Source organism: Pempheris klunzingeri, chromosome 15 (assembly GCF_042242105.1).
Source record: "Pempheris klunzingeri isolate RE-2024b chromosome 15, fPemKlu1.hap1, whole genome shotgun sequence".
NCBI classification, from domain to species: domain Eukaryota; kingdom Metazoa; phylum Chordata; class Actinopteri; order Acropomatiformes; family Pempheridae; genus Pempheris; species Pempheris klunzingeri.
In genome coordinates, this window is record NC_092026.1 from 17476269 (window position 1) to 17620447 (window position 144179).

The 144179-nt window shown below is 41.1% G+C and overlaps 6 protein-coding genes and 5 non-coding genes across 11 annotated transcripts; 6 read left to right on the forward strand and 5 right to left on the reverse strand.

Annotated features, from left to right (window-relative positions):
- Positions 1-7447: 7447 nt before the first annotated feature.
- Positions 7448-34572, reverse strand: LOC139214185 (double-stranded RNA-specific editase B2-like). The gene is made up of 10 exons (XM_070844951.1): positions 34503-34572; positions 19664-19750; positions 18352-19298; positions 14525-14642; positions 13348-13516; positions 12868-13025; positions 12224-12377; positions 11157-11338; positions 9809-9990; positions 7448-7624 (listed from the first exon to the last, which is right to left on the reverse strand). Exons 1-10 carry the CDS (start codon positions 34570-34572, stop codon positions 7448-7450), a joined length of 2244 nt encoding a protein of 747 aa, XP_070701052.1.
- Positions 23651-23732, reverse strand: trnas-uga (transfer RNA serine (anticodon UGA)). Its single transcript has one exon. It is a non-coding gene; the product is annotated as a tRNA-Ser (tRNA).
- trnas-cga (transfer RNA serine (anticodon CGA)) lies at positions 25594-25675 on the forward strand. The gene has a single exon. It is a non-coding gene; the product is annotated as a tRNA-Ser (tRNA).
- Positions 25975-26056, forward strand: trnas-uga (transfer RNA serine (anticodon UGA)). Its single transcript has one exon. It is a non-coding gene; the product is annotated as a tRNA-Ser (tRNA).
- On the forward strand, positions 27387-27468 carry trnas-uga (transfer RNA serine (anticodon UGA)). The gene has a single exon. It is a non-coding gene; the product is annotated as a tRNA-Ser (tRNA).
- Positions 28672-28753, forward strand: trnas-uga (transfer RNA serine (anticodon UGA)). Its single transcript has one exon. It is a non-coding gene; the product is annotated as a tRNA-Ser (tRNA).
- Positions 34573-51397: 16825 nt separating the features above from the next.
- LOC139214559 (tripartite motif-containing protein 16-like) lies at positions 51398-52965 on the forward strand. The gene has a single exon (XM_070845439.1). The coding sequence runs from the start codon at positions 51398-51400 to the stop codon at positions 52832-52834; it is 1437 nt and encodes a 478-aa protein (XP_070701540.1). The 3' UTR covers positions 52835-52965.
- A 3746-nt stretch (positions 52966-56711) lies between these two features.
- Positions 56712-86310, forward strand: LOC139214519 (solute carrier organic anion transporter family member 5A1-like). The gene is made up of 9 exons (XM_070845390.1): positions 56712-57685; positions 72266-72398; positions 74191-74408; positions 75059-75223; positions 78963-79161; positions 82774-82933; positions 83127-83371; positions 84251-84315; positions 85184-86310. Exons 1-9 carry the CDS (start codon positions 56722-56724, stop codon positions 85702-85704), a joined length of 2670 nt encoding a protein of 889 aa, XP_070701491.1. The 5' UTR covers positions 56712-56721; the 3' UTR covers positions 85705-86310.
- An 8208-nt stretch (positions 86311-94518) lies between these two features.
- Positions 94519-106531, reverse strand: stard3nl (STARD3 N-terminal like). The gene is made up of 9 exons (XM_070845061.1): positions 106392-106531; positions 102593-102941; positions 99556-99633; positions 99341-99418; positions 97590-97643; positions 97019-97136; positions 96155-96253; positions 95504-95571; positions 94519-95404 (listed from the first exon to the last, which is right to left on the reverse strand). Exons 2-8 carry the CDS (start codon positions 102794-102796, stop codon positions 95507-95509), a joined length of 696 nt encoding a protein of 231 aa, XP_070701162.1. The 5' UTR covers positions 102797-102941; positions 106392-106531; the 3' UTR covers positions 94519-95404; positions 95504-95506.
- An 857-nt stretch (positions 106532-107388) lies between these two features.
- LOC139214245 (tripartite motif-containing protein 16-like) lies at positions 107389-110966 on the reverse strand. Its single transcript, XM_070845047.1, has 2 exons — positions 109688-110966; positions 107389-107969 (listed from the first exon to the last, which is right to left on the reverse strand). Exons 1-2 carry the CDS (start codon positions 110936-110938, stop codon positions 107583-107585), a joined length of 1638 nt encoding a protein of 545 aa, XP_070701148.1. The 5' UTR covers positions 110939-110966; the 3' UTR covers positions 107389-107582.
- A 1280-nt stretch (positions 110967-112246) lies between these two features.
- On the reverse strand, positions 112247-113643 carry LOC139214246 (tripartite motif-containing protein 16-like protein). Its single transcript, XM_070845048.1, has one exon. The coding sequence runs from the start codon at positions 113641-113643 to the stop codon at positions 112375-112377; it is 1269 nt and encodes a 422-aa protein (XP_070701149.1). The 3' UTR covers positions 112247-112374.
- Positions 113644-144179: the final 30536 nt, after the last annotated feature.

The window sequence follows — 144179 nt, forward strand, 5'->3', positions numbered from 1 at the left end:
AAAGTCCTGTATGAGGTCAAATGGCTGAAACTCCCATTAAGAGGTCCAGTGTTTTTGTTAGTGTGGGTTAGTATGGCCTCTCTCCGGTGTGGATGCTGACACTGGTGTGGTTTCTCTTCATTGGTGTTTTATAAACCCCCCCCCCCCCCCCCCCTCCTGCGTGGAGACGTGATGATTTCAGTGGTTTCTTTATGGACTGAGACTCCTTCAGTGTTGGACCCAGTAGTGGAGGTTTTCCTCCATCGTGATCTCTTATGTGATCAGTCACGGTGTTGACGTCTGGATCTGACTGTGTTTCTGTCTCTGTAAAGCCATGAACCAGCCACTGTGTTTCTAGTAGACTAAAAAGTCGCCTCCCTGCCCTGTTGGCAGGTTCCTGTTCCAGGCTGATGAATCTGTAGACACATGGCGCTCTGCTCTGTACCATCTGAGACTTATATGCAGGGAGGAAAGGCGATTTCACTGTTTGTGTGTATGCAAATGAAATCTTTGGTCTCTTTAAGAGCCGCTCCGGTTGAAACGGTTGCCAGGCAGGGCTGGGTACTGAGACTAATACCTGTAGTTTATTCTATGTAATACTCACTGGTGGTGTTTGAATTTGGAAGGACTACATGGACTGGAACTTCAGCTGTTGGTCTTAGAGTGTTTCCTGGGCCGATGTTTCAGGTCTGCAAAAAGTGAGCACAACAAGTATCAATATTAAGCAAGGCAAGTTTATTTGTATGAAACTTTAAAAGCATTAAATAACAAAGTGCAAAAGAGATATTGTAAAAGTACATTTAAATACAATAAAAAAACTGCGACAATAGAAAATAGAAACAAGCTAAAATGAATTAAAATGGGGGTAATTTGCATTAATAAAAGTTACAGTGTAGTGCAAGAAAAATCAGAGGTCTTCAGTCTTGATTTAACAGAAGTGAGAGCTGCAGCAGACCAGCAGTTTTCTGGGAGTTTGTTCCAGATCTGTGGTGCATAAACCATCCAGTGCTTTATAATGTAATAATCCTATGTCAGCCGGAGGACGAGGGGCAGACATCTCTTGAAGTGTTTATTGGTTTTAAAGTTATGTCGTCAACTTTGCGACGGGTGAATTGTGTGTAACCTAGAGAGTGAGGAAAAGAATAAGAAGTAAAAGACACTTAATACAATACAAAGTGAAGGAGTAAAATACACAAAGATAAGAACAATAACTAAAAATAAATAAGAATAAGAATAAGAAAAAAAAACAGTGATTGCAGCCTCGATAAAAAGCCTTTTTAAAAAGATGAGTTTAGAGAAGTGATTTAAAAGACGCCATCGATTCTGCAAGTCTCAGATCCTCGGGCAGGGAGTTCCTAATCTGAGGGGCCCAAAGTCCCATTCACCTTTAGTCTTGAGCCAGGACGCAGGAACCTGAAACACATTGTTGGTTGGTTGTTGCTACTTTGCAGATGGTTGCTCTGGTGTTTTCAGCCTTTTTTCACCTCTGCATGTCTTCTTTGGTGACGTCCCAAAGGGGAAACACCATGACTGTCTGTGTGAACTTCATCCGACGCAAATTACGCAAAAAGGCACTTTTTAGTTCCCAGGCTTAGTTTCTGACAAGCTGACAAGCTTTAGGGAGCTTTGCTGGTAAATGAATGCAGTATATAACAAGAGCTTGAGTTTAAGATATGAATGCATTAGCATGAGTCAGGCAACAACAACTCTAGAAGGAAGAAAATGAGACGGCGTAGCTGCTTAAAAGGACATATCTTTTGAAAATGATGCACTTTTAAATGAGAGGAATCCCCCCCCCCCATGATTTAAATGAACAATTTAGTTGACACAGGAATTGAGAACAACAACTGTTTGTTTTCCTAAAAAGCTTGAATGATGATAAAGTGGTATTCAGATCTACTGACAATGAAATCTGAAAAAAAATTCAAAACCGGCATCAAATTTGAAATATGCAGTAAATGCTGTTGACTCAAAACAGCTCCTCAGACGCCCAGCCCGGCCGTCACACCACTACTTAACACGATTGTAAAAAAAAAACCCGTCTTTTTTTCCAGTTTATCGCAATGCCCTTTAGTCTTTAGTGTTGAAACACTGTTGTAGGGAGTCTGTCGGTGTGTCTTACTTGTCATGGTACTTTAAAACTAGTGAAATCTCGGATGATTGTCGTGATGCGTTTGCTGTCACCTGCTTTGCTTTCCCACTGCCACTAAAACCCTCAGCCAAAGCTGCATTCAAGTAAATGGGAGAGACTGTAATTGTGTGTGTGTGTGTGTGTGTGTGTGTGTGTGTGTTGATACAAATCAACGTCTAAAAAAAAAAAACCTGTTCAACGTTGTAATAACAGCAGTTCAAGTCGAGGCTGCGGTATAACCACTGTGCTGCTGTTGCTTTTCTCTCCCGACAGGCGTCATGAGCCGCGACAGTAACACGATAAATAAGCACAGTTCACTTCAAACTGATTGTTTCTAGCTTTAGATTTGTGGAGCGTTTCGCTGGTTTGTAACAACAAGTGTTCATTCAAACACGTGCACTGACGTGAACATTTCTCTACAGAGAGTAAAAAGCACATTTTGTGGATATCCACAGTTTGCTTGTTTGTATATTTGGTAACACTTTACAGCTGCCTTTCTTTTTTTGTTTTTTGCCCAGTGAGCCGTATTCCTCACATTAGAAATGCCTTAGAAACACCATACATGTAACAGGAGTAAAACAGCGTCATGACATTTAAGGTAAAATAACTGGAGATTTTCAGTAAATCAAACTGATTCCAGCACTCGTCAAAAGGCAAATGTAAAGTGTTGACCTCCTCTCACTTTAAAACCATAACATTTGTATCATATAAATTGTAATATATGGAGAAAGTAGCCAGTTTGGCTGTGTAGTGTATTTCAGCTGCATTAGTTGTATTAGCCTTTATAACTCTGATGAAATGATGCTGCATTTCACTTGTTTTTATTTTGTGTAAATCCATTTCATTGCTTCATGATGGTGATGGTCATCCGTCAAAGGCTTTACATTCACATAACTGAGTTCATTTTGTCATTTATACCAGGGAAGGCCAATGTAATTGCTATAAATTAGCCTGATTGAAAAGACAGCTGCAGGATAAATGGGAGCCGAGACCGTTGATGTGCTTTTCCCTAAAACCTGGTTCGTCCCTGGTTTAACTGAGAAAACATTTTGTTTGTGTGAAGAAAATTTAAAAAAATGTATGTTTGTGTGTGAATGTTCCAGTTTTTCCGATATTATTTTCTTCCTTTCAGACAGTTTAAACAAGTTTCACTGCACTCAACTACAACATTTTCCATCAACACTGAGCCACGCTGCTGCCACGTCCATAACTCACCTGTTTTAACCGAATGTTCGGTCGCACTGTTCACATTCTACGTCACAACGAAACCAGATCACAGCATCGCCGACACATCGGCCATCTCACGCCCACCTTCGTGACGCCTTGTTAGACTGTGGCTCCGTGGTGTGAACAGTTTTGTGCGTTTGTGATCCAAGTGGTTGATGTAGAGCAACAAAAACACCGTCGCTCGGTTCTCAGAGAAAAAAAAAAAAAAGACGAAAACCTGTCGGATCGACTTGACAGCAGTTTTGTGTGGATTATATCCGTGTAATATGGAGCAAGCGTCTGCTTGTGAAATCAAAATAAACCATTTGTGCTGTTTGAACGTTTTTTGGGTTGTTTATTATTGTCTTTGGAAAAGATTCAGGCGGACCTACAGAAAACAGATGGCTTAATTACTTACATAAACACTTTTCTTTTCTTTTCACAGAGACATTTTGCTTCGTCACAGCAGGAGCAGCACAGGTGTAGATAATCCAATGACTGCTGAGTAATGAGTCACCTGTGCTTTTCCTACTGTGACGATTCCCTATGTGTCCGCTGTGGAAAAAGGCCAAACTTAGAAGATATCTGGAGGGTCACCCTACTTCCTGTGTCTAATTCATAACACATACAGCAGGATTGATTGTTCTCTCATAGACACTAAATTGTTGCCTAACATATAAAATGCTTAATACCATAACTATCACAAAGGATTCAGATTCTGTCTGAACTGAACGCTGCCTGCTTGGTACTCAACAACATTTTTAGCAACCAGCTGGTGAAGAAAGTGGAACGTAAGCAGCTAAAGAGCCAAATATCTTTCTCAGGATCTGGAAGTGACCAAAAGTACAGAAGCCATAAATGACTACTTGAATATTAATGCTGTTCTCTCGAGATGAGGAGTTAATGATTTCGTTATCATGAGAAAACAAGCTTTTCTCTCCCGGGATAACGAAAGAATTAACTCGTGATCTTAAGATAACAGTCTGGCTATTCTTTGGTTCATTTATCTTGTTAAGATATCCACGGTGCTACTTTCTGTCAGAGGATTCAGGCAGGTGCTGCAGACTCACATCGCTCAGCATACACGGCTCCAGCTGCTGTGATCGCTAACCTGAATCCATCTTCGAGTGTTAAAGCAGTGAGCAGCTCCTCACGAAAACCCACTATCCTGGTGCTTCAGGATTAAGAAAACAAAATAGGACTGACTTCTAATAGTAAAAATAGACACATTTTGTGCTGCAGTGAGTGGGGATGTGTCCAAGTGGCCTGTGTTAAACATAAGTAAGAAGTAAGAAGTAATAATAATTTTCTTTTCTTTAGATGATTGATTCCTAAAAAGAAATAATCACATGTACTGCTGTTCTTGGTCTCTGTACAAAACAGAGCTGAAAGGCTTGTGAATATTACTCTAAGATTATAAAGAAAGGAAAAACTCATTCTGACATTAAAGTTACTAGTTTATGAGAAAATCAACTGCTAAATCTGATTGCGAAGTATAATTTGAGGTAATCTCTGATGTTGTTTATCCAAACGTGCAGAAAAAAACACATTTTTCTCTAAAATTTAAGTTCCTAAATTTGTGATTTTAATCACAGTTTGAGTGTTTTCTTGCAAATTTACAACTTTATAAACTCAACTTTTTTTTTCTCATTCTCTGAGTTTAGAGTGGTAAATTACTCATAAATTCACAACATCAATCATATAAAGTTTTTCTTGGATTATTATCCCCATGTACACACAAACACAAAAACTAAGACAAATAAGATCATTTATTCCAGGTGATAAAAATAGTCATGACCAATATTCACTACATACATTCTGCATACCTGTTAATAAAAGTTAACAGAGCATTCAACATCACCGGCTTTCAGCAGAAGTACTCTTTTACATTCCTTACCTCAGAAAACGTTTTATAAATAAACACCAAAGGACACTAACAAGAACACATTTTTCAGGAAAATAAACACAGTTGGGGTTTATGTAGTTAAATGAATCACTTAAAGAAGCAAAAGGAGAAATCTAGATACAAACAATAAAGGAAAACACTCAACAAATCTTTTCTCTCTTCAGTAAAACCTGGACTCCACATTTTGTAATGCACACAATGTCCCACTAGGTGGCGATGTGTCTACACTTCAAAATTCATGTGGGTGAGAAACTTCAATGGAACTGAACAGGTGAGACACATTTACATTTGAATATGCATTACTGAAACAACAGAACACAAGATTACTAAAAACAAACAAAAAATTAAACAAAACTAACAAAAAAGATAGATAAAAGTAAAATTAAAATGTGACTTTCAGTTGAACCGTAACGGAAACCAGAAGCTGGTGATACCAATAAAGCAGATCTTGCTTTGCAGTCATCAAGTTATGTTGTAAAAATCACATTGTGGGGGTTAAATCAGCTCACGCAATCACATGTGTGGGAACTTGCTTCACATTAGGGGCCACAGAAAGGTGGTCCCCTTGAGGTCAGCCATTCAGTTTTAGGGTTAAGACTTGGGTTTTTGGTTTAGTTTAGAGCATGGGTTGGGGTTTGGCATGTAGTGGTTATAGTTAAGGTTAAGTTAAGTCACCAAGAAACTAATACAAGTCAATGCAATGCCCTCCTAAGTGACAAAAAGCAAGTTTTGTGTGTGTGTGTTCCTGTACTGCAGTGTTTGTGAGGACCAATATGGGTTTACACCTAATAAGTGAGGACACTATTGGACAGTGAGGACATTTTGGCCTTGACGGTTGAGGTTTAAGACTGTGACATTATGTCGGGGCAGGTGCCTTACAAATATACAAAATATATCTTATACAAGCAAGATGAAATGGGATGAATGGATTCAGATTAGATTAACTTTGGGTATCTAATGCTGCACCAACAACCCTTAACCCCCCCTTCACATTTACTACAGTACAGTGTTTTGTAGTAAATGTCTGTCGCCTGTAAATGACAGTATGTTTCCTGTGCAAAAGGAGGAAAAGCCTTTATTCTCACTTGGAGTGGACAGAATCAGTCCAAAATTGTTAGCATGGTGGCTAGCCACACACCAGATTATTTTAAATGAAGCCGTAAAGGTACCATGTGAAGCACATGTCCACATGTATTAATCCCTTTGTATAGCCAATGCGCAAACGTATTATAATATAACTTGAAAAATGACTTCCCCCGACTTTCTTGGGTGTCTGTGACAACTTGTGGACTGATGCTTGCGTGAAGGACGAGGCACTGCTTTGGCGGGAAAAGCCACATTAGCTAACGTTAGCTAACATTAGAGTCTGCTAACGTCAACATTCAACGATTCATGGAGGGATCTTTGTTTGGTGTTGGGGATCGAAACCGACCCCGTGCTCGCTTTCTTCCTATTGGACGAGTACACTGAATGAATGTAGAAGCATGTTAAATATATTGCTGATGTCTAGGATGCTCACTCGCACCTATGGAGGGCAAAGATGCACAGGATGCTTAATAGTAAGGATTTCCTGAAAATTCCACATAGTACCTTTGATTAGCTTTTTTGAATCTGTGTGACGTAGTTGTAGATGTTTCTCAACAAATAAAACCGGATCCACTGCTCTCCTCTTAATTAGCTGAATAAAAATAGTTCGGAATTTAATTTTGGATTTTTTGCAGCCATTTCGACAACAGTCTGTTGATATTTTTTCTTTTCAGCAGCCCAACACCACATTGTTTCTCCATAAAAAGTTAAGTTGTACTTTTTTAACACTATTTTGCTTAGTTAAACTTATAGAAAATATCTTCACTGTTACTCCAGTTAGCTAGTTAAGTGGTTAAAGTGACAAGGTTGTTAAGGTTTACCAGACAAACTATCGTTAGTTTCCAGAGTTGAACTTAGCAGCTGCTACGTAAGCTAAGTAAGCTAACGTTATGCTCTAAGAAGTCTACTCCAGCTTTTGCCTTAATTTGATTTACTTTTTATGAAAGTGTTGTGCTCATTTGCATAATGAAGAATCCGTAACTTGTCTCGAATCGGGGCTATTTTCACTCAGTTAACCATTTCTCACAAAACAGGTGGAATTCCCAAACTTATCCTCCATCTTTGTCCACGTACTCACAAAGAAAAATATATGTTAGCTTCTCTCTAACCCTCCATATTCAGCCTTTATTACACAGTTTTCACACACTGACAGTGAAGTGACCAAGTTCTGGAGGTTTTCTGAGCCAAGTTCCCAAGCCTCCACCCTGCAGAGCGCTCGTGAACTGCTGCATCGCCCTTTGGTAGCGTCCGGCAGCCATCTTGTAACCAGAATATGTCCCCGGAGTGGCTTCTGCTCCTAATATCTGACCATTCAACTGAAAAAAAGACCCAAAAAAATCACAAATTACCTACAATTTACGAACAATAACAGTTACAACCTTAACACCCACTGTTGACTGCCGCTGTTACGAGGACCGGTGACAGTCCACTGAGTGGTGCTCTCGTCCATTTGGGCTAAAGAAGGGCTTGTGTTTGTCAATCATCTGTTCTGCTGTTAAGCCCCCTTCAAAATGACACCTGTCCCATGAAAATGGCCGTTACACTGCAGACATGTTGGCCCGTGAATGCGGGAAAAACCCAGGTGTAACTAACGACATTAACCATCGAGGTTAATGCAGCAGGGACCTTGAGCTGACACATTTAATTGGTTGATTGGTCACATCTGTGTTTGACAAGTCAGAATATCAGCAGTGAGAAATGTCTATGAAGCGTCTCCAAACTGCAGATGAAGTAAAGTCGTCCTCACCTCAAACATGTTTACAACTTGTTCCTTCACTAGGATGTTTGAGGTGTACTGTGCAGAATGATGTAGTTTAACACTAGAGGGGTGATCTCACACTCTTTTTTTGTGATTGATATTTCAGTGCATAAGGAAGGAGGAGCACCATCAGTCACAAAAGCGACACAAGGCAAACACGTGCACTACAACAGAGTCTTTCCTCCTACCAACCCACCCCACCCCCACTGTCTAACCCCTAACATGTTAAACCGAAGCAGTGTACATGCAAACAAAACTACCAGCACACCCTATACATTCATCCCCTGCTACCCAGGAATCCCCTGTCCATTACAGATATAAGCCAACAGCTAATGTCACAACGTAGTCTATTTTCCTCCAAATGGGACCATAATTTACTAAATTAACATCCTGCTGTGTTGAAGAAGGCTGTAAACTAGCGACTGAGACCATGAACTCATCTGGAAAATGTTTACCGAGCTAATAAATCGAGTGAGAAGTCGGCTCATTCTCTCATTGACTTCCATCCAGTCAGACTTCTGTTTGGAGCCAGTGGACTCACCCCTTGCTGGACTATGAGAAGGAATGCAGGTTTAAGGCTCCACTTTTCAGATCCGGAAGCTTCGTCCACTTTTTTTTTTTTATAATCACAGTTGGTTTGTTAGCCCTGAAACAAGTCTGATGGTTTTTTTTTAAAGATTACATTTCAACAGTTTTGTTGTCACGAGTGTTGCAGCCAGTTTGTAGTCAGCCATAGTAGCAAATACCAACACAGTCTGTTGAAACCACTGTGAAACTGTCTCCAAGAAACTGTACAGTTCACATACACGATCTACAATTTATCCACAAATTGTCACATTTAGAAGCTTTGGGTTACTTTTTTCTCTCCATATCTCTTTAAAATACTGTTTTGTCTAACTCAGTGTGTCTCTTCTCCTGTCTCACCCTGCACACAACCTTTTAAAATCTAAATACTCTCTACCTCCTCTTCCATGTGATATTTAGAGCAGCTTTTCTCACAATGAGTCCAGTTGCTTTTGTAAATAATTACGACTCTGTCTGCCGTCGTCAAATTGTTAAAACCTTTTGGTCCAGCACGACACATACATATTTTAATTTCACAGTGGGAATTAAACCCATCAGAATTTGATCCATTCAGTCCAATAACATTTGAGAAATCTAGAGGAGCCGCACGATTAAATCATTTTATCCCCAATCATCATAAGATAAAATAAGATATTCCTTTATCTCAGGGCAGCAGGTTGTTCTGTTCTTTTAAAACAGAGCGTTCAGACAGAGGCTGAAAACAGCTGCAGCGTGTCCATGTCTGCTTTAAGAAAATAATAAGAAAAATAATGTCTGTTCCGGTAGGACCTCCAAGTACAAGTACGAACAGAATATACCTTTCAAAGTTGGAAACAGCCCTTTTTATTACGCAGCTTTGTTAAATACTTGATTCTCAGCTTTCGACAGTCTGTTATTTCTGTAAAGCAGACCATTGCTACGAACACTGTCATAATGGTAACAAAAGCTGTCTTGAAGTGAGTCTTTTGAGCATGTCTCTTCATGAAAAACCCTTAGAAATAGTCACAAAAGTCATGTGCCTTTGTTCATGATGTGTGTTGTCCTTTATGTTAATTAATTGATCCAACAGTTTACCTCAAATCCAGTGATCCCATTAACAAACCACTTTTATGAAGAAGCCAAAGAAGCGTTTGATGCAGGATCAGAGACACTCACGTCCCCTCCCGGTCTGACCCACCTGCTGCTGCAGCCTCTGCCAGCGGACGAACATGGAGCGCCTGCAGAGCCGTGACGGCGTCCCTGAGCCCTTCGTCCTTCCCGTAGACGTGCTGATCTCCTCCAGGCCTCCGTCGCCGCTGCTCCAGTTCACGCTGACGTTTGGCGCCTTCCCCGCTGGCCGAACCTCGCTGCTGCTCAGACCTGAGGAAACCACGGGGAGGGGTTGAAGCACCGAGGTGATGTCAGAATAGTTTGTTATTTAGTGAAATGTGTCAGCAACTGTTGGATGGACTGCCATGAAATGTGGTTCAGAGTTTGGTGAACCTCTTTTCATCTAGTGCCATCATCAATCATCAATGTGGTGATTTCAAGGTTTGAAAGTGCTTGGATTGCAAATAACTAATTAATATAATGAATCACTACCTAGAGAATTTGAATTTGACTTTTGTCAAGGTGGAGGAACCCTGTCTATCTGTCCAGTATTTTGGTTTATGACCAAATACCTGCAAAATTAATAACATTTAGTCTCAACTGTACTACTACTGGAAGAAACAACCATCATGGCAAGCGATTATCAGTTATTAATGTCATCTGAAAAAAGTAATTATTGTTATTTTAGGAAAGTTACAGCTACTTTGCGTATGTTGTAAAATGAAAATATAAACTTTAGGGCAGCATGTCTGTCGTCCCGTCCCCCAATACATTAGTATTTGTAATCGCATTGTTTTCAGTTTGATATGTATCTTAGTTGTTATTTTTGGTTGTCGTGGTTTGAGTTTGAGTATCACTACTCATCCAAACTGCCCCGTTTTCAATTAGTTTGTATCAAATGAAGCAGAAATACAACAGGCTGGACCATCCAGACTCTGAGTCAGTGACACGGATGTTTAAAGAGACCTGGATGCAGCGTTGGAGGCGAAGCTTCGTTGATTCCTATGAAAGTTGCTCAGAGAAGCCAAATAGCTACTTCCTGCTGTAAAGAAACTACCTGATGAAACATCCTTGCATTGTTAGCTGAGCCCACTAACATCCAGTTAGCTCTCTGCTAACTTGAACGGGGATAAATTGATGTAATCGTGCAGCTCTTTTGAACTCTCTAAATGTTACTGAACCGAATGGATCAAAATAGTGAAACGAGACATTTCAAGGGGGTTGTGACGCTTTAAAAATGTATCTACCATTTTATAGACTTTCACAATGTAAGTCTACGGGGAAAACTGTGTTTGCCCCAATGGCATCACATGACATTGTTGTAATTACACACTTCAAAGCCCAGTGCACCTCATGGGGACTCGGTCAATAAACCGTCCTGGGCTGTATCACTAAGAAGGGTTGGTGCTTTAGGTGTGTAAAACATTTGGACCTACAGCCGAGCAGCAGCTGCTGTCGCCGGTATGGGAAGGGCAGGTGCTTGACGGCTGCAAGGCGGCGCGCCACGGCCCTGCCCAGGTGACCCGTGTGGCTGAGCGTGCCCACCGTGAGGCTGTGCAGGTACACCGGCTCCACCAGGTGAGACAGGAGCGCCCCCTGGACGCCCACAACGCTCCACCTGTTGAGACAAACGAGCTTAAAAGACCCGAGCGGAGATGTGACGGCAGTTTGATGGCTGAGAAGATTTTCACTCAGGGCCCATTAAGGTTTGGCCGGCGTTTGACTGTCTAGACTGCACCAAGCTGCCACCCTGCAGCTGGAACAGAGTTAACAGCAAATAAAAACCAGCTGCTGCGTCTGAAATAGAGCAGCTGAGTGGGAGACATCCACTTGAAGGGAAAAGGAAGGAGAAAAGAGCATCACAGAGGCAGGTGTGGGCTGTCGCTCATTTGGTTCTGTTGTTTTATGCATATTTAACAAGATTATAAGCCACATTTGGTACCAACATCAAGTGATAAAACATGCCTCTCTTTCAATCAATCAATCAATCAGTCAATCAATCTCCTGCTTGTTTTTTAATTTAATCTTTTTCGCTTTGAATTTTGACAGACTCCATGCAGTTTTGTGCACTTTCAGGCTGACAAGGCAGCAGAGATGGTAAATTTTAGCTGCAGTAGGAAAAGATCTATTAACAGACACTGACATATGAATTCCAACTTGGGTGTTAATAGATAACATAATGATATTGTAAATAATTGCAGAAAGACGTCAGATGAAACAGTCGGATGATGATTCAGGTTGTAAATGAACCAGCAGAAAACAGAACATTTGTCGCCTTGCACAGGAAAGTTCACAGGTTTCCATGGTTTAAGATGGAAGTCATCTATAAACTGGGTGAACGTGTAGTGGCAAAACTTCAGTTCAATAAACCAATAAACTATTAATATAAAACATGTTAATTAGATTTTAATCTCCGTGGGAAAGAAAAAGACAACTTTTGGTTATAATAATAATCTGTTTATAGTGATTTGAGTCGGACTTCCACAGTTTATAATAAACTCACTTTGCCATCTTGTCAGTGCAGGACAAGGTGACGAGAGTTTTACCCGGAGCCAGGACATCCCATTTCTGATTGGCTCTTCGTGCTGTGACGGGCAGCGTCCCCTCACCTCCGTCCACCTTCACCCTGAGGTGACAGCGCACCCTCCTGCTGGGATCTGATGGAGGAAGACAAAGATGAAGACTCAGAGCTAATGCTCTCCCCTTCTGCTGCTGCTCTGAGTCGTGAGCATTATGGCAGCTTGAGACAAAAAGTCTCATCTTCTGATGGACCATCCGATACTCCAAACATGTCAACGAAGATGACGTTTCATTCAGTCATCTACAAGCAGAGGAGATGTAGACTAAGCTGCTTAATGAAGCCAGAAGTCTTGGTTTTTTATTAATTCATGTTTTCACAGAGCTTAAGTGTTTTATAGTGGATTTTTCCTTTAAAAATAAATGAAACTGTCTGAGGAGGGTTTATCTGTGCAGCAGCTAAGAACAGAACATAAATAGGTGCAGAACAAGTAGATTATTAAAGATATTACAGTATGTATCTTCAACAAAGTAAATATTGTTAATACAAAATAACTTTAAGTGGAAATGTTAGATTTCTTAACTTATTTGTGACACTAGAAAACCATCATCTACATGAGTTCGTCTCACATGCAGCCGTGGTCTCGTAGGGGCAGTTGAGTCGAGCGTCTCCACACGGCGAGGAGCTGACGTACATGTGGAACAGGACGCCATCCCGCAGCCGAAAGCCGCCACTGCTGCTTTTATTTGGTACGAAGATGGACTGTTCCTCACAGTCCGCTGGCTTACTTCAGGGGAGAAAGAAACCAACAGATAAGAGGAAGACAAATGACTGACCGCACAAACATGGTAGACATAGAGGCATACGAAAATCTGGAGGCGTGCAACTTTTTGCTCCATGACCTCGGTGCCCAGGTGCACCACAATGACTGTCATTTGCTTTTCCACTTTTGGCAGTATTCTCCCGGCTTTGGCCGTTCAAAACAAAGGAGGAAAGTATTGTAAGTAATAAGTAATATTGGGATTTGTGTGCATTAAGAGAAAAACAGAATTTACCACCAAGACTAGAACAAATAATAACGAAAACTAAATGTTTCAGGTGCATCGTACCACAGCAGCAGCTCCAGCTGAGCGTACAGGAATCGAACCAGCGCCCTCCGGCTGACGACTTCAGCGTGGCAGTCACCTAGCGTACCGCCGTGGTCGCCCGCGTTGTCCGAGTCCAGACACTTAGTCCCTGTGGCCAGAGACACAACCTGGGCTGATCTGAGGTCAAATCCTGGACAAACAAATGGAGGATGTGAGAAAAGTCAGACAGGAAAATGAGAGTCACAGAAACAGAGGAGAGAACCGTGGAAGAGCTCACATTTTGTTGAGTTGTTGAGCAAATGATTTACTCTCTGATGGAACGAGACATTTAACATGAAGCAGTTCAAACAAGACACCTCATTTGACTCTCAGAAGAGGAAAACAAGACATCTCCTCTTTACTCTCCTCCGCCTCGGCGTCCCGTCATAACCGGAACGTTAACAGGCTGAGACGGGCTAATGAAAAGTGTATGACTGAACAATCACTCCAACGCCTCGAAAACAGGCTGTTGTGTTGCAGTCTGGCCTCATCAAAGACTCACAGGACGGTAAAGATGACTGTCTCCCCTCTGGATCAGCAGGGTAGCTTGAGGTGACTTGTCTATTTGAATTGCAGTGATACATTTTTATGTAAGAGGGGCTCAGATGCTGCTGCACTCCTCTGACTGCTTTAAATGACGAGCAGCAAAACATTTTCACCCTGTTTTTAAAGTGATAATGAAGATGATCAGAAGAAGATCCAAACAAAAGGTAATGTAACATCTTTGGGTGCGTTCTAATGCCCAAGTATGGACTGCCACGGATGTTTGAGGAAGGGGGTAGAAAGCTCAAGGAGCAGCGTGATGATGAAGTAGTGCGTCCCAATTGTCTGCATACTGCATGCAAAGGTACTATGGGAAGGCCTTGCAGAAAAAGTAAAAAGTATGCGATTTGGAACGCAGCATTTGTCTTTGTTTAGGTTGTAAGATGTGTCCAAACTCAGGACTTGGAAGTACACAGCTCCAGACAGATGATCTCGTTGTGGACCTCCAGGTTGGTGTATCAATAAAAGCTACGTGTGACAAACAGCACTGGAAACAGTTTTAGCAAAGTTATCATGACGTACATGAAGTAAGTGACTGAAGCTTCCATGTTTAACGGCAAACGAAAAATAGAGATGTGAGTGATTTCCACATCAGAGTTTTGACTGTTCCACTCACCTCTGGTCATCACGATCCCGGCCAGGACCTTGTGACGGGCGTGCGAGGTAGAGAAACAACTGTCTGTTAGCTCTGCGTATTTCTCTCTCACCAGGTGGAAGATCGACTCTGTGAAGAACTGCAGAAGAAGAAATGGAACAGTTAAAGGTGCATAATGAACATCGTTTTTGTCTTTCTTTCCTCCCTCATCTGACTTATTATGAAATGTATTATTGATATTCTGACCAGGGGTTCCCGCCATTATTCTTTATCTTATTTCTATTATTCTTGGCAGGATGCACACAGGAAGTGTAAAGTTGCCATGGAGTCAGTTAGCTGCTACTTTTACCCAGTTGTTAGCCTTTCTTTTTTCAGATTGTGGCACCATTTTGGATGCTGAATTAGCAGTTAACAGTTCCTGTTTGCAGTGTTCCCACGGACATACAGACAACTGTCACTGAATTACTTTGATACTAAAGAAAACTTAAAAACGTAATGATTCTCAGGGAAGTTCTGCAGTTACATGGAGTGTCTTTTTCTGTGATTTCTGAGCAGATTTTTTTGAACGCTTAGTTCTCACTGACGTGGGATTGATATCCTTGGAAAGTTACACTGAATCTAAATCTGTGTGTTCATATTTGTCTCAGTTATGACTCAAAGTGTGATTTTGGACACATTTGGAGGGGCTAAAGGTTGTAAAGTACCTCAATGGCTTCCATGAGCTGCTGACCGTCAGAGATAATATTTTTTATCATCATAAAATTGTAAAATAAAGTAAAAAAAATGTAGTAATAAAACTTTGCTGGTAAAGACTTTAAAGGAAATTAAAGGACACCATAAGCACAACCAACATTATAACTACCAAAAATAAAGGGCTGAAACTGTAAATTAATGGTTCATAAAATTCATTAAAACCATTTTTACTCAATATTTTTGAATGCCATGGGAAGCAAAGATAATTATGTTCAACATCAAATCATGTCTATTTGCTAAAAGTCATTACTGCCGTTCATTTTTAATTTCCGTACACTTTCAGTGAACAGTTTGCAGGAGAAACCGAACGCTAAAGTTTCTGTTACTCCTATATTTAAACCCGAGGGCGTTGTGACTTCTGCTGTTTCACTTTTCCACAGACAACAGCTGCCAAAAACAAACAGACAGAAAACTTTCAAACAAAGTCTGCAGGGATGCCCAGACGGCTGTGACACCCGCCTGGACCGCGAGTACGGGGCTCTCTGACAGTCTGTCAACGATGTCCGAAAGTTTCCTCACTCAGAACTCCCCCAGTCTGCGGGGGAAGACGTGTCGCACTCCTACTTGTCAAAATATGCCTAATTATTTTTTTAGAGGACTGTCACTCTGTTGGCAGACATCAGGAAGTTATAGCTGCTGTGTGCAGAAAGGTTCAACTAAATGCCAAGAGGAGCATCAAAACAAAACAACCGTGTGGAGACTTAATAGGAGAAGAGCCATGCTAAATGTTCTCATACTTCACATATCTGCTGAGTATTTGAAAGAAGAAAAGACCGCTCAAGATGAAGTATTTGACGGGCTGAAATGAACCCATTTAGCAGCTGCAAATAATTCATGTTTGATAAATTGGAGTTAGAGTGGAAACTAGACTTCTATTTCTTCCAGTCACCTTCTCAATCAGGGGTCCTTCCATCGTGTTCATCAGAAGCCTGCTCTTCATCACTCACCATCACCACCACCATCAGGAGATATCCTATCATTTCACTCATTATCACCCCCATATATTTCTATTTTATATGTTATTTCAATGGACTCTTAACACCATCTAAAGTCTATGTATCTTCTCACATTGGTAATAAATCTTCTCGACCACTCTTCAGTCTCTCCAGGTTGAAATGTCAGCTACCTCGTGGGTTTTGGTCCTCTACTTTAGCCGTAGTTTGTTCACATTTGGAGCTGAATTAGCACTTCCTGTTAGCAGCCTACCCACAAATGTGCAGACAGCGGCCACTGGATTACTGTAATACTGAAAGAAAAATGGATAAAAAAGAAGTCCACATGACGTCAGTGTCTTTCTGAAATATCTCAACTTTTTTGTGCCGCTCATTTTGTAAGAGCAGGTGTTTTTTTTTTTTGTCCCCTCGCTCACCGTTTTCTGGATGACAGTGGCACAAGGTCGTGTGTAATGAGTGTGTTAAACAATTATCCGTCAGATTATAATGCTATTCACACCGCCTTCTCGCTCCACCTCAGTCTCCTTGGTCTGCTGCCGCTCCTCCTTCATCCCTAATGTGCTGTAATAATGTTCATTAATGCGTCACATGGCCTGACAGACAGTTCTTATTGAAGGAGCTAAATGATCAGCTGGGGAGGCTCTGAAAGAAGCCTTGGAGACAAAAAGGAGGAGGGGTGATTCTGCAAATTGTTAAGTTTGGTGTGTCAGCCTAAAGCGGGCTAAGATCACTCTTTTGTTCAAATTCGGCACATCAATATGCTTTTCTTCCATCCAAAATGTGCTGCTGCATCCTCCTGTCTATGAATCCTCTGCTTAAATCTGCCCCAGGGTTTAATAAAGTATCTCCATGTCTGTCTGACAATGTGGTTCTGCATTAGCCACGCTCAGTCACCCCCTTCAGCTCCGTGGAGCCGACCTCAGGAGACAAATCTCCTTGTATTCATAAAGCACGACAGCAAAAGACGCGGAGGACGATTCTCGGAGACTTAATGAAGTTGTTTGGATGCTGCAGACGAGCGTTCAGGACACCATCCAGCTCTCGGGCCTCAGGCCATGATGGCCATGCTGATGTGCGGCACACTCCATTTGGTAGCATACGGCGCCACCTCAGACCCATTTATCCAGACCATTTAGAAGGCTGGCGAAAGCTAAAGAGATAAAGGGGCGAGGTCAGCGTCACTGCTTGAAGCTGAGAAAAATACACCTTTAACATACGAAGGACATTTACTGATACGCTGATACCTTAAAGTCCTTTTTGTGTCCATTCCCTGTGTACAGTAAAACGCTGACCTCACGTTTGTCTATGAATGGATCACGTGGCAGCTTACGTGTGAAAAAAATGCAGTGTTTTTGTATCATGATGTCTATTTTCCATATGTATGAGTCATGTTATCTAACAAAGATGTTCCGTTACTGAGGAACTTAGTAATTACAGTGAAATGTCTCACGTGTATGAGTGCATGGTCGTCTAGCATCTATCCACCCAAAAAAAGGGGTTCTCATTTGTCCCAAATCAAACCCATATGAAGATGAAATTTCTCAGGGACTCCGAGGGAGGTGTACGCATCCTCATACATATGAAATATACTACATTAAAATGTATATACAGGCTATACTGCATCTCACATAGACGAGACAAAAGAGAGGAGGATGGCTTGGATTCGTGTGTGAATATTCACTCAAGGCCACCGTAGGAGAGATACCTCACACCCAAACACCTGAATGAATGGAAGGACACGGTCCGCAGGAGATCCAACAACAAGATGCATCACCTGCACCTCTTTTAACGGCGAATCAAACAACTGTAGATGGCAAGTGAGCAAAGAAACTCATCTTTTATTTACTTATTTTATTCTAATGTTGCCAAAATGGAAAACGGAGGCACCAAGATGGAAAATACAGGCTACTAGTTAGGTGTTTTTGTAATAGCATTTGTTAATTAAACATTTTACAGCGTTTAAACCTCACATTACACATTATACAAGAGGCATTGAACACGGACATTAGTCAGAAAGCTTCATGAGCCCTGAACACAGGCCTGTTCTGCTGTGAAGCCACTGTACCATAACAGTCTGCTCACGTCAAACACAATTAATCAAAAAGTATCTTTTAGTGAATGTACCGTAACCGACCTACTCACCTGAGGTAGCGGATTTCTGGCTCTGCCGCCCTGCAGGCCCATGACCTTCCTCTCGGGTCCCAGACTGATGTTGTAAATAGACTGCAGGGCGGCTGCTGCTGCCTGGGCCTTGGCCAGCCTTTTACTGTGACCAAACCCTTCAAACACCCTCCCCTCCACCTTAACCACCATAACAAAACTCCTCACTGGCCTGCCGTGAACTCTCTCCGTCAGGCACATGTACCTGAGTCCTGGTCGCAGCTCACTGAGCAGCACCACGGGGCTGAGGTGCTCCAGAAGTGAGGCGCTAAGTGCTCGTCTTTTTGGATTTGTTGAGGAGACCAAGTCCAGCGTGAGCCGGACAAGTCGTCTGTGGTTGTAAACGCTGGAGAAAACCTCCTTCTTTGCTGTGTTGCAGTGCAGGAGGTCACAGTTTTCACGCAGAGATGGCTCAAACTCTTTTAGGAAGGTGTCGGGGATGTCCAGTTTATCTGCTGTAAAATCCATAGGAGTGCTGGTGAAGGTCCCCATGGTAGCATGGGCCTGGGAGGCGTTTGGGAACTGGATGAAGGACCGGAGAGCCAGTTCTGCAGCCCTCATCTTGGCCTGCTTTTTTGTTGGCCCTCGACCTTCAAAGTGGAAACCATTTACCTCCACGCCTACAGAAAACACCGGAGCATGTAGGGGGCCGGTCTTTGACATGATCTCATACCGCAGGCCCGGTCGCAACTCGTTCAACTGCACCAGAGCGTTCTTCTGAGTGACAGCCCAGGCGGCTCTTTTACAAGTCAAGTGGCTTTGGTAGAGCAGCTGGTCTTTTCCATCCACTAACGGCTGCTTCCTCTTCGCAGCTCTTGGTGCATGTTTGGGGAACGTTGTGCAAAAAGTTGACGGATGATACTTTCGTAGCAGGTCACAGTCTACCTGGTGATTCTCGTGATTCTCCATCACCTCCAAACTGCTTGTGCCTGTTGACAAATTAGAATCAGAAATGTTACATGATGGCAAAATGTGATTTTGAAAACCCTCTGAGACAGTTCTTACTATCCAATAGATTTACTGCCGTATACAAAAAAGCTTCCTTCCCCAGGTTACTCTTAAACATGGGAGGCACAAAGTTGTGGGAACTGTGGATAGATCCTCTGGAAACTATGAATGTGTTTACAAAATTTTCTAGTGATCCATTTAATAGTTGTTCAGGGATCATAAAGCAGTACTGTTATTACACAGTGTGTGTTGGTAACTTGGCCCCTGTGGTATCACGGTGAAGCTAATCTCTCCATGGTAGCAGAACATGGAAAATTTCAGGAATGCATGGAAGAAAAGGATTTACTTGACGTGTCAGCGTCCTCAGCTGATGATGCTCCCGTATCCCAGTGTCCTATGGGACTGATGAGGGTCGATAACATGTCGCTCCTTCCTGAAAAACGGCAAACACATAAAATCACTGAGCATTTTCTTCACAGCGTGACGCAACATCATATAGATCACAAAAAGAAAGCTACAGTTTGTCACTAACACGCACTTGTGAATAAAAAACAAGTCATCTCTGATATTTTTGTGTTTGTGAAATGAGCTCAGTTACAGTCATGATTCTGAACACTTGCACTGCATAGTTTTATACTCATTCCCTACCATAAAAGTAATGAAATGGACTGAGGTAAACACACTTATGGCGATAGGATGAGGCCATTAGAGTTCCCACTAAATGAACAGAAGGAAAACAAACAGAGTGGCGGCTTACAGGCAGCCGGGGTAATTGAAAGGTGTTCGTGATAAGGGCTGAGGTTTTCAGACAGGAAGCAGCGAGGGGCTTAGACTGAATGAGAAGCTTTGTCTTATTAACCCAGGCACACAGTTCTCAGATCGTTTTTCATCAGATTTCAGCGGATTTGGTGAGCGGTTTGAAGGTTTCTCAAGCTAAATCACACAGGTGTCCTGGATGTGATAGCTGTTTTTAAATAAGGTACATGAGAGAATATCCCAGCTCCTGATACTCGGACAATGATAACATTCTCCAGATTTGGTGGATTTCGTCTTTACCTGCGACCTCTCCCACCTCCTATTGCTTTTCTTTGGATAGACAAACCTATTGTTGTTTAGTAAAAACCGCCATGATGGGTTTTCACTTTCACTAGAAACAAGTGGAGAATCAACTGAGAATGTGGACAGGAAGGTAACAGGAAGTCCAAATTAAACTAAACAATCATGAAATGTTTTCTAGTTATTTGTATTAAATTAAAGATTTGTTGAATAATGGGTACAAATGAATTATTTGCCAGATGCGAAACTTGAAAAACGTGATTACTTAGGCAAATCAGGTGACAGAAATGTTTTGAACTCGGTTTTTAGTCCCCTTTAGTCCCCTTTAGTTTACTCTGGGTCTTGTGTATTGAACATTAACCGATAAAAGAAAAGAGAGTCCATCATCCAGTTAATGAGGAAATGAGGACTTTTACTTGCCGAAGACTATATCTCAAACATAAATCTTTTTTTTTACAGATGGTCACTATGTCAGATGAGGATATTATGGTACTTTACATTATTCCCTGTGGATGAGATCAGACCCCAAACAATAAGTTTACAGTCCTTCAAAAGCAAAATGTTGTCTTTCCATCAGACTCAGAATTGCTTGTCTTCCGTTCTTTTTGACACACTAAGCCGGATAAAACAACAAATTGTCACACCCAATTCTTTGAATGGATCAGGTGGGGAGATATCATGTTATCTGATCCCATCATTAGTCTGTCTTTTCAGTTTGTGTGCATATTGTTTAAATCCTGGTAAAGACGGTTAAAAAACAGTGTATTAAAAGTAAACTTGGTTACAGATTATATACCATTATGTTCAGGCCTCCCTCCCTCCTCTAAACTTAACAACTTACCATTATCTTCCACATCTTTTGAGTTTGGGATTTGGCTCCAGCTTTGTAATTGATCACCTGCTGATCTCTATTGGCCCCCGAACCAGTGACACCATTTATCCCCATTTAGATTTATCCGGTGCCCTGCCACCATTTTACAGCTTTTGTTGAGCTGAGTTTACTCCACAAACAGACATAAACACAGAGAAATATGGGCTGCAGAGGCAATTATAGACGATATGTAGTGTTTGTGAAATATTAATGCCTGTCTGCTGCAAGTAAACATATTATGGAACAACATTAATAATAATAATAATAATAATAATGTGCCATTTTAAGACACTTTGTTATTCATTTTCAAGGCCGTAATTATCTTTATGTCTGTAATTGTATATGAGTTGCTACTGTTGTTCCTTAGCATTTTGGTGTAAGCTAATCAATTTATATCTTACCTATAAACTACGTCAAAGGAAATTACCAAGATTACTGACATATGGTGACGTATGTACATGCAGCAGCTCGGCAGTCCACACCTTATTTATTAACATGTTTAATCTGTGCAAAACACACTGTTTATATACAATAAATAATCACGGCAGAATTTATATACGTTTCTATTTTTTATGCATGTGGTGCAAGTATTTTTCAAGTATCATTTCAGGCAGTGCACCTGAATTTCGTTGTGTATTTATTATATTTTTAGAATGTATTTATAAGGTAATGACAATAGAGGAATCTATCTATTGATTACAAGCAGATTAAAGCTTTAAAATACATTAAATAATTGAAATCATTTGTGTTCTGAGAAAACTATTGCACCAATTCTAATTAATCTCACTGAAACTGTAAAAAAAAAGTGAAATTTCCTCAGAGGAAAAGCCCAGAATTGTCTTAAAGAAGTTGTTTCACCTCTAAGAAATCACCATAAGATGAAATATGAATGTTTTTCTGAAGTTTTTAACGTCCTGGTGGGTAACTTTTACCACTTGTTTGGTCCATTTTCGCCCCTGCTGACTGGTGATTCTGGAGGACACTGCAATGCAAACTAAAAGTCATTAGAATAATGAAGAGCGCACACTAAACTATTCTGCATTAACCTTGCACCTTGCAGTTATATCAGGCGTGTGATGCCATTAAGTGGTGGGTTGATATGAGCGAGAGCTGTGAGATGGGATGGGAATGTAATGGTGTGAGTCTGGAGTTTCTGAAGGCAGCGGCAGGTGGAGGTTGGAGATGCTTTAATGGCCTGCATCATCACAGCTAATGGGGCCATTTATTTTGGGATGAAGGAGATAATAACTGTGTTTGTCTTTGCGCCACGTCGGCTAAGCCCTCGCGCCTTCCCACACTTTTCTGTCATTTTCACCCATTTTTCATTCATCCCTCACCCCCCTTCGCTCGCAGACACACGTTCCCTCTCTCCAATTCAAGTAGAGCTTCATTAACTCACACCCATTTGTGAATTGCAGTATTAGAGTTTACACTTGATTTAAGTAGAGGTTAACCAGGTTGCAACATGAAAAATTATTTGCTCGAGCTACATGCAATCTTCTCCACGAGCAAATCTGCAAAATGTGCAGCATTTTAGGGATGAAACTGTAGCTGCTGTTTTGTAACATGTTTGGGTGCATATGAAGGACTTTAGGTTCTAAAAATGTGGAAAAATACATGAGCACTGTTCTGAAAATAGTGCACTACTACTTTTACATAGATGGTTAGTTTGTCAGTTAGGTTTTCCTGTGCTCCACCATAAACCACTTTTTCTTATTGTTTATGGCTGTTTTAGGGTTACAAATAGTAGCTATTTATTGATATTATTTCACATCTGGGTACGTTTGGCCCAACTTACACCAAACAAACAATTTAACCATTTATCATTTATCAGTTTATCAAAAAATAAAATTTTCTAATTGTAAAATAATCATAATTATAAGTTATGATTGGGATCATAGGAGGTTAAATGGAGGTTGAAACATTATTCATAATAAATTGTGCTTTGGTTTGAACACAGCACACCTGTGTGCTTATGCTGGGTTCTCCGTTGTTTCAGTATTTCATTCCATGTCATTGATGCATGTGTGATAGTGAATAGAAGTGTCAGGCAATGTCAGCATGACAATTCAGTTTAATTCTGCATAATTAATGCAAAAAGAAAGTAGATAAAGCGATAAAAACGTGAGCTTTCAAAACGTCTACTACATACTGCTGTCTTTTTGTGACTTTTTCCCGGTTTTGCAGTCGTTTTGTTACTGTTGTGGTGTTTTTGTGTCAAGTATAACTGCATTTACTACAAACTATGACATGTGCTCTATTTATTGTGAAAGCCCCTTTATTGTACTAGAACTGTTTATTTCAGCTCTGGCAAACTTTAATAGTATAGTAGTATCTAACGGCTACATAGTACAACTTAACTGTGTAAAGTTAACTGATTAGAAACCTTGAAAGTTTCTGTTTCTTCGCTGTGAGCAGGGTTCGAACCTGCGCGGGGAAACCCCATTGGATTTCAAGTCCAACGCCTTAACCACTCGGCCATCACAGCTGGTCACCCTTATTGCACTGACAGTAATTCGGCCGTGTTGCTTCGCCGCCACGATGGGTCGAGCAGCTTTGTGATATTTCCGTGTCCCATCTTGCATCACATCCACCTGCAGCCTTGTCCGTTTGTGAGACCCTGGCTGTAACTTTGCGGATGTCTTGTGTCATCAGGAGCTGAACTAGTGATGTGTCAGAATCAGAATCTGTTTATTGAAAACAGCTGCAGTGTTAGTGTTTGGTAAAATGAGTGGAAATATTTACAATGCAAAGAAAATGTACAGACACAAAAATTGTGGATACAAAAGCTTAAAAGTCCAATTTTGTGCAACATGCACATTTTTATTTCTTTTCACCATAAATATGTGTCCCCAGTGTGCCTACAAAACACCATCCTGGCTCTTTTTTTCCTGCTCCATCTTTCAATGTGGATGAAAACATGCTGTTTAAATTTGACTCCCTTTATGATGTCATAAGGAGATCTGTTGATCTCTGAAAACAGCTGCAGCAGCCATGTCTGCTACAAGAGACTATTGAATATTAAACCATGTAAACCTGTTCTGGTAGGACTCCCAAATACAAGTATGAACTTTGAATTGAGCAGAATATGGCACGTCGGCCATCACAGCTCACTTCCATATAAATCTGAACCATTTTTCACTTCAGATAAATTGCTTTTAACAAGCTCACACATCTTCACAACATCACACAGCTCCAATCTGCATTTCTTACTGTACTTTCCCTCATGTTGTACAGCTAGTATCACTTATAGCGAAAGGTGGAAATAAATGCTGATATTAATACTTCACAGAACAGTCAGTTAGAACCAGAGAGAGACCACAAGAGAGACAAAGGAGCTGAGCAGAGATGAGAACGGGAAGCTTCATATTCCACAATGCTTGTGTTTATCAAACCTCAGAAGCGAAGTGTCTCCATTCAGCCGCTGTTAATGAACCTTATTTAATAGAATAATGAAATTAGGCATGGCAGGGGGGGGGAGCGAGAAGCATCCACTCGCTGTCTGCGGTGTGTGTGTGGTTTGACAGCTGTGGATAATCTCATTTGCTAAGCGTAATTAATGGAAAGCGGTTTCATTTACTTGTAATGTGGACTGTCTTTCCTCAAGGGCAAAGAAATATGGAAACTTTCTGGAATAATTTCTCTATCTACTGTCTCAGTATTGGTAACGATATTTGTAATAGTATATGTTCATTATTCTCTTATTTAATAAGATTTCTGTGACCTTTTTTATTACTTATTACATTACATTTACTTTCCTGGTTTTTATATGAGCCTACACACAAAGACTTCTCCAGCAAAGTCTTGCTGCTTTGAAATGTGGAGACGTGTTTTTATCTTTAAGGAAACTCTACTTAATGATCTCCCGCCTTGTTTTGGAGGGAGGAAGCAACAGTTGGTCAGACCTCACTTGAGCTAATTAGCTTCACCAGCTTATTTAACGATTTTTAATCAAGGATGGGGATGTTTGAACAGCCATTTATGCAACTAAAATAGATTCCACCTTGTTTCTACCCTTTGTTTTTCACCTGGTGGTTCGCCTGTAGGAGCAGCGTTAGGTGGCAATATTCAAAGAAACTTTGAATAGTTCACATTGTAATGTTCACATTTCTAACAATGATTTAACTATGAGTGTCATCGTGTCAGCGTGATTTAAGCCGTTATCTACTGGAATACCACTCAGCATAAGCTGTTTTCTACCAGCATGAACAATCAAAACAAACACACTTTTCAGATTATCAGAAGATTGATCATAGTGAGAAAAGTACTCCAACACCTTCATCAGTCATATGGCAGTAGAAAGCAGTGTTGTGATGATGATAGTGACTGAAAATGCACATGTAAAAACAGCTGTGATGGCCGAGTGGTTAAGGCGTTGGACTCGAAATCCAATGGGGTTTCCCCGCGCAGGTTCAAACCCTGCTCACAGCGTTCACACCGTGGAGCTTAAAGAAGCTGGTTGTTTGATTTAACTTGGAAGTGTGGCATGCCTCCCTACCCAGGTTGGAAAGCCAAGACAAGTGTGTTAGTTCTTCTAATAGTTGAAAAACAAGACTGTTACACATTGTGAAGCCTGTTGGTTTCCTATCTTATGTCTTTTGATTCACACAATGAACAAAACATCCCCTAAAACAGAGATAGCTAACAGTAACAGGAGGAAAAAAGGCGATCAATGAAAGAAAGAGCGCTAAGGCTTATTCATAAAAGGTGCCTCCTGACTCAGAGCAGCAGCTGTGATGGCCGAGTGGTTAAGGCGTTGGACTTGAAATCCAATGGGGTCTCCCCGCGCAGGTTCAAACCCTGCTCACAGCGAACAGCAGCCTGTGTTATGAAGACCAGTGAGGAGCTGAACTCTCATCCTTTACTTAATATCCAAAAGCTGCAGTTCTGAAGCCCCTCTGTGTTGTTTGAGGGCTCATTAACTACGTGACTAATCAATGATGTCCAGCTTTCCCATCTCAGCCTTTGTAACTTTCGGAAACCAACAAACCCAACAAAAACTTGTGGATATTAACAAAGAAGACATTAATGCAGCACAAAAACCTTCTCACGGTTTAGTGGAACAAGCGATGCACACACTCACAATCCTCTGTGTCATAAGTAATTAAATGCTAACGACTGAAGACGCCGTGCTTATAAAGAATAGAAGCAAAGTGAAAATGGCTTGGGATTTGTTTTGACGGTGCTTTCTCAATGAATTGTCAAAATAACATCCTTATAATTCTGTTGATGTTCACTTTGGAGTCAACCTAAGGAATACAAAGAAAGGTCTGTGCAGTGAGGCAACACATGACCTCATTTCTTCTTTTGAGAAGAAGAAAAATGGAACCAGACTGCTGCTAATGTAGTCTACGTTTCCTTAACTCAAGATAAAAAAGCAGATCCTTCATTCCTGTCCTTTTTATCTGTCATCTCTGAGAAAATACGCTGTGATAAGGCCACAGTTGGAGCTTTGATCACCTCTCTGTAGGTCTGCGGGCTGGTTGACAGAACAAACAGCTGACAGCGAGCATGTAAAACAATTGCACATAATTCGTAATGCTCACACCCTTAAACACACACACACACACACACACACACACGAGTGCACAGAAACTCACAGTTACAGAAAATAACAACTGTGCTCATATTGGGACGCAGCTCAGTGTAGCTTCTTTATGTCGTCACATGAAAAAGAAAAATGTGAAATTTGCGTAACATGAACAAAACTAATTAATTTGGCTTTTATGTGTGTTTCATATGCTGATATGTAGGCAAGCATAACATGTGTGTCACTGTCTACATGTATGTGTGTAAAAGAAATGAAATGTGGAGGACAGCGTTGACATCCAATCTGAGTCTCACAAATATTTTTCATAGCCCAACACACACATGTGCAAGTTAAGGTGTCTGAACTTTAAAAAAAAACTGCATTCACTGATTTTTCTGGCCACTAGGGGGCAGAAGAACTCCAAAACAATCTGAAAAAAATCGTAGAAAGTTGTTTATGCTAACATTTAGACATCACTAGGCCACTTTGTCCTTCGATAATTAAAAGTGGTTTAATAGCAAAAGTGAAAAGTGATGATACACTGTATGGAGGCAAAACAGTTTATCTGCTCTAATCGATCGTGTCGGTCGTCTTAAGTGTGTCACGTCCACAGCTGTGATGGCCGAGTGGTTAAGGCGTTGGACTTGAAATCCAATGGGGTCTCCCCGCGCAGGTTCAAACCCTGCTCACAGCGACTTTAGCTAATTCATTCCACCTTGTGTAGCCTGATATGATGCAATTAAAATGTCTGTCCAACTTCTCTGTACACATCAATAAGCAACTTCCTACTTAAACCTATACTGTACAGTGCCTTTGTTACATAATGTTAACAGTTTGCTAGTGGGAAGCTGTAAATAATATGTTAATGTATATTTGCAGGAGTGGGTGAAAAGTTACGTGACTTAGTTTTTTATTCACTGTGCTTCATGTAGTTGTAAATGAAGAAATCTGCAATTTTTTTAGGGCCAGTTCAAATGAGTACATGTCGAACTGGTACGAACTAGGTACCTCTTACTGCTTATCTAGCTCTTCTCACTTTAAAGAACACATTTACAGTACATTTTTATTATATTTTCATCATATTCTATATTTCAAATATGTCTATACTATAGTCATATGTTTCATATTTGTGTTTCTTGATTATATACCAATATACCAAGAAAAATTCATTGTGATGTGAAAAATGACTTGGTGGTAATCCCTGCCCAGATGTTAGCAAGAGCAGTAAATGTGTGTGTGTATATATAGGTAAAGCTAAAGGAGTCTTAAAAGCCCCATACAGTTGTAGAACAATGCTGGTAATGAGCAATGAAATGTGCATGCATGTGAGTTTTTGCAGAATTTTTCAATATCTTTAAACATTAAATTAAAATTCAGGCGAGTGCACGATTTTATCTGAAGCTTTTTTACTTCCAAAAACATGGATGCTTTCATCCTTATTTCAATTTCTGTCTCTCATATATATTTATAAAAAAAAGCAGATTTAACAGATTTATCGAAGTATTGTGCGTCCACGTTGTGAAAAATGCTTCCTGCATTATGCTGTCACACAGACTCACACATCTCCTGACCAGCGTGATCTTGCTTATGCTGGAACGTGTCTGCGTCCCACACGACATAATCTAAATGCTGATTTGGTTGTGAGAAGGAAGCGATGGGGCTGAAGTCGGGGATGAATGAGGACCTGAGGTCTGGGAGCAAATCAAGGCAGGCGGCAGCTCAAGTGAAACGGCCTCTTAACAGCAGCAGACGTGTCTTAGAGTCGATGCTTGAGCCGAGAAGAATCTGATTGTGGTGGAAAGGAAAATGTTTTTGTATGCTGATGAGTTCTGACCACGTTTCTCTGCACGTCATCCAACCAGTGACCAATCAGTGTGCAGCAGAGCCAGCAAAGGCAGCTGTGATGGCCGAGAGGTTAAGGCGTTGGACTTGAAATCCAATGGGGTCTCCCCGCGCAGGTTCAAACCCTGCTCACAGCGAATAGCAGCCTGTGTTATGAAGACCAGTCAGTGAGGAGCTGAACTCTGATCCTTTACTTAATATCCAAAAGCTGTAGTTCTGAACCCCCTCTGTGTGGGGGTCTGCCCTCGCAGGTTTGAGTCCTGCTCACAGTGAAACTCCTCTTTAATCAATCCCTGATCTAGTAAAATTATCAAAATATACAAGAGGAGACGTTAGAACACTGCAATGCAATCTTGTCCATCACCTTCTCTCTCACAACATGCTGTTTTTGTGACTTTAATATTTAGTCAGATCAGCACATATTCAGATTTATGAATTATTAATTTATATTTTGCATAGCAGCACTCCTCACTGACAATGTCAGTATTTTGATCTTCGCTCCTTTCCGCTGCATTAATCAGTCCGTTTTTGGCTGCTGATGGAGCGTCTCGGGCTCGCGAGAATACAAGTTTGTTAATTAATTTGTTTATTCGTGGCAGAGAGGGAACTCGCCTGCAGGAAATCAAAAGTTCATGTAAGCGGCATAACGGGGGTTTGAAGGAGAATATTAAAAATGTACCAAGGAAAAGAATTCATATCAAACCTCCTTTCTCCAAACATATTCAGCGTAAGGAGCAGCTCCGCATTAGATCTATTACTGATTGGAGGCAAAGCATTGCTGCACTGATTTCTTTGGGTTTAAAGGTTTACAGTTCAAACTTTACGCATGAGGACCCACATGATGTAATTTATACCATGGCGTCTTTATGTACCACACAGGACTGCATATGCAGACCTTACGCTATGACTGAACGTGTATGTCCAAAGTCTCGGTGTGGTAGAAACAAGCCTCTGTCCATTTTCAAATCTTAAAGTGATTTTTTTGAAGTAGTGTTGTATGAGATAGTTGTCCATAGTCAGTGTATTTACCTACAATAGATGGAAGTCGGTACGACCCCAGTCGTAATGTACTGCTGTGGAATGGGGGCAGCAGAAAAATCTGTTTTAAACACCTAAAATATCAATATCAGTTTAATTGTACATTATAATAAGAATATTCTCACTGCTTTAGCTTGCATCAGTCAGCACTTCTCCGATGGGGAAGTGATGTTCTTTTGCTTTGCTGCCAGACTCCAGTGACGAAAACAAGTACCTTGCAAAAAACATGGGAGTTGCTGCATCGATCAGTGAACCAACATGTTACTTTGGATCCGAACTGGCCATTTAAAACACCAAAGTCACACAATAGCACAAGTAAATCAACCGATTGAGGCAGCGGTAGACCCACGACTCCCATTTCCTGTGAGGTAAAATGACTGTTTTTGTCAATGGAGTCTGGTGGCATTAAAGTGAGCGAGCAGATACAGAATGGCTTAAGTTCTGCGTGGAAAAGGCTGTCTGACGGTATACATCAGACAAAGTAAAGCAGTAAGGTGTTCTAATTGTTTATCTAATATTGTTTGGTGGCTAAAGTTAGTTTTTTCTGCTGCCCCCGTCCACAGCAGTACATTTCTTAGCGCCCACTTAGTAATAAACTGGCTATGAATAAGTACTTCATACAACCCCACTTAAAACAATCCACTCACAATCCACTGTGGTCAGGTGTGCTCTGTTGTTATTGTGACCACATCCATCAGTGATGAAATGATGTTGGTGCAACGATACATCAGAGAGCCTAATTTGCATGAATATACTGACTTTTAAAGAGCTGAAGAGCTGGAAAACACTTTTTTTAATCATTCACTACCCATTGCATGATAAATGCCCTAATTTTACTCTATTGTGATTAGTACATATTGACTTTTTGCCACACAGTATCTCTAAAGTCTAAACTCTTACTATTTTGTCAAAATGCTCTCTAAACTCTGATGGTATCTGATTTTTGGAACGTGGCATTCAACCACATTTGAATGTATGCACCATATGCACACTTCTTTCATGTATTTATTGTCTAATTTAATTGCTGCACTCGAGTGTTTGTGATTTTACCACAGATCCATGTCAGATATCATTTTCTTTCCCACGCAGTGAGGACAGACTACAAAGCCTCTCTCAGTCTAAATTTAGTTCAGTGCAGCAACTCATCACATCACTCTCCAGCAACAAAGCCAGCCAACGCTAAACGTCTGCTTTCACATCCACAGACTGATAATCATTATTTGGAAATGAGTGATGCAATTATTGCCTGAAACATATGGTAATGTGCAATGAAATTGCAATGGGAGATAATAACAATGACAGCAGTAATCTATGGCAGGCTGTTGACTGCTGACAATGGCCTCGTTTCAACTTTTAATGCCCTCGCCTGCTGCCTCACTGTCACTTTATCACTTTGAAAGATTAGGTTTCATTTGTCTCTAATTGTGGATTGCATGCGTTGTTGGTGAATGATTGCATTTTTTTTCTATTTATTTCGATTAGGCAGTAGAGTTTTGGGTAAAGCTATATGAGTGGTTAGATTTTATCTAACAGTCAGAAACAAAATCTTGCTGCTACTCAGGCTGTGGAAGAAGAATTCAGGTTTTTATTCAAGGAAAAGTGTTTTATTCAAACACAAGCAGACAAGGAGTCATGCTAGTGGCTTTGTGAGGCTGTGCACGCAGTGAGTCCATATTAGAAACAGGCAAATGTGTCTTTTTGTCTCCGTTTTCAGCTCTCTGTCCAAACCAAAACAGCACTTTTCTCCCCACCAAAAAAGGCCCTCCATAGTGTGTGTGAAAAGCTGGTGCGGTGTTTCTGCCACATAAACCCACCTGGTTATGTTGGTGTGCCAATAAAGTTAAGTTCCTCTTTGAACCTTTTAATTGCCGATATAGCTGAATACACGCAGAGCTGATGTCATTAACCTGGATTTATGTTGTTTTGTCAGAACACGTTGCAACTATAAAATAAGGATGATATCAGCGTAGCGCAGCAGTTTGGGAATGACTTCTGTTTAACATGTGGTGTTGGTTGGTGGCGCTTAAATCACTGTTTCATACTTGTTCAGTTGACTATATATATAGTCTGACTATAGAAACAGAAAAAATTAAAGCTGCAAGCAGCGTTGGAGGGCCCTCGCACCTCCGTGCACGTCGTGGCGTGCGGCGGCCTGTTGCTGGACTCCGACCCTTCCACGCGATAAAACAGGGATTTTACCGAACAGAACATCAGTGCTTCTCTTCTACAGCTGACTCAATCAGTGAGTTTGTTTGTCATTGTGTTACTTCGATGCTTTTAATGGTTAGTTTGGATCCAAAGAAATATTTATGTAGCACACAACAACACAAACATACTAACCGAATGAGGCAGCAGCAGAGCAGCAGCTTCCTGTGTTCTGTGTGGTAAAATCCCTGTTTTAGTGAATGTAGTCTGGTGTGTGTGCAGAGAGCGATATAACGGCTGTTTGTGGTTAAACCAAAAGGATCTTCCAGGTCTCTCTCTGTAGGGATCCTTTCCATGATGCTGTCACACACTTAGAGTAACACTCTGAGCCTGTCAGTGGATCAAACAAGCACTTTTAGTGGACCTACTGTGATCAGGTGCAGTTGGCAGTCGACTGAGGCAAACTGGACCAATTTTTTTTTAAAGTTCCACTTTAATGTCTGACTGAGCTGCAGTGAAACGAGGAAAGCTCCAGTGTGACTGCAGGATTAGTTGGTTCTGTCATGAGGAAACCAGCTGGAGGTTCCTGCAGGGAGACTCTGACCCATGTGACGACGTGACACCTCATCGCTTCACACCGTCGCATACTAAGAGCAGAAGATGGGCCGCATGTGTCGTACATCCTGATCACACGCCTGAACACAATACAAGCTGATTTGTAACGCTGCAGTAGGAAATATTACATTATAATTCTGGTTGAAATAACCCATTTTGTCACTTCAATATTTTTTTTAAGGTTTCCTTTAAAAACAAATGTGTCTGAGTGCTGTTCCCTTTGTGTTTAGATTTTTTTTGGCCTGTAAATGCACCAGTGATAATATCTAATTATATGAAAACACACTTTGTCCGTGACTACTCAATTTAAAAGAAGAGCTGGAGCTGGAGGCAGGACGTGGTTAGCCTAGCTTAGCATAAAGAGTGGAAGCAGGGGGAAACAGCCAGCCTGGATCTGTCCAGAGTTCAAAAACACACCTGTGAACACCTCTAAAACTCATAGACGAAAAGACGTTGTGTCTGGGTTGAGTGTGAACACAAACAGAAATGTAAAAATAACAGTGGTGTGTTAGAGCTTTCTTGAAGCGCCTCCACAAAGATGGCTGGCCGGTGACTTGGGCCTCCCCCAGTGGGGCGACCTCATCAGTGACTTGGCCCTCCCCCAGTGGGGCGACCTCGTCAGTGACTTGGCCCTCCCCCCGTGGGGCGACCTCATCAGGGACCTGGGCCTCTTCAAGTGGGAAAACCTCCTTGTTGACTTGGGCCTCCTCCTTTGGGGCGACCTCTTCGGTGACTTGGGCCTCCTCCTTTGGGGCGACCTCCTTGTTGACTTGGGTCACCTCCAGTGGGGCGACCTCTTCGGTGACTTGGGCCTCCTCCTTTGGGGCGACCTCTTCTGTGACTTGGGTCTCCTCCAGTGGGGCGACCTCTTCGGTGACTTGGGCCTCCTCCAGTGGGGCGACCTCCTCGGTGACTTGGGCCTCCTCCTTTGGGGCGACCTCTTCGGTGACTTGGGCCTCCTCCTTTGGGGCGACCTCTTTGGTGACTTGGGCCTCCTCAAGTGGAGCGACCTCTTCGGTGACTTGGGCCTCCTCCAGTGGGGCGACGTCCTTGGTAACTTGGGCCTCCTCCTTTGGGGCGACCTCTTCGGTAACTTGGGCCTCCTCCAGTGGAGCGACCTGGGACTCCTCCGGAAGGGCAACCTCCTCTGCGACAGAAGTGTTCTGTGGTGCATGGAGGTCAGTTGTGATCAAGTTGTTTACCTTTGAAATGGGTGTTTTTCCAATCTGCTCACACACCTGGAGCATCATTGGGTTTTTGTAGGTATCAACTTGTTTCTGCAGTTCATGCGTCTTTAGTTTGAAGACCAACAGAGAGTCTCTTTCGCCTTTCAGCCTTTCTTCCAGGCTCAGGACTTTGGTGACTCTCTCATTAAACTCAAGCCTGAGTTCCTCCAGTTCTTTTTTCAGGAGGTCAGCTCTCTGCCTTTCAGCTTGGACTTGATCTGTGAGATCTTTGATCAGGTCGTCTTTGTTGTTGTTCGACCCGTCCAGGGGCTCGGCTGCGAGGGCTGTGGAGGAGAGACTCTTGATTTCCTGTTTGAGCCTCAACACCTCCTTGTCTAGATCGAACCTCAAGCTCTGCTGCTGCTTCAGTTTCCACTCTGCTTCTTCACGCATGTACTTCTCATTGTAAGAAGTTTGCTGCTCTCTACGTCTCAAACCTCTTTCATAGTGAAGGTCGGTTAGGGCTTTCTGCAGACGCTGGTGCAGAGGTGGATTCCTCCCCCAGTAGTATGGAGATGACTGGCCACCCTGGTGGTTCTGAGATGACTGGCCACCCTGGTGGTTTTGAGATGACTGGCCACCCTGGTGGTTTTGAGGTTGCTGGCCACCCTTGTGGCTTTGAGGTGGCTGGCCACCCTGTTGGCTTTGAGGTGGCTGGCCACCCTGGTGGTTTTGAGGTGGCTGGCCACCCCGGTGGTTTTGAGATGACTGGCCACCCTGGTGGTTTTGAGGTGGCTGGCCACCCCGGTGGTTTTGAGATGACTGGCCACCCTGGTGGTTTTGAGATGACCGGGAATCCCAGTAGTATTGAGATGACTGGCCACCCCGGTGGTTTCGAGATGACTGGGAATCCCAGTAGTACTGAGATGACTGGCCACCCCGGTGGTTTTGAGGTCGGCCGCCACCCCGGTGGTTTTGAGGTGGCTGGCCATCCCCATTTATTTGAGGTTGCTGGCCATCCCCGTTGTTTTGAGGTGGCTGCTTCCTCTGGGTGTTTTCATGAGGCTCTCTTGCATCCATCGGAGCAGGAGAGACCTCATTGGACTCCCAATCCATATTTTCGACAGCGCTGCTGCCATCAACAGGTAGTGTAGCTAGTAACTCCTGTTTTTCATCCTCCAACTCCATGATCTCTCCCCAGGTGAGACCCGCAGGCAGCATTGCCTCGACTGGACTGCTGTTGGCTTTCATTGATCTTCTTAATGGAACCGATCGCAGTTGTAACGGGTTTTCAATGGTTGTTGAAGTGTTCTTCGAACGGTGGTGTGTCTCGGATGTGTGGTGAACATGTATCTCTCTCTGTCTATCTCCCTCGGCTCAGTTTGGGTTCCGTCTCTATTTATATCGATTCAACATTCTGGAAGCCTCTGAGGTCATCAGTGACACCCTCAGCCAACATTCTGGTTACTTACAAACTTGTTTTTGTTTGAAAAATAGTTTTTCCAGTATTGTTCATCACATAGAAATATCTCAAGACAAGATATCTCAAGATATCTTGTGTATGTGTCAATAGTTGCAGGAGTCCTTTAGGAGTTTCTGAGAGCTCTGGAAGTGGCTCTGCTATGACTTTTCATACCCGAAACTTTAAAAATGTCCGATTTATTTATTTCCTCATAGAAATGAATGTGAAAAATTTTCAACATTCAACATAGACATTTCAACATAGAGGCCTATGAGGTCCGTACACCTCTTGGTTCTTGGGTACTGGCCCGTTTCCTCCCTTGCACATTTTTCCCCCACGCAGTTTCAATAGGGTCCTCGCACCGCTTGGTGCTCGGGCCCTAAATATGTAAATGAGAATAGATATATGGTGAATTCAGCGGTAGGTGACCGTAGAGAGTTTAAGGCTGCATAAGGCACAACTAGCACAACAACAATCAAACACACTGTGAGTGGTTGAATTGCATTGAGGGCGATGAAAGCGCCTGTTTCTTTTTCTTTTTAACAAGAAAGTGGAATAAATTAGGGGTTAACTGTGGTTCTGTTACATCAATCTTTATCCTTTAATGATAATCCATCTAATTATTCTACAGACTCACTAAAAAAACAGTTGGACAACTCAAAGTGTTTTTGTGAGTCGGTCATGTGATTAAATGTGATTAAAAATACTGTGCACTGATTATATAACACTACATCCATTAAATTCAGGTTTAATTACCTTTAATGATGTACTTTGGCTGCTCTTACTTTCTGACTTTCAGTGAAGCCTTTCTGGTAAATAAAGTTCTCGCTGGCCTTTCCAAATAGTAGTGTTTTCCTTGTCAAAATCATTGTTTAAACTCCGATAAGGACAAGTTGAGTAAATATATTCTTGCCACTGAGTTCCACAGCACAACACAGCGATGGAAGAAACCGACCCTTTGCATCTTTATGTGTGTGTGTGTGTGTGTGTTTAATATTTGAATCCCTGACTGTGATAGCTCAGGACGAGACAAATGTAATGAGGGGACCATTAAATCGACTTTACTGCAATTTTCCTAAAAACATCTCACACTGACTGGATGGAAATACATATAAAGACCCTTAATATCTAACAAATAATCATTTTATCTGTCTGCTTTATTGTGTATTCTTATTTCTTCTCAACTACATTTCCGAGGCATTTTTTCAAACCACTGCATTCATCTGAGAGCTTTAGTTACGAGCTCCTTCACAGATTAAATTTTTACACCCAAAACACATAATTTTTTAGTTTTCTGTGCCTAGTTAGTTAGCTACTTGTGTGTTAAGTATATTGATTCATTTCATACCCCCGCCAACATGCATGCACGCAAACATCTCCTTGAGGCGTTTTATACGGTATCTTAAAGGCCAAAGTCGGGGAACAAAATATCATAGATCACATAAAAGACTGTAACATGACCTTGCTGTGCACGAAGAGCGCTCACATGTACATATCTGTGTTATTTATGTGGTGAATCCCTGAGCCCAACGGTAGATACATCTACATACGTGCATCACTACAGCTCTGACTAACGCTGCAGCTTCGAAAATGTGAAAGGTCCCAAGAAATGGGCGCTTGAATCTCCTGAAAAACGGTGATCAACACCACTCACACCGGATTCAAGTGAAGCCCAACAACTAATTAAAACTCTGGATTTGGTAAAACTTTGTCAGTCAATGCAGCGAAGTGTGGATTTAATGTCTCGTTCGGTTTTAATACTTTTGGGTAATTCTGCTTCCTGTTTCGATCATTATGTAGCTGAACAGGAGGAACAATAAAAGGAGGAGAAAGCATTTATAGATGATTCAGAGCAAACAGAAACCTTACAGTAATGTAGCTTTTTTGCCTTGTCAGCTCCTTTGGGATTCAAAACTCACACCTTGGCAGCGTTGGCAGCAGTTCCCTTCACACTGAGCTGCAGAGGAAATGGGACCCCTAACCCTCGCAGAGTTAGTACCACACTTTACACACTGAGCATCCTTGCAATTAAGTTAAATGGGCACACAAACCATATTGCTAATGTTTCCATGAGGCCAGAGCCCCAGAGAAGTGAGGAGATTGCAGAATCCATCAGTGAAATTGCACACTGACATGCCCCACTAAGTTTGACTGCACGATGGAGCTCACTTATCCAAAATGCATCCAATATACAAATATGTCCAAACGCATGACGTGCTGTCAGAAAACCACTGACAGGCCCGTCACAGACAGCAGCTGTTTGTTCCATGGTGGAGAATCATAATCCTCACTGAAAGCGGGACAATCAAATGTTTTTTCTCCAACTAGATTTACCAGCCAACAAATGACAGTTTGTTAAATTAGACTGAAAAGCCAGCAGAAGGGGATTTTACAGCCAAATGGCAATTTGTTTTGACTGAAAAAAAACAACAACTTCTGCCTGTCATCTGTACACAGAAAAAAAAAATCCTTATTAGCAAAGTCATTTCATAAAGTACTCATTAGACTTTGTCCAGTAATCCCTAACAGTTTAGTTTGACTTTAGTTGTCTGCAAAAACAAAGCTAAAGTCTTTGTTTTCCTAGTAAGCTGCAGGATTTCCATGACTTTAATGTAAAATTAGGGCCTGATTCAAAATAAAAAGCACTTAAATGTGTCATATCTTAAAGCAGAGGCAAAGGGACAGAGTGGAGTCGATGTGTTGCATTAGCACGCTGGGCTAACAGTCACTAATGGATGAAATAAAGCAAAAATAAGCCCTGATTGTTACACATCTTGATCAAATCAATGCTGACCAGTTTTATTCATCCGCGCACTTCACTTTCTGCTCTGCAACCAACAGCCTTTTACTTTACTTGAGAAATACTTTTTCACGTCCTGAGAGCTTCTGTAGCAAACTCATGACTGGGCATCATGTACAGAGCTGGAGTCAGGACGCGGTTAGCCTCGCTTAGCGTAACTACTGACTAACATGTATCTGGTTTGTTGAATCTGTTCACAAACATAAATGTAAAAATGACGACTTGTGGATTTAAGGTGGAGGTGGAACTTCTCCTCGATAAACAGTAATTACTCTTCTGCGCTTATTGCTTCCTGACTCCAGAGAGAGGTATTAATGTCAGGACCACTGCTCCTGCCCCTGCCTGTGCCCAGGGGCGGCCCTTTTTTTTGTCTGTCTCTGTCTCTCTCTGCGTGTGATTGCAGGAGTGGAGACAGCTGTGTGGGTCCTGCAATTAACCATCCACCTCCTGCTACTTAAGTCTGGTTCAGGCATTCAGTCTTCGCCAGTATGTCGACTCAGCTACGCACTCTCAGACCTGCTCCAGCCCTGGCTTCAACCCCTGCTCTGCTCTGCTCTGCTCTGCTCTGCCCTGCCCTGCCTGTCCTGGTTCCTGACACCCGCCTCCAGCTTCAGAACCTTTGCTGGGCTCTGATTGCCCAGATCAGCCCCTGAGACTCGGCAGCTAAGTTTTTGTGTATTGTTTTGTTAGCTGTCCGCTTTTTGTTCCTGTGCTCTGCTATTGTTCATTGTTGGTATTGTCTCGGTTCTGTTTGTATTGTAAATAAACCTGTGTAAATCTTGTATTTGGGTCTGTCCTGTGTCCACCTTTTGGGTTCTCGGACTAACCGTGACAATTAATTTTATCACATGAGCATATTTCTCTAAAATGTGGGAAATTATTCCTTTAAGAAAGTTGTTGATGAGCTTCCTTCAGGGAAAAATGTGATTTTTTTGTTTTTTTTTTTTTTTTGTTTTTTTTTGTTTGTTTGTTTGTTTGTTTTGTTTAAATAACTATGATTCCTCTGTTCATTTTATCTTGATTGAATGTTTGCCTTCAGGGAGGTAAAGTTGGTGACACTGACAGTTTTGGTACGTCATTATTCGTAAAGGCATCTTTTTCTTCTTCTTTCAGCCCTCTTTCAAGGCTAAAACAATGTTTTTAGAGAGCTTTTCCATTTTAAAATGCAGGCTTGGTGTTTCAAGGTGTTTAGGCCACTGCACCACCGGCTCATTATTCCAAAATCCCAATAGTCCTAAAAATGTCTGACATCTGGAAAATCATTGCTCTGAAAATGCACTCCCCCTCTGTAGTTGTTGGTTTAGTGACTGGCGGTCCTGTCTGTGCTGAACCTTTTGCTATCTCTCTGGCCTCACACCAAACTACATTTCAAGGGATTTTTTTGCAGACAAACTTCCAATGTGAGAATATCTGACACTTGTCAGACTATTGGGGTTTCTGAATAATTTGCCGTTAAAACAATTGCATGGCACCGCTGAGTGAGAGACTGTGTGCCAGTAAAGTGCCTTTAACTTTCTCCTCTGTCAATATCAATTTACCTGAATACAGTTTGTTTGTTTGCCAACTGAAAAAGGGACAAAGAGGAAGAGGTTTGCTCGTTCAGGTGTTTCATTGTGGACAAAGTTCTCCACTAAAACAACCTAGAATTACTAATGTGGAAGTAAATTGTGTTTTTAAAGTTAATGTAGACGTAAACCTCAGAGCAACAGAGACAAACAGACATTGCTGTGGGATGAAGAGGGAGTACGACAGTCACACGGCATCAGCTTCCCTCCTGCTGTGCATTCAGAGAACTCTACTGTAAACAGGGACGTCAGCCATTTGAGAAAAAAGATGCCACCTTCTGTTTCCAAAATGACAGCTGGCATTAAAGTACAGCACACTGTTGAATACAGTGGAAGCATTAGCTAAGAGCAGTCTGGCCCTAAAATCGTGGGATTTGAGGAGCTACATTGAGTAATGATTTTCTGGAAGCATTTTTTTTTTTTTTTTTCAAAGAGGTCACGCTTTCACTCCAGCACTGATGTACAAAAAAGGCCAATGGGTCATTAATGAAAGTGGAATAGGCTTAGTGCACTTTGAATAACCATTGAACTTAATACAAAAGCCATCATGGAGTAATCTGCAGCATTTACTGAGGATTAGCATGTGGAGAACAATGGCAGTTTAATCCTAAAAGGCTGACCTGTTGCCCAGACGACTGTAATTATGATTAGAGCTCGCACCATTCCCTTTCTGCACATACTTGTGTATGATACAGAGTAAATAGGAGGGTAAACGCACTGCATTTTTAAGATTTACAAGACTTTTGTTCCTCGGATTGAGCCTCAGATCAACTTGTGTTGGTCTCTTTGAACACAGTGGATGTCAAATATCAGCAAATTCAAATGTACATGGGCTCTGTTGTGACTTCTGCAGACCAAATTTGAGATTTTATCATTTATTGTATATCAACTTCCTGGATAACTTAGTGTCTTCGTAATCTCACTTGATTATTGTAATTATGTTGTTGTTCTGCTTTTTGTAGTTCTTGGTTGTAAATTCTTGTTCTTGTGCTGCTTCTGTTTACTTGCTTAGTTTTGTTCCTCTTCTAGCGATGCTGATCCATACTTCAATAACTTGGCAACTATTGGATATCATTATGCACAGAGGATGAATAATATCAACTTTGGTGATACTTTGGGGATTTTTTTTAGGGCCACCATGAGGTTGATATTTTTAATTTGGGTGTTCTCATGGCGAATAAACAAAATAAAATAACATGTTTAACATGGCTTGGTAACTTCTATCTAACCCCTGATCCATGTTCGACGCCATGCATCTTTAAGTTGGGGCTATATACATAAACCTGACTTTGTTTGATTGCATATGTGCACTGGGAGACATGAGAGCCACAGAGAGGAATCATTTAGTGAAGTTTAGATTCAGTAACAGACCTGCTGCATTGACTGAGCGCAGCCTCAGTGACCAGAGCAAAATATACACCTTTTACTCCCCACAACTAAAGAACAAATGCCAGTTAAACAACATCTTACTAAAACATTTAAGTGGTGAATTCTTCAGCATTCAGGGAGTCAGTCAATGCACTTACTGTTAGTTTCTTTGAAAAAAGCATCAGCTACATGAATGCAATGTAATCTGATGCAGAAACCCCGATATTACAGCAAACCATAAGGCTACATAAGAATATATTATCCCGGAATTAAAAAACATGCCGTAAAGTACAAAAATAAACTCTTCAGACACACAACAGACAAAACAGAGACAAGGAACCCGTAAAGGATCATTTTAAGGATGTTTTAAAAAATCTAAAATAATAAAATCACTGTAAACCCACCACACAGTGATATGAATATTAGTATTATGTCCTTCCCCACATAAACTTCACCAAACACGCCGGCTGCACTAACCTTTACACCTCCTTCGCCTCCTCCTCTTGGACTTTCCTTTGATTTCACGGTCTGACCTCTCCATGTTCCTGCTGCACGTCCCATTCACTGGTGCCATTCAGGAGATTTCCTGCTCCTGTAATTTCTCCAGTAGTTTGTCCTCTGCTGCTTCTTCTTCTCCTCGTCCTGTCTGAGGCAAAACGCTCAGGGAAGATTCAGAGTGCAGCTCTGCAGCGAGAAGCCCAGTACAGTGACTGACTTCTCCTCCCTCCTGCCGGCTTTAGGAGGCAGACGGCTGTTCAGCCTGTGACATCATGGGGGGAGGAAGAGCTTCGCTTCAGGCTGTGATTCAGCATCACTGATACAAAAGTCTCCGAGTTTTCAGCCGTTGTGGCAGCAAGGCTCAATGGACTACAATGTCAGCCCCGACACTTTGGTCCAGACAGAAATATTACACAAACTTCTACAGACCTCGCTGCACATTTCACTTTATAACCTGGTCAACTGCATTTTGCACACATGCTTATATATCACTGTTTTATAGTGTTTTATCATGTTTATAGTTTATCTCTTCTCTTTGGCTTATAATCATAACCAGTACTCAATTCCGTGCCATCTCATGTGAAAATGTGTGCTGGTACAACAATAAAGATCCTTGAATCCTTGAATCCTTAAAATATCTCAGCAACTATACGATGGATTGCCATAAAATTTGGGACAGATGTTCATGGTCCTCAGAGGACGAAGCTGACTGAGTTTGGAGATCCCTGACTTTTCCTGTAGTGCCACCATGAGGCCACCAAATGGCCAATAACACAGGATGACCACCCGCATAGATCTTTGCTAAAGTGCTGGATGCATCAAAAATGCAAACCAAAAACTAATCCATCACTTTATTTCTGAGTTTTTAGTCAGCGGGACCATTATTAGAGCATAAAACTTCTGTGAAATGTCTCAAAATTATGAGATATATTTTTGAGACATATTGGATGGATTTCAATAAAACACAGACACTATAATTGTACCCTTATGAAAGTAAGATTCAAGATTCAAATACTTTCCACTTCTCTTCAGTCAAAACAAAATTTACAGTGCATTTCCTAAAACATGTGAAGTCCTTTTAATGTTTAAACTGGCGCTTTGTCACCTCTAAGGCACCATTTGGCAATGTTAAAAGGCCATGTAGTTTAAAAGACTAAAGGTTATGGTTAAGTCTATGCAAGGAGGTGGGAGGGGGTTGGTTGGTTGGTTGGGTGGGTCGAACACTGGACTTTGGCCCAGAAGACGGGGGTTTGTGTCCCATCTGGATCCAAAAGAAAAACACACTTGGTTTAATCCAAACCATCATCTTTTCCTGATCCCAACCAAGTAGTTTTAGTGCCTAAACCTAACCAGACTGCAACTGTTTCAGAACTATAACTGCATGTCTATCATTGTTGCCATGACAACAGAGGTTCGGTACGCAACGTCAATGACCTGCAGACTCTCGAGATCCTCGCTCCTGCAGTTCCAGACAGTCTAACCATCTAGACATCAAAGCCTGGTGCTTCTCATACTGACGCTCCAGGGTTTGACGACCTAGAAATGAGAGCCATTTGGATTGAAGGGATGTCTGATGTTGCCGTAGAGGGGTACCTTGTGTGTCGGTATCAGACGCCAAAGCACGGTGGCAAAGCAGCGCCATTTGATGCCCTGGGATGAGAACACGTTGAAATAATTAACTGTCACTCTCAATAATTAATCTGAATTATTACATTGCACTGAGGCTCTTTCACTCATTCCCACAACCAGTTTTTATTTGGAGGGGCCGCTCTTGGTGACTTCAATGTCTTTGTTTCTTATGCTGAATTCTTATGTGGGCAAATGAGCAAGTGAACAAATTCTGCACCAACCACACATAAATGTACACCATATGTCCAAGCTGTACATGTAGGAGTTATGAGTTATAATGTGGAACCTTTGCACACTTATAGGCTACATGTGTTTTAAACACTAGAGCACTGAAATTTAGGTTAGATAGATGCTCCAGCTGTGTTGTTTCTGCAGCAGCAGGAGATAAACTGAGCTTCTGTCCTCATGCAGCACTTTTATCTTCTTTATCTCTCCTGCTTGCTCTGCAGGATGCAAATGAACATTGTGGAAGATTTAAAAACTAGAACTGGCTAAATAAAAGGAAGAAATAAAAAGAAATACAAAGTTATGCACTATATATTTCCACTGTATGTATGCATTTACTATGTCAAACTTAAAATGAAAAACATGTTACAAAGACAATTATTTAGCTTTTAGTCTGAAAGGATTGTTTTTCATTACGACATGAATTTTTTTTCTGCCGCATTAAAATTGAATCACAGCCCAGACGACAAAGTGAGGGCATGTATTGCATCAGCAAAGCAGCAAAGACCTGCCAATGCCAAATGCAAAGCATTGTCATTAGTTTTCATGAGGAGGAGCAAGGGGGCTGTTTCTTTTCTGGAATGGAAAACAATCAACTGTTGAATGATAGTTTGGGTGCAGGACAATGGGGGGAGCTTGTTTTGTTTAGTCCGGGTGGGAGCCTTTGTTGCATGTCATCCCCGTCTCTCTCTTCCTTCATTTCGTTTGTCTACTGTCAGCTCCCTCAAATGCCCCAAAACTATATTCATAGAGACATACAACACATAACTCATTATGACAATGGCATAAAAAGTAAAACGGCAAAGTAGCTACTCAACATCTGATTGGCATGAGCATATTTTAACCCCCAACAGGTGCAAAGTGGGCCAAACCAAATGACAGGTGAACCCGTAATGCTTGCTGGTGACGTGATTAGAGTAACTCAGATAATGTAGACTGAAGTCAGTTGAGGAAAACACAAGCTCTGACAATATAATTATTACAAGGTGCTTGTGGAGGCTTCAATACAGTTTCTTTCTTTTTGACTAAATCGGCCTCTTTATCCGACTCTCTCACTGGCTGTTTGATTTTGAATTCTAGTCAAAGTTTCCAAAGAAAGCCAGAAAATGTCAGATTTTTGAGAAAATGAGGATGAAATTACACAAAAAGAATATTTGATGGAATGAGTCTTTTAATATTTGGTTCGTCATGTAGAATCAATGAAGAGCTGTATAGTGAATGTGATATTGTCAGCGGTGTGGAATAAGATGGTTTTAACAATCTCAAAGCTACTTAACAGGAACAAGGGGGAAAAACGGATTTTAAGGGGTGAGAACATCAATAATGAACCACAGAATAATTCAAAGAAACAAGATAAAGCATTTTTAAATACCTGATACCACACAGCCTGCTCTAATTTGAGCTATTGACTTCACTATTTTGCATCATAATGCCAAATTTGCATAATCTTCCCCACTTCACCTTTACCTCCAATTAACAGCTGTTTAATCCCTGCCAGTCACCTTCCTCAAACTGATGATCTGACTGCGATGCGTCCAAGGTAAGATTAAAATAGTCCCCTCTGTTTTGCTCCCCGACATAATTTTACTGTCACATTTCATCACTTCACCCCTCCCCTTTGGCCTTTGCTGTGTTTTGATCCTCTTGGTTTGCAGGTTTCTGGTGACTAACTCCCTCTTCAGGGGATTAGCGAGATGCTGTACTCCTCTGTTTATCTGCAGGTGCGTGCTGAGGGTGGTGCACTGTGTGGATCATGTCGAACCTCTGGGGTTCACATATCTTGTAGTAGTTCACCTCAGTGACTCCCAAAACTCTCCTGCTGCGTCCTTGTACAATTATCTGCAGTTTCTTAAACATGCCTTCAATCATCACGTGCTGTAAATCAATCTGAGCGCAGCAGAGGGAAAGGAGGAATTAACTGAAGGCAGCTGCAAGTCTTCCTCACTGATGGGAGTTTCGTTTGGAAGATTATTCTAATCTGTTCAACATTCAAGATTCAAGACATTGTTGTGTCGGTACACTTGTGAAATTCTTCGGCTGGCATCTCTGTTACCGAAAGATGTATATGTAGAAAGAAAATATGGATATAGATAAAATAAAGATATGTAAAGATCTATGTATGGAGCAAATGTATATAAAGACAGGAAGAAACACTGGGTGCATCCTCAGAGGATGAAGATGCTGCTACACAGGACTTTCACTCAGGAGACTTTGGATTGTGGTGGAAAAGTGTCTGCAAAGGACTCAACGCATGTGAAACAACCCCTTTGGGAAACAGCACCTTACAGTTCTCCATAAAATACAAACAGCAACAACACATTACACACACATATGATAGTTTTTGAAGACTTGCTGAGGATAAATACAGTTCAGTACAAGGCCAAAGCAATGAGTGAATAAATGGTAAATCTGGATTCTTTCTTGCTGACATTGCCTTATTTTAACTGAGGTAAATTACATCTCTTTAAAACACATATATATCATGGTTACCATGACAGCAAAGGTCCAGAAACCTGTTACAGCAGACGTCGCCACCGGTTGGTGCATTCGGCCCCGTCTGAAGTATTCTGATAGTGGTGATGACGACTGATAACAGGCCGTTTAATGAGCTGATAATATCTGAAGCGGGTGAATCGATTGTTATGTGTTCAGCCGGAACAGGAGGTGAATTTAATTTTAATTTCACTAATGCATATTCATGCAGCTGATTCCACTCTTTATGCTAAGCTAAGATAACTACATGCAGGCTTCAGCTTTAGCGTGCAAACATGAGAATCTTCTCATCTAACCGCTGGCAAAAAGGCAAATAAATGTAATTCCCAAAATGTCAATGCCTTTAGGTAAGATTCAGAAGGCTGCAAGGCTTGTTGTCAGGACAAAAACCACGTCAGCAACATTTCGGATGGGGAATCGGCTTTTTTATTGATATGTCATGGCTTCATCAGAAGTTTCTCTGCTCTAATTAGCTGCCTTCCTCCGTAGCACTCTGAAAAGCTTTACCCTGAAGGCTAGATGAGGCCAGAGGGGAACTAACGGATGTGGTTCCTACATTTTAATATCCTGAGAGCATCCACTCTTTTTTCCAAAACTTTTTAAAGTATAATTCTTATTTGTCTCAGAGTGACTAACTTTTCTTCAGTTTCAAGCCTCTTGGGAACGCTGTGACATAACGAAGGGATGCAAAACCCTGAAAAAAGTAGCATGTGCAACTAAATTTGATGCCAAGTGGATGAAAGTGAGCTAGAAATATCATTACGGAGATCACACAGATCCTCCAGAGAGACGCGCGGCTTAGTGATGAGATCATTCATGTGATCGAAACGAAATGCTGTGGAAAAAATAATAGGATGTTCATCATCTCCTCCTGCTGTTTCCACACATTCAAACTGTTAAGGTGAGATAAAGTGGACGTGAGACTTTAGCATCATGGAGGCACAACGGAGGAGGCTATTACTGCGTCTGATGAAAAACAGATAGATTGTACTGTATCTCAGCCCGTGGCTAAGACCCCACAGGGCAGGGAGAATGAAGTGCTCGTCCAAATGAGCTCGACATCCCAGCAAATAGAACACTGCAGCCTCCTTGTGTGCTCCTGAGGCCGAACATTATTCTGTACATTACATCCATGCCGCCGTCCGTCTGTACAGAGCTGCCGCTGCTGCGGCCTGCGGCTCTCTCAGCCTCCTCACTCAGGTTTGGCTGCATGCACAGGACAAATTAAGCCGTACTACTGTGTCATCTGGACGTTTGTGTCAAATTACAGAATTAGCATATTTATGCTTTCTTGACTCTTTTCTGTTTTCAGGCCACACTTTCTTTACCTGGTTTTGTGTTTGTGCATGTGTGTGTGTTTTCCTTTTTAGCATGTTTTCAGCTTATTTGTACATTTTTAGGTGAACATGGCATCTTTTAAATAAGACAGGTGCTATTTGCACCCAGGTGTAACACTATTTACAGGTGGAAAGAAGATATTTTGTGTTTAATGTACACTGCCTTTACTTGACTTATTATATGAACCCAACCTGTTTCTCTAAACCTAACTAAGTAGTTTTGGTGCATAAAATATGTAAGTTAAAATGTACTGTTTGTCTCACTCAGGATTTGAAGTCCACTCCCTTGGGTGCAACTTTTGTATCTAAGCCATTCATCACCACATCAATATTAATCTGGTTTGTACTTGATGGTTCTTTCTGCTATGTGATGGGATCGGGTGTAAATAGCCAAATAGTGGCCGTCCGGTTATTTGCACACAAGGGCAGGAAGTAAGGCAGAACAAGACAAGACTACTACAAAATAAAACAGGAAACAATGACTGTGCAAGACCACAAAACATGACCTGAAAAAGTCCTCAGAATAATAATCACAACACCAAAAAGAAGAGAACAACAGAAACAGATAATAACATTGAGTCCTGTTTCTGCTTCGGTTTTCTTACTTTATTTTGAAAATATCTTTACAGTTATAGATACAGTTCATAGTTTCTTTCCAAGCATTGTTCCTTCTTTCTTTCCACATGATATTCCTTCCTTCTTGGTGTCGTTCCTTCTTTTGTCCCCTCTCGTCCTTTCTCTCTTTCTTTTTTCTGTCCTTTGAACTCTCAGTGTTTCCATGCACCGGATGCACTGCACGTGGCTCTCTGTAAAGTGCTTCTTCTATGGCACACTTTCCTTCCTTTCCTTGCTGCTTCTTTTTTCCCCTTCCAGTCTACCCTCATCCACATTGTCTCTTTGTGTGTGTGTGTGTGTGTGTGTGGGTGAGAGGGTGCGTTGGCTTTATTGTTTTTGAGAGCGGCGCCGTGAAGTCAGCCACCCTGGTCACGCCTGAGTGAAGTGGCGGGGAGCTTCATTACGCTGTGAAATAACGATCACACCGTGATTAAGTTGATTAGATTCCATCAGTATTTGAAAGGCGAACCAAATTACTGATTAAATATTTACTGGTGGTTTCCTTCCTGACAGACTGGAAGATCATATCACATCTCCCAAATGACTGACTGTACCGTACTGGAAAGTCTCTGTGTCTCTGCACTGCACTCCAGTATCATATAACTGTGATTATATGTTAATCAGGTTTATTATTGTCAGTCTTAATGACGTTTATTTTTAGTCAGGTAGCTGTTTACATGTGGTGGTGTATCTCCTGTGGTTTATTAATATGCCTGAGGTGCAAACAGCAGCAAATATTCTACTGAACCGCTGTTGCTAGCTGACATTTTATTCATGTAACAATGAATCGCTGATTCTGACATTTTTTAACAAAGTACTGAAATATTTTTATTTAAGTAAAAGTACCAATGAAACAATGTAAAGATGCTCCTTTGTTAGTATAACTCATACATGTACATTTGCACTTAGGTAGAAGTACAGAAGAATGAATGAAATGAACTAAAGTACTGCTTCTGCTTAAAAAATGGCCCCTGTGGCTGATACATCATCATGTGTTACATTAATACAGAGTGTCCATACTGATGCATTGATGTATAGACAGTCTTTTACTAAGAGTTATATAGACCAGGTCTGGAGATGATTTATGAGGACAGTAAGAGAGAATCTGTATTCTGTATTAAATTCTTCTATCTAGTCTGTGCTTTTGTGAAATGTTGGGTTAATTGATTTGAATAAAACTGTCTGAGAAGTTTAGCTGTGAAAATGTCTCTTAGATCTAACCGCTAACAGCTATCAGACATCTGAAACATGACAAAACACCATTTATGTCAGACAAAAAGGTTGGGAACCATTTGTTTAATCAATGTTTTTTATTTTAAAACTTTATCATGTCTTCTTTTATTGAAAACTTCATTCTTCTTCTTATTGTTATTATCATTATCATTATTATTGTCATCATTATATATTCACTGACAGGCATTCATCATGTCTATTAATTATCTGTTTTCATTTGCTCTTTCAGTAATGTTTACTGTCTACATGCACTATCATACCAAACCACAGTTTTTTCATATTACTTACCTATTATATTATTCCTGTATATATTACATACTTGAACCTGTGATGATATACACTGTTGCCCATAAAGTTGGAATAAAATGTTTTTTACCTCTTCTCATGAAATGACAATGTGATATATTCTTGATAAATAAAGTGTATATCTTCCCAACTTTATTGATCAAACTCTTTCAAACATATCACAGTGAAACTTAAACCACAATGAACCTTTGCAAACTGTGGATTCAGGCTTTAACAAAATTGGGGGTATTGAACAATTATTCCAACTTTATGAGCAACAGTGTATATATCACAAGGGACATCTATTTTTCTTTAATTATGGACATTTATTTGATATCCACTGATAATCTAGTCTGAGTCCCACTGCATCTAAAAGTGTGTGTGTATTGTGTGTGTGTGTGTTCAGATTTGACTGAATATAAACTAACTCATTTACTACATTTTATTTTATTAAATAGAAGACAACAAGGGAAATAGTTGAATAATTCAATGCTGTATTCTGTTATGTTTTATTTTTTGCCATTTTTGTCATGACTTTTGTATTGTATTGTATTGTATTGTATTGTGTAAACCTTAACAGCCTTTTATGTGGAGCGTTATTGCAGATGTGGAACACTGGCGGCTCCAAGTGGCAGCAAGAGGAAACTGTCTGAAGTTCATGGACCTCAGTTTGAAATGACGTGTGCAAGCTGAGATCCAAACTAATCCAAATACATGATCTGAATATGATCAGTCAGGTGTGTTTTTTACCTCCTGTTCTGCACATCTGATGGGAAAACGTAAGGCGTCGACTCAGACGTGCACTTTCACTTGGACGTCTTCGATATGCACAAGCTCCTTTTAAAATAGATCACCCGAAATGTGTGTGTTTTTATTCACTGACACTTGAGACCAACTTTACATTCCTCTGGGCCTCCTCCCATTATATATACACAACCTCCAGCTTTTAAAGAAAAATCATTTAATATATGAAAAAAAATAAGGAATAATAATGTAATATGGTCAAATGTAATTCAGATTTGTATTCTTCCCATTATTAAAGCCTGCGGTTCTATTCCTTTAGCAATTACACAGCTTTTATCTATTTATTTATTTTTGTTGTTGTCATCGTTGTTTAAAAAATGTTATATTTTAATGGCAGCTTGATTTACACACACATGCATGAGAAGTATGAGCAGAGGAACACAGTTTAACACAGAAGAGCTGTTTGTCACAGCTCCCGGTGACAGAAATAGACAATGTATGTAACCGTTTTGCAGAATAAGAGAAGCAGCTTTGCATCACAGAGACATTTTTGGTTTGGATGACTGACAGCGGAAACACTCTGGTGACTATCATGCAGACGCAGCTGAATATTTGACATTTATAAACCTATTTGTGTCACGAAGGTAAATCCAATGAGGGAAAAACATACTGTATAAGTGTACGAATGTTTTAAGACCTTTAATCCTTAGAATGAAACCTTTCGGGTGCTAGATTCAGTCTAAATGTTGAGCCGCTTTGAGCCGACATGACTTCTTTATATGCTCAGCACTACAGCTGCCACTGAAATTAATTTGTTCCCTATCGCCTCCTCGCAGACATTTAGATAAGATATCTACCAGTGAGCACCTGGTGCGTGGAGCGAAGTCGATCTAAAGGATCTTAATTACAGCAGCGAACTGAAAGTCACTCTGCTTTAAACAAAACATTTCCAGCTTATGAGGGAATATCTGCGTTATTGACAAGTGACACCTGCAGCGATCAGCTCGTCGTTGAATTAGAAGATGATGGCAGACGTCAGGTGTAAACATGCAGATTCTGTTTGTTTCTGCCTCCACAAATAAAACACATGACTCTTTAATTGCAGCACACAAAGTATATTCTGTAACTGAGTACATTAACTCGAGTGCGATTCTGTGTTATTCTACAGTGTAATTTCATGCTACCACACACTTCTCGTCTGCACATTTTAAAGGGAAATACTGTGCTTTTCGCTCCATTACATTATCATTACTAGTTAATGTGTGGATGAGCATATAAAATAAAAAATAATACTGAGCATCAAGCGCGCTGATTGGTTGATCCAACTGCTGCTTGAAAGCCTGATAACTATTGATAAATACAAACTCACCATGGTCCACTCTGTCCAGATATTTAAATATTCCCTCCCCCTTAAAGGTCTGCCAGGTTACAGATGGGTGTAACCAACATGTGGTCAAGTGTTGGAGCATTGATAAGCTTCCTTTACTGCAGATTGGTTGGTAAACAGGATGGAGGGTTTTGGATTAAAGTACCCTATTGAAAAAAGGTGGAACAACACGTGAAATGGAGCAGAGAGGAGTTCAGCTGGACCCTCATGAATTCTCCTGTTCGATCTGTTTGGATCCACTGAAGGAACTGGTGACTATTCCCTGTGGACACAGCTACTGCATGAGCTGTATTAAAGGCTTCAGGGATGATGAGGATGAGAAGAAAGTCCACAGCTGCCCTCAGTGCAGGCAGACGTTCACACCGAGGCCTGTCCTGGTGAAAAACACCACGTTAGCAGATTTAATGGAGGAGCTGAAGAAGATTCCACTCCAGGCTGCTCCTGCTGATCACTGCTATGCTGGACCTGAAGATGTGGCCTGTGATTTCTGCACTGGGAGGAAACTGAAAGCCCTCAAGTCCTGTCTGGTCTGTCTGGTCTCTTTCTGTGAGAAACACCTCCAGCCTCATCTTGATGTGGCTCCTTTACAGAAACACAAGCTGGTGGAGCCCTCCAAGAAGCTCCAGGAGAACATCTGCTCTCGTCATGATGAGGTGATGAAGATGTTCTGCCGCACTGATCAGCAGTGTATCTGTTATCTCTGCTCTGTGGACCAACATAAAGGCCACGACACAGTGTCAGCTGCAGCAGAGAGGACTGAGAGGCAGACAGAGCTCGAGCTGAGTCGACTGAACATCCAGCAGAAGATCCAGGACAGAGAGAAAGACCTGCAGGAGCTCCAGCAGGAGGTGGAGGCCATCAGTCGCTCTGCTGATAAAGCAGTGGAGGACAGTGAGAAGATCTTCACTGAGCTGATCCGTCTGATGGAGAAAAGAAGGTCTGATGTGAAGCAGCAGGTCAGATCCCAGCAGGAAGCTGAAGTGAGTCAAGTCAAAGAGCTTCAGGAGGAGCTGGAGCAGGAGATCACTGAGCTGAAGAGGAGGGACGCTGAGCTGAAGGAGCTCTCACACACACAGGATCACAACCAGTTTCTGCACAGCTACAAATCACTGTCACCACTCAGAGAGGCCACACACTCATCCAGCATCAGCATACGTCCTCTGAGATACTTTGATCATGTGACAGCAGCTGTGTCAGAGCTCAGAGAGAAACTACAGGACGTTCTGAGGGACAAGTGGACAAACATTTTACTGCCACAGCCAGAGCCCGAGACCAGAGATCAGTTCTTAAAATATTCACGTCAAATCACATTGAATCCAAACACTGTAAACACACAGCTGTTATTATCTGAGGGGAACAGAAGAGCAACATTAATGAGAGAAGAACAGTCTTATTCTAGTCACCCAGACAGATTTAGTGATTGGTGGCAGGTCCTGAGTACAGAGAGTCTGACTGGACGTTGTGACTGGGAGGTGGAGAAAGGTGGGGGAGGAGTTGTGGTAGCATACAAAGACAATAACACAGTGAAAGAAGACAGTGACAAGTCGTGGGAATTATTTTTTACAAAAGTCGGCATGAATTCCGACATAACAACGTCACAACTCCCGTCTTAGGTCCTCGGTCCTCCAGAGTGGGAGTGTACCTGGACCACAGTGCAGGTCTTCTGTCCTTCTCTGACACCATGACTCTCCTCCACAGAGCCCAGACCACATTCACTCAGCCGCTCCACGCTGGTTTTCATCTTCATGGTCCCATTGGAAACACTGCTGAGCTAGCAAAAATGTGTGATTCTCAGTATTTTTCTACTAAAGCTTATGTTTTGTCTCTAAGTGCAACAGTGGTCGTCACATTGCTACCCTCTGTTTGCTTCGCCACGGTGTCTGTCGCCACTTAAACTAACTTTGCAGTTAATGTTCAGCTTTTGCAGAACAAAGTAGAAATGTAAAGCGCATATCTCCTGCAGGATAAAGATTTCCACTGCAAAAAAACATTCAGTTTTAATTTCAATTGCATTAAATCATTTGATTGTCAACTACAGGAAGAAACAGTACGAAAGTCCTCATGGCTTTTGCTGCAGTGAAGGTATTATTATCATCCCTGACACTTTTGGACCAAATATCCTGTTTTAAATATTCCATATATATATTTGCAGTAAAGGTGTGAAAGTCAAATAGTTTGTCAGAGTTTAACAAGATTGATGCTGTGAGCTGCTGTTGTTTCATTGTTATTGGTCTGACATGTACTGTATATATGTACTGATGTAGAGTTTGAACTGTTTTCAACTTTTGTTCGCATATTTTATCAGCATTTTGCATTTAAATTATCAAGTATAATCTCTTTGTTTTATTCCCTCAGATTTAGAGGCAGGGTGTCTGCATGTATAGTGCTGAAGCACTCAAGTTAAAATTCAAGTTCAAATGTCTTAGCCCATGTCAGCTATTTGCAGATATTAAGTTCTACACTAGAGGTCGCTCTTTACATACGTGCACAAATATCACATTCATATTTGTGCTGAACTGCCATTAAACCAGTAGTTCTTGTTTTGCTTGGTTTGATTTCAGATGGACTGAATGCTGTATTTGATACCTTTTCATGCTGTGTAAAGTAAAAATCTCTTATTAGAGCCACTGTGAAAAGGTACAATATTATGAGAAGGATTTACTCAATAAAATCACGTCTTGAAATAGGAGATTGCAAGCTTGGGTGTGCCTGTTATTATTAACAATATCTGAATTATCTTGAGTTTAGAGATGCACAACTACTACAAAGCCGCATAAGACTTGTTAGACAGTCAAATTAGTACATGCACTACACACCCAGCTGTCCCATAGCATCAGTGTAAGGTTAGATAAATTGCACTTTCAAAATTCTATACATCATTCTGACAGAAATTACGTCTTAAACACTTATAATGTTATATCATCCTAGAGGATTTGCATGCTTGCTATTCATATTATTATTTCTTAAATTACTTTCTTTAAATTATATGCTGATGGTACTAAATGACTAAAGTACTCGTCTCAAATCACAAACCAAACTCTTATGATCTCAGGACTAAATTCCAGCAGTCACATTTACATTTACAAAATCAGCAGGACTCAATCAAAATGTGTCCACACTTATACCATTAGTAGAATCAGCTAATGTAAAGGTCACTTCACAGAGCAAAAAATGGATCACATCACCCCAGTTCCCAGATCTTTGCTCTGCCTTCATGTTTCAAAAATACTGCTTTTGGTTTCTACTGTCTTCTAAGATCTAAACAAAACATTGACAAGTGTTTGTGCACCAGTTGCTTGCAAAGTACCACTGCATTTTCTTTTTTGAATAAAGGTAGAGCTATTTATCCACATATCTCACTGCAAGGTAACTTTTCATTCTTCTAATTACTGTTTTTCTCCATTTAAGATGTTCTTATATCCTCTATTTTATGTTTGAACCGTAGTGATGTGTGTTTTTATATTGCCTTGTGTTTGTTTGATAATTACACGCTGATTTGCCATGTTGCTGAAAGGTGCTAGACTAGACTAGACGAGTAAACTTGCCCTAAATCAAAAGGAATCACCTCCAGCCTTTCTGCTTGAGTGACACATGGTGTGCTTTTATTTCGAAGTGTTTCCTGTCCCCACGGAAGCTGTTTTGTAGGTTTTTAACATGAACGCGTGTTTTTGTCCCGTTTTAACCGCCTGCGCCCCCCGGAGGAAAGGTTACATGGAGGTTTAAAGGCTGTGTTGTCGCCTCACGGTGTCAGGTCAGTAAAGCACAGTGTCACTATAATAAATGTTGTTTCATTTATTGTTGAACGTTGCCTCTGCGAGTTAGCTGTTAGCTGTGCAGCTAACTGTGACGTTAGCTAAAGGGGGTTTTCAAAGTAAAGCCCTCAAGCTCTGACACTACACACCAAACTCCAATTAAAAAAACGACAATTAACAGATATTTTACCAAACCGCAACGCTTTACACGAGGTAGAACTTAAAACGCTGTCTTGATTAATCTAACATTTGTCGTCTGGTAATTTCTGCATGTTCTATTCGGCTATTTGTTTTTTTTTAAATTATTTTTATCTTAATCAAACATTATCCTAGCTAACGTTAGCTAATGTGTCTAGGTTAGCTGTTCGTTAAAGAAGGCACTCGCTTAGTTTGAGCCAGGTCCTGACACGTTAACTGAATATTAAATGTAACCATTAGTGTGTGTTAAAGGGGCCGAATTTATTAGTAGACAGTGTCTATTCAAAAAATTGTAAAAGTTTGACTGGATATGAAGGGTACATGAACATAAAAAGAGTTGAATCTAAAATTGTCTCGATAATCAATGGAATTCGGTGATTTCTTTTTCCTCTGAATATTTTTTTGCATTTATTCGACGTTGGCAGGATTACTGATGGTCCCACTTTGAACACAGTTGTGGGGAAAATGATACAACGATTATGTGTGTAAACTACCTCTATTTAGACATCTTTGAATAGTTTTTACGCCTCAAATACACCAGTTGATTAACAAGCATTGTATTTTTTTTTCCATCTTTGAGGCACTTTTTACCGCATATTTTGTGATTCCACTTAATATCTTGGAAAGATGCTTTGCCAAAAAATGAAATATCGGTAGGCTTGTTTTGTTCAATCACTTTTATTTTGAAGTGCACTCTTCCTGTGTTGGTGCAGCGCTGCAGCTTGACGCAGTTGTTTTGAAAACAGCGACTGAGAGCAGCTGAGCACTGCGGTGTTTCTGAGCAGCGTTTTCATCCGGGCTGCCCCTCACCGAGGCTCCCCCGGCTCCTCTCCTTCATCACTCGTTTTCCTCCACGTCTTTCCCCGATTTTAATTTTTTTCCCATGCGCATTTCCGGGTATTTACACAGGAATATATGCGCTAAATGACAGCCTCTCTCGCCCGCTGGGAGGACAGCTGGTGCGGTGATAACATCGGGGGGGTGATGCCCTTGACTCGGGGAGGAGGAGTTAGGAGGAGAAGGGGGGCACCAGCATCTACTGTGCCGAAACAAGTGACATTGTGACTGTGCGGTCTTCTTTGGCAGGGGTGTCAGGGATGCGGCGCATGCTCTGCAAGTTCATTTCATCCCCGGCAGCCGCGGAGCAGCAGCAGCAGCAGCAGCAGCAGCAGCGTCCTGCTGAGAGAAGCCATCGACGGGAAATGTTGTGCATCTGCAGGCAGCCCTGGCCCTGGAGCTCCGCTGGTCCAGCCGAGGAGGCCTGAGCGGTCTCCACCTCCGGATTAGATGGTGGCAGAAGGCAAGTGTGCATGACAAGATAAACAAAGCCTGCAGAGGCTGCAGATAAGCAGAAGCTGTGAGTCCACTTTCCTTTTGCTTGACATTGTTGCTTTTTTGGACCCTCTTTGTGTGCCAGACTGTATGTGTGGGAGTAGATGTACCGTTTAATAATAAATGTAATGGGCAGCAGCCCCTGAACTGTGAATGTAGGGTTGGATCTGGGCCAGATTATTTTTCTAACCCCTAAGGAAAGGTGGGTTTGACTGGAAATGATGGCTAACCACGAGGATTCGGAGTTGTCCGAGTCCCTTCAGAAGGAGGATGGCTTTTCTAGCGAGGTGGAGGAGCCAGGTACAAACTTCAAATCTAAAAGTTTGCCTATTTTGAATGAAGAAGGGCCTCAAGAGGAAACCTTGCTGGCTAGTTCTGTGCGGATGTCCATAACGGCGGAAGAGAGCGCAGAGTTTATCCAGCTCCCGCCCAGGACTGAGTCCTTTCAGGCAGAGTCCCCGACGAGAACAAACTACCTGCCCAAGCCGGGGAAGTCGGCGCTGAACAGGCCGAGCTCATACATGGAGAACACGGAGATCCGTAGGAGTAAAAACATGGCGAGAAGGAAGCCCCCAGGGTTTCTCTCTTCCAGGCTGGCTCAGATTCGTCTGCCAAGTAGGAAGTACCTGAGCGTTATCTTACAGGACTCTCGCTGTTTCCTGTTCTGCATGTGCTACCTGACGTTCATCCAGTCGCTCATGGTGTCGGGCTACCTCAGCAGCGTCATCACCACCATAGAGAAGAGGTACAGCCTCAGGAGCTCCGAATCAGGCCTCCTCGTCAGCTGTTTCGACATAGGGAGCCTCCTAGTGGTCGTCTTCATCAGCTACTTTGGCGGACGGGGCCAGAGGCCTCGCTGGCTGGCGGTAGGCGGGATTTTCATCGCAGTGGGCGCCGCACTCTTCTCCTTACCTCACTTCATCTCCCCGCCTTACCAGATCCAGGAGGTCAACTCGTCCTCTGGCAACGAGGGCCTGTGCATGAACAGCAACGCCAGCGGCAGGGACCGCGTCGACATCGCCTTCTGTCCCAGAGACCAGGAGGGCAACGAGCACAACCTGTACGTGGCGCTGTTCGTCATTGCCCAGATCCTGGTGGGCATGGGATCCACGCCCATCTACACGCTGGGACCGACCTACCTGGACGACAACGTCAAGAAGGAGAACGCCTCGCTGTATCTAGGTAAGAGTTTGAATGTGAGGATGTGCTCAAACATGACTCGCCATCAAACAGCCAGCCTTCTGCAGCAGCTGATGTCACTGAGAAGTCATCATCTAGTTTAAGTATGAACTAATCAGTGACATCACTGTTGCAGAGATTGGCGTCAATTGTCGGGTTATTGTATTCACGTTACAGTCAGTTGAGGTTTCACATCTGGCATGATGCAGCACTTGAAGATATTCAGATATTTATTCAGGAGGTCTCCAGAGAAGAAGAAGAGCGGGACTGAGTCAGAGTTAGCTATATTTAACAAGCTTCAGGATTACAATAAATCAGCCGCTTGCGGTCCCACGTGACTTTGGTTTTAACTCCCGGTTTGCTGATATCTGGGCAGCGAGAACCCAAAAAACTGTTAGGAAGGAAAGTGTCCAACACACCAACTAACCAGGTGTGTCCGTACCATCAAGCCAGATGCACACTAGACGATTTTTTATGACAGAAATTAGTCAAAGACACAAGTCTTCAGTTGTAAGTATCAAACGTGTCTTTGATAATCAGCTCATTTAATGATGTTGACTGTTGAGTTTTGGGAGTCAAAAATACAATAAGTCACCAATAATTTGGTGTCTAAACACACATCAGAAGCATCATAAACAAGAAACGTCATGTTTTTGATAAAATATGTCTGAATTCACTCCCTCTGTTTGTCACCGAAGTGGCGAGCTAACAGCTGCGTAAGCTGTTGCTCGCAACTAAACTTGGCTTAGGTTGGTTGTGCATGACAGATACAAACTGCTAACTACATTATGAAGCATTATGACAGTTGAAGAGGTTTATTTTGATTAATCTGCTGATTATTTTCTCCACTTAACCATCTGGAAAATAGGGGAAAATGTGCATCACAACTTCTTCTAAAAAGTGACAGATACTATTGCTCCCAAAAACATTGAGTGTACTTTTTGTGACGAATGATTTTCTTAGAGAAATGACTGTTAGTTGCAGATTTTAGTCAGTGGACTAATGGGCTAATAGACTTATTGTTTAAGCTCTAGTTGAAAACATACCGAACATCCACGTAGAAAAATAAAGTTGTATGTATGTTTGATATTTCACACACAGGTTTTTATTCCTTTAAATAGTTGTGAGAAAGAGAATTAGTGAGGAGCAGGATATTTTAAAGTTAGGTTTCAAACACTTAATATTAAAAGACTCCTGTAACAATAAGAATATGATATCAATAAAGTACAAACAAAAAAATCACTGGGAATTAATAACTAAAAAGAAACATGTTCTTAAAGTTTATTTAAAAATTAATGTGTAAAAATACATCCACTGGGTATTTATGTGGACACCTGAACATAACACTGCTATGTGGTTGCTGAACATGTCGTTCCAAAACCATGAGCGTTAATCTGCTCCTGTAACAGCCCCAGTCTTAGGGAAAGGCTCTCCACCAGATGTTGGAACCAGGCTGCAGGGATTTGGTCCCATTCAGTCACAAGAGCATTAGTGAAGTCCAACGGTCAGCGCTCCAGTCAAGTTCCTCCACACCAAACCGGGAAAACCATCGTCTTTACGGACCTGGCTTTGCCTACGGGACCGTTCATTTTGTTCAGACAGGAAAGGGCCGAACACAAACTGTTGCCACAAAGTTGGAAGCACGCTATTGTGTGAAGTGTCATTGTATGCAGCCCAAAGATACACTGGTCAGGCTCTGTCAGCAGCTGTAGACAATGTATGACTGCACATACGTTCACCATGTGGCTGCTGTGTGCGTTTTAGCAGCTTGGCAGTTTAAAGATGGAACTACAGGGACCACATTAACATTTACATGGCTGCTCCCTGCAATTATTTGAATTTCCTGGCCGACATTTAACTGTATATAAAGGTGACGGTCTCCTTCCTGGTTTTTCCGATACACTCCTTTGACACACTGTGTGTTGTGTGTGCCTTGTAAGATTTATATTCTAAAGGCTCAATATTGCGGTTTAGTGTTTCTCTGTAATGTAGCACAGTGTTAACAATTTTACTTATAACATTCACTCTCAGCCCTGGAACATAAAACGTTTTGTGACGCCCCAAAATATATACATATATTAAATAATTAAGTTAATATCATAAATGTGCTGCAACTTAATGGCTTGAATTAATGACTACTAGTCGACTAGTGACACACAACGTGTCACATCACCCAACAGTTGGAAGTTACAGTGTTGCTCTCAGGTACATCAGCAGGAAGGAAGTTGAACACAACAGCAAAAAGTTTCTGTGGTCCCTGCCATCGCCTACATGTGAGACACCTGCTCCAGATAGTTCTGCAGCCAAATCAAATGTGCGACCTTCAAACTGCTCCCCCTTCTCCTTCCACTTTCCCTTTCACATGCTTACCCAGAAGTTCTCGCCCCAGTGGGCTCAAACAAGGTAAAGCCTAATTAAACCAACAAATAAGAGCTGGGTTATGAAAGAGAGTGTTGGAGGCGGAGGGAAGAGGGGAGGGTCTTATGTGCATTCCTGAGTAGACGTGCCACGGAGGGTTGGCTGTGGTCCGAGCTCTTTTTGCTTCTTTTTAAAACCACAAAAAAGCACGAAGAGAGGCTTTGATCAGTGGAGCAGACAATTGGTGGCACTTAGTCACCTGCAGAGACTGAAATGTGACTGAATGCCTTTCACGTTGTAATGTCAAACTGATGGTATGGAAAAAAAGTTTAGAAATGTTCTCCCTTTTTGGCAACGATGAGCCAATTTATTGTAATGTCAAGGTGAAAATGACAAATGCCTTTATACAGTACATACAAAAACACGTCAAAACACACAAGAAAAGCAAGATCTGGAGTAGTGTTGGGAATTCATCCTAAAAAGGTAGTAAGTAACCAGAATGGTGAAATTGCTCAGAGCCACCTGCCAAATGCCATTGAGTATTTGTCCACGGATCAGTGGAGCAGCCAGAGTGTCAAAAATGGTTTGAACAACTTCTTAGTTAGTCAGGAGAATCTTAAATATTCATGAGGAAATGTGGCAGAAGTCTGGCTGTAGGTTTCTTGCTTATGGGACAGTGAATGTCATGTCTGACAGTTAAAGGATCATTTCATTAATTTTACCCAGTAAGCTCGGTGCACTCGGCGTAGTCAGTTTGAGCCTGTGGAGGCTGTTGTTAAACGTCTAAGAAAATGACCCTGATGATGTTAAACTGATGTCGACAGATTAATCCTGGTGGGGGCTTGGGGAGAGTGGTACAAACTGGGGGCATCTGTTTGAACGGCATGCATGTTTATGAAGGAAAAGTCTCATGGGATTAAATTATGGCTGTTAATTACAGATAAGGTACCTTTGACTACTCACCCTTCCTTTTTTTTCATTCAGCTAGTTCAAGCTTCTCAAATGTAAGCGTTTTCTGCTTTTCTCTGTTTTACATCTTTGTAAATCAAAGATCTTTGGGTTTGTGACTGTTGTTGGGACATAACAAGCAATTTGAAGATGCCACCTTGGATTCTGGGAAATTGAGATGGATATTTTTAACAGAAAAGACTTAACAATAACTGATTCATCAAAAAAAAAGACTAAAAATTAAAGCATAATTAAAGTAAGCATTAGTTGCAGCAGTAAATTATCGATTTTCTTCTGTGATTTTCCTGCATTGAGGTTTTCCTTTGTAGCAGCGTATGAAACAGTGTGAAGGAGGTTTAAATTAAAATCTATATAAGCAACAATTCAAAGTACACTTGAGCCTTTAGCAAAAATGCTCTCAAATTGTTGTTGGTTGTAACTTTATCTACTCTACCAGACACTTTTGCAAGTAACGAAAAAGTGTTTGTCTGGCAAGAAGCACTTGACCAGTAAACTTTGGTATTCAGGAGCTTTTGTGACTGCTGAATGAAACCATTTGTTTCCAGGACTAATGGTTTACAGTCCAACGGCAGCGCAGAGCAGTCCCAGTCAGCAAGAGCAGATACTTCAGCTGCAGAAATGTGTTGCTGTGGTCAGTTGGTTGGTTTAGTTTCAGGTTCTCCAGCCCCTGAAACGAGCACACAGTCTGTTAATAACCACCACAGTTCAGTCCCGTATCCTGAAAACACAAATCAGTCAGTGTTGTGTAACACTTTGTGTGTTGTGCCATTATTCTCCAAACTAAGCAGCTACCAGTTTAAGTTTTACATACCATACCATAGTATTACAACCCATTTCTCGCCATAAAAGACCAGGTTTAGTTTTTTCTCTTTTGATAATGTCGCCTCAGAGTTTTACTTTGGTGTTTCATTTCCTAGCTTTTGGGCTGGAGAATTGGCACCACAGGTTTTAATCTGGAACCGCTAATACTTGCATAACAATAATGGATTGAAACGCACATTAATTCAGAATTTTTAAGCTGATTTTTCTGGAATTTTAGTTAAATGAAGCACTTGGATGGAAACTTGACCACTGCACAGCATTTATGTAATTGTGTTTTGGCAGTTGATTAACCTGGTAAAAAGGAAGCATGAAAAAGAACCATTGTGTTTCAAACGATCTTTAGTTTTCAGTTTGTTTAAAGTCCCCTTTGGGTGTTTTTATGATACCACACACAGTAAGCTGGAGTGTTTATTTGCATCTTTGACACTCTCCTTCCCTTTTGCTTGAGTTGAGGCTTAGAGTATCTTATATTGACCATGAAGTGTGCACAAAGGGCTGACTGTATACAGATAGGCCTCTTATACTACTTAGCCTACTTAGGTTATTATATTAGTGACAGAACATGAGATGAGCGGAGACAGATGATGCCTTTAGTAAATCTGCAGCTGTACTGTGGATTCAGCAGGAATGCCATATAGAAAGACCACAGCCGTGTTCATTTTAGCCCCCTGATTTATCTCTGCAGACACTTGGAAAACACAGATTGATGGAGCGCTTACATAGGCAGAGGTGGGATTTCCTGGCACAGGCCCATGATGAACGCTAACCGAAATCAATCAGTAGCATTTGTCTCGATCTGACGAGGGATTACCAAAGTGTCTTCCAGTTTCTCTCAGATGTTAATGGAGATAAAAGGCCAACTGGGAAGGAGATTTAAACTTGAGTTTCTGGTGAATCTTAAGTGAAATGGCTGTGCCTATTGGGAACAGGGCTGGCTGAGCAGCAACACAATGCAACATATTCTGCTTGGTCCCTGCCCCACTTTGAATAATGAGAACAAGGGATGTCACACCAGGACAAGGATGGGGATTATGCCTCATAATCTGTTATTAAACATGGAATACAACCGAAGTCAAGCCTATATTCACACGAGTATGGATGCTCTGATACCATAGTGGGATTGGATATCGGGCCCATACTGACTTGAATAGCTGGATTTGAGTCCATATCAGCCCACTTGTGTTTTCTTTCAAATTAAATTTCAAATTTCAAAGTGCTGCTGCTGCAACAGTGACAAACAAGACCGTGCACTCAAAAGCAAAAAACCTAAAGGTGTCTGTGAAAAAGGATTCAGACAAAGTGGATTTAAAATGATGATACTTGCCTGGTTCATTTTACTTATAGATTAAGTTCAGTCACTAGTGTCTGCAGGTTAAACACGGCGGACTGGCTTGAAGTGAAAAGGTTAAAAGGCCTGTTACGTAGCCAGATGCTACTTCACTTCATCTCATCAGTCCCAAAACACGCAAGATTTCTGTGAAAGAGGGATAAAATGGACAAAACACGACCTTGACTTGATCTCGTTTGTTGTTTTAGTCACAGTCTGGCTTGGCTGATTCAACCAAAGCAAACAGAGCTATGGAAGGTCTTATTTCTGACCTAGTTTATGGCATTTCCACAATGTTGTGTCAGAGTGGGTGTAGCACACTTGCTGTCTGCTGTAGAGCAAACGTTCTGGTTCATTTTGGCTCTGCTTTGCGATAGCCTACATATGAGATCATGCCCAAAGGCGCTAACAGACATCCATTAGAATAATTCAGCACAATATTTCTTTGTAACCCCAATAAGAGACGCTCTGTTTGGTTCCCATGCACGGCAGCGAGCCACACTGCAGCCACTTGAAATTTTAATGTGCCAGCTCAGAGACGCAATATGGTCCTCACTGGGTTTAACAGTGCCAGTTTGTGTTTGGCATGTTTAGTCATGTAACTGTGCCGCATATGTGACCTCAGACCTGTAGTTTTTGCAAGTTTTTTTTTTTTGGCTGACTGTAGGTTGTAATCCATGTTCTGTAAAACTAAGAACAAGCAGAGCTGTTTTGTCATGTATAGTAACATATATATTTCAATATCATGTGTTTAAAGTCCTGTTTGAAGCTTCATCAGAGATAAACAGACTAAATTGTCCCTGTTTTAAACAACAGCCTGATGTTGTGTTCATGTCGGGGTTTTTTGTTTGGGTGCAGGACTTATTTTGTTTCATGTTTTTCACGCCAACATAATTTTCAGTCAACACCAAAGCTGTGTTAGTGGTTTTCTAGGAGCATTTAATTTAATCTTTGTCAACGATTGCATGAAATATGTCTGCCTTAAGAGATATTATTTCTCTAAGCGAACAACCTGTGAGGCTCCATCAGTCTCATCAATGGTGCTGTTGGTTTATTAAATGGATTTAGCTGTTTTTCTAGCTCCAGCACAGGAAGATGATGCACTCAGTGTTAATCCTGCCTTCAAACCTCCAATTGTTTGTTTTTTTTCCTACTGGGGAAACGGCAGTCAAACTCCAGACCTACAGTATTTTAAATGGGAAAAAAAGGGATATGGACAGGAATTCAGAGGTCTACTAAACTATCATGAGAATAGTTAGTTTCCCAAATCTGAAGCTGTCATGTGGTGTTTGTGTGGCTCAGCAAATTTTGGGAAACACTGTTAAGATAAGGTCTGCCAAAATGAACCACTTTGTGCTTCTATGAATATCTTCATTACCAAATGTTTTATTGCTGCCTTGACTCATCTTTGAATTTATATAATGTCAAATAAATGTTCTAAAATCCAAAGATATTCAGTGAAATATAACAGAGAAAAGCAGGAAGTCCCACATTGGAATGGGAATTGTAGAATATTGAGCACTTTTGCTGTTTTGAGTAAATTTTCTGTCAACCAACAAATAGTTTGGCCATTAGAGCCAATCCCTCAGGAGGCCAAAGATCATTAAGTGCTTCTGTCTAATTAAAAGAAGCTCAAGCTCCATATTTACCCCAAATAATTCACAGCGAGTACCTTTTCTCTCCTGACGAAGAGCCTCAGATGTTCTTTAAAGCCTCTTGTCCACTCTCCTGCTCCAAGCTACACAGCTGCTGAACATGTCAAGAGGTTTGATTATCAAGTTTCCTGGTTTATCGGAAAACAGTCTGTGCTCACGAATATCGATTGAGCTGTGGTCAGTGTTGAGGAGAGCGTGAGTAGAAGTGTCTTTACACAACTCCGTTCAATTTGGAGGGCTTTTATCGGTTGGTGTGAGTAGACGGTGAAGTGAGACTCGTTCTGTGAAGCTGAATGGTTAAAGCGCAGCACTTAGACAGACAGAGTTAGCAGTTCACTAACTGCCTGCTGGGGCCACTAATGGCATAATGTATGCACTCATGGTATGGCCAGGCACTTTTGAATTAAGCATTTACCAAATGGTATCATTTTAGTTGAAATATAAACCTACAAGGTCATATATCCATTTTGGTCCACTTATTTTGCCAAAAAGGATTTCCCCCTTTGCACAGAAGTGTGAAATTTTATGTTATGATCAAAACAAATTGATTATAGTGTGAAAGTTACTTATAAGTTTATTTACAAAAAATATGACAATGACAATTGTGACATTTATGTAAAGTAAGAATGCAGAGCGTTCTCTATTTCCAGCTTTTGGATGTGTTCTCTGGCTGCTTTTCTGGTTTATATCACTGTAAATTGAACATCTTTGAGTATTTTGATGAAACAACAATTTGAAGACGTTATCTTGGGCCCTGTGGACATTTTGTTTTTACTTTTTCTTGTTTAAATCCCTGACAGACCCTGTAACATGAAGAACATCTTAAAGTATTGTCCACTAGGGCTGTGTCATGGAGGACAAGACAACAGACAGGAAGTTAAATAAATGAAATGTCCACAGTCTTTAATTCTGTCACCACGTGAAGGCCCTTCCTGTGACACCCCACTGGTTAGCTCCTGGTTTATGTTGCATAAGTTTCAAGTGCATTTAAAAAAAAAACAACTGAGAATTAGATTGGTGATCAATTTGTTTCCAACAATACCTTAATGTAAAATTATTCAAGTGGAACTGAGACCTTGATTCTATGTATACTTTCTAGTGTGTAGTGGAGGCATTTAACATTGAGTGGCCACAGGACATAAAAACTTTATCTACAGGTGAAGCAGGACTACCATCCTTAAGTTACTTTACTTAAAAATCAGTTACTTTTATCACAACAACAACTTTTTTTTTTTACCACATTCTTGCTGTCTCCACTGTGCTAAGCCCTTTTATAGCTTGGCTTTCAGTTGTCATTTTCCCTCTGTCCAGTTGAACTTTGTTACAAGCCTGAGTAAATACGTGCAGTTTGAGTTGATTCTTCTCACAACTGCTGCACTGCTCTGGTGAAAATCACATTTGCATAAATGGCAAAAGTGTCTAAATAGTTGGCTTCCTGCTGGTTTATGTCTGTACTTTAGTGTCATAGGGGTGCTGAACAGGGAAAGGCTTGCGTAGATCAGTAAATTCATGTACTTGATTAGTATTATTTTCTTTTTTGGTGTTCACTTTTCAGGTCAGGTTTGGTTATAAATGGTCACCAGCAGTTTCATTTCAGTCCTTGTTTATGTGAAACTGACTGTTGAGCCTAAACCACAAAAACCAGACTGAAACCAGTTGGTGAATTCAGACGTACACTGTGTTCTGTCTGTGCGTCTGTTGTGCTTCATGCTTCTGGCTGAGTCTCTCAGCGAGATATATTCTAGGAAATTAACATTTTTGTTTAATTTGCTGACATTTAAGAAGTTGTTTGGAACATTTGTCAGCATTTTCAAGGTAGTTTAATTAAATTCGTGACAGCTGATCCTGCTGTATCACTTAGGGACCTTGAACTTTTCTTATATGGGTTGTACAAAATAAATAATGGGCATGGTGATATGCTACAAAACTGGAAGAGAGATACAGTGCGTCCTTCCTTAAAGGTCCCATATTCTGCAAAATGCACTAATGTTTTTTCAATATAAATGTGTCTCCAGTGTGTCTAGAGACCCTCAGTGCTCCATCCTTCAGTAAACATGTGTGGAAACGTTCCTTTTAGGTTTAACTCCCCTTATGATGTTATATTGGGATCTGTTGATCATGTGACCCAGACTGAAAACCTCCTGAATCCACCTGTCTGTATGCCATTGCTTTTTCCTCACTAACACCAACTCCTGGTAACACGAAGATGTCAAAGGTGAGAGCGAAGCGGCAGATTGTTCTTTTCTCCTGAAATGAGGTGATTGGAAGCCTCTTAGCTTCTCAGTATTTGACTTAACAGTTCCGTTGTCAGCCTCCTAGCTGGTCTTAGAGGAGAGGCGGGTAAAGAGAGGGGAAACTGCGTTGGAAACAATTAATGAATGAGAAATATCAAACTTACATTTTTTTGGTTGTATTGACTGTAGTAGTCTGATTATGAAATTTGACTCAATACATGCAAGAAAGCAAAGAACAATAGGATGACTGTTGTTTCCTGGTGTGTCTCAAGTGCTGCTGTTTTTTTTGATGTTTACACATAAAGGTAATTTCTACTCATTACAGTTAACATCACCTGTGCCCGTGAGATTTGTATGTCTTCTGTAACTCTAGAGAAGCTTTAGTTTGAGAGAATAACTCCGTCTCTGGGCTGGAAGAGTTTGAGTTTGAGGGCCATGTCATTTACTTGGCAGGGAGGGTTTTAATGAAAAGATGGTATCAAGTTGTGAGAAGATCCAATGTTTTAGGACCTTAACCCAACTACATACTAAAAGCCAAGACAATTTTGACTATTGTTTTAAAAAAAATCTGTTTCTTGTGAGTCCCTTTCTGTATGAAACTGTGTCAGCTGAACTGAATCCCTTTTAATCACTCAGTGGATTTAGTAGTTGTGAATGTTCAGCTTGAGATTGATGGTCATATTGTCTAGCAGTTACCGTCGGCAGCAGGGTAAACGCAGACCAACCTAGGGTCAGGGAAAGGAAGGGAGTCTGATGTCGGTGCTGGCAGCCCGTTGGGAAGTTGTAACGAGACAGTGCTGTGTCAGCATGTTGCCGTGACAACATCGTGCTCCCATAACATTTCATTGTGTCTCCCCGCTTCCATCTCGCCACGGTTCGGACTGGCCTGGCCTCAGCTCTGTCGGTCTGTCTGTCTGTGCAAACACTACATCACATGGGTTCTCTCTCAGCGTTTACTTCTGCTGTCGGGTGGGTGGGACAAAAAAATGCAGCTTCAGTCTTCAGTCAACGTCTGTATGTCACAAATAAATCCAAACATCTACTGGCAAAGATGAAATGAAACCTCAAATAAAACTTGTTGCTCCGATCCTGATTCATGTCTCTGATTTATGTGAAATGGATTGAAGCTTACAGGCTTTTTGCTTGTTGATTGAGGTTCACATCTTTCAAAGGCTCGTGAAACCCTTAAAAAAAGTAATTTCAAAATTACATTGCACATTTATCAACAGTGCTTTGCCTGAAGTGACACGCACAACTTTGCCTCTAATTTACAGCTGCCATCAATCTCTGTTACGGCTGTGTTTGGTGCAGGTCGCTGGCCCAGCAGGTCCAGACTCATGTAATCAGAGCTGAGTAGAGCCAGATGAATACAGATGCAACTTTTATTAGTCAGGCAGTACTGTCTGTACTCTCACTATGAGTGATGGTGATGCAACACCTTGGCAGCACTACAGTGCCCATAATCACTGTGAGGAACCCTGCTGAGGGTATTATGATATGTAAGAGTATTAGTACAGTGTATTCAGCTGTTAACAGTATTTTGATTTAATAAAAAGATCCCTCTCAGATGTGAAGAAGGAAGAAAAAGGCATCAAATGAAAGATGGCTAATTAGCTAACTGCTCACCACAAGAGCTGGTGTTGCAGCCGGTAAAACATGACTCACAGCTCAGTTCAGAATGGCTGCTGGGCTGAATCTACCTGTTGTATAACAGGAACATACAGCTTTATAAAGGCACACTGGATGGCTGTTATGAAGGGATCAGCTACATTGCTTTCATGAGATATATCAGACTACATGTTAAGCCCTTGACTGATATTAGCTTGTGGTTTTTAATGGCCTGTATGACATACAATGGTGAATCAAGCAGTACAGACCAGAGAGGCTCCTGGGACAACATGGTGTCAGACATGTCACTCATAGACTGTGTAAAAGAAGTGGGCGTAGCTTTCAGTGAGGTTTTCACAGCACAAGTTGGTTGGCGGAGGTGACAGATGCATCCTCCTTGACCTCCGTCTGATCAAAGTCCTGCTGGTCTATACAATCTGTTAGCAAACCTCCCTCTGTTGGATGAAAATTGTGTCCAACTTGCCATTTTCAAACTAACTTCAGCCTGATGTCTGACCAGCAGTGAAGCAGTGATTTTCTGTCTAATGCATCATTATTGTATATGTTGTATCTAAGTGTGTCTGCAAGGTATAGTAAAAAAAGTTAAAAACGCCCAAGATGACATATTTAAACTGCTTGTTTTGTCCATTTTATAGTCCAGTACCCAAATATATTTATTATAATATTTTGTAAACTAATGAAAAGTATCAAATCATAGTTTTCTGTCAGTTTAAATAATTTAAGTAGTTTACTGTCAGTTTTTTTTGCCCCACATTTTCTTTTGTGCATCATACGCTGTCCATGCAAGTTTCCAGGAAAAGATGCCTTACATTGAAGGGTCGGATCATGACAGGCGTCGGGCTGTGTCAAAGTTGTGGCCTACTTTCAGTAAACGGGCTAATACGCAGAGCGGCGATAGACGGGAACGACGAGGCTGAAAATCAGTTTGCTTTGATAAAAGAAGTTTTCTCTCAATCAGCACAAACACTGCTGCCTCATCACAGGCTTGTGTCCTGGTTTCCTTTATTCCATGTTTTCCCTTTCTGTCTTCAATTTTCTTATTCCTTGTGTCATCTCTTTCTTTTCATCCCTTTTACTTCACCTCCCCTCGTTCTCTTGTTCTTTTTACAGCCTGTCAGTCTTTTCTATGTATATTTCAATGCATTTCCATGTGTTTTATGCACATCCTTTTGATACTAATGCAGATACCAAAACAGTTTCAGCTAATACCCTTTTTTATGTAAAGCTGAAGTTTCCAAATGTTATCTTAACAAAAGCAGTCGTGAAAGAACTTTAACCTAGATATAATACAGTAAAACTAGAATCATTATCTTGTTGAACCACGAACTGTCATAGACATGAATAACAGACATGCTCATCAGTCTTACATTCAGTGCCAATGTCAAAGTTTGTTGTGCTGCAGACACATTTTGGTTGCTTCCACAAAAGTATTGAGTATGCTAGTCACAGTTTGAGTTTGAGATTATTCATGTGTCAAAGTTACTTGGTCTTAATTACTCAAGTAGTTGTGTCATTGATGGACATTTTCTTCGCATTTTTATCCCGTATTTTCAGAAATTGATGTTGATTAAATCTTAATATATCAGACTATCTCCGTCTGTCTTATTCTCAATCGTCTACCCTCCTCTTCTCTCTCAGTGTCTTTCTCCTCCTCCGTGTCTTTCAGTTTTTAATCGGTTTTCGCACTTCCTTTCTGGCTTGTCATATCTCAGCGGTGCTCGGCCATCGTCTGCTCTATCACCAGCAGCCTGCTTGTCTTTTATCCTTCCGCTGATGGTCTGCATCAGGTTGCGTAACGTGGCAGCCTGCCATTCGAGGGTTTTCCCTCTTCTCCTGCTAGATAAGGGATTATCCACGATACCGCTGGGTTCCCTTGGAAAGCTCAAGCCCTCAATCCCATCCCCATGCTTCATCATCTCAGGCCCTGGCTATCCCAGCCAGATGATGTAATAGTCGAGTGGATCAGAAAATATGCTTCTGTGAAGATGCTTTGCAGATGAGTAACTGCAGTGAAATGCTGTTGGAGATTGGACGTGTTGATCAGTTTTCATGCATTAGAGCTGAGCAACATGAACTCAAGCTTTCATCATATATATGTAATTCTTTGACATTTGCAGACTTTATTTGTAATCACTGCTGGTTCTTTGATGTTGCTGTGGTGTATCATTCTGCAAATTCAACTACAATGCTTGTTAGAAATAGTTATTGACAAACCTGTGAGCAGGTTCCATTGCAATTATTTCTACTGATGGAAGTCAGTTTGAAAATGATAAACTTATAGTACCTGTGGTGCCTTGTTTTGCTTTCCCCACTAGCGTCCACAAAGTAGTTGTTAGTCTTCCTGGAGTTCTTATAAAATTAAAATATTTTTTATTATGAATTAAGGCTCAAGAAACCAAAAACAAATGTCAGAACATAAGTGAACTAACAAACTCATAAAATAAGGTAACATTTAGGGAAATTTGCAAGCAATAATTAAAAACTGTATGGAAACTTGATCGGTCTACCTTATGTGCACTGGCATGTTCCAATCAGAAGATGCTTTAATTATAGTTAGTTGTAGTTAGTTATATAGGACATGGCACCAACCAGATGACCTGTTTTTTTTACTTTTCTGTATGATGGCAGTTGATGCAGCACTAACAGGTTGTCATTTTATTTTGAAAAGCACATTGCTGATTAAAATTTCTACTCTGAAAACTGCTGCTGACATGAACCCAGAGCTCCCAGTGAGTTCCCAGGACATTTGGATAATGTTCAGTCTGGTCCAGTGCCTGGCCCTGCTTTGAGTTTTTATGTCACGCCACTGGATTTTTGTGTTTGCTTTCAACTTCAGCCAAAGACTTTAAGATGTTAATTCCCTCTAATTGGAGAAATCTTATTCTCAGCCTCAAGCAGGCTCCTTATTTCACGGTCATATGATCTGCACACATGACCCACACACATGGCCTTTTGTACCTCGCTGTTAATGCTAGATTAGTTTGATTTGAAGCATTATATAAGGGTTAAAGTTGGGCATAGAGTTTCGATAATTGAGTAACTTTGACACAGAAGTTGACATACACCGGTTTGTCCTGGACAAATGTTGCTAAAATGTTGTTCATAAGGCACAGGCAGTCCAGGGTGCTGACCAAGATGACATATATGGCATAAATGTTGAGCAGCAAGTCATGTCATATCATAACTACTGGTTAATTACTCTTATTATTTTGTATTTATCTAGTTAACCAGAGAAAGTGGTTTCAAATTAAATATTGGATAAAGATAATATCTGCAGTGTTAGTGTTTGATGTTCCTGATGTCCTTCGGGGTCACCAACTCTGTTGCTCTACGGAGGTTTTTAGCTGCTTTCAAGAAAACCAAACAGACAAGTTAGCGACTAGCTGAACACGACTCCAGTTGGATGATAATGCTGTTCCGTGTCTGCTGGATGTGGAGGAGATGAGGGGAAGGAATTTAACTTTAAAAGTCAGTGATATGTGGTGACTTTGTGTCTGTCAGCTTTTTTTGATGGTTTCATGCCCCTAAGTGGCAAAAAAGTTCGCCTATTCAAACTATTCTCATATTTTTTCTCCCTTCCTCTCCACAGCCATCATGTATGTGATGGGAGCACTGGGTCCGGCAGCTGGTTACCTGCTGGGAGGAGTCCTCATCGGCTTTTACGTGGACCCCAAGACCGTTGTCAACATTGATCAGAGCGACCCCCGCTTCATTGGCAACTGGTGAGAACAGTGTGGCTGCTTTGGGCTGGTTCAAGAGTAATATGTGTGTGTGTGTGTACTGAAGATGGGGCTGGATGCCATTTGACAAACAAGTGTGTGCTTCAGTACTAATACCAAAACCATGTGCTTTTCAACACCCTAGTTTTGAGATTATAAAAAAGTTTTACAAGTTTTATCATTCAAAGAAGTCTAGTCATATCTTCTGTTTGTCATTTTGTCGGCAAATTTCATGAAAAGCCAAACTTCAGCTCCATTATTGTCCTAAAAGCTACTAAAAACAAATCAGCGTTCCTTCATTAGCATGAACACACAACATACATACATACACAACTTTTGACTCAATCCCACAATCCATGTGGATTAATCGCAGCTGAAAATAGTCCCCATCAAATTCACCATTTCCTCTTGTTTGAATAACATTTGATAAAAAAACGACAGTCAGCAGCAGTTTTAGGAAATTCCTTTATTAGATATTAAAGTATATATTTGTGAGGTGTTGTTAAAGATTTACATCTTCAGTAAGAACCACTGGGCTTTAGGCTGAGTGCCACAGTCGGAGAGTATTATGAGACGGACAAAAACATTGTTGGTTTTGATGTTTCAAACTGATTGTTCCAAATTGTTCATTGCATTAGTGAAAAAGGAGCCTTATAAACTGACATTTGCCCTGCTCAGCGCTGAGGCCGGACACAAGGCTGTACTTGAAGATGACCTCGGAGTGATTTACTCTGTGTCAAATGTACTATTTTTCCCATTCCCACACTGACTGTGTCAAACATTTCCAGCCGACCACTTTCTTACTGTTTCAAGTCACATCACAATCATATTCTAGATCTAGGAACCCTAACAAGAAAAAGTAAGAAGGGAGTGGTTGTTAACTATGAAGACAACTCCCATGATCACATGTTACTTCACAATATTGTAAAATGTTGTTATTGTTTTGATTGAGAGAGGAAAAAATACATATTGTACATTGAAGCCTCCCAGTTGCTGTTTTGAAAAAGGCTTTATTTTCTATTTCATTGTATTTTTTCACGATATTACTCATTAGTGGAAAACATTGTACTTAAGTGCATGTCTACTTAACTTTTAATTTCTTAGCTACAGCGGTGGACTTCTCAAACCTTCACAGGCTAATTTAACATGAACAGAGACATTTCTGTTCCCCAAAAATAAGTAATGCAACTCTATGAGGCCAGAATACACTCTGTTCCTGATCATTTCTGTACAAAAAGTGTGATTATTGAAGCACAAGAGTGACTCAAGAGGAGAAAAACTGCAACCAATAAAGACACTCAACCTGATTTGAAACTGTACAGTGGCCAGGAAGCTTTACAAATCAAGAGCTCTCAATTTAAGCGCTTAAGCTGCATGTTTGCTCTTTAGGTCCCGTTTTTTTGTACATGTCTTATATCCATCTCTAACTCTGTTGGCGTGTTTGAGATGCAGTTAGTCATCTTTTTGCAGCCCTCAGTGATGCCGTCCTCTAACCAGTGACTCAGTAGCTAACAGCTACAGGCTTCCTACATGAATTATAGGTGATGAGAGCAGGAAGAGGACGGATGAGTGTATTTGTGATTTTGCACAAGCATGACTACAGTTTATTTATTTATGTGCACAATAATGAGGCACGAAGATAAAATGATGCTGAGTCCAGACTGAGGGAAGCAGAGAGTGAAGTGTCTCATCCACGACTGGCTCACCCGAGTTCACCTCTTTGATGGCACTTTGATAAAAATTGCTTTCCTGTGTCTTGACTATCTGATATTAAAATCCTCCCTCGTCTGTCTAGGTGGAGCGGGTTCCTGCTGTGTGCCGTGGCCATGCTGCTGGTCATCTTCCCCATGTTCACCTTCCCCAAGAAGCTGCCTCCCCGACACAAGAAGAAGAAGAGGAGGAAAAAGCTGAGCCTGGACGACCTGTCCAGCGACGACGACGTCCTCAAGGAGAAGAGCAACAACAAGAGCCAGACCGTCACCTCATCCATGGGCTTCGGAAAAGACATCAAAGGTACGAGAAAACACTGCAAGGGCTGCTGGTGTCACAGACAGTGTCACCTTTAAATGGGTCGTCTCCCAGAGTCTGAAACATCAGTCCGCTCTTCAACATCTATCTTTAAACTTCACGCTATACAGATTATGGAAATTCAAGTACCGTCCCATCGGCCGTCTGACAACAAAACTGCCCTGCACTTTGGGTGATTTTCGTTATTGGTTAAATAAATTATGATTAAAATTCAAATAATAATAAATGGATTAGTTGATTAATTGATTATTTGATTGACAGAAAATGTATCTGCAACCATTTTTACCATTTTGAGTAGATTCTTAAGCTCCAGCTTCTCTTATGTTTTAACTGAAATCTGTAAACTGAATATTTGGGGATTTTGCGCTGTTTGTTGGACAAAATATGACATTTGAAGACATCATTTGGAGAGCTAGCTTTTTTTTTCTGACAATTTATACACAAAGAGCAGAATCAGTAATGAAAATAATTGTTATCAGATGAAAATTTGCGATTGTTCATGCTGTACTTGCTGTACTCCTGAATGTTATGAAACTTAAGAGTTCAAATTTAACCAAACAAGGTGATGGTTAACTGACTTGTCCATTTCAAACAAACTTTTCTCTCTGTCCGCCCTTTGTCGTCTTCTCTTTCAGACCTGCCCAAAGCAGCAGTGAGGATCCTCAGCAACGTGACCTTCTTATTTGTCAGCCTGTCCTACACAGCAGAAAGCGCCATAGTCACTGCTTTCATCACCTTCATCCCCAAGTTCATTGAGTCTCAGTTTGGCATCCCGGCCTCCAGCGCCAGCATCTACACCGGTGAGCTCAATGAGCATGTTATGGGAATACCTCACCTGCTATTAAAATCTCTGATCCACTACTGCCCTCTTTTAAATCTGATATTTTGAAAATCCGATCAAATTTTGTAGGAATTTAAGCTTTCACAAAGACAAAACTGTACTTTGCCTTCCTCTCTGAACTCTTCTTTAATATCTACCACCAGACAGGATGCAGACAGACCAGAATATTCATACAACACCCAGGACTTTAATTTCTGCCATTTCAGCGCTGCTCTGCTCGTCTCATCTAAGAGCAGAGCAGCAGAGGCTGCCGGCCCAGAGCTGCAAGCCAACACACATTAATAATAAAGAAACTGCTGCTCTTCAAATGAAGGGGGCACTGGGGACACAGCGCTGGAGCACTGAGTGCATCACACACACACACACACATGGATACAAGCACAAATGCGCTTTACATACACTCATAATTACAAATTATGTTAAGTGTTAAGTGTTTCTTTGTGCTCCATATGGCCACACTGGGACGCCGAGTGAAAAGTTGGTCGTCATAAAGAGGGGGGAGATACGATAGTGTTTAAAGGGATAATGGCGTACATTTTCAGACAGCTCCTGGCCAGTCCTGATAATTCGTTTTTTAAAGTTCCAGAAATTTGGTTTCTCAGATGTCCTTAAATAGCCACTTTACATCGGATAGACCCTTTTGATTTGGCTGACAATAGGAGCTTTCTACTGACACATGTTTTCATATAAATGGACTTTGTAATGTCTTTTCAACATAAATATGTGCCCCCGCTCTGCCTACAGACCGCCAAACTATGAGAAAAGACTGTCGTCTCTCTTATTCTCCTACTCCATCTCTCAGTAAGAGTATGTCAAAAACACTCACAGAACAGAGATTTGGCTCCCTTTATGATGTCATAAAGTGATTTTATTTAATTTTATTTGTTTATTTGATATTGACAACGCTTGTTAATGAACATCAGTACAAAAACACAAGGAGTAAACATGCCGCAGTTAGCAAGAATGCTAATTTCCATCCCTTGTCCCTAGGCAGGTAACAAAAGACAAAAACATTACAAGTGACACTATTAAAATACAAATATATAAATACATACAATGATCACATGATCAACAGCCTGCACGTGTTGATCATGTGATCTCCTCCAGCTCTTCAGCTGGCCGACAGTCCCCACCCACTGAAAATCTGAATCCACCTCACTGTCCGCCATTGTTTTTTCCTAACCAGCTCCAGCTCTAGGTAACATGATGTCGAGGGCAAAAGCAAAGTACATATGAGAAAAATAATGTGTTTTTGAACATAAAACTTTTCCAGCAGGACCTCCTAACACAAGTATGAGCTTTAAAATGAGCAGCATATGGGACCTTTTAATAGAGCTGAAGATTAAGCATCAAATTTCAGTAGCATTCTCGCCATGGAAACCTGTTGATAGGACGCGTCAAACAGGACAATCATAAATCTTTTGATTATAAATTTTCATACCACGAACATTTAATATTTGTAAAATGATCATCGTCTTAGACATCTTAGTGTAAAGTCTATGAGATGAGTTTGCTGTTTTAGCCTCACAGAGCCTCCAGGAGAGCTCCAGTCTTTACGTCTCATTAAAGAAAAGGTCACTTCTTTGTTGATGCAGTGATCGTTCTGTAGACCAGCTCATCTCTGTGTTTTAGAAGTTAAACCTCTAACAGTAGAAGAGTATAGCATTGTGTCAAACAATCTCCACTCTGACAGGAGTGTAACTGTTAAGATAGAGAGCCACTCAGTGGCATCTCACTGCTGTGGCTGATAAGTCAAGAAGCTGAGAGGAACATTGGACTCTAATCACAACTGATAGCCTTTTTTAGCGATGATGGCTATTTTGGTTTACTGTAGCTGTTAGCAGAGGTGTTTCTACATTTGTGCCACAATGATGTCGCTTATATCTTCTCCAATAAAGTGTATGACTGTGAAGACGCTATCATCCAGGTCACAGGATGTCTGGACGGCAAGCAAAAACATCATAATTTTTTAAATTTGATTGTCTCACTGCCTGTTTTTTGGATGCTCAGGTTATTATTCTTTGCTTTAACAGAGTTTTCATGAGTCAGTTACAAAACAAGACACTCACCTTTTGAAAAGGTGACTGGGATTGCTGGCGTCAAAGTGCAGCACATCATTAGTCACACTTGCAGGTACCATGAGTCATCTGAGCTGTACACACAGAAAACTCTGTTAGTTCTAGAAACCTTGTACACATTGTCACATTGGTGAGGTTTTGTCCAAAGGAATTCCATCTTGGAAGATGTTTGTTATCAGAAAGGTTTCAGTGCTGAGTTGCATAACTGTCTCAGTCTGTGGGTGGTGTGGGCTGTGAAATCTACCATTGAAACTGCCACGCGCACCTATTTTCATATCATGCCAGCTCTAGTGGGTGAAATCTAAATACTCCTTGTCGAGGACTTTTGAAGGTCACAGGACCCCAGTTTGGTGTCCATAGCTGTTTAGTCTCTGAGGATTGAGACTGATTTGGTGGCTGAGTGGGTAAAGCAAGGCACCGCAACACCCAGCCACTCAGCCTTTGAGTCTTTTTGTATTTTTCTTTCTTTTTTGTATTTTCAGTGAGATGAGAGGTCTTATCCAGTCAGACTTATGCTTGAAAGAAAGATTCCTGGCTGGAGGTTCCCACATTGAGTCCCTACCCGTCCTCTTGGCATTATTTTTATCTTCGAGAACCTTTGCCTCACTTGTCCATTTGCTTTACAAAGCACCCAAACAAACAGAAATCTCAAGCTCAAGGGAGATTTCACTGGTTTACTGGCAGCTGTTTTCGAAATTGCATGGCATTACTCAGAGTGTTGCACCAATTCAGCTGAGAATTGATTTTAGAAAATAAGCGCAGAATCCATTATCATGTAGTTTGAAAATGTCATTCAGTTGTTCCGAGGTAAATTGTTTGACCAGACGGTGCATTAGTAATGTCAGTGAAACTCCAAACTGGGTTGTTGATTGTCGTAAACTCTGATTTGCACGGTACAGAAAGTGGCCCAGGACAGGACACGGTGTTATCCAACACCTACTGAAAAGAGACCAACTCTTCCTGGGTTAGAGGCTCCTGTCCTTTTGGGACCACCCACACTAAAAATGTGAGATGTTATGGTATTAGAAGGCTGCCTGGAGGAGGCTGTTGTTGTGATTGCTGCATTTTCCAACTTGGATAGTATTTCTACTTGAAGTACGATGACATTTTGGATTTTAGGCACTTAAAGCTGAGCAATGTTTGGAAATATTGAGAATTATTGGCAGAAACAATATTTAAAAAGTACAAACCTCTGGCAGCTGCATCAAAATAAAATCCAATATCGACACTAATGGAATTGATTCAGCTAAATTAAAAAGTGCTATACATGGGCCGTCCAGGTATCTCACCTGGTAGGCTTAGTCCTAACTGCAGTGGCCTGGGTTTGAGTCCAGACTGTGGCCCTCTGCTGCATGTCATCCCCTCTCTTTACCCCACCTCCATCCACCACCTCCATGTCCTTTCAAAGAAATCAAATGTCCAAAACTTAAGGTACATTGTCATTGGACCTCGTTTCTCTGCCCTGCCTTATGTTTCTACACCAAAATACATTTTTCTGGTAGGATTTAGTTTGCAAGACTCTGTAAAATGCTTATTGCTCTGTTATTTGACCAAAAGGCGTATGAATATGAGATTTTCTTGCCATCTTGACAATATGTGCCTTTCTCTCTACCCCCCCAGGTGTGATAATTGTACCCAGCGCTGGTGTGGGCATCGTCCTGGGTGGCTACATCATCAAGAAGCTGAAGCTGGGAGCTCGCGAGTCGGCCAAGCTGGCCATGATCTGCAGCGGAGTCTCCCTGCTCTGCTTCTCTACGCTGTTCATCGTGGGCTGCGAGAGCATCAACCTGGGAGGGATCAACATCCCCTACACCACCGGGTGAGGCGGGAAACTGGGAGGGTGAAATTCTGGGAAGTGATGGGTTGTTTAAGCATCACTGCTGACGAGGAAGGACCACGTCACCGCAGTGTCGAGGCTGTCTGTTCTGTGTCTAATCTAAACTGGAGAGTCACACTGTGTGTCGACTGGTCGGTGTGGTCGGTTTCCACAGTGATGTGTTCGTGGGAGACGGAGAACCAAACACAGTCAGAGGAATAAAGAGAGAAGGAAGGTTGAGATAAAGAAAGGAGAGAAGACAGAAGTAAAAGATAAACAGATACACTGCGAAGGAAGAGTTCAGAAACACCCACGGTGGAGAAAACAGAGTTATGAAAGAGGCTGAAAGAGAGAGGCCAGGTGAAAGAGAACGATAAGTAGCCTCTGTGATGTCATCTCAACACATAAATAGCCCGTTTCTCCCCCTCTGTCTCCTTGTCTGTCTTATTCTTTGTCTGTCTCTGCCTAAGCCTGTTATGTTGATCCAGTTAAACAAACCCCTCTGTTGTAAACTGATGGATGTCCTCTCTCAAACCCCCAAACAAAGGAAACATCTTCCCAAACTCAATATATAACTGGGTTTCTGGGTTCTGATATGTAATCTTAAATCAAGGCTTTGCTAATTTGGATAATATTTAATTTAGTTAAATTTCAAGCAGAAAAGTATTATTCTCGTGTATTTTATGCTTGCTGCACTATTTATATTTTCCCAATGTGGGTGTGATTCTTTCCTATTTCCTTCACAAATCGAGCTTTGTGCATTTGCATTTTGTACTTTGGCTTGTTACTTTATCCAACCAACCAAAGCAGCAACACATTTTTCACATTATGGCATCGTGGACAGTTATCAAAGTTGTTCTCTATTAATTTTCTGTATTATCATGTTAAGTATTACATTACACACATTAAAATGCAGTATTTATAATTGATAATGAGTGAACCTCCAATTCACCAGGCACATTAATCTGAGCTGATTGATGGTAATTATTTGGCTAATTGATTAATAGTTAGTGTAATTTTTCAATCAAAACTAACAATTATTAGTTCTAGCCACTCAAATGTGAGGATTTGCTGCTTTTCTTCATCATATCTGATAGTTAACTCAATATTTGTGGGTGTCTGGTCAATTAAAGCAAGCATTTTGAAGAGGTCACCTTGGACTGGGGGAAGGTTTTATGGGCATATTTCACAAATTGTCTTACATTTAATTGACAAAATTATTAGATGAGTCATTACAGAAAATAAGAAGACGAGATAAATGGATTAGAAATTGTTAAATATTAACAAGTTACCAGGTAAAATTAGGCTAAATAATGACAATGGGATCAGGCTCCTGCAATATGATGAATGAGCCAGTCCCACAAACAGTTAATACTCATTAGAACATCAAATATGGATTAACCCACTGCTAAAATAGTCCCAACAAAAGCACTATTTTCTCCAGTCTGAGTAACGCTCACTTAAAGCTACATGTCAAAAACCAAACTATATATTTGTGAGCCTCTTTTAAAGATTAACGTCTTGAATCACAACCAGTGACTTTGGAGCTGAGGAGAGTAGCACGTTTTTGATATATATAGATTTCAGTGATGTTAAACGAAAATAGAGAAAAACTCAACAGCATTAAGAGAAAATAATTTGGGTAGCTAACTTGATCTGCTAGATATAAAGTAAACAAAACAAACCTTTGGAACGAAGAAATAAAATGACATTTGCTCTTTTTCCACATTGCCACATGCCAGACAGTGGGCAAATAAATAATCAACTTCATTAAAACTATCATTGACTTTTGGCATAAACACAGAGAAGCAGCTTTCACTGTGGGCGACCATTGTCTTCCACTAAAGTCCGCCAATTGTTCTTCCTCTGTGACAGCCAGGCACCAGACTTGATGCTTACAAATGTACCTGTGTGTGGTTTCCGATGGACACAGGTATGTGTTTTAGCACAGATGTCTGCTGTAGCCATTTAGACCCCAGGGTCCCTCCTTTCAGGTCTCCTCCAGGAGTAAACGGGGTCTTTGACAACTTTCCTTTTATCATAGACAGCTGTTTGCTGACTGCAGTCTGGCCTTTCTCCTATTAAATCGTTTCCCATGTGACGGAGTCAGTGGTAGTTTTTATCGGCCCATCTGCGGCCGACGTTGGGGAGGAAGCGAGTGTTCAGATGGGTGCAGGATAACAGGAAGCACGCCAGTAAACGGAGGCGTTTTCTTTTGGACGGAGCGTCCCTGTGAGCGATTACATGGCGACGATGGAAAATGTCCAAGGACAGCTTGGAAGAGACGAGCTTTGGCTGAGAGCCGTCTTTTTTTTTCTGGTCTTTTTTTAAATTTCCCCCCATCAGTCTGTCCATCCTGCCCTTTTCATCATCTTTAGTTCTGTTTCTTTAATGCTCTTTTTGTTATCTTTTTAGTCTTTCTGTTCGATCTTTCCTTTCGATATCCTCTTTGTCTCATTATCTTTGTTCTTTTCCCCTCTCTTATCCCTCCTGCTTCAACCTCTCTACTCCGTCTACATCCTCCCTGTCTCTTGTCCTTCCGTCTGTCCTTTCTGTCTTGTTTACACATCCGTCTCTCCTCGTCATCATCCCTTCTCTTCCTGTCCTCTCTGTCTTCATTCATCACTTTAATTTCTCCTTCCAACCCTTCTCTTCCCTCCTTATTTGTTTCTCGCCAATCTTTTATGCTTCTTGTTCAGTGTGCAATCAGCGCTTTTACTCAGTCAGTATCAGATGAACTTGTTCACTCTATTCGGCCTGTTCAGTTAATTCATGTTGGTTTTCAGCCATGCAGCCTGGGTTGTTTGTTTGTGCATTTAAAGTATTTGTTAAACCTAAACAAATACTGGATTGCAAATTTGGTGCAGGTGTTCGTAGTCTCCAGGTGATTCATCCTGACTTTTCAACAGGACAACAAAAGGTCAAAATGTCCACTTTTCAGCACTTAATTTCATGACAGCATTTATAGAAAACAGTGGTAGATTTCTTTTAGCCGGTGCTGTAATTATAGAAAAATGCTAAGGCATCATGTGAATATGCAAACATCATCATGTTTCATAGACATGTGCACTTGACATGCTAACAATTTAGCATGCTAATCAATAAGACACTCCTAAACATCACTAAATACTAAACAGTACAAACAGTTTGCACAAAAAGTATAAAACCAAATACTGATTCAGTTCTTAATATATTTGCGTAACATCTTTACATTCACATCACACAGTTATAGATAGTTTAATCCTATAGGTTTATGTTTTGAGCATCAGTTTGGCTCATAGTTCAAAACCCGTTACCCACGAGCCTCAGCTGCTTATGGAGACGATCCATCCACAACTATTGTCCAACACTGACTCAGAGTCGTTTTAGCTTCAGCTCAGAGTTGGAGGGCTGCACAGGAGCATTTTTAGCTCTGTGATTAGATGTTTCTTAAAGACATGCAGCTCACAGTTGAAGTTTCAGCTGCCAGTCACATAACATTGAGTGGAAAAAAAGCAACCTAAATATTTCTTTACACTTTGCTACAAGCCATCTGCAAATACAGTAAAAAAAACAAAAAACAAATGAGGAAGCTAAAGAACAGCTGTCTGTCTCTCTTCATATTTTCTTCTCCAGACCCACTCTCACCATGACCCAGAGGAACCTGACTGGCGGTTGTAATGTGAACTGCGGCTGTAAAATCCATGAGTACGCTCCCGTCTGCGGCTCCGATGGCATCACGTACTTTAACCCCTGCCTGGCCGGCTGCAGCAGCGTGGCCAACGACAGCACCGGGGTAAGACACAGCGACAGTGGATAACCTGGACAAGAAAATGCAGCTGTACATCTATGATTTTAGTGCCACAACTCTAAGAAGTATCAACAAATAACCTCTTTACCTCTTTAAAGTGTAGAGACTGAGCGGATTTGATGATGACAGTGAGGACAAAGTGTCTAAAACTCCATACATTTCCCAAACTGCCTTCCAGATCCGTAACTACTCGGACTGCGCCTGCGTCCAGAGCCGGCAGGTCATCACGCCGTCGTCCAGCGGTCAGGGCAGCAACCAGCTGCAGCTCGTCATCGTCAAGACCTACCTGAACGAGAATGGTTACGCCGTGTCGGGGAAGTGCGACCGCACCTGCAGCACCCTCATCCCCTTCCTCATCTTCCTCTTCATCGTCACGCTCATCACTGCCTGCGCCCAGCCCTCCGCCATCATCGTCACCCTCAGGTACGACCCTCTGAGATACAAGTGGTTTTACTCAAACAACTCACCGGTGAGGATACCGTGATATTATTGGACACAATAGACGAGAAACCAACTGTTTTTCTAAAAGAACCAATGAGTAAAATCAAGTATTTTCCTAATGCCGAGTCTTAACGGAGACAGATTCCACTCATTTTCAGACTTGTATGATGACTTATTTGCATGTTGTATGAAAAAACAATCCTGATGAAAATTGGTGCAGTTCTTACTTTCATTGCTTGCAGCTCTTTATTTTCAGTGACTCTCAGTACTTAAATTCAGTCATATTAGACTAGATGCTCAGTGACCTGCCAGCACCCTGCTGTCTCCCTGCTGTGGATCGTCTTTCTTGTCAAACGCTGATAAATGTTCTGTGATCGATAACCCACCGTGACTTGGCTTCCTCGTCTGCTCTGACCAACGTTTTTGGTTCTTAAGATGTTTGAAAAAAGGCTGTTGGACTGATTAGATCGTTTTTAAGCTTTAAAAAAAATCATCATCCTATACATGATTATCACTTGTTTTTGTAGTTAGATTCAATATAATATGAAGCTTCAAACTTTTTGATTGCTTCCTTCTGAATAAAAGATGTCAGTCTCTGTCTTATGAGTCAGTTTTGACTCTTTCTTAAGTACAACCAAGTCAAAAGTGGTTTTGTATTAATGTTTCAGTTTGAATGTTCACTTCTCGTATAGGATGAGGCCATGTTGTGTTGTCATAAAGAACAGCTCGAAACATTTTGTCGGTTTATGCTTTAATTCCCATCCTTCTGGCTGCCCATGCAGCTGGTTAACATTATCTTGTTATTATTTTGTTATGATATTCCCCAGTCTTGAGCTCTCTGTGTGGTTTTGTATGTTGCAGGTCCGTGGCGGAGCAGGAGAGGCCGTTCGCTCTGGGAATGCAGTTTGTTCTCCTTAGGACTCTCGGTGAGTAGAAAAAATACAGGACAACAAAAGATAGAACTACCCCCTTTTTATTTATTTTATAAATGGTGACATTTTGACATGAAAAAGGATTAAATTAAAAAGATATAATCTCGTTAGTGTGGTCTGAGGGGATCAGTGTCAGTATCAGTCCAGCCGTGTCAGCTAAATGCATTGATTGTAAACTCACTGCACATTCTCTAACTGCTGAGCAAGGGGCTGATTTAGCGTTAGGGAATGAGACGTTGTCCATTTATTGCCTCAACATCACTGTTCTCCTGAATAAGGACTGAGGAGGGAAATTAGATTTGACACATGGGATGTTCAGACGGCTGCTGTCAGTATGAATTAGTCAGAAAACGGATACAAACTGGGGGTGTGGAGGCTTGAAAGGCGTGGGCATTAACCAGGCAAGGAGGGAAATAAAAGGCGCTTTGCATTATGGGAATCGTAAGATTCAGCATTTCCAGAGCCAGGGCCGGCTATCTCATCTTCTACTGCAGTATGGACCTCTGTCTGTTTTTCATCTGTTTGTGCCACGTTCAATCACTTGATGAGTTTGTGATCTCACTGAGACGCTTTAACTGTTCTCAGTTTGGTCAGAATCTGTGGTCATTTCTCTGCTCATGAGTTTTCTGTTTTCTCTCCCTCTTGTCTTTTTCTCTCTCCTCTTCCTCACTTTTAATCTCTCTGCACTACCTCTCACCATTTCCTCTGTCCTCTTTGCTTTTCACTCTCGTCTTTGCCTTATTTCCTTTTTCTTTCTTTCTGTCTTTTCTTCGTTCCTTTTCTTTTCTCTCCTCCTCTTCCTCTCATGTCTTCTGTCTTCCTTTCATCACCTTTTCTCCCCTGTCTTTTTTTCTCCTCTCAGCCTACATCCCGACACCCATTTACTTCGGCGCCGTCATCGACACCACCTGCATGTTGTGGCAGCAGGACTGCGGCGTCCACGGCTCCTGCTGGGAGTACGACGTCACCTCCCTGCGCTTCGTCTACTTCGGCCTCGCCGCCAGCCTCAAGTTCCTCGGCTTCTTCTTCATCTTCCTCACCTGGTACTCCATCAAGTACAAGGAGGAGCGGGTGGAGCGCTGGCTCAAGCGCCACCTGTCGCCTGTTGACACCGTGGGCAGCCTCGTCTGCCACCCGGGAGGCCACAAGGGCCATGCCCGCACCCGCTCCTGCCCTGTCAACATCCCGCGAACCGACCCCAGCGCTCTGCCCGCTAACGCCCCTCTGCGTGCTGGCGCCCTCAACCGAGGCGTCAGCACCCAGAGTTGCCCCGGCAATGAGCTTAAAGCAATAACTCCTCCCCCTCCGGCCACGCCAACGCCTGCAGCGCCGCCTGCCCCCGCGCAGGCCCATTCGCTGGAACATGTTTCAGTCCGAGTCTGAGTTTCAGAGGGGGTTGGGCGATGAGGCAGGTCTCACCCACTGACATCTCCTTATACTCTGAAGTCCAGTCAGCTGGACTTTAGCTGCTGTCAAAGGCACCAATCATCATATGGAGGTCCTGTTCTCATCTCATTACTCCTGTTGGCTGGTAAAACACTCAGAGTGGCTTTTAAGTTTTATCTGAAACACTGGAGTTCCTGATTTATTCAGAACCTCCAGATCAGTGGCCAGATGATGAAAAGTTGGACTGATTTGGGGAACAACCGACCTGGAGACCTTCCTGTGACACGAAAAATCTGCTTAGTTGGTGAAAATGTTGAAAGCGGCCGGGCGTTTCCTTTGTGATCCACCAGCCAGCGCAGCAAGTGGACAAAGGCTTAGCTTCCCCACTTTGGATGGAGGAGAGTTCATCGCTCATAGACCCCACCTGCCCTCCCTCACCTCGGCAATATGTGCCTTCTGTCACCACGGTCCTCACATGTACAGTATACGTTCAAACACACCGACGCACTGGACGTCCCCTCAGACAGACTGTGGTCACCCTGTAGGAATAAGAGTCACTGGAACAGATACCTCAGCTTCGCCGATCCTCCCGCTGCCCCTTCACCTCACGTCCACGTGCTTCTCCTTCATCCTCTTCTTCGTTTGTGTTTTTATTTCTTCACCATCATGCGAGCGATTTTTGTTTTCCAGACACTGCGAATCAACGCTCTCACGGAACAAGAAAAAAAACAAAAACAAAAAAAAAAACCCATGGAAATGTGATACACTGCTATTAAGTGTTACGAACTGGAAACCGATGGCATGGTGCTATGTGAAAAAAAAAAAGTTTAGTGTCCATTTTTTTTGTTCTTTTTGATCATTTTTTAGGGTTAAAAACACTTGAAAAGAACCCAACTGGACAACAGGTCACTGGGCTAAGCAGCTTGGCACGCACAGAATGCATTCCTGTCCGATGCAAAGCCTTTTGTTGCTCCCTGACACAATGACACGTAGTATTACCGCTGGAAGTCGGATTGTTTGGCTTTTGCCAGCTCCATACAATGCATCCATACATCCGAGCTGTTTCCCTCCTGACTGGCACCCTGTTAACCTGAAAAGAACAGGGTCGGCATTTTCCTCCCGACCACATTCCTGGCTGGACAAACCACGAGGAAAAACTAGACTTGGAGAAGTCTTCAGGGTCAGACTGGGAAAGTGATATTCCTGACTCCTCACCAGACTCCGTGACAGACAGCCAATCATTTACCAACATTTGTACTGAACATGTGGGCAGACAGTAGTCGACCATCACGTAGAGGTCATAGTGTAGTCGTCTGTCCTTCGTCAGCTCCGGAGATGAAAGCTGCTGGTGAATTTTGGGATGGATGCTGGATAGAAAGTTAGTTAGTTTCTTGCCCTGCGTCGTGTTGTTTGATTGTTTTAAAGTAGTCCCAATGATTTATAGGTAATGACGTTCTTGCCTGAAAGAATAGGATTTACAGTTTTCTTTGCCACATGCCAGACAGTTTGCATACAAGTTAAAGTGTGGGAATTAAAAAAAGAAGGTTTCCAGGTTGTGAAAAGGGTAGAAATTTAGCAAGATCACTGGGAAAGGTGACACAAAAGGCGACCGCTCACTGTTGAGCTTCAGCAAATGATTGTTTTCTTTATCGGTAGTGATTATTCATCAAAACAAATCAATGAATGGATCGATCTGAAAGGAAACAGTCAAAAAGAGAGAAAAGAATGCCTGTCACAGTTTCTCAGAGAGGTGACGCCTTAAAATGTTTTTGTTTTGTTCGACCCGCGATTCCAAAATCCAAAAAGATGCAGTTTTCAGTGATTCAGAAAAAAAAACCGACTGGAACTGCCACATTTTTAGAGTTTTTGCTTGATAGACGACTTGAATCGATTTTCAAACACATTGTTGATTAAATTTCTATCAGTTGACTAATCGCTAATCGTCTAGGCCCAGTAGTTGAAGTCACTAATGTGCTAAATAATTTTCTCTGCTATTATTACACTAAAAAAAATAACCCTGTTATCAAATAGATTTTGTCTGTCAGGCTCTAAAAAGTAGTGTTTTCTTGGTGAAAAAAAATCTGCCTTTTTACGAATCTTTCTTCAGGCCTCATTTCGTAGCTGTTGTGGAGCTTTCGATAATATCAGGTGGGCTTCATCAGCAGGTGGAGTTTGCCCAGTTTTCACTGGGCTCTTTAAGGACTTCTCGTCCATCTTTGCTTAGACTCCGAGGTTCATTCTTGTCTTTGGAAGCAGCAGGTGACATAACAGCCCCACCACAAGGTCCATTTACTAACTGCCCCAAAGTTTTCAGTCACATCGCATGATCTTCATCTGAAAAACGTATACAATTCTGGTGATTGTGATATGATTGAAAGCCCCAGAAGTTCTGCAGCACTAAATGGACCTTGAGGTTTTGTTAACTACCAATTCCAAGCTCAGGAACAAACTTTCCAGCCCCCAAAAAATCTTGTATCTTGTGTGGCTTTTTTCACAAATCAATGTCTCTAATTGTAAAGCAGAATAAGGCCCCAGAACGTCGCTTTACAACCCCGACGAAGGACACGAAACAGGCGGATTAGTTGAAATCATGTCACCACGCTGGATTTGTTCAGTTCATTTAAGTAAATGAGATCTTTAGGACTCGACAACAAACAAAAAGGACTTGATAAGATGACTTTCACTGCAGTTTAGCCGACGTCACCACAAAAATCCTCCTTTAAAATCTCCTAAATTTTAAAGGCAGTCTGGCAGTTATAAGAGGAATGATGCACTTAAAGAAAGCAGGGAGTAATTATACTTTACATTTTTTTCAGTAGTAACAATTCAGCCACAGTCAGCTCTTATTATATAATTAGTTAATTGGTAAAATAGTGAGTAAAAAGTGTGGGATTTAGAGGCCTTGTGAAGGCAAAGAAATGCTGTAATAATTAGAATTTTATAAGAAACTGAGTACGTAATTGTGAAATTAAACCACTACTGAAAACTCAGTGTTGGAACTGAAATACCACTGAATTTATAGCACTTTGAAAAACCACCTATTAGAATTTATGTGGTTTGAACTCTTTGAAATTGGTCATTTCAGGTGGTGCCATTTGAGAAACCTTATTCAAGTCAAATATCTCAGTGCTATAAATAAAGCTGTATTTAACGTCAAATGATTAGGGCAATAATTTGCTTTGGGGGTTTAATTATTTGATGACTCTAGTAATTAGTCCAAGGCATTTCTGAGCTGGAAGAACTGAAGTAACACAGGATGCATTTTATAACAACTTCAAGCTGTATTATTTCCTAATAAGCCACTTATTTCCCAAAGATCAGCCTGCAGGCTCGTGACAGGCCCCCTTCATTGCTGCGTCCCCCCAAACGTTCAGACCCAAATGAAGATCAGGGTCACACGTGCATATTTAGCTCATAGAAGAGGCAGTAGTCCTGAACTGTTGTCCTCTGAGGACACCTGCTGGACGGATATGAAGCAGCATGTAGAGACAGAAGGCAGTAAATCCACAAACATCACCTCCCAGACCAGGACGAGAAAAAAAGAGACTTTAACTGTGCTCTGACTTGCTGGTTTACATCCAGCTTGTGTCTCATGCAGTCAGTGTTTCTACATTTGAGGAAAACCCACCTTACTAAGCAGCAGGCACAGAGAGTCTTTTAGGGTTTCAGAAAAGTCTTCAGAACAATGTTTAGTGTCGTGCCGCCATGTCATTCTCTGACCAGGACAGTTCAGGAGTCTCAAATGTACAATTTTAGGAGGCACAAAGTTGAGCTGATGGTTTGACTGATGGAGTTCTAATGAAAGAAACTTTTAATTTAGCAAAAAAAAAAAAAAAATAAAGCTAAATAAATAAAAAGCTCAAGTTTGATACAAACAGGAGTTTTTTGTGGTATCTAGAAGAATTTTTAAGATGACAGACGAGGGGGTGTAGTCATCCATAACTCATACTTGAGTCCGAGGGACACAAAAGAACGACTTTTCGGTCAACAAACAGGGGAAATGTAGTCTGTGGTCGTCCCACACCGGCCAGAAAGCATCGAGGAAGAAAACCTGACGCATGGTTTCAGTACTGAACACTGTAGAGACAGTAGACTAGAGTAGAAACACAACATTCCATTTTCATGTACAGCGAGAACAACAAATACAAAGCCGTCTCTGTGTAGTGTTAGTGAGGCACTCAGATACACCCGCAGTCTGTTTTCTCTGTGCCTGCATTTCACCGTCAAACTGCTCTTTCAGTTCGTCCACGTGGCGCTCCTGTTCGCCTGGTGTCGCGCTTTCAAACCGCAGATTACGCTGAGGCGATGAAACGTTGAGTCCACCTTCCTGATAGCTGCTCCGTTACTCTAAAAAATGTAGTTTTAACTTCTCAGAGCTCAGTCAGTAACAGAAGCTCCTGCTAAAGTTTGGAGAATTTCATTTGACTAAACAGTTCTCTATTCGACACAGTTTAGTTAAAGATAAGACTGTTGTTTTTATATTTTCTGATTGTTGAGAAGACCAAAACCAACAAGGGGTTAGTCCATCTCTTCATACATTCTGACTTCCTGGCTCCCACTGAAGACACAATACTGTCAGTAGGATCCACTTATTGTTGGTTTTAGTTTTTTCATAGGATTTATTGACAAGAAGACAAATGCAGAATACCACATTTATCCACCGAGACTTATTTTGTGGTGTGAAAGCACGTAAAATATGGCAGAACAAAGAAAACTCAGCCCAACTCTGGCTGGCTCGGTTACCAGACTGCTGATTAACGATAGTCCGAAGACGACCAGAAGTCTGCACCTCTAACCTCTGACCCGTGTCAGAAAACCACCACTTGAAGCATAATTCACCAAGAAATAATTCTATTGTTTTATCAGCACACGCAAAGAAATATAAACATGTGAAATCCATCAGCTACAACATGTCAGTCAGAAAGCTGGGTTTTTAAACTAAAGCCAGGCTGGCTGTTTCCCCTGCTTTATGCTAAGCTAGGCTAACCACGTTCTGACTATCTCTGTATTTCTAAAAGTGCTGAACTGCTCCTTTAAAAACACCAACTCCTGCGATTCTATTTCTATTAATATTTCATGTTTTGTTCTCCATCAATCCAGATGAAACTTAGTTTTAGTTCATTGTTGCACTAAAGCCCTGATTTCGCCTCACATAAGATTGAGATGATTAAAAAACGCAATAATTTTGGACATAATCTGTGTTTTTAGCAGGTTTGAAGGCTCAAAGTTTCCTCAAGTCTTTCAGCCATGAATGAAAACCAGAAAAAAAACGTCTCCAAACTGTGAGATTTAGTAGTAAGACTTAAAACCAGTCCCTCAGGTGGTCTCAGCGTTTCATCCTCTCGCTGTTGATTTCCTCCGAATCCACCGCCGCTGAAACGTGGACACCAGCTCCAGTTTTAGTCCTGCTCCTCTCCTTTCGCCTCCTCTCTGGGCCGAAGGAGTCGTTTACCTCCGTGTGTCGTGCCGTCGTTTCATGTAGTAACTTGGCGTCGTTTGCAGACTGTGACTACAAAGACTGAATCTGTACGAGCTCTTTCAGGCAGATGTAGGTTAGTTTACTTTTTTTTTTTTTTAAAAAAAAGAATCAGTATTGTATTTATTTTAAGAGGACAGTGTTTTTGGCTCAAAGGCTACACTGATGAGAGGCAAGATGTAGATTTGTGGAAGCACTGTTTACAAATGCCTTGGATACTTGACTTCTGTCAATAAAAATGTGAAAAATAATAAAACAGTATTACAGAAACTCAGCTGGTTTGTGGGTTTAATTCTGCGTGCAAATGTCCTTTTCTCTGTGTGTTAATGCATTAAGTAAGACATTTTTATGGAAACAAGTTATAAAAATTTGGAATCATGAGAGCTAAAAGATTTCATGTTGGTCTTTTCATCTAATACAGTCTGTGTACATCAACTAATTAACTAAATAATGTGAGAAACGTGTTAGTTAAACTCTCACTGACAAAAGAAGAGATGGACTGTTACTTCATCCTGCTGCCGCTTCCCTTTCAGGCCATTTTTTAAAATGTATTCCAGCTGTTTTTATTTCAAAAGTTAATGAAAAGTGGCATCACAGAATAAAACAGATGCAAAAGGGACATTTAGGGTAAAAACAGTTGGAATTTAATAAAAATTAAAGCTGCAAGCAGCGTTGAAGGGCCCTCGCACCTTCGTGCACATCTGGTTGGGCGGCGGCTTCATCCTGTAGCCGGACGCCGACCCTTCCATGCCAAGCTCAGAATTTTCATGTATTTCGGACAGTGCATCAAGGATGTCATGTCAACAGCCACTAATCACGTCCTATGTTTCAGCATAAGAAGTGTTGACTACACCGTGAACATTTCATGCAAATCAAATGATGATTGGCACAAAAGTCTTACTTCCTGTTGTCACTAGGTGGCGCAATGGCTGTGGTCACTAACTGACATGTAGATGTCTTCAGGCCGGGACTCTTATTAAGCCTGACAAGTTTGAAACAGATTGGATAATGTACACTGAAGATACAACAATTTCCTGTTTCTTGGCGAACACAATTTCCTGTTCCTTGGTGTGTCCCTGTGCTATGGGTGATCGCTATGCTAATCTTAGCCCCTCCCAAATTGACTATCTGGTTGATAGTGCTGCAGGTTCACTGCGAATGACACTAGACTCTATTGCCCCTCTAAAAAAGAAGAAAAGAGACAAGTTCCCTGGTATAATTCCCAGACACGCGAGCTTAAGCAACATTCGTGGAAACTTGAAAGGATATGGGGTGCCACCAAACTGGAAGACTCCCATTTAATCTGGCAATATAGTCTTAAAACCTATAGAAAGGTCCTCTGTAATGCCAGAGCCGCCTACTACTCCTCATTAATAGAAGAAAATAAAAGCAACCCTAGATTTCTGTTCAGCACAATAGCCAGGCTGACAAAGAACTGCCTTTTTCCATCTATGTCATATTGCTAAAAAATAGATGATGCAGAAAAATGAGTCCAGTCATTTGTCACTTCTAGGTTGGACTATTGTAACTCATTATTATCAGGCTGCCCCAATAAGCCGTTAAAGACTCTCCAGCTGGTCCAGAACACTGCTGCTCGTGTGCTGACGAGAACTAAGAGAAGAGACCATATTTCTCCTGTACTGGCTTCTCTTCATTGGCTTCTAGTAAAATCCTTCTCCTCACCTACAAGATTGTTAATGGTCAGGCTCCATCATATCTTAAAGAGCTCATAGTACCGTACTACCCCACTAGAGCACTGTGCTCCCAGAATGCAGGCCTACTGGTGGTTCCCAAAGTCCTTTAAAGTAGTGATGGAGCCAGAGCTTTCAGCTATCAGCCCGTAGTTATGCTGCTATAGGCTCAGACTGCCGGGGGACTCCCATGATGCACTAGGCTCCTCTCTCCTCCTCTTCCTCTCCATAATTATGTCTCATGTCCGCTTAATGTCTGCTACTAACTTGGTATCTTCCCCAGAGCCTTTCTGTGCTTTTCTCATCTCTCAGGTTCCTGTGGATCCTGGTCCTGGTTCTCCTGCTGCGGTTCTCTGGCTTCATGAATCACTACTGCAGATCGTCGGCCACTCTGTTTTTCAATATTACCATATTGCACATTTTTTAGTCACACTCCTATTGTTAGTGCTCTAGTCTCTGTTAGTATGTTGGTTGCTGTTTGTGTTCTCTCTCTCTCTCTCTCTCTCTCTCTCTTTCTCTCGCTCTCTCTGTCTTTCTCTCCAACCTCCACCCAACACAGACCCTGACAGAAAGCCGCCCACATTGAACCTGGGTCTGTTCAAGGTTTCTTCCTGTTAAAGGGGAGTTCTTCCTGCCACTGTTTCTTAATATAATATTTGATGCTGCTCATGTGGGGATTCTTGAATTCCTGAATCGCTGGGTCTGTGTCTTATTAAAGAGTTTGGTCTAGACCTGCTCTTTATGTAAAGCTTACATCTTGAGATAACGCATCATGGAGGGGGTGAGAGGGGGTTTTCAGGATGACCTTGATCTTGTCCTTTGTCCTCCTCTCTGCCACTGTCTCCAGGCTGTCCAGCTCCAGTCCAACCACTGAGCTGGCCTTCCTCACCAGCTCGTTCACCTTGTTGGCATCACCAGTCGACTGGGATGACTATTCTTCGGCAGCGGGACAACGCACAGCGCCCAGCGCACACTTTCAGCATCCTGGGGTTGATGTTGTCAGGTCCGCTAGCTTTGCTCCTCTTAAGCCTGAAGAGCTCCTGCTGAACCTGGCTGGTGGTGAAGGTGAGGCTGAGTTAGGGAGGGGGTGGGTGTGGCAGGGAGCTGTGACTTCCTGATAATGGTTGGTGTATTGTTGAGGGGGGGGGCTAGGGAGCGAGGAGGAGCAGACAAAACCTCAAGAGCTTCAAAACTTTGCATCATCCACGTCTTGGGAATGTTTGGACCAAATTTGAGGTGGCTGTGGCTAACCTGCTGAGAGAGAGAGGTCTGAGAACAAAACATGCACTTCCTCCCGCCACTAGGTGGCGCTATGACTGTGGTTCTAAATTAGCAAGTGCATGTCTTCGGAGCCAGACAGTCATCAAACAGTATAAATGTGGTGAAGATAGGACCTTGTAGAGTCGAGTTACTGCACTTTTAATGCTCATGCGAAGGAAAATTTTCTAGCGAAATTCGCCATGGCGTCAAACTGCTTGGGGCTCGGGCCCTAATAAATCTTTTATTGTGACACTATGTAGGTTAAAATAACTTTTGTAATTCAGCTAATTGTCAAAAGTGCTTGATTATTAAGCAATTTCATGGTTTTATTTGTAGATTGTAGATCTGTTGATGACAGTAAAGCAGGAAACTCAAACAGCTGCACAAGATTTCACATTTTAATGATCTTATTTTACAGACAAGCTTCATAAAAACAAAACCACTCGGCTTGCGAGGCATGCATGACGATATGTACACGTGTTTTTCAGCTCGGGCTGTCTGACAGCAGCTTCGCGGAGCAGTTTACAGTTCATGGTGCCATCCAACCTTCACGTTTAACTGCAGCACATTTATGGCTCATTTTGGTGTTTAAGTAAAATAACACTTTCCTGTTTTAGAAGCAGATGGTATTGTTTGTACTGTAATAGTTCCAATGTTCTGTACGAGTTCTTTCAACGCTTTTAAAAGACCAGAAATTAGCCAAAGTTGTACATATCGTTTGCATACAAAATAAGCTGAATACTGGCCCAAAGATCCTTCCTTTCTTTCTTTCTTTATGCAGCGTCTGTGGAGGAAGCTTATTTTCCTGTACAGTGACTTCAAACCCAAGCATGTGAAAATGATAAACACATTAAAAGTAAACATGACATGAAATATAAGACATGAATTCAGCAGAGAAGAAATAAACAATTGACGGGCGAAATTGAAGATTCTGAATCACAATCTGATGCCAAATTGATCTAAAATCTATTTAACTTCACTGAATTCTCTCTCAAACACGATGTGTGATGAATCAACCATTAATATGAATTCTCGCCAAAGGTCCACAGTTCTTTAATTGTGTTTATGATACTGAACGTTTTTCTTTTTTTTTTTTAAAGCTGCTCTTTTCCAGTCCAGGTGTTCATGCAGAAAGGCTGATGTGGGTACGAGTATACAAAGGCTTCTCTGAGATGAATAAAAACTAAAATGGCAGAATGTGTAAGGCAGAATATTCCCTCAGTAGCACAGCAGGGGCAGGAGAAACACTTCACCTTCATGAGTGGAGATCCTGACGAGAACAAATGCAGGAAGAAAAAGGGACAAAATGAGATTCGGGATTTGGGTCGGGATGCTGACTGTAAATGTAAATGCTTACATGACACGTTACCTGTTAGGTCACCTGCTGAATGAGCCCTTTTTCTGGATCATGTTTATCATCCAGGTCCTCATCAGAGTCTGAACACAAGAGAGAAACAAGGCAGCATGAAGAGAAACCAGCAAATCAAAAAGCAGTCAGGGATTTAAAGGAACAGTTTTATTTTTTTTATTTTTTTTGGAAACCAAGAGTTCAATAAGAAGACCGCTCTGGTTGTTAGCTTTCTGCTCGATGCAGTGTCGCCTGCGTGAGGTCTTTTTTGGGAGTGTTTGGAGGTGTTCGCCTCTAAAACCTCTTTATGCGCCTTCAGTGAGAGACCACAGGGATGCCTGCTCATGGAGATGTGGTCCTGCTTTTATTTTCTTATTTGTTTTTATTTACAAAACGTGACGACATTATTCAGCTCTTGTATTCACGGCGTTTGTGTCAAGGCTCTTTTCAGTTATCAATCAAAGATCCTCAGAGTTTTTTTTAGTTTGGCCCATTTCCTGTGATACTGCAGAAAGCCAGAAGGGGGCCCTCAAAGTCTGATAATCAAATCAGACTTTGAGGGGCTAAATGATCCTAAAGTGGACGGTTTGAGTCTGAATCAAGAGCCAGACTGTCATCGATTCAAAGTGTGACTGGGTGAGAAAAAGGTGGAGGTAAATGTCTCAGACGGACCTGCCACAGACTCCGGTGGAGAGTAGAACTGTCCGTCTGATAACGGACCTGGACACATGAGATGAGCTCGCTCTGCGGCGTCCACGATGGACAGATACCCTGAAACACACAGAGGACAACAACAAGTGGGACGGCAGGACGGAGAAGACTCCATCGAATCAGGAGCGACGGCGTAGACATCAGGGCGATGCCAGTCACATGACCAGCAGTAATCATCATGGTTACAGCTTCAGGTTTGAGTCTTTTACCCTTCATTTTATTGTCAAAATAAAATTCACCAAAATACTAAAAAATAATAAGATTCCATTAAATTATAATAATTACAGACAGTTTGCAGTACCACTAATAGCTGCAGCAGTAGTAGAAGTACAGTAACAGCTAATTAAAAATAGTAATAACGGTAGTAGAAACACCTGTGTGAGTAGCAGCAATACTACCAGCAGTAGTGATGGTAATACCCACAGTACTAGTAGTAGTTAGTGTATTAGTAGTAGCAGTTATTTTAACAGTACTAGCAGTAATAAAAGTTGCAGTTACTCAAATACTGTATGTACATACATATAGTATTAGTAACTCAGAATTGTACTGTTTTATTGTATACTTCTACTCCATGACATTTCAGAGGGAAATATTGTACTTTTCACACTTTTATCTGAAAAATGTATTTTCTTTTAAGATGAATATTTAGCATAAAAAACATGATTACTTAGGTACTTTTATTTAAGCAGTAGTAATAATAGTAGTAGCAGTAGTACTAGTAATAATAGTAATAATAATAATAATAGTAGTAGTAGTAGTAATGACAATAGTAGTGGTATTTGTGGTAGTATGAGCACAGAGGAGCACCGTGTTTCTGACACTCACTGTTTTCGTCTTCAGTCTCCTGAGGCAGAACCTTGAAGTCCAGCAGCCACGTTTCTATCCAGGCCAACACGAAGGAGATGATGGGCAGCAGGTACCCAAAGGCCCCCTGGGACAGCAGCTACACACACACACACACACACATATTACATTACATTATATTATCATAAACTAAGTGCAAAGCAACACAAGTGCTTTACATAAAAGTAAGTAAATACATAAAATAAATAAATATAATAAAAAGATATATAAAATATATAACATCCAATAAATAAGCATTGTTTTTCAGCCGGGAAACAAACGTAAGGGACAATTTCCTGCAACACATTTAAGAGACATTTCCTCAATTCAAATTCATGTTTACCAGCAATGAGTTAAAGTGTTTAAATTAAGTTTGGTGTTTTATCTCGGAGGACAGTGGGTCTCCAAACACTGGTGATGAGATATTATTAAAAAGTGAATGGTGGCTCTGATGATGAGCAGCAGGTGGAGTAATGATCTGCTCAGCTCTGGACCTCAACATTAATGTTATAAAAATGTAACTTCAACGTCTCATATCACGTCTTTAACTTACCTTTGATAAAATGACTTTAACAATCAAGAAAGCACAGCTGACTGCAGTAGTGATCTGTGAAAATAGAGCAAACACTGGTTAGAGACTATTTATCCATTTATTAGTTATTATCTCGTGTTTTTACGTCATCATCATCATCAATATAAAAGAATAACTCCGGCATTTTCAAACCTGGGCCCCATTTTACACATTTTCTCACTGGCTGTGATGTAATCCTTCAGGGCAACGTCACCTGATCAAAGTAGGTCCGCTAAATGTTCTTGTTGTAGCTGCTGACAGGCTCAGACTCAGACTTGTTTCGAGATGTTTAGAGAGAAAAGGCATATCTGCTGAACTGAAATTTTTGCGTATGGGTCCATTTTTCTTTTGTACAGATGCAATATTTGGTTTTGAAGTAATGAAGCAAAAGTAGTCAGATTAGATTTCATTTGTTTTGTAATCTTAAGGTTTAAGTTACTAATTATTAAAATAACCGTCTAATTTGCTTTCAGTAATGACTACATTTTAATGTAATGTGACCAGAGCCTGCAAATGAAAGTAAAAATGTGAATAACTGAGTGCAGAAACGTATCAAACCTACACACTTCCACACTGGTCATGAAACCTGTGGCAGATTTTGAAGTGGCATGTTAGATGACCCTCTCCATCACCATCATGAGATCAATAAATGAGGGAATATCTTTGGGAGGACTGGTATTAATGCCTCCAGTAGAGATCCAGAGGCTTAAAGAATCAATGACAAAGACAACTGAGGCTGTTCTGGAGGATCGTGGTGGACCAACACCTCACTAAAACACATGGATATGACACCTCATATTGGTGTGTCCTTTAATTTGTCATCCATTTCCGTGGCTGCTGGCTGTTTCACTTCAAATGACCAGATTCAGGATCTTCACAAGAGCTGCTGCTAGAGGAACTGCTGGTGTTTAAAAAAAAATTTAAATCATGCCGACATTTGACAAACGGAGGAAAAGCAAAGAGGAACAAACATAACCTCAAAAACACAGCACGCAACAGGATATATATTACCAAGACCTACAGCCTCAAAAATAACCGTCAAGTTAAATCAAGAAGTCTGATTCTTAAAAGAAGAACTGGGCTGAATGAGGTTCACTTAAATTTACTGCTTCATATCCCATCACAACTTTTACCTTCAGCAAAAAAACGCTGACAAAAACAACACACGCAGTTTGCAGAGTACCACAAAGTACCACGCGGAAAGTACACTCAGTAGCCATTTTATTAGGTACCATAGAGTCATATCTGCCATAGAGTCTTCTTTTACGAAGTTTCTAATGTTCAGTGATGATATATGTTGGGAATGTGTAAATCTGTCTATGTTTATTACTGAGGTCTTAGTTAAATGTGGTCTTGTATTGGACTGTCAAACATTATGTCAAAGCATTATTTTAAAATTTCAGAAACATGTTTTCATTCTGCACTGCAATTATGGTTGAACCTCATTTGTTACTATATCTTTTTTTTTTTTTAATGTATTTTATTTCAGTTTTATCTGGTATTTCTTGGATTTATCAGTTTTACTATAAAGAACTTTGTAACTAGTTTTTGATAACTACTATTATCATAATTATTGTTCTTGTTATTATTATTACTATTATAATCGCTGTATGAATATTATTCTCACCTGAGGCAGATCTACATTATACTAATACAAACACTAATACACTATCTGCTGTTACAAAAAAAGGAATACTGTCATATTTCAGTCTTCAAAAAAAAAAAAAACTTACTGCGATGGCCCACCAGTGACGAAGCTTGCAGACGGCGTAGGCCAGGATGAGGGTGGCAAACCTGAAAACAGCCAGGAGCTGACAGAGGAAAGGTGGAAGGAAGAAGCGAGGAACAGAACACAGGATGATGGAAACATTTAGGAAGAAAGATTAGAATTAGGAATAAATATGGACTTTCTGTACATGCACTGTGGAAAAAAAAATTAAGAACTTACAAAGATGTCAAAGAAGGAGGCGTGGTAGTCGTATTGCAGGACTTCTTTTTCCAGCTGCTTCTGAATGCCACCATTCACCTGCCAAAAAACATAAACTACTTATGAAAAGACACTCCAGAAGTATGTGGACGCCCCCTGTCTACTGAATGAGGAGCATAAAACTAAGGATACAGCCGTGTAATCTTCACTGACAACATTTACAATAGAATGGGGCATAATGAAAAGTTCAGTGACTTTTAACACGTCATTGTCAGAAGATGCCATCTTGTCAGTAAGTCAGTTTATGTCTAATTTGACCCCCTTTAGTGTCGCTGATTGGAATAATTGGTCGAGATGTCCTCTTCCGCTGCCACCCAGTGTGATCTTAGATCTTAAAAACTTCCATTGGGATGAATAGGGGGGTACCCCAAGGCTCTGTACTGGGCTCATTACTACTTACATTCTACATAAACACTAACTGATATTAGCTTAGCATAGATATACCAATATTAGCCTATATGTTGGTTGATAAGTTGCATTACATATTTATAAGTTTCTTCATAAAGAAGGTCTCCATTACACAGGTTGTTCATCAGAAAGCACAGATTTTTCAGCTTTTTCAACATATCTTGGTCACAATAACCAGATTTAAGGGATCGTATCTCAAACATCTGTTTATGTTATGGGTTAATCTAAAAAAAAAAACAACAATAGTCAGCCATTTTGTGAAATATGCTAAATTCACTGTGTGAGATGACCGCTCATGTCTGAAGCTGGCAGCCATTAGCTTAGCTTAGCTTAGCTTAGTTTAGCACAAAGACTGAAAACAGGGGGTAACGGCTGGGTGAGTAACAGAAAATTAGGCAGGTACAATATGAGGAAAATTTACATTGTTCAATATTGCCATGACGATATGACTTGTGCTAAATGAATATTCTTCTATGTCTTTCACATGGACAATGAATTGCGATTCATCCACCAGCACAATTAGCATTAAGTTTCAACCAACGGGTGGAGGGGTGTGTTTACAGGTGCTGTGGAACCGCACAGCTTGTCAATGTATTGTATGTTTATCTCTCTTAACTCAGTATAAACCCTCATAGATTAACATCTATCAGGGCAGATGTCATAATTCCCATCAACAAGTTTGCATTAATTGAGTTACAGCAGCTTATGTTTATATTCATTTTGCCAAAAATGAACAAAAACTGTTCATATGTAGACAGTGGCCTGCTTCATTAATGGCTGGATGAGACTTTTATTGTTATCTACACTAAACCACGTACAGTCAAAAAGGAAGAATTTGGCATTTGAAGGGGGCCAAATTATTTGGTTGGAAGGCCTGATTTGGAACATGGGCCTTTATTTGCCCAGGACTGATTACTGACAAGAGTAACACCAGCTATAACATTTAAAAGGAATGCAGCAAACTTAGCTCTTTGTTCTTTCACAGCTTTCTAGCAAGAGCAAGATTCATGTCATGAAGCCAGTGCTTCTTCCTCCTAGGAGGTTGTGTGTTGAATTGTAATTTTGTTAGCTTACTTCAGGAGAGGGGGTTCACTGCTGCTATAGAACACTGCAGGAAACTTTGGATAGAAAAAGTAAATACAAAAGGAGCTTGGACTGAAAATGCAAACCATCTGCCTCACTTGACTGGATTTAATTTATTCAGCTGCCTCATCAGCTCCAGTGGTATTATCAGTATGAGAGGAATGAAGTGTTTGGCAGAAAACGATACTTGTTGCTATAACTGGTTTGGTGACTAAACTTGGCTCTGGAATTTGCCCCACCCAGCAATGGCTCCGATTATGAGTCTTTATCTTTAGTTTAATTCTTATCCAGGGGCTATTACTGTCCTGGACCACTGCTTTAAAGATTAATTATTAATCTTATATTAATCTATACATTATTAAGTCACGCTGTAGACCCTCACCGTCCTCTGTAACTGTGCTTCCACAGTGGCAACAAACAGAGGAATTCAATTACATAGAAAGGTTAACAAATGCCTATTCTAAATATCTTATTCAGTTGGTTATTGGGTCCACCATTTTTGTCCAGACTGAAATATTGATTAATCTGTTGATTGCTTTTTTTGATTATTTGTTTGTTTAGTCAATGAAATGTAAGAGATTAGTGAGAAAATACTCGTAAGAATTTCCACGATCCCAAGGTGATGACTTCAAACATATTATCAGACATATCTTAAAAGATTGGTACTGGATCCTGCTTTGTTTGATTGATCTCAAAGCCTGACCACAGTCAAAGCTAGAGATCCGCTAATTGTAATTTTCTTGGCCGTTTCTGATTTTTTAATAGTTCGACCAGCCGATTCTGATTAAGTTAAAAGTCCAACAAGGTACAATATTAGCCACAATCTCTGAAATAGGGCTGGTTGCTGTTCCTGACTTCAAAACTACAGAATTTACCTCAGAATCTGTGCAGCGAGTACAAGCTAGCTAGCTAACATCACTGATAGGTAAAGACGCTTAACACTGTACTAACTTACGTACCTCACATTTATGACATGAGTAAAGACACCATGAGGTGTCCCTTGAGAAAACCCTTGAGCACGTTTCAGTTCCAGCTCAACAAGTTTACAGTCGTAGAGAGAATGAAATGTTAAGTGTTGCGAAGCCGAGCTTCACAGATTTACTGTTCATGGTGACTCAATGGAATATCCAAACACAGTTAAACAAAAAGTGTTTGTCAGTGTTGCACAAGAATCCCTTTGCTGAAACTGGACCATTCTGGGCATGTGTGCCGCACTTCCTCATTCAGGTCATAATGTTTAGTAGCTTCATGACCTCGATTCAATTCCCAAGCAAGACCCGTTTCTGTTCGGCCTTGACACAATTCAAACAAAACCATTTGACCATAAAGCCATTACTGTGTGTACAGCTCTGGGTATATTACTTATATATGAGAGAGGCCTTCTGATAAGGTGTTAAATAGAATGTAATAACTTATGATGATGATGATGATGATAACTTAACTCTTTTGCTTCTGATTCAGACATCTATTAGGTGACAGACATTCACAGCACAAACAGAAATCTTACGTTGAGCTCTATGATCCACAGCAAGGTGATGAACAAGAGGTCAAAGGTGACGAAGAGGCAGAAGGTCCTCCTCACGTCCGAAATGCACTTCTTCTCCCCGGCTTCATACGACTCCACCCTTGCGGATATGGGCGTGGTGTTGATAGACCCCACCCCCCTGCCGGTTAGCCGCGACTCAGCGCTGCTGCTGCATCGGCTGTCCATCACTGGCCACGCCCACTGAGCAGGGCTGGCACCGCCCACTGGTCAACGGATGGTGGACTCAGAGGAGGCGGGTCATTGGAACAGGAAGCCGGACCGGTTTAGTGGATGTGGACTCGCTCTGTGGAGGTAAACTTCATCACTGCATCTGCAGGGAGATTGAAACAAAGGATGAAAAAATTTGATTTCAGAATGAAAGATTTAGCCACGTTAAAGCTGCACTTATCTTTTTTTTTTATGTATAATGTATAATGATAATGAACCCACAGTGAATTATCTTCAGCTCATCGTTACGGTCGTCATGAAACTTGTTTCATACATTGAAAACAGCCACTTCTCTTTCCTCCCGTTTTATGAATTTACTTACATCCTCACTTATTCATGTCTGCGTTTTTATTTGATCATTGCTGGGGTTTTTTATTTATTGTAACCATTAATCTACTAATTCCTTATTTTAATCTCTCTGTATAGCACTTTGGAGTTTGAACCTGGCTGCAGACACCAAAGCATCAGCGAGGTCCAAAACTGATGTTTTCATGCTCGTGTGTAACCTAAAAACACTACTGAACTGGGGAAAAAACATGTTTATTTGCTTAAATAGTCACAAGAACATTGTAAGACTATAGTTACATAACCCAGACAACAGTGGTTTTCTTGTCTGGGTGCTACGAGCTTTGACCTCTATTAACACTTCTTGTTGGTGCTTAAGGAAGTGAAACTACTTGTACTGTTGCACTTACTGTAAGATACTGTGACTGTGACATGTCATTCAAGCAGGTTGATTTTGGCACATTTTTTCTCTCCTCACTATGAACGGGTTCCATGTTAGCTCATGATTTTCATCTTTTATAGTTATATATGTAGTTATATATAGTTATTTACATAGGAATTTTGTTTTTTTTAATGCACAAAATGCATCTGATAGCATTATCAGACTGGCAGATGACCAGTATTACAGGACTCAGGCCGGGGTAAAAAAATAAAACATCCCTAGTTTCTGATTCCTTATATTTTGATTTGAAGGAATTATGACCAAGATCGGCACTGAGAAGTTGAGTAATAAACTATGATTGGCATCATTTCATGGCCTCACACATATGTTCTGCATTTCTGTGCAGCACTGGTAGTTTCTTACTGGTCAACATGTACGTCAATACCAGTATATCTGCAGTAAGATAATAACAGCAGACGATATCAGCCGTTTTGATATATAGATGGGGCTCTGTTGCCTGTGTCAGTCTAGTCATCCATCCCGTCCTTTTCGGCCCCTTAATAATGAGGAGAAAGTGGGCAACCTGAGGGCAAATGTGACGGCACCTTCCTCTGGGACAGAGGGCGGGGCTCTACTTCCTCTCATTGTTGATAGCCAGGGGAGAAAATAAACAAACTGCAGCAGGCCAACTCAATCATGATGATCTCTACTTTTTAATCTCTGTGCGTTTAGATCTCAGAAGAATTCTTTGGAATTCACTGAAATGTTTGTGAAACTGGTTCCTCCAGTGTGATCGTCAGCCTGCAGATGAATGCAGTCACGCGGAAGAAGCTCTTTAAAGCTTGTGCTTATTAAAGACCAAAGCATATTTGTCGATATTATTGTAAAACCAGAGGGCAGCCAGCTCACTCCTCAGAAAAATAAAAAGCTTCTTAAAGCTGTATTGAGTGATTTTTTTTTGGCCACTTAACAGAAGAGTAGCTCCTTTCACTGACAGAACAGAATCATTCATCTGGAGTGGTATTTGTGTCCACATGATGAGTTTAAGTCCAGTTTTTACTCGCCTTTTAGCTCTGGTTTGGTCTGGTTTTAGCTGCTCCTCTTTCACCACCAGCTAGTTTCTAACTGTGTGTGCCTGCTGTTTGTAGGTAAGGAAGACATGAATAACCAATGCCGTCAGTTAATCGACAGGCCTGTTAGTTTGCTTCCTTCCAGGTAAAAACACAGCAACAAAAACTGACCTGAAAATATCATGTTATATGTTCCTTCTTGTTTTATGTGCCTACAATGGACAAAAAAGTCACAATTGGGTCAAACGTGATGCCTTTCTTTTCTTCTGAGAGTGTATTTAGATGAGCACTGGTATTCTGGGTGTGACTGAATCCTCTGAAACAGCCTGTTATGTGTTTTGGCACATGTAATCATCATTTACTTAGAGAAAACTAATCAGCAACTAGTCTGACAATCAACTACACATTTAAGTCCTTTTCGATAAAAAAAACTTGATCTATGTTCTCAAATGTGAAAATTTGCAGCTTTTCTTGGTTTTACATCGTAATAAAATTAGGTATTTTTGTATTTTGGATTAGTTGTCAGACAAACCAAGACACCTGATGAGGTCACTTTGGGCTCTAGGATAACGCGATGGACATTTTTCTGTTTCAAACAATTATTAATTGAGAAAATAATAGGCAGATTTAACTGGGAGCAAAAATAATCCTTAGATGAGTCCTCAACTCAAAACACTCAAAAATACAAAGAAGTTGTTAAAAATAGGATATAAAAAATGTAATTAGGGATGGATACTGAGGTCCAAATGTAAAATGATACTAGTTCCTGGTTGGTTAGAACTGTAATGACGAAGGTACCAGCATTTGCATGTCATTCATTCATTCATGAGTTTGCCTCCTGTTAATCTAAGTTTTTCTCAGCATAAGACCAACTACTAACCATGTGTTTATGTTCTGTTGACTGTACTGACGAGAAGTCAGATGCTGATGAAGCTGATGATACATGTGTGACGATACCAGTGCTGATAAAAGTCTGACAAGGGTAATGTGGTAATCTTTCATTACTGGTGAGAGCAACAACGATGAATCCATTAATCAATTAGTTGATTGAAGTTCATTAATTAAATATCTCTTTTTTTTCTCCAAGCAAGATGCCAAATATTTCCTGGTTCTGGCTTTTCAAATGTGAGGATTTGCTGCTTTTCTGTGTCCTGTAAATGAAATATCTTTGGGTTTTAGACTGTTTGGACTCACCCGCACCAACACATGATGAAAAACATGCTATTGTAATGATCAAGAACAGGGTGAGCTGGATCATCAGGCTGAGACAGAGAACTGGGACACTACGGTGGGCATGATACTGTCTCCTCCAGTGATTTGCATTTGGCAGATTTTAAGCTAAAGCATATTGTCTGGCTCTAACGGCCTGATATGTTGTCCAAATCCAATGACATGCTAGTTAAAATGGCTCTAACCAGCACATCCAACAGATGAGCTGGTTAGAGATTAGATCTGTACTGGAGGATGGTTTCCCTGCATCAATTTGACAACTTTAAATTGCCGATTTAAAAAAACAAAACCAAAAAAAAAACAGTCTGCAGCAGGAAACGCCGAGGAGGCCAACAAGAGTAACAACAAGCACCACTGTAGCTTCCTTAGCACACATCTGAGCAGCTACTAAGAAATAACGAGGAAAAAGAGATGATTTACAGCGAAATAAACAGTCACGGTGCAGCTTTTTTACAGCGTCCAAGGATGTCATAATAAAGCAGAGCTGTTTACCAGCATCGTCTGACAGCTAGCGAGCGAGCTAGCTGGTTAGCTTGAAGTCATGGTCTAAAGGCGGGTTTTAAAAAGTCTCCATCACGATTTTTACCTTTTAAACTCGCTCCCTCGAGGGGGGTTTAATCTTCTGAATCAGACCTGAATCAGGTTTCAGTCGGCAGCTTGTAACCTCAGCACAGCAGACGAGTCATCTGTTTCCGTCGTCTGCTCGGACAGGATGGAGGAAGCTAACCGGAACAAGACGGGAAAAAAAGAGGCGAGGCATTATGGGCTGTGAAGTCTTTAGGCCGTCACGACCGTAACAAGACACTGAATTTTTAAACACATTTTTATGACCATACATAACAGGAATAAACAAATTTAAAATGAAATAGCATTCTTAAAAGATTGCTAGAAGATTCTTCCTCTGCTTAAAAGTAGTGGTAAAAACAATATGGAAAACTAACACCATACTATATTCAACATACTACTACTACTAATAATCATCATCATAATAATGATGATAACAATAATCATCATCATCATAATAATAGCATAGGTATTTAAACATATTTCATGAATGAAACGACTGTAAAATAGAAATAAAAAAAATAAAAATTTCCTTTATTATTTCTTCTTAAAAATGTGGTGAAAATGATATCCCAAAAATAACACTATACTATATCTAACAAAACAAGAATAAGAATAGATTTGTAAACATATTTTATGAATAAAGTTATAATTGTTCGTATGAGGCCCTGGAATAAAAACGAGAAGAAATTAATTCTATAAACCTACAGTTTGGTCACATGTCCCACCAGTAAAATCTATTCAAAGACTCTTGTTGAGTGATTTGATGTACAGCTTAACTTCTGTAAATGTAATTACAGCTTTCTTTACATATTGTGGTGACAATTAAATGTCGACGATAAATGAAGGTCTGCTTCTTTCTGTCCTCAGACCCATGCAGTGGAAGACAAAAAATACAATACAAATACATGAAAACAAATATTCATCAGGTATTTGGAGTTCAGATAAATAGAGGTCATCCCGAGCAGCGAGAGCCTCCACGGCTGAACAGATGCAGGAAGGAGCGCCGCCTAAAGACACTCAAACATTTACAGAAGAACCCTAACCCAATGAAAAGACGTCAAACTCCTGCCCATAATGTTTGATTGACATGTGATATGTGTGCAGTGAAGAAAAGCCACAACAATCAGCTGTCAGCAACAAACATGAAGACAAAATTAATTGAAGTGTTAAAACACAGACTTTAACCTAACTTCCCTTCAATAACTGCTGTCTATTTGAGTTTACAGAACTCAGCAGCAGCTCCATAAACTAAAAGTCCAGCGTGGAGTGGCTGAGTGAATGTGGTCTGGACTCTGTGGAGGAGAGTCATGGTGTTAGAGACGCTGTAGAAGGACAGAATACCTGCTCCGTGGTCCAGGTACACTCCCACTCTGGAGGACCGAGGACCTGAGACAGGAGTCTGAACACTGTTGTACCAAAAGTAATAACTTTTTGTGTAACAATCTAATGCCCATGATTTGTCATTGAGTCCAAATCTATATTGATTCAGGCTCCCTGCTCTACTGATATCTTTGTATGCAACTGCGACATAAACTCCTGCCCCGCTCCACTCCACCTCCCAGTAACAACGTCCAGTCAGACTCTGTGTACTCAGGACCTGAAACAATACAGTGAATCTGTCTGGGTGACTAGAATAAGACTGTTCTTCTCTTTTCAAAAAACAAGAAAAACAAAACTTTTACTTAATATAACTAACTTTATTTTTTTTTGGAAGAGGACTTCTTGATGACTTACAGCAGTTTCACACCACTAATCATGATATATTACACATTGTATTTGTTCTATGAGTTTTATCTTATCGGCCTAAAAACACAATCTTCTCTGAATCTGCAAACAGAGCGAGTTGAGGAGCTTTAATCTTCACAGCCTCCCTTGTCAGCAGGATGATGGTGCCCTCTTGTGTTGTGCATCAGTTTTCACATTTCACTTGTTAACCTGCTGTGACACTCACTGCAGGAAGATGTGAGGACATTTTATGGAGCCTTTGGCAGCTTCAGACAACATCAATAAAGATGGATTTAAATATATATGTAATATCAGACCAAGTCAGTTTGTTCACAGGAGTCACAGCCTGTAACACTGATGCTGCATTCAGGTCACATGGGGAAGATGGGAGAGAAGAGTTTCCACTTTATAAATAGTACTCACATCAATTTTCAGGAAGTAACCAGTATTTAGGAAGGAGAGATTTGGGGTTAGTTGTAACCAAAAGTGAAGAATCACATACTAGTCAGCAGGATGAAGATGCCCTCTTGTGTTGTGCATCAGTTTTCACATTTCACTTGTCGACCTGCTGTGACATTCACTGCAAGAAGACGAGAAGAAACTTCACTGAGCCTTCAGCAGCTTGAAACAACATTAGTTTTATGTGATAGAAAAGTCGTTTCTCCATGACGAAGCTGTTTTAATGAGGAAAGCAGAAAGGACAGACGCTGACTGACAAACGCTCCGAACATAAACACGGAACTTTGTGGTGTTTCAGGAGGAAAACATCCTCAGCTCTTCTTTCGTATTAGTGTTACATATATTTTCATGTTGTATATGTCGTATCTTCTCTGATGATGATGATATGCAGTTGATGAAAGGAAACTTCCGCTGACAACGACTTAGTGAATAAAATAGGTTTATTGCAAAGAGGTCAGTTGTCTAACAGGCACCATGGAGGCCTGGGAAGACTTTCAGCCAATTGTAGGAACAGATAGCGTAACCCCCAGCCGAATCTGCTGTCTCTCTGTCCTCGTCTTCCTCGAGCCACCTCTCTGGTCACTTCTTATAAAAACACTACATTCATATTTATACTCACTAAAGGCACATATCAGACACTACAAATACATTTTCAAACATTTAGACCACTGAGAAGTTTACATTCTCATGAAGAGAACTGTCAGTTAAGGTGAACAAATACCATTGAATTAAAAAATCGGACTATTTGAGTTTACAGAACTCAGCTGTGACTCCATAATAAAGCCAAATTCCAGCGTGGAGCGGCTGAGTGAATGTGGTCTGGACTCTGTGGAGGAGAGTCATGGTGTCAGAGACGCTGTAGAAGGACAGAAGACCTGCTCTGTGGTCCAGGTACACTCCCACTCTGGAGGACCAAGGACCTGCGATGGGAGTCTGAACACTGTTGTGCAAAAATCTATAACACTTTTGATAACAATATAAGGCCCATGATTTGTCATTGTGTCCAAATCTACATTCCTTCGGACCTCCTGCTCTGTTGATATTCTTATATGCAACTGCCACATCAACTCCATCTCCTCTCAACTCCACCTCCCAGTAACAACATCCAGTCAGACTTTCTGTACTCAGGACCTGAAACAATACAGTGAATCTGTCTGGGTGACTAGAATAAGATTGTGGTTGTCTCACTGCTGTTGCCTTTTTGTTCCCCTCAGATAATAACACTTTTGTGTGTGCTGTGTTTGGATCCAGTGTGATTTCACATGAATATTTTAAGAACTGATCTCTGGTCTCGGGCTCTGGCTGTGGCAGTAAAATGTTTGTCCACTTGTCCCTCAGAACGTCCTGTAGTTTGTCTCTGAGCGCTGACACAGCTGCTGTCACATGATCAAAGTATCTCAGAGGACGGATGCTGATGCTGGATGAGTGTGTGGCCTCTCTGAGTGGTGACAGTGATTTGTAGCTGTGCAGAAACTGGTTGTGATCCTGTGTGTGTGAGAGCTCCTTCAGCTCAGCGTCCCTCCTCTTCAGCTCAGTGATCTCCTGCTCCAGCTCCTCCTGAAGCTCTTTGACTCGACTCACTTCAGCGTCCTGCTGGGATCTGACCTGCTGCTTCACATCAGACCTTCTTTTCTCCATCAGACGGATCGGCTTATTGAAGATCTTCTCACTGTCCTCCACTGCTTTATCAGCAGAGCCACTCATGGCCTCCACCTCCTGCTGGAGCTCCTGCAGGTCTTTCTCTCTGTCCTGGATCTTCTGCTGGATGTTCAGTCGACTCAGCTCGAGCTCTGTCTGCCGCTCAGTCCTCTCTGCTGCAGCTGACACTGTGTCGTGGCCTTTATGTTGGTCCACAGAGCAGAGATAACAGATACACTGCTGATCAGTGCGGCAGAACATCTTCATCACCTCATCATGACGAGAGCAGATGTTCTCCTGGAGCTTCTTGGAGGGCTCCACCAGCTTGTGTTTCTGTAAAGAAGCCACATCAAGATGAGGCTGGAGGTGTTTCTCACAGAAAGAGACCAGACAGACCAGACAGGACTTGAGGGCTTTCAGTTTCCTCCCAGTGCAGAAATCACAGGCCACATCTTCAGGTCCAGCATAGCAGTGATCAGCAGGAGCAGCCTGGAGTCGAATCTTCTCTAGTTTCTCCACTAAATTTGCTAACGTGGTGTTTTTCACCAGGACAGGCCTCGGTGTGAACGTCTGCCTGCACTGAGGGCAGCTGTGGACTTTCTTCTCATTCTCATCCCAGAAGCCTTTAATACAGCTCTTGCAGTAGCTGTGTCCACAGGGAATAGTCACTGGATCCTTCAGTGGATCCAAACAGATCGAACAGGAAATTATCTCCCAGTCCAGCTGAACTCCTGTCTGCGCCATTTCACCTCTCAGTGACAACAACTTAGTTTGACTTTCTTAGAATAGAAACTAGTCTGAGCTCTGATCTGAACAGCATGTGTTCCTGCAGTGAACGGGGCCTGGTCGGCTCTGCTCTGCACCACGTGATGGTTCCACCCGTTTTCACACTGTAGATCTGATGGGGAGGGAACAAGGAGAGATATGGACAGAGCAGCTGGCTTGTTAGGTGCTTGTTACAAATGCTGCCAGAGGAGGTGCTGCAGCGATCGATTAAGGGGAGTCCAGCACTCCACATAGCACTCTTACTGAGTCATACAGATATTTAGCAATTTACTTGGGAATCATTAAGGGCACATATCCAACATTTGAATCAAACTGGATTTCGTGCATTGGATTAAATGTTGTCTGTCTCCATCCAACCGTAAAACTATTGTGCAATCAACCTTTATGTCTGTTTGGGGCTATGGAGATATTCTATATTGTGATGCGGCTCCATCAACTCTTCATCAGTTAAACTCTGTGTATCACAGTGAATTATGCTTCATTATAAATGGCAAATTCAGGACTCAACACTGCTCTCTGCACCAGAAGGTTGGATGAAGTTCCTCATAGCCAAGAACAAACAGTCACCTCATGTGAATCACTTTCAAAGCTCCTCTGTTGAAGATTTCAGACGACCTCACATCTTTTCTCTCATTTAAATCCACAAACACATGATCCAGTGCCTACTTAACATTAGAGATCCCTTACTCCTGCACCACCTTTGGCACAACTGGTTTCAGGTACCAAACACCCTTTATATGGAATGAGCAGTGGCCTCAAACTGAAGTCACTCATTACCCTCAGAGATTTTAAAACCTTATTACCTGATGTTTTCTGTTGGTTCTTCAAACTGTTTCATGTAGCTGCCTCTTTGATTCTTGTTATTGTGTAATTGTGTGTAATTTCTTGTTCTGTGTGTTTTTGTGAATGTTGCTTGTTCTCTCTTGTAGAAAAAGATCTTAATCTCAATGAGACTGCCTGACTAAAAGACCAAAGACTAAAATACTGACAATTAAATTAAATTAAAAATTAAGCAAGAGGAGGCGTGAGAAATAACCAAGAGATGAGAGCGGAATTCAAAAGTCAAAATTTATTTTGATCAGCAATCCGTAATAAAGACAACAAGGCAAGAAATTATTTTAAAAAACAATGTGGTTATAAACAACGCAACAAAATAAAACAAAGATTTCTGTGCTCTGAAAAAAATGAAGCTGCAGTTTACAACTACCTTCCAGATAAGTAAATGCTGTTAATGAAAACTTATATGTCTGTAGATTTATAGGCTGTGTGAAAGCTCTTCCACATTTGGTGTACAGGGATTTATGCATTTCACATTTTTTGCTTTGTTTGGGGAAAAAAAGGCTAAAAACTAAAGCTAAAAAAGAATTCCCTGCTTCCTCTTTAATGTCCCTCGTCTACTTCAGTTCACAGAACTCAGCAGTGGCTCCCTTATAACCACTAAACCAAAGTCCAGCGTGGAGTGGCTGAGTGAATGTGGTCTGGACTCTGTGGAGGAGAGTCATGGTGTCAGAGACGCAGTAGAAGGATAGAAGACCTGCTCTGTGGTCCAGGTACACTCCCACTCTGGAGGTCCAGGGGCCTGCAACACGGGTTTTGACGCCGTTATATATGAATTTATAACTGCTGCTGCTGCAGTTACACTCTAATGCCCAAGATTTGTTGTTGAATCCAAATGCACACTCATTCATGGACCCTGCTCTGCTGATATTCTTGTATGCAACCACTACTGTAACTCTCTTCCTGCTCCACTCCACCTCCCAGTAACAACGTCCAGTCAGACTCTGTGTACTCAGGACCTGCCGCCATCTAATGAATCTGTCTGGGTGACTAGAATAAGACTGTTCTTCTCTCATTAATGTTGCTCTTCTGTTCCCCTCAGATAATAACAGCTGTGTGTTTACAGTGTTTGGATCCAATGTGATTTGACGTGAATATTTTAAGAACTGATCTCTGGTCTCGGGCTCTGGCTGTGGCAGTAAAATGTTTGTCCACTCGTCCCTCAGGACGTCCTGTAGTTTCTCTCTGAGCTCTGACACAGCTGCTGTCACATGATCAAAGTATCTCAGAGGACGGATTTTGGTGCTGGGTAATTCTAGAGAGTCACTGAGACGGGAGAACGAAAAGTAATTTTGCAGAAACTGGTTGTGATCCTCTGTGTGTGAGAGCTCCTTCAGCTCAGCGTCCCTCCTCTTCAGCTCAGTGATCTCCTGCTCCAGCTCCTCCTGAAGCTCTTTGACTCGACTCACTTCAGCGTCCTGCTGGGATCTGACCTGCTGCTTCACATCAGACCTTCTTTTCTCCATCAGACGGATCAGCTCAGTGAAGATCTTCTCACTGTCCTCCACTGCTTTATCAGCAGAGCGACTGATGGCCTCCACCTCCTGCTGGAGCTCCTGCAGGTCTTTCTCTCTGTCCTGGATCCTCTGCTGGATGTTCAGTCGACTCAGCTCCAACGTGATGTTTTTCACCAGGACAGGCCTCTGTGTGAACGTCTGCCTGCACTGAGGGCAGCTGTGGACTTTCGTCTCATCCTCATCATCCCAGAAGCCTTTAATACAGCTCATGCAGTAGCTGTGTCCACAGGGAATAGTCACCGGATCCTTCAGTGGATCCAGACAGATCGAACAGGAGAAGGTTTCCAGCTGAACTCCTCTCTGCGCCATTTCACCTCTCAGTGACAACAACTGTCTGAGTTTCACTTTCTCTGAAAGAAAACTAAAGTCTGTGCTCTGATCCTCAACCAAACTCTGTTCCCTTCTCTCCTGTTCCTTTGCTGATCTACACTAAATGCGGCTCGTCAGCTCTTGCACTGTCACATTTTGTTTGCACCATCGCCACACTTGCATATCAGTGTGGAGGCAACAACAGATTTGTGTGCACAGTGTGGAACTGGCCAAGAGGGAGGGATTGTCAGGCTTTGGTGCATCCAAGCAGGAGGAGGGAGTCTCTTTTAAAGGGGCAATGTGAGTTTAACCATGCAGGGGAGATTAGAACAAAATCAAAAGTAGAAATGATGTAACCATATTGAGTTATAATTTGAGTTATCACACTGCAAAGAGAATCCATTTTGTCAGAGGGGGTATTATGTCCCATTTATGTTCTTTCTAAGGGGGTAAATTCTGTTCTACTGAGAAAGAGTGACACAGAGTATACAAACGGCAGTTTTTAAAGTTATGAAATCAACAAAAAGCTCAGGAAAACAAATGGGTTTGGTGATAATAATGTATCCACCTCTACCCGGAGTTTATAAGTAGTACATACATTTCTAATAAATGTTTATAACACACTATAATGTATTTGTAAGTAGATTTGAGGGTTCATTTATGTCAGCAAAACATTCAGAGTTAATGCAGGATTCAGTGTGCCCTATATATAAATCTTTTATTTAACCTTGTAGAAAGTCTTTCTGGGTTCAGAATCTATTTCCCAAGAGAGACCTGGACAGAGGGAAGCATCAACCTTGTTCCTGACGTACTGACATACTTACAGACATGTGAACATAAGATCCTATTAATATTCACCACATCAAGTACAATTTCTCAAACGTTTAGAGTAGTCACATTGACGAAGAACATTATTTTCCTGATCCTTTAAAGGTGACTTAAATTCAGCTTCAGTTAATTCAGTTCTTACTCTGATTACCAACATCTGCACAATACTGTGAGAGGGCATTGATTTTGGTTTTTACACACACAGATGAGCTGCCCAGAAGCAGCAGCAGCATACAGAGTGCAGGGCCGTACATGATTTCCATAGCCACTAATAATAAAAATAATGCAGTGCACAGTATCCAGCTTCTCTAGGCTCTGATCAGGTCCTTTGAGAAAGAGCAGATCACTGCAGTCCAATAAGGGTAAAAGATACTAATACTAATTCTAATACTGTTGTATCATGTTTTACTTTTGTTTCAGGTTCAAATAACTTCCTACCAAATGACTACAGACTATCTAGTGGAAATAAATACTTGGCTTTACAAAGAATACGGTGTAGCATGTCTTCCAAGAGGTGTGTTGGAAATTATTACAGTTTTCAGAAAGTTTATTTACATGAAAATTCTCCCAGATACTCACTTTTTCACAGAATGTTACACCCTCGTGGGGAGAGCTTTGCATAAAGACTGTTGGTTCCTCTCTGACTATAAGGATAGAAATAAACCCTTACTATGCAAACCAGTATTACATGTTGTCAAAAACCTTTCTACCACCAGGAGGCGAAAAAGTTCCACTGAAACGTCACCCAGTAAGGGGAAAATGTGTTGGTGTTTTCAGAGTAATTGTCTGTAACTGTCCAAATGCACTCAGTGATGACTCAGTTTGAATGTGTGCTGCTCTAACGATTGTAATCCTGTTTCAGATGTAAATGTCTTGATTCGTTCTGTTGCATAAATTTCAGGATAAACTCCTCGTGAATACTGGGTGTTGATTTCCAGTCGGGGGCGTATTATTCAGATCATTTACTTATGTGCCAGTACCAACAACAACACTAGATAGAAATACTAGATTGCAAGGCTTACATTCAAAATCCGGCTTAATTTGATCAGTAAATGCACTTAAACTATGAAAAATTCTCATTCTGCAGACAGCTGGCCACTGTGACTGATGTGTTATGTTATAGTTAGACTATGATAAACTATAATCCTGATACATCTAGAGCTGGGTTTGAGTACATCATGAACTCTGGTGCTTCTTGTTGGGTCTTGAATGTGACATGTCCCAAGCTAAACGCTGTTTTTTTGTCTAAAAATATAATCTAAATTTATTGTGTTTTACAAACTGCACATTTGTTCTTTTAATGTAAAATTTGAACAGTAACTGATGACTGTCAAATCAATGTATTGGAGTAAAAACTGGATTAATTTCCTCTGAATTGCAGAGACATACAAGTATAAAGTAGCAAAAGTTTGAAATACTCTTGCCTTCAGTAATCACGTACATGTACACAGTTACTCTCCACCACTGCTGACTGTTTGAATAAACAGCTTGTAGTTTTTACAGGAGGTAAACCAGCTGAGTTGTTGCCTTTCAGATGAATCTCTGATTGGATCCTGACCTTTGACCCTCTCTGACAAGTCTCGATTATTTTTTCCTAAAAAATCTTCTAAATAAAGTTTTTGATTCCTCCCAGTGGGGCCAACGCTTGTTAGTCTCTTTTTAATGAATTTCCAGACAAAACCTAAACATTAGGCGTGTTTCCATCTAATTCGCCAAGCGAATTTGAAGTAAGAAAGCTGGAAATGTCCCAAAAAAGAAAAGGAAAAGACAAAACCAGTGTTTTTCATCAACTGGTTTTGAGTGAATAAACTAGACTCATGTGGGATTGAGTTGGTGCAGCATGCCGACTGGCAGGCACACAGAGCAGGCCGGTAAAGAGACTGAGCGGCCCACTGGAATTTGGCACAGTACACCACTGGTCATGTTTCCTGCCGTCTGGAGACGAAGACAAAGAAAAGCAATGGTTTTAATGCACTGGCCAAGATGCCGACAGCAGAAACAGCTGATCGGTCATGTGAATTAAATGTTTGCTACTTCAGAACTTAAAAAGACAAAGGTGTTTCCATCTCCCATTTTGTGCATCAACTCCTTTTTTTGTATATAATGTATGTTCATGGAGTATTTACGTCATTTCTGTCTTTTATATCTTCATGTCTTTTTTCTATACCGCTTATCCTTCAGGGGGGGCTGTCAGTCCCAGCTAACATTGGGAGAGAGGTGGGGTACACTCTGGACTGGTTTTCAGTCAATCACAGGGCCGACACATAGAGACAGAACCGTTCACTCTCACACCTACGGGCAATTTAGAGTCACCAGTTAACCTGCAGGTGTTTGGACTACATCCAAACTCCACACAGAAAGATTAAAAGTGCAAATACACATGTTGCCAGCCTGCAGGCTCAAACTGGAGCCTTCTTGCAGTGAGGTTACAGTCCCAACCCTGGGTCATGGTTTAAGAAAAGGCTTTTTTATGTGACCTGGACACTTTTCAGAATCAACGCTGTCAGCCATTACACAACCACTTTTAATGAGAAAGTAAAATTAAATTTCAACCCTCAGTCTTTTAATTAATCACTCGAAATATTCACCCTCTCAGGAGCATTTCAGTGCAACGTCACATTGTCCTCTTCTGACAGCATGATGGTCACATCTTCTCCCACGTTATCGACCTCTAGCTGGAGCCTCTGGTGCCCATGCATGGAGAGCAGTTTGCTTCATTTGCCAAATCATTCAAAGTGGAGTTTCCGGAGCTTCTGGGCAGCGGTCTGTTCAGTGTTTCATGTTGCCCCCGCAGAGCCAAACAAGTGCACCATGTTCCCCTTTTTCAGTTGAGAATGTCATAACAGGAAAGCGGGTTTAGAGTCAGCAGCAGATCCTGTATTCTGTTAAAAGTGCCGCTCATTGTCCTCACTGTTGTTTAAGTAATACTCACATTCTAAAGAGACTAAAGGTTTTAGTGGCATCTAGCGGTGAGGTCCCTTTCTAAGCTTGTAGAGAGGCCAGACATTGTGCTAAATAATAACAATAATCTCTCTATCAGCTGCATGATTCACATTTGACGAGCTGGAAACTGAATATTTATTTATTTTGCTTGAAAAATAATTTCAAAATGGATGCAAGTTAATTTTCTGTCCATGAACTAATTGATTAATATACTAATCATGTCAGCTTTCCAGGGTTGATTTAATTCCACCATTTGTTCAATAAGAATATAACAAAACCCCATGGTGTAAGACTTGAATTTAAAGCAGCTTTAATCAACATTTTCCTGTGAAATGAGAAAACAATGGGAAAGTGGTTCCTTGTACCAATGAACCTACAGAGAGTTATTAGCTGAATCTGCAGCTCCGTTTGGCTTTGTGGGGCTTTATAATGAGTTTTCTTATCCCAGCCTCAACATTTCTGCTTTGGTTCACTCTCATTGCACTTGCACAAACTACTGTCTGTTTTCAGAGGAAACGCTTTAAAAACCCACTGTACAGCACCTGCTCTGCAGCAAACCGCAGACAGACACAGTCAGAGACCAGCTGTTGAACACTATGGAGCATTTGGCTGCAAAGAAGCTCTTGATTTACCAGTCGATCTCATCTGGCCTGGGAAGGCCTGAGGATCTTCCAGGAAAGCGATGCTCTGGAGAGGGACGTCTGGCGTTAACCTGCTGCCACCATGACCTGACCCCAAATAAGCAGAAAAAACTATAAATATTTCTCTCTGGAGCAGGTGAAGACCAAAAACAGAGCAAAAAGAGAATGAATATTGCACTTACATTCATCAGGTGGACACAAACATGACTCTAAACTAATGTTAACATTGCTTCATAACTGCTGAATATGTAAAGCAACTGTTTTTTCTAACAACTTCACTGTTTCAGTGTATTTACAGTCTGGTTCTGCTGTCTGCTGGTTTAAAAAAAAACAGTTATTGTAGGTGTAAGTCTAGATAATTAGACCAACAAAAGATATCCTCAAGCCTTCAGTCTGAAGGAGTGTTGATAAGACTGGAAGAGAAAGTTACAGTTTCTCCCACGGCTTCTACTCGTTCTTCTAGACACTGTGTGCAGCAACAACGACCAGCTAGCGACGATGTACGGACCTCTGGAGTCCTCTGGCTCCCAGGCTTTGTGTCATTAAAACGAAGCAGGCGCTGACTCTTCTTCACCTACTGAGCATCTCTCATCCACTCTGATGGATTAGATTTCCTTTTGATTGTAACTGCAGGCGCTGATCTCTTTGTTGAATAAGAAAGGCTCGATCGAAACCAACTGTGGCAGTGAAACAGCCTTTGTTTTCCATAAGCACATCAGGCGCAGTGCTGTTAATGAAGTAGCTGTCTGCGGACCCAGTGTGATGTTTAAGCCAAATCTGATCAAATGTGTCTTTCATAGCGGCACAGAAGTTTCCCACAACTTTCCTGACTGCTTTAAAACTCCAACAGATATATTTCAGTCACTGACAGAAATACTCAATGGGAAAACTGTAATGAAAAAGTTACTTTCCAGTTCACTTTTTGTTTAGTTCCCCTCTTTATTTTACTTCAATTCAGGTCGCAGTCACCACTGAGACACTGACAGGCAGTTATCAACTCATTTCTAACCATTCGTTTTATGGCTTTCATTTCCTTTCGATATCAGATAAATTAGATTACAGTGCTTTTATTAAGTCCCACTCAAGAACAGGAGAGGCTGCGTTCAGAGTTAATACCACGATTTCAGTCAGAGAATGTGCGATGGTAATGACCCCGGCATGAAGAGTTACAGTCGCAGTCATGACATGAAGTGATAGCAGCATGTAAGATATTCTCCAGATCGACTAATCAGAGTAAAATTTATGAAAGTTATTTCAGTGGACCAACTGACTGACATTGTCATCCCTCGAGCCTTGTTGCTAACTGGGCTAAAAGTACTGATTTATGCAGCTTTGAAAAACCTTCACATGCCTTTAGAAATTAGAAAGTGTTCCAAAAGAGCCAGGGCAGGATTTTAGACTCCATCTGTTAATGATGTAAGTTGGACAAAAGACTTTATAGTTAGCATATGAGCATCAACAGGAAAACCCAACTCAACGTACAACTTGAAAACAAGCATCTCCATGAAGGAAAGTTTTCATAAAAAAAGTTTTTATGTTAATCTATGGAAATGTAAAAATGCTTTGTAATATCATTTTTAAATCCCCAAAGATTACGAGAAGCCCTCAGTCCACCTTGCACACATTTATTTCCACTGAGAAAAAGAATAACAAAGTTGTGTTTTTGAGCCTGCAGCTGTGATGGAGCCTGTGTGCTGGAGGTCTGTAATGAGAGAGTGTGACGGACTCAGCAGCAGCAACGAGGTCCTAAGCTGATTTATAATTCTAGCATCCATGTCCAGCTTTACTTTATCCATGTCTTCTTGCAACCATCACGTTATTCCTTAGCACCCACCTGCCGCATATTCATGCTGTGAGACACATCTGCACTGAGGAGGTGTCCAATTAAATCACAAAAAACCCACATGAGCACCTGCCAGGCTCAACTTCCTTTATATGTGCTGTAAAACCTGCATTTTTTTTTTTACAAGCAAGGTTTAATAACTCCAACAACATCAAACTAACCTTGCACAAATTGTCTTAAGATTATAGTTACTCACACTTGGGCCACTTTATTAAGTACACCTGTACAATCTAATGCTATTCAATACAACTGGTTTTCATAAATACTTTTATGGTGCCTATAATGTTAATTTTTTGTAGACGCTGCCATTGGACTGCATCATATTCAAAGGTGTAATATTCCCTTATATACCCTTATTCCCTGTAAATGGAGACATTTGAAACACTTCTGAATATAATGAAGTCCAATAAAACACCACATGTGACCTTTTTGACCTTAATAATACAGATATAGGTGAATTTACATATTTCTGGCAACGTCAACAAAAACTGAACATCCTAACATCATGAAAAGGTACAATTAGTGGCAGAGCTGTTTTACATAATTGGGTGAGATTCTTTTTATCATCATCACTCAAAAAACTAAAAAACAAAAAATTCAAAAATCAAGTCACCCCGCTGTGATGAAACAAATCTGAAACAAGATTTATATGTATATATAAATATATATATATATCCCCATCATCATAGATCCTGGATCCTGTTTGAGGATTAGGTACAACTTGATTAGAGTTACAGAATACAAATATAAGAATATAACAGAATAACACAAAGGGAGTCATCATGATTATGTTTAAAGGAAATGAATGCAGCTGACAGAAGCAGGAAATGAACAGAAGCACCCCACCTGCCACAGGTTAAATGTAAGCACATGTTGCTCTTATGCATCTTGTGACTCAGCGTCTAAGATGTCTGGGTTTCAAACCTTATTTTCCACTCCTTACACAATTATATATCTGGGGCATTTTCTAAACAGCAGCTGTTGTATTGATGCAAATTCAAATGCAAATGCTATGCAATAAAAAAAGAAGTCCTCCCTGTTTTGTAGAATTGCAGACTTGGAAAAGTCACAGTAGAGCTTTTGTTTTTCAGCAAGTGTGAAAGTCAAAAAGAGGAAATTGGCAGACATCAGATGTAGCTTGAAATCCTTCTGAATCACTACAGAGCTGCACGGGTGCAATGACCAATGATCTGAATGTCCACGTCAACAAAATAGGACAATGTCCCCGGTGGTTTATGAAGCCGTGGACGGAGGACAGGACAAAACATGACGCAGCCTTGTTGGTTGAATCCTGGTGTCAGACGATCAGACATGTTGACAGCAAAGGCAAAAAACATTCACCCAGAATGTCATAAAAATACCATTGCGATTGTCAGTGCGCGCACACAGTTTTTCCTGTTAAACAAGGGATTTAATGGTAATTTCAGCTGCATTCACCTTCGTTTTTAGCTCCAGACAAAGTGATTTAATGGTGTAATCTGGATAAACAGCCGGTGTGATTATGACCTGTCTGATCATCTCACTGCTCGTGTTTTTAGTAGTTATTTGGTCTTTATTGTAGCGATGTCTCCTCATGTCATCTATTACAATAACTTGGTGAGTACAAAGTTATAATATAAGATGGGAAAACTATGAAAATTAGACAGAAGCTGGCAATAAATCAGGCTGGTTTTGTCAGCCTGATAATAAACCAGGTGGTCTTCAGATATTAGTCTGGTTGCCTACAACTACAGCCCCTTTGAAAGTGCTTCTAATTTGTTCTTGTTATGCCTCCGCTTCCTGTATTGCAGCGATGTTCATAGAAACACAAAAAGTGGAGCCTTGTTGTCAGACGCAGTGACTGAGAAAGCAACAGTTAGGACTATCGGACCACTTGTTATTGCTCTACTTCGATCTGTGAGTACACTACTGTGACACATGCCCGGGCAACAAATGTTCCTATAGGAGGTCCAGTATTTGACTTCATGGCATCCCAATGGCCCCTTAATCAGTACATTAGAACGCCACACAAAGAAACTGTACAGGATCTGTGCTGTACTCGCTAATTGCAGAATTAGTGTCTGGTTCCCAGAATATGCTGGTGAAGGTCAGTGACCTGTAAGTTTTGTGAGCCATTGACAAGTTCTCAGCTTGTTTACATCCCTTGACATCCCTGAGACATGTAAACAATTCACCCAGTGTGGATAAAAGGGCATGACAGATAACCATGGTGGAGTCAGGCTTTACACACTGGTGACACACAATGAACAGCCACTTGTGAAGCATCACCCATTCCCCCGTCCTGCGGTTAGGAACATAGCGGATGATGTTCTCTGCTCAGACCCCTATAGCAAAGGATTTGTTGGTTATTATCTATGACAGGCTGCAGGATATCAAGAATTCCTCTTGGCACCAAACTGGAAGGAGACATGCATGGATTTACCAGAGGAGGTGTGGCAACTCACATGGAGGATATGCATAAAACTTAAAATACTGAAAGGGAATTGTTGAGGGCACTCAAAGCATATGTAGGAAGCCAATGGAATTTATTCCCACATCCATTTCATCAGGTCGATAAAGTGTAGCATATGCTTCAGTATTGGCCTGGAGACTGATTTCATTCATTGTCAGTGCTGCATTCGCATTTTATAAGATCATCGTTAGTCTTATGTAACTACCAACTGTAGCTGTGAAATAAATGCAGTGAGCTAATATTCATATCATGTTTCCTTATGAAATACAGTGGAGCAGAAGTGCACAAAATAGAAAGTAAATGTATTCTAGTTACTTTTCACTACTATCATTTGGTAGTCATTAAAACATTGGATGTAAAAAAAAGTTAAAGCTGTACTCACTAAACATCCTTTTAGAACCTTTTAGGACTCCTATGTCACAAAGACTTATTCACATTCAGTCAGATTCACATTCACATCCCATCATGCCAGTGTTTGGGGTAAAAACATGTGCCCATTAGGAGGCTCTGTCAAGTTTAGCACACAACACTTTACAGAATAAGTCAAATAAATCTGGAAAGAGAAATCGTTTCTATCCCACTGACGGTGTAAACAAACCTCTACATCTGTGAAGCAAGCTTGGATTTTGAAACATAACTGGAAGGGACAAGTTCAAGACAGGTATTTAAAACCTTGAAGAGGAATTCGGTTCAGATCTTTTACTTGTACTCTGCTTTAATGTCGGCCTAAAGCCCTAGAAGAAGGAAAAGATGGTCGGTGAGGCTTCAGCATGTGTCTGGCAAGATGAGGGAACCCGAATGCTTTCAACAGATGATGATGAGATTCATTTTAAATACTTTGATATTTCATCACATCATATTCAGACTTATTGCAGCACCTGTAGCCAGTCGCCCTCAGCTCCCCAGTAAGCACAGATGGGCGGCCATGGCTCTGAGAATCCCAGCCTCTGGTGGCTCTCAACAAAGCCTGTCTGCAAGATACAGGGCGGGTACAACATGTTTCTTTCATTCTTTCTGAAGCATGCAAAGTATTTGGCAACTACAGTGCTGCTGAGCACATTTGTGTGTATAATGTCGGCATTATACCAAATTACTTTTCAGGCAATTTCAGAGTTTGCTAAACTCAGTGCAATCTGTCTTAAGTTAGTCTTTTTCTTGTCTTCCCATGACAAGAACTCACAAATATATAATTCTGTGTGCAGCGCCAAGAGTTTCCGAGCTTCTCTGGAGGCTGTGAAATGTTTTAAGGAGAAAATTGGATGGAAAGCAAGTCCAGGTAAAAGCAGCACCATGTTCTGAGAGGGAATGCTTCAGTTATAAAGTACATCATACCGTGGTGCTGATGGAGCAATGCAACATGCCATCATTAATTCAAAGCGGCCAATGTTATGTGCTGTGTTATGACCCAGGTCATAATGTGCATTTGGATGTGACTGTGTGTTTCTGTTGCTTTTGCCCTGTTCGGTGTCTTTTTCCAGTGTGCTGAGTTGCAGGTGTTGGCAGCTGATTGGCTGATTGGGGCAATGATGGTGCCTACTTTAAAATGGCTCCAGCTGTGAGTCAGACTGTCCTGTGCCACCTTGTGTGTTGAGTTAGAATTAATTAAACTCTATTGTGAATATTGCAAATGTAGATTAAAAGCAGTCCCTGGTAGATGTAGGGGTGAGAAGCCTTTTCTTTTGATTCCTTTTTTCTCCTATGTTTTGTTAGGGAGACGGGTAAGAGCCCTGTATTAACTTTCATTTTCTTTTCTTAAGTTAGGTAAGATTAGCTGATGTCTTTGTAGAATGTTCTGCTTATTGCTTTGGCCTTTGCTCACCCTGAAGCTGAGGCACAGGCCGCTTTTGGGAGTGGGGAAAGAGAGGAGTCACTTTCTTTGTGTTATGTTCAGGTTCCCGGGTGTGCGTGTGTAACGCCTGACTTTTCTCCACTTGCTGAACAATAAAATCCCACATGACAGTGCTGCAGATGTGCAGCCTTTCCTCTGCACGTAAACCTCATGAAACTATTCAAGGGTGCGTATATATTATCTGCACACAGCTTTTGCTGCAGCCTGTAAAGAAAGTGGTTGATCAAACCCTGAAAATGTTAGGATCCCGTTGGTTTCTGTCTCCCTCTACCTGCCACCTGAGCAGAGGTTACTCCAGGTCACTCCGCCCACGCACTTGCAATTCACACACAACTGACACCAATCTCCAATCAAGCCACCCACTCCTTCCCTGCCTACATAAGCCCAGCTCAGATCACCACTCTCTGCCAGATTGTCTGTTGCATTTGGTACACTTCAGTCGGTCCCCGTCCTGGTCCTGCTCCCTGTTCCCCGTCCTGGTTCTGCTCCCTGTTCCCCCAGCCTGTCTTCCCCAGTCTCTGTCCCAATCCTGCTCCCTGCTCCACCTGGAGCAACACGTGAACATAAACAACAGTCCTAGAAGTGATTTTATGATTGTAGAATCACTGACACCCTGATTGGCTGGATCACTTGTCTGTACCTTCCAAAATTGTAACAAATCACTAGTTTTATGATGTGGTTGAGGTTTGGTTTGGTTTGAGCAAATGTCAAAGATGGGATCATAATCGCTACCTTGTTAATGAATATTTTTTTATAGTACTTTTATTTAGGTAGTTTAAGGATTTTAATACTTCCTTGTGTCCCTGTTAAAAAAATCAATGATCAAATTTAAAAATGCACTTAACCTACAGAGTGAGTACATAAGTTCCTTGATTTTAAGCTTCTTCATTCTGAATATGGTTATGGCATGTTTTAAGAAGGAGGAAACATATTCACAGGAAGTAGGAAGCCAAAGGGGCAGAAAGAGGTGGCGTTTCTTTAAACTTGCATCTGTGGGTGATCAGGTCCCTACTGAGCCTTGAGGGCTGACAAATAAAAAGAAAGTCTACTTGGCAATTATTCTGACAACAACCTCCCCCCGACTTCAGCATACAGCCTCTCTGTGAAAGCTAAACCATTCTGATTGTTTCTGTTGTGATCAAATATTGAGCTGTGAAGAAGCAAATAAGCACAGGAGTGATTGTAGAGCTCCCACTGTTTGAGAGAAGAGAGCACACGGAGCACAGAGCTGAAAGACGGCAATCAGAGGATGTGAACATGGATCAGTACCCCAGCTTAGTAAATCAATACATGTGATAAAAATGCATCAGGGATGGTTCACCCAAAAACAAAATAAATAATCTTTTCTCACAGAGAGCTGCTTTTCTGTGTGAACTGTTGACACTGGGAAAATCAGCTAAAGTTTGTGATATTACAGACAAATAAAAATGCAACAAAATTTAGCTTAGCTTAGCATATAGACCAGTAACTTCCTGGAGTCTCCGCTGGCTGCCAGGCAACAGGTCACTTTAACATGTTAATTACATGTGTTGGTAGGTGGCTTTTGCTAGCTTTGGAAAGAGCCGTGCTAGCTGTTTATGCCTGTTTCCGTCTTTATGCTAAGCTAAACCAACCAGCTGGTGGCTTTACAAAAATTACTTTTCCAGCAATTTCACTTTTTCAGGTGAAAGTTTTGCTACAGTTGTGGCACGCTCCTGTAATGTCGATCGTTTGGTGTAAGGCGGTCATAAAAACTACAGCCCAGTCTGCCTTAAGTTAGTCTTTTTCTTCAATCACAAATATATAGTTTCATTTTCAAAAAGGCCTAAGTATTTTCCTAAAACAGTTGGTCATTATAATTCATCTTAATTATTTACTTTAACAGGAGGACATAGTGCATTTGTTGGGGTCTATTTTCAGCAGTGGACTAAAACACATTTTGTGCTCTGGTGAGTATTTGGGGCAGCAGGACAACGTGTGGAGAATCAAAATAAACTACAGTGTCTGTGTTCATGGTGATGAAGGAACATGTCAACCAGTGCAACACTGAAGCTCACTGATGTGTTTTTAATAGTTGTCAGATGACAATGGAGCTCTATGGCTCAGAGGAATGAGACAGAATAGCCTTGATACACACACAATACTTGTTAGTGTTGGTTTGTTGGTCTTTTTCTATTCTATTCATCAGATTTTTTTGTATGAAGAAGAAAAAGACTCGCTGGCTTCATCCTTCAAAAAATGTGTGAAATATGTCAGGAATCCCTCTTGGTCAACCTCATGGTGGTGCACAGCAACATGAAACATCACATTGATGTGTCGTAACGGCTTAAAGGCTTCATATTTCTGCATTTAAGATATATCTAATGACTTTAATTTGAAGGAGTTGTTGCCCTGTGTACACATGTTTAGGCATGTCCCACATCCAGCGAAGACATCATTGATCACTGATTTTGGTTTTTTGGGGTTGAATTGATTTAATTAATTCTTAAATGCAGTGTGTAATGAAGGCGGCCCAGCGAATGGTCAGGATGGAGCTCCCAAACCTGGACAATGTCAGTGCCAGTCGACTGAGGAAGAAGCATGACGGACACCACACACTCCAGCCACTCACTGTTTGAACTGCTGCCGTCCAGCGAACAGCTTGTCTATCAGAGCTGTGGCCTCCATCTCACCCCTCACTGCGCAACCACAGAACAGATTACAGAACTGAGAGCACACATACTCACACACACACACACACACACACACACACATCAAGGACTGTTTGTGGATGCTTGTGCGTTTGTGCTTGGAGCTCACACAACCCCTTTCCCATCCTTTTATTACACACACACACACACACACACATCAAGGACAGTGACACACACACACACACACACACACACATCAAGGACAGTGACACACACACACACACCTGCTACCACTGACACAGTTTATAATCACAAAGATTTAACATCTATTTATTAACATTTATAACATTCAATCTCTGTAAACTTGTACATTTAATGTAACCAGTACTTTTTAAACGTTATGTTCCCGTTACTGCTGTCTTCTGGTTCTGCTTTCAGGAGAACCCATGTGAAATTTCAGTGTACCTGAGTGTAATGGAAATAAAGATCATTCATCATCCATCTTTGAAGGTTATCCTTCATTGCAACATTAGAAATGCTGTGAGGTAATGGTTAATCATCAGTCACCATGATCAGTCATCATCAATCACCATCCCCAAAAAATTCAAATTTTAGTTGGTTACAGGGTAGCTCACGTATCTTTTAGGGGAACACTGAATGAAACTGAATGAAAAGGTTCCAGGTTTGGACCTGGGGTCTTTCTGTGTGAAGTTTGCATGTTCTCCCCGTGTTTGTGTGGGTTCTCTCCTGGTCCTTTGGCTTCCTCCCATTATCCAAAGACATGCAGGTTAGGTTAATTGGTGACTCTAAATTGCCCACAGGTGTGAGTGTGAGCATTGGTGGTTGTTTGTCTCTGTGTGTCGGCCCTGTGATCGGCTGGTGACCAGTCCAGGGTGTACCCTGCTTCTTGCCCGAAGTCAGCTGGGATTGGCTCCAGCTCCCCTGCGACCCTGACGGATAAGTGGTATAGATTACGGATGGATGGATGAATGAAACTTTAATGAAACCCTTATGGGTGAAAATTCCCTTTGTTCACCCTGATAAGTTAGGATTTTAGCACTTTGTTTTCATATTCAGATAACCAGTTTACTGAAATAAAGGACAGACATTTTTTCAATAGACTGTCCCAACAGACTTGAACTGAACTAGAGGCTGTATGTGTTTTACAACCCCCCCATTCATTTTTATCTTCCTTCCTATCCTCTTTTTAATTCATGAGCAGCAAGTCAAATGTGCTTACTGGGATATGTTAAATAGAGATGTATTTTATCTGTCTCAATTGTAGAAATTTGGAGAGATTGCAGTTTGGATTATATGCAGCCACAACAGGCACCATCCATGCTGGCACTGCTGTATAACCCAGGAAGCAGTTCGTCGGATTTGCACAAGATACAGTATTATGTAGACTAGTGTTGTTTTTTTTTTATTGAACAAAAAAATCACAAAAGTAATGGAAATGTCCCAGTAAACTCTGCGGCTGACCTCCGAGCTGGAATGATAGGAAACTGCAGTTATGGGAGATTTCTTCCATCCCATAGACCTAACATAACCCACTACAAATAAAATCAGATTAATTTCATGTAAGGCGCTGCCTGATTAAAGAGCAAAGAAAAGTCAAATAAACCTCTTCCAAACTACTACTACGCATACAAGCCTCTTAACGGTTCCCAATCGCATTATGTTTAAATAGTTACTTTAATCCAGGTTACAAAATCTGATGAGGAGAATTATTAAGCTTTGTTAAAAAAAACTAAATTAACATTTAAACCCAGGAAGGGGACAGTATTAAATGCTGCAGCAGTTGTTCACCTGAAACCTTTTAGGTGATTGAAATCAGGGGGAAAAAAAGCTCAGTATTTAAAGGGTCAGTTCAACACTTTCTCTCAGCATGACAACAAAATGTGTTTTCTCTCCAACCATAGTGGGGTCTCGCCAAGCGAATACTGGAGCTCGGTCTGGATATGGCTTTGTGGGACTAATAAAGGAATACCTTATTTTAGGAATATCTTATCTTTGGGTTTATGTATTCAGGTTTTGAGATTGAGGTCTTTGAGCTTTTTGCCCCCCCCCAGTCCCAATATGAAAGGTGAAAGAGGTGCACTGAAAAATTACATTTAAAAATTTCTCCAAGACGAGTCCCTGTTACTGTGGATGTTCCGTAAAGCACGGTCAAAGGTTTACAAACTGTAGGATTGGTTTCAGCCAACTCATGTGGATTAAATTATTATGTAAACTTAGAATACAGTGGGGCAAAAAAGTATTTAGTCAGCCACCAATTGTGCAAGTTCTCCCACTTAAAAAGATGAGAGAGGCCTGTAATTTTCATCATAGGTACACTTCAACTATGAGAGACAGAATGGGGGGAAAGAATCCAGGAAATCACATTGTAGGATTTTTAATGAATTAATTGGTCAATTCCTCGGTAAAATAAGTATTTGGTCACCTACAAACAAGCAAGATTTCTGGCTCTCACAGACCTGTAACTTCTTCTTTAAGAGGCTCCTCTGTCCTCCACTCGTTACCTGTATTAATGGCACCTGTTTGAACTCATTATCAGTATAAAAGACACCTGTCCACAACCTCAAACAGTCATACTCCAAACTCCACTATGTCCAAGACCAAAGAGCTGTCAAAGGACACCAGAAACAAAATTATAGACCTGCACCAGGCTGGGAAGACTGAATCTGCAATAGGTAAGCAGCTTGGTGTGAAGAACTCAACTGTGGGAGCAATTATTAGAAAATGGAAGATATACAAGATCACTGATAATCTCCCTCCATCTGGGGCTCCACGCAAGATCTCACCCCGTGGGGTCAAAATTATCACAAGAACGGTGAGCAAAAATCCCAGAACCACACGGGGGGACCTAGTGAATGACCTGCAGAGAGCTGGGACCAAAGTAACAAAGGCTACCATCAGTAACACACTACGCCGCCAGGGACTCAATTCCTGCAGTGCCAGACGTGTCCCCCCGCTTAAGCCAGTACATGTCCAGGCCCGTCTGAAGTTTGCTAGAGAGCATTTGGATGATCCAGAAGAGGATTGGGAGAATGTCATATGGTCAGATGAAACCAAAATAGAACTTTTTGGTAAAAACTCAACTTGTCGTGTTTGGAGGAGAAAGAATGCTGAGTTGCATCCAAAGAACACCATACCTACTGTGAAGCATGGGGGTGGAAACATCATGCTTTGGGGCTGTTTTTCTGCAAAGGGACCAGGACGACTGATCCGTGTAAAGGAAAGAATGAATGGGGCCATGTATCGTGAGATTTTGAGTGAAAACCTCCTTCCATCAGCAAGGGCATTGAAGATGAAACGTGGCTGGGTCTTTCAGCATGACAATGATCCCAAACACACCGCCCGGGCAATGAAGGAGTGGCTTCGTAAGAAGCATTTCAAGGTCCTGGAGTGGCCTAGCCAGTCTCCAGATCTCAACCCCATAGAAAATCTTTGGAGGGAGTTGAAAGTGTTGCCCAGCGACAGCCCCAAAACATCACTGATCTAGAGGAGATCTGCATGGAGGAATGGGCCAAAATACCAGCAACAGTGTGTGAAAACCTTGTGAAGACTTACAGAAAACGTTTGACCTCTGTCATTGCCAACAAAGGGTATATAACAAAGTATTGAGATGAACTTTTGTTATTGACCAAATACTTATTTTCCACCATAATTTGCAAATAAATTCTTTAAAAATCAGACAATGTGATTTTCTGGATTTTTTTTTTTTTTTTTCTCATTTTGTCTCTCATAGTTGAGGTATACCTATGATGAAAATTACAGGCCTCTCATCTTTAAGTGGGAGAACTTGCACAATTGGTGGCTGACTAAATACTTTTTTGCCCCACTGTATATGCACAGAATTGATGTCTGCTGCCCAGACACCCCAGGGCAGCCGCCAGACTCAGAGCTTACAGGTGGATGCCTGGGTGCAGGTGGAGCTTTTGAAATGCTGACACAAGTAGCTGCAGTGAGAGGCAGCAGCAGCAGCAGCATGGCAGGGATGCAGCAAAAGAATGAGCAGAGCACTGACGGCTTAAATACACCGCCAGGATTAAGAGGCTGTGCTGGATATGTGTGGCAGCGAGAGTGAGTCTGGCTGCACACCCAAATCGGTTTGTAGTAGTCGGACCTGGTGCTGACAAGAAATATTCTAAATTTGATTATATAATTATAATTATAAAATAATGCCTGATTATATAAAAAAAAAGCAGCACTACCGTGGCTCGTGTGGGCGGCTGCACTGACTGCACTGCATGACAGTCAGGAGTTACACAAGGTCACTTTCACTGACTAAAAATTAAAATGATTCAGGTCAAGCTGCAGCAGTACGTTTCCACTATAATCAATGAAACCATCTACTAAAGGCTTGAGAACAATATACAGGATATACTTAATGATTGCCAATAAGCTTGATCACCCTGTCAGCAGTTATGTTGTCATGATCAGCTGCTATTGGTTTGTAACATTATCCCTTACTGTTGTCTGTAGACTCACCCTAAGGCTGTGCTGGGTCCAAAAAGCACAATCCCAAAATGACAGCTTGTTTTTCCTGTGGCTCTCACAACACTGTGTTTCTGTATCTTGTTTTTATCGTGTTTTATGTCCCTGTAAAGCTCTTTGAATTGCAGCGTGTCTGAAAGGTGCTATACAAATAAATGTGCCTTGCCTAGCCCTACGCCATGTGTGTGTGCTGCAGGCTTAGCCAGTAAGAACATATGTTTAGGTAGAAATAGGTATTCAAATGGCTGAAACCTGTGTATTTAAAAAAACAAAATAATCAAACGTCATTTTTCCCCCCAATTCTGACAGCCCTGGTTTGGATTAAGTTTACTTAATACAAATAGAAATTAATAAGAAATATGTAATTGATGTTCTTATAGGTTAAAAGCTCAGTGGCATCTCAGGGGCAGCACATGTTACATTTATTGACCCTGTTTCCCAGACTATCATATACACTCAAACCAAGGACCCTTATGTCCCATTTGACAGCATGTTGCTGTGGTGCAACATCAATCGAGTACTGTGGTACAATTTTAAAGTACACAAATTAGGGTATTTCCATTTTCTGCCTCTCCGTACCTCCACTCCATTACATTTTAGAGACACTTATTACTCCACTATATTTTTATTTGAAAGCTGCAAATCATGCTTACCTTGCTGATTCATACTGAGTATGCTTATGTTATGATGCATTGATATAGATTAAACTACTAAGATCATCATAATACTACATAATACTCTGAATACTTCATCCAGCACTGATAGTGAGGCTTCACGAGGCATTCAGAGACTGATCTAGCTGCCTGCAGCATTTCAGCCACAAAGTGCACAAATCAGAAGTGGTCAGATGTTTCATGTTCGGTGCTCTGAGAGTTTTTCCTGAAGCTCCATCAGAGGCTCATATCTGCATAGCAGAGCAAATATGAAACACTCAAACTGAGTGAAGCAAACACAGCTAATCTGGGCCATTAATACTCAGTACGAAGGATAAGGATTCTCTTCTAAATTTACCCCTGAAATAAACACATTTTCAGCCATTTAGTGTGGTTTTATCCCTGACTGTGTTTCTGCTGACAGCTGAGTCTAAGCTGTGCACGTCATTGCAGTTTTCTCACAGCATGTTCCTGTTTAAAGGAAGTGTTTTAAATGTGGTTTTCTGCACATGGGTGACAGGGTGAGGTGAATTTTAATGGACGACAGAGGGCATTTAATGACTAATTCATCCTTTGCTGATTCATGATGTGTTTGTTCTATCCTGTTTTATGTGCATTTGTGGGATCCATCTGCTACTCAGGAAGGCACTTTGTGATGGCCCCTTTTGTTAAGTACTGTTGATAAATGACTTTGTTCTCCACAGGAAATATAAAAAATAGGAAAATTATCTGTTCGCATGCACAAGTTGAATGGAAAATGGACCTATTCTCATTTTCATTATTATGGAGTCAGAAAAATAAAAGCGAAAAATAGTAGAAAAATTGTATTACTGTACTTGTCAGATAAATTTAAATTGCACAAGTAAGCTGTTCAAATGACATCGCACTAGTGGGTGTTAGTGAATTGTGAAACATATAGGGCGCGTCTTTTCACAGAGAACAGAATTTTTTGAGAACTTCCTGCCAGGAGATACTAATTTGCTGTCAGGCAGCTTTAAGGGACCGTCCATAATCGGAGGAAAAAATTCTTTCATGTGTGACAGCGGCAGTGAGTGGTGATGTTATCCTGAGGACGTCAGCCGGGCTTGTGTGTGCGCGCGCGTGTGTGTGTGTGTGTCATCTGAAGACATCTTGACTCTAACACAGACTGACACAAGAATCCAGCAGGCCTCACTGCTATAACAACATGGATTTCACATGTAACAAACCAGATAGTGTTTGAAGCAGTTTCTTTAATCCATCATCCGCCGTGCCATTGTACACAAACACCCAGAGCAAATAGATTTAATATTTACACAGATCAGTCTGCCAATATTGAAGAACCCCCCCTCCCCCCAAAAAACAAACAAAAACAGTCATGCCTGGTTTAAGGAATAGCTTGAAATTCAGAGCTAGTGGTGAGTCACTTAGCTTAGCATAAAGACCTGAAGAAAGGGGAAACAGCTAGCCTGGGGCTGTGACCAAAGTCAATCCCTCACTTCTCATAAACACCCTACATAACATACACGAAAAAGTTTGGATAGCAAGTTAAAAAATACTAAAAAATAGATTTTGCCAGAGGATAAATATAGTACAATAGGAAGTGTTTTGAGACACAGCTTTGTTGAGCAGCAGCCAGACACACAGGCTTCCCGAAGTCTTGTCACTAAGGAGTTGCACAGAGGAGCAAAGAAGATAAACTATAGTCAATATAATAAATAGATCCAACGCAATTCTCCCCCAAAACTACAAATTACCACTCCAACATTCACATTTGCAGTCTTGTTTTTGTCCACCTGATGATATTATGTCAAACGTTAACTCTCTTTTAGCACTGTTTTTGGTCTCCACCAACTGAGAAAAATGCTGGGCTCTTAAATGCTTCACTATGTACACCAGCTACTGTATAACTATGTCTGTCTGCTGCTATCATGGGCTTTTTGTGCTTTTCACTGAAATAATCTGCTTCCGGAAAAAAAGGGTTGATGAGATATGAGTTTGAGAGCCACTTAAATAATGATATAAAAAACTAAAAACACTTCACAGAGCTGAGGGGAACCACAGAGGTTTTTATTTCCTGTGGGCTCATCACTAAAACCTTTTGCACATCCTGTTTTGATCCATTGTCCAGGTGAAAGAAACACTGGTTAGGGTAGCTCAAGGCAAAAGGTAGATATCCCATTTTTCTTCTTATAATTAGATTAAATTAATGAGAATGGTTGAATTCTAAACCATTTTGTTGAAAATGATCTAGTTTTTGTTTGAGTTAGTTATGTACAAACGGGGAAAAAATCTCCTTCAGAGTGCTCCAAACCAAAATGAAATATTTGTGCTGGTTTCTCTCTCTGTGATGTCAACTCCTTTGATGCTATTTCAAAGTTACACTGAATAGCGATGAAATATAATAATTCCTGGAAGTGGTTCTGAAAGTGTTATCTTTTCCTATTTCCTGTGTGCACTGTTTATTGCCCAGCTGTTCAAAAACACTGCAATCCAAACCCAAAGGACTCTATGCAATTTTCAACACAGCTGAACCTTTCAGCTCGATCGATTTAAATTCTGCTCAGGTTGACAGAGAGCCTTGAAGAAAATGATTTGGCATGCTCATTTGTTTACAGGGTAAAGGTCAACAAAAGCTCAAAAGCAAAGGAAATAAATTTGACTTTCATGTAGATTCGATTTGCTTGAACTTCCTCCAAGGTGATGAGGTAGAGTGTTGGCTCAGATGATTGACGGCAGCTTGATAGTTGCAGGTTTGGCCGCGGTCTCAGACACACATCTCAAATGTCGCCGGTTGAGGCGGAGTGACAGCTCACCCTCCCGACCCCTCTGGTTGTTACCGTAACAACGCACTCCGCCGTTGACCCCACGAACTCCGGCAACATCAAGCCTCCAACGGCCACCAACTGCCCACGCTGGGCTGTCAGTCTTATCAGCCGTTCCCCCTCAGTTATACACACAAGCACACACATGAACACATAACATCACATCCCCTCAGAGTGCTCTCACCACACTCAAGTGACAGGTAGAGGACACATCGGAAAGAACAAATAAAGAAAAATACTCTGGCGGGAGTAAAAAGGCGACTTCTGCGGCAATGTGTCCACAGAAACATCAGCTGGGATGTTTTAGTCTATGACAGAAATTAAGGTAATTAGATAAGATGGTCCAAACACAGTATGTATAGTCAGTAAAAACTCAACTGACCCTCACCAAGTCCCACCCCTTGATTGCAGATTGGCCAATCACAGTGCAGCAGTGGCCACTGACCAGGGTCTGACGACTACACAACATGCAATAGTTTTAGATTTTCTTCATTTTCAGGCTGGTTTTGCTCGTCATGTTAAAAAAAATCATTGTTTGTTTAATTTATATTCTAATAGCAAATGCTGTAGTGGATTCAGATTTGTCTTAGAACATTAAACCCCAGGAACAAGTTTCACTTTTCAAGAAACATGGATGAAAGAAAGGCTGAATGAAAAATTGCATTGAGTTGCACTGAACGGAGGCTTGCCAGGACATGACATAAACCTGCACACGCCACATGTGCTGTAGACACAAGAAGAGTTATTGTAATTTACTAATTAAAGGACATCCTGGGTCAAACTGCCGTCATCTACACCCATCTCATCGCCCAATTATTCCACTGAAGCCATCAAATAATCAACAAATACGTTATTTCCTCGTTGATCCCTGTTAAAATGTTTCCATCATCCATGTGAGTGCACAAAATGCAGGATTATAAAACGCATTTCAAATCATTAAAAACACTGTCCCCATTTTAGGATTTCCTGTATAAGCTCCTGTTTTTCAGAAACCTGAATACGCCTGCCGAGATACTCCAACTCCTTACATTATTGCTTGCTGAAAACATGAAGAAGCCAAACCCAGAGGAAAGTGGTAAATGCAGCAGTGTCCAGGGACACAGTAATAAAAGTGCCAGTAGAGGAATGACAGAGATGGAAGGAGGTCGACGAGTCAGAGACATATAGTACCTGCCATCTCCACCTGCCTTCATTGTAGAAATGAAGACGTGATGAAATCTATCACATCAATTTGTCTATCATCACATCGTGTCATGAGATAAAGCTGTACCTTCTCCCTGTATGAGTACAAAGTGTATAAAACACTAATACACCTCATGTGAAAAGGAGAAAAAAAACAAGCATCTGCCCTAATTTCACTGGACAACAAAAGCAGCCTGTTGCTAACATATTTTGTCAGCAATTATTTTCCTCGGAGCACAAGAGGCTTGATAACATCCAGAAGGGCAGAGAAATGCATGTCAACATGTGAATGTTACTCTCTGACTCTGAAGTGTTAGTTCTTCAAATAAAGAACATAATATTATTGAAATGTGCTGGTTAGGGTCCTTTACTTTGATTAAAATATGACGTATTCATATAAAGTGAATGCCCTGCAGGCTGCAGCATATTGCAAGATGGACAGGATTTACATTAAAGATGTCCACCATGTATGTTAACTAGTCAACACTCAGAATTTCGATTGAACCAGATTTTACATAGTTGTAGGCCTTTTTTTCACAGCAGACATTTTGACTTGTCCTAGAAAGAGAAGCACAGGTGTTGTTAATAACATTAATGATGGCTCTGTCCTGGTAAGCCAGTGTGCACAAAGCCTGCACCCTGAAACTAAAGCAGCTAAATGTCCTCTGTGGAAAAGGCCTGTTAAATAGATGTGCTGCAGTATTGCTAATGGTACTGTTTGCTAGCGAGCTAGCCTACACGCCAGTCCCAAATGATGAATATAAACACAGCAGCACTGAAACAGAGAAATATGATTATGCTCTTTATGCAGTAGGAAAGAATACATCTCATCTTCTATCAAAGCCAGGTGCAAAGTATCAGGTACAGTAAGGGGAAAAATATGGAGCATCTGCACACCTGAGTATAGTAAGACTTTTTTTTTTCACTGCAGACCTGGTGGTGATAAAACATTGTCTTGCTGAGTCAAATAAAGCTTTGGGAGGTAAACCTTACTAGAGGATACTCTAGTTTTTTCTTCTAATTTCATTAGTAGGCGATATAAACTAATATATAATATAATAAAAATGCAAAAATATATAAAATATTTTAACAATCCAGCCCCTCCTGGCTTATTTTACTTCCATATTGTGTTTCAAAAAGACAGATATCAAATCATTAAAAGTCTTAAAAATGTTCTTTTTCCATGCTGGGATAAACTTGAGTCTCTAAAGCCCTGAATAAGCAGGAATAGAAATAATAGATCCACAGTTACATCCTTCAAGTAATGGAACTCCTCCCTGCAGCATCACAAGAGTTTTACAACTTCATGGGGGATGATGCTGAACTAACAAACTGATCCCAGCCTATCTTCATGCAAAAGCTGTAAAATGCTTGTTTACGGAACCTATGAACATGTAAGCATGTGAAATGTCATAGTGACCTAAAAGTGCCAGAGCAGCTGCCAAAAACAAAGCAGATGCAGCGACCTTACCCACAAGGGACGAGGAATTTCTCTGCCACTGTTTGTATTTCACCCTCAGAAATATATTTGTGAGGCCCGATCCTCCTGAGGCTGAGGTGAAACTCAGAAAGATGTAGCTGCATGACTGACCCCAGTCTGTAGCTCAGGTCAGCAGCACATTTAGGTGCTACCAGAAGGGAAACTGTTGGTACCACTTCAGGATACTTCAAAGAATATTTTCAAGCAGTGAACAATGACAAATCCCATTTTTTCTGTGTAGCGAAACACTTCTATGTGTATGTTTGGCTGATGGATGGTCGACTGCTGCTAAAATTACACTAAAATGAGTCTTTGATTTATTTCATTAAGGCAACAGGAGGAAGGTGGCTCCAGTGATTTCAACGTGTAGTGTTAATCGGATCCCCGATGAGTTCAACCACTAGATGAGCTGTTTGGATGATGACAGCATTGATCTGTGAGGGTAATTAGACCACAAAGAGGAAAAATCTCTTGTCTTGCTGCCAGTCCATCCACTCTTGTTTGTGTTCGTTTGGGGACAGTTATTAGATAGCTAATTAAACAACTCTGTCTCCCAGAAATGATGTTTTTATCTCACTAAGTTGCTTTCATAATCACGTTCTACTGACAAACGTAACTGCTACCTGGATGATGTTCACAGACATTTATGTACTGTGGTGGAGTCGCGGGGGGGGGGTCGGGGTGGATGCCGAATAAATAACGTGCATCTGAGTCCAGAGCTCGGAAACGTCATCATTTCGGTTATTTTGTTGAAAAACAAATGAAAAATGAATGAAATTAAATACAGAAAACAAACGAGATATGTTGTCAGTGAACATTTTACTGCTACGTCCACTATGGTTACTTTTCCGCATTGTCAGATATGATCATTGTATATAATCAATTAACTCATTCATTACATGTAATAATAATCAAAATGTATTGTAATGTATATACTGTAAGGGTGATTTGTAGGAGACAGGGCTGAGTTAAGGTGACATTGTTGCTAGTTAGTGTGCAAGATACTGTTCTTCTTCTGGATTGTTCTGGCCATTATCAAACAGCTTTAGGTGCATTACAACCACCCACTCAAGTGGAGTGGAGTCAACCCTGAATTGCATGTAGCCCGAGAAAACCATGATGCATTGTAATCAGGTTTGTGATGTGGCTAATGTTGATTTTAATGCAGACTGGCTTGGAAGACAGAGTACGACTGAAACGACTCCAGCAATCAGGCCGGTCACAGGCAGCCTGTGAGTGTGAATCGAGCCCCGGATGTGATCCCTCACTCTCTTCACAAAGTGAGTTCTAGTGAATCAGGGACTGTGATGTTCCTGAGATAAAAAAAAACGCTAGTGAACAGATGTTTGTTGGTGACAGATGGAGCAACCAGATGGCTGAAGGCGTCCGACTCTTCATGCTTACTGATCTGTTCCTCACTAGTTCACCAACTGCTCATTAAAAACACGCTGTTTGAAATGTGGCCATGGGAGAATTCATGTGACGTGTTCAGTGAAGAAAGTGATTGAGAAAACGATATTATGCGTGAAGCTTTGACTCACAGTGCAGACAGCGGTAGGACAGCGTTTGCAATCAAATGGGAAAACAGCGAAGAAGTTACGCTTTACATGCAATTTTAGGACAATGCAGCAGAGGAATAATCCTAAATACACACACACACACACACACACAAATCACCTGAGGTGTTTTTATAGACAAACAGGAATGTTACAGTCTCCATCCTGGCAGCTCAAAACTCAATTCAGATTTTAGCTCAATTTTTGACTCAATCCAGACACTTTTTGCTGTCTCTTCTCTGGATCTACTCCATTTGTTAATCGCATCAATCATGTAGTTCAGCAGTGAACACGAATGTTTGAAGAGATGTGAGGGATGTGGAGAAAAACGATTTACTGAGCGCTTCAAACTCTTCAGCTTTTTGCCAAAAGGGGCCGTCAGGTTGGTGGTTTAGGAAGGTTACAAAGTTTAGGCGATGCAGATCCACCTTCACATCAGGTTCAGGTAGGTTTTTCATTGGTCTCTTTGTGATCATATAAAAGAGAACTCCTTCTCTTGACTGAATGGCACATTTTTCTAATGATATTTCTACAGTATCTCAATCTCCAGAGCCTTTAGCATTCCCGGTGTTCATCGTCAGTGTCCCAAAGCTATTTAGTTCCCTCTGGTTGGCTGATTCATCGAATGTTTTCTTGCTTGCCTGATTATCCCATCATATCTACTGTAAATAGCCGTAGGCACTTTGATAATTATATTGCAAGTGTGGCATATGGTGTTGTTAACGCATTATCCATGTGCATGTTTGTAGCATTATACTCGGGCAAAATGAGGTGAAGAAAATGGTAATAAGCCTTCTCATTTGCTCAGCTGGTGTCACATAAACCACCCAGTGAAAGAACTTACTCTTTTATAAAAGCACAAACGGAAGTGATCATCTGTGCTGTACAAGCAGTGGTTACATTTACTCGTCCAGAGCACCAGCACTTTTGACTTTTGCTAACCTGGGTACATTTAGTTCAGCTTGTTACTGGGTAATGATGTCTGTTTGGCTCAAACAAACCCTGAGAAAAGGCAGACATATGCTGCAGCTCTCTTTGTGTCAGAAGAACAATGTGTGGCTCTGCTGTGTGGTTCAGCTTTACTGCTGCTGGATAAAAATGTAAACTGCAATGGGTGAGAAAAGTGAGAATCAGACATCATTTATTTTCACGTTGAAAGTCGGTTTGTCAATTATCAGATTAATCCAGACAAAACTCCACCCTCCTGTAAGAGCTGCGTGTGCATCTTGCTGGTGTGCTGGCACCTTTTTAAAAAGTTTCAATCCAAGTACATACAGCACTGTATTTAGTGTCACAATTGTTAAACTGAGTGGTTTGGAAACAGCAACTTGTAAGCCTCTGTTTCCAGTCTCAGTTGAGGGAATGTGCCTCAAGGGTTGAAGATTTTTGGATTATATCGTCTTCTCTCCTCCATTAAAATTTTTGAGACTCAAGACCATCCTTTTTCTTGATCCTCTGTTTTTACTCCTGGCTGTTAACGAAAATGCGGTAAAGATTCAGTTTCCCCCCTCTGGAGGACTCTGGTTTCCACATTCGAACCAGCGAAATGAAGCCAAGTGTTCAGTCATTCCTCCTAACACGGCCCCCTCGCCCAGCCCGCCTTCTCCTTCCCAATTAACAGCGTCTTTGCCTCAAGTCGCTCTGTCAGCTCCGATCAAGGCGACTCGTCTTCTCAGAGATGACTGAGCATCCATCTCGCCACCTCCAGGCCGAGCAAGCCCCGAGGACGGAGCCGATATGTAGAAAGGACATGAGAGAGGAGGAGGACCGCAAAGAAAAATGAGGGGAAAAATAAGAAGTTGCGAGCCTCAGATGGACCACACACAAAAATAAAGACATGATTCTTTATTATTGTGTGGTCCATCTCTGTTGCTGAGCATCAGCCACACAGTTTCGGCAGGATTTTATGTTAACGTTTGAGCTGAAAAACTGAGAGTGCAGCTCTTTTCTATGTCTGCCTGTTTTGCCAAGGTGCTCATATTAACTAACCCAACTATCCTGCCCCTCTGCTCACTTCAGACATCCAAACGGAACAACTTTTTTCTGTCATGAGGAACCACATTGAACATTCAGATCATTGATTATTACAGCGTTTAACTAAGTAGTAATTAAATACATTTACTCAAGTACTCGCCTAAGAAAAAATTTGATTCAGGCTATTGAGTATTTTCCATTTTTTGTTACTTTATACTCCTACTCCACTACATTTATTAGACAGATATAATTGGTAAGTTACTTTTAAATTGTGGTTTACAGCTTGTGATTCCTTAAATAAAAGCAGTGTGTAGTGGGGGGTCTCTTGTCACGTTTCAAAGGCACATTTCCATTCGAAACTTTTCAGATGATTCCATTTACATAATTGTTTGAGGTCTAAATAGAGGATGTTAATAGAATATTGTGCATCAGAACTTTGTTTTTACCTCTTTCTCCCCTAATAATCAAACAAACTCTCAGATTTATGACCCTTCTGAGGAGCCCAACCCTTAGGTTGTAAACCAGTGGACTATATACCACACTGTAAAGAAAGTAGAACCACTACAGAACTATTACTTTTACTTTAATACTGTAAGTATATTTTGCTGATCATACTTACATACTTACACTGCTGTAAACTATCATACATAACTATTCAAGATCATCAAATGGGTCTTTTTATACGTCCTGGACACACCCACACAGTCCTCAGTGCATCTGGGCTTCTGCAGGGGGACTGGAGTGATGGGCGTTCTGCAGATGTTAATGGTGCAGTGCCTGGCTCAAGGGCATTTCAGAATTAGCAGGCAACATACTTGGAAATCTCTACCGCCCCATTTACGCTTGGACACTTCATACATCTAGGATATCTGATATCACAAAGGCCAACGTGAACGCAACCAGGAAGCATTACCCGGGGGGCTCAGACTTAAAATAGGACTGTGATAAAGAGCCACACGCCTCCCTGCAAAGATTCAGAAAAATGCCTTCAAACCCTGAAAGCACCCCCACCCACCCCTAGCGACCACTGACACTCCCACAGCCCTGTCACATGCACTTCTATTGCTCTAAACACACACATTTAAGCTGTTTTCAGATGTTTTAAGGGCTAAATATTACAAGGTCATCGACAATTCATAGAACTGTAATTACATGTCTAACATCTACTGTATACAGGCTGGTCGTACGTGAGTGCCTTTTTTTTTTACCAGCTTTCAGTCCTTTTTTACCGGCTTTCAGTCCTCAGGCCTCCTCCTTCATTGACAGCCAAGACAATGGTTCAGTGCCATTTGAACTGTTAACGTTAGATTATTGAGGCTTCAGCAGAGGCAGTGGAGAGTGACTGAATAGGTGACGACCCGAACACTAATGAATGGAAGGGAGTCTTTCTACAACTGCTGCTCAGTTGCATGCTGTCAAGCTTTAATACTCGGTTGATTGCTGTATTTATATGTCGGGTTGGGGTTGGGGAGCAGACGAGACCTTTTAAAACATCAAAGCTTTTCATCATTAAGACTCACAACACATGTTGACAATGCATGCATGCATTAAATGCATTTATGGGCTCAAATGGTGTGGAAGACTTTCTCTTAACAAGCCCTTTTGTTCTCTGGAATTGTCTTCCAATCCAAATTTCAAGAGGCGACTCTTTTAAAAGTGAACTCTGAACACACCTATTCTCATCAGGCTTTAACTCATTTAGTCTGCCTCAAGTTCTGAATTATGATATTCAGATTTTCTTTCTTTTTTTTGTATATATATGTGTGTTTTCATTTGTATCCATGCATGAATGTGCAGAAGCTTTATGGTTAGACTGTATTTTCTAAATATTCTGTTTTTATCTTATTTATTCATTTTATTCATTTCTATGCATTTTTATACATTTTACTAATGTTACTCATATTTTATGCACAGCCTTTTGAGGCATACTTTGTTATATAGGGCTATAAAAAACATGACCTGACTTCCTGCTCTTTCTTTTTTGAAATCGATAGACAGGATTTTGTGAAACACCTCAGAGCCCCAGGCACACAAACTAAAATTCAGAATACATTTCTCAAGTTTTTCTTTTAGTTCAAGCTTGTAATTTGCTCCAGCCATGTGTGTGTGTGTGTGTGTGTGTGTGTGCCTGCATTTGTGTTTCTTGCTCTAGTGAAACCTGTCGCTCTTATATGAAAACTGAAACAGCTTAATCAGAGTAGTTAAAACAGGACATTTAACAGACAGCACCCCGTGAGGAGGTGGAACTGTGAACACACATTTCATCATAGGCAGAACATCATTCAAGAACAGAGATGCAAAATGGGAGAAGCCCTGAAAAAACACTGCAGTTGGTTGACAGGAAGTTCATCTTACTTTTCAGACTAACAAAGCAAATAAAAAAACATCAAACGAGATATATACTCTATGATGTGGCAGTGCTTTTCTCCCCTCAGTTTTACAGAGATTTCATGATGATAAATAGCCTTGACAATCACACAAACAATTTCAGTAATATCTGATCAGACCTCATTTAAATACAGAGAAGTTTATGCACTAACGGGCACAACAGAACAGTCAGGTACACACACTCCACAGCCCCGGGAAGATATCCAGTCAGGTAAAGTAAGTGAAAACAGCTGTGTGGGTGGACTGTGAGTTTGAGTGCGTTGTCATGTGAGAGCCACCTTAATTATCAGTTTCTGACATCAATATCTATTAGATATATTTGTAATAGAGTGGAAACTTCAAATGCTCTGCTACATCTGATTTGGCCCTGAGTGCCTCAAAAAGCAAACAGACATGGATGCTTCACTTCAGTCAAAGTCCGTTGTTCAGGGTAATTTAATAAATATCAGTTCAGTATTCCCAGGAGGGACTTTTAATTACATGCTACCGGCTAGCATATCCAACAGAGTGTCGCAGTCTGCAAATAACTTTTATTTTTATTAGCCATAACCATAATATTTGCCTAAACTTAACCATACTGTAGTTGTGATTTGCAACTGTTGTAGATAGAGAATTTAAAAAAAACATAATTCAATCATCACATCATCGTAAATTTATGGATATACCAGCGCTAAACAGTGTGCAGGAGTTTTTCAGTTTTATTAAAGTTGATGGTCTGATGCTTTTGTCGCACATCTAAAAAGAGTAAAGCCACAAATCTGTAACCACATCGATGAAATGTGTTTTCAGTACGTTTGTAAAACACACACACATAAAATCGGCAAAACAACTCTA

What these genes read in the sequence shown, in the direction of transcription:
- LOC139214185 (XM_070844951.1), bottom strand. Translation starts at nt 34,572, where the DNA reads ATGGCCAGCCACCTCAAAACCACCGGGGTGGCGGCCGACCTCAAAACC. An exon ending in CGGGGTGGCCAGTCATCTCA is followed by an intron (nt 19,751 to 34,502) that starts GTACTACTGGGA and finishes GCCGTTTTTCAG; the next exon opens with GAAGGAGCGACATGTTATCG. An exon ending in TGAGGACGCTGACACGTCAA is followed by an intron (nt 19,299 to 19,663) that starts GTAAATCCTTTT and finishes ATTTGTCAACAG; the next exon opens with GCACAAGCAGTTTGGAGGTG.
- LOC139214559 (XM_070845439.1), top strand. Translation starts at nt 51,398, where the DNA reads ATGGAGCAGAGAGGAGTTCAGCTGGACCCTCATGAATTCTCCTGTTCG.
- LOC139214519 (XM_070845390.1), top strand. Translation starts at nt 56,722, where the DNA reads ATGATGGCTAACCACGAGGATTCGGAGTTGTCCGAGTCCCTTCAGAAG. An exon ending in CCCCGCTTCATTGGCAACTG is followed by an intron (nt 72,399 to 74,190) that starts GTGAGAACAGTG and finishes TCGTCTGTCTAG; the next exon opens with GTGGAGCGGGTTCCTGCTGT. An exon ending in CTTCGGAAAAGACATCAAAG is followed by an intron (nt 74,409 to 75,058) that starts GTACGAGAAAAC and finishes CTTCTCTTTCAG; the next exon opens with ACCTGCCCAAAGCAGCAGTG.
- stard3nl (XM_070845061.1), bottom strand. Translation starts at nt 102,796, where the DNA reads ATGGACAGCCGATGCAGCAGCAGCGCTGAGTCGCGGCTAACCGGCAGG. An exon ending in CCTCCTTCTTTGACATCTTT is followed by an intron (nt 99,419 to 99,555) that starts GTAAGTTCTTAA and finishes TTCCTCTGTCAG; the next exon opens with CTCCTGGCTGTTTTCAGGTT. An exon ending in TTAAAGTCATTTTATCAAAG is followed by an intron (nt 97,137 to 97,589) that starts GTAAGTTAAAGA and finishes GTGTGTGTGTAG; the next exon opens with CTGCTGTCCCAGGGGGCCTT.
- LOC139214245 (XM_070845047.1), bottom strand. Translation starts at nt 110,938, where the DNA reads ATGGCGCAGACAGGAGTTCAGCTGGACTGGGAGATAATTTCCTGTTCG. An exon ending in GATTCACTGTATTGTTTCAG is followed by an intron (nt 107,970 to 109,687) that starts GTCCTGAGTACA and finishes GTATTGTTTCAG; the next exon opens with GTCCTGAGTACACAGAGTCT.
- LOC139214246 (XM_070845048.1), bottom strand. Translation starts at nt 113,643, where the DNA reads ATGGCGCAGAGAGGAGTTCAGCTGGAAACCTTCTCCTGTTCGATCTGT.